The sequence below is a fragment of the Eupeodes corollae genome, chromosome 1, assembly GCF_945859685.1.
Source record: "Eupeodes corollae chromosome 1, idEupCoro1.1, whole genome shotgun sequence".
In the NCBI taxonomy this organism is placed as follows: Eukaryota; Metazoa; Arthropoda; class Insecta; order Diptera; family Syrphidae; genus Eupeodes; species Eupeodes corollae.
Genome location: NC_079147.1, coordinates 122339276 through 122483454, shown reverse-complemented (window position 1 = coordinate 122483454; position 144179 = coordinate 122339276). Strand labels below are relative to the sequence as shown.

Sequence of the window (144179 nt, the reverse complement as noted above, 5' to 3'; positions counted from 1 at the left end):
TATACTTATGAAAGGCACTGTACAGAGTATATGTATGTGCGAGTATAATGCGATATTGCGGGTAAAATAAGCAGATTTACATGACACGTGCGTGAAGGAGAAAATTAGTAGAAATGTAAGGTATCATTATAGAAGTTTAGCCACCTTTATTTTAAAACTATTTTATCTTTTCGGAAGGACCTTAAACAATTTTGGATTAGTGAGGTACGGACGGATGGCCATTGTCTCAAATTTCTTGTTGCGGAAACCTACTTACCTTTAATTGTCTGAGAAAATGATGTAAAGAAAAATGATGACACGCAAACAAAAACAAATGATGTACAAGGTTTATCCATTATTCGTTGGAGCTCTGCCTTTAGTTGGTATCTGAAAAAAAAAACTTTGCAATATTATTTAAATTTTAACATGTTGTTGTTTGTGTGCGTGAGCAAAATTTTTACTACATTTTCCGAAAATAAGACAAAATTGGCTGTGGAAAAATTTTGCTCTACGATTTTTCAAAGCTAGATCAAATTGGCAGTATACTTCATAACTAAGCATGCAAATCCTTGAAGCTTATTTGTTATAAATAAGTTATATTTCTTTGTAAAAGAGGTGAGTCCAAACATTAAGTGAAGATATTTCAAAATATATCGATGCTTTTGATTGATGATTTTTTTAATAAAACGTATTCCTGCAAGCAATTTTGACCAGCTGAAATTAGTCCAAATCAATCCCTTGTCTGAAATTTCAAGTAAATACCCTCTGTTTTTCTTACATTGAAAATCGATCCCAACCGATCAGTAAACACTTTGACTAATAGAAAACTAAACAAAAATCGTTTGTTCCCACCATTTACAAAAGAGATTTATTATGCTAACTTAATGCAACTGGTTATTTAATTTTCGGTTTCAAAAGTTGAGCTCAAAAAACAGCAAACACAACAGCCAAACAGCAGGCAAGCAAAGCGGTGCTGCATAGAAGAACGAAAGCTGATGACGAGCTCTATGAGCAGAAGACCATGGTGAATTCACGCTGCTCCATAAAGGTTTGAAACAACTTAACACAACCTTTCGATGTTTTTGCGATTTTTTTAGCATAATACTTGAAAGAATAGTGCAGAGCTTCCTCGTCAATTACAAGTTCTAGCATATGCTGGTGACATTGACATAATCGGCAGAACTCAGCGTGATGTTAATGAGGCAGAAGCGGCAAAAATGGATTTAACGGTTAATGAGGGCAAAATATTAGTGAAGCAGGAGATGGAACGACGAGCTGTACGGGCTGAACAGTGACGTTGACTTAGCCAAAAGGGTAAAATCCAACGACTACGTCACATACAGCGCATGAAAACCAATGCTCTGGCCCGGAAAGCCTTCGAATCCACACCCACAACTTAATTACAAATGTTCATACCCATAATATTAATACCTTATTCAAAAGTTGATTATTGTTATTTTTATTTGTATGTGAAATTCAAAAGTTTATTTTGGTTTTAATATTCCGAGGAAAACTGAAAAAAAAAACAAATTATTGATTCACTTATAGAAGAAGCTGCTGCTACAATTATTTATGAAGGTAAGTCAATTATTCTTATACACAATTTCGGCAATTGGCCACTTTTTATTCGGTTTTTATCTTTTTCTATTTATTTTAATTAGATGAGCCATGTTGATTATTTAAATATCAGCTGATTTATTGCTGTCAAAACAGTGTTGCTCATGATTGTGCATTTGTATACTTTAGGGTTTCAGCGAAGTAAATTTGCAATACTAAAGGATGTGCATATTCATATATTTTGTTAGTGTAGAGCATCTGCATGCACACAAAATATGCACATGCACTGATGCAAGACCATTTACACCGGATCGTGAATTCCCCTATTATCTTACGCACCTTTCCCCAAAATGTCAGTGGAAGTCAGTCTGGTGCTAGTTGTTGGTACGTGCGGACGTGTACAAGCTACAAGCCCTTTTCGTAATTTATAGTGCAAATCGAGAAATTGAGGTAAGCTGTCTTTTTTTCAATTTTCCAATTTTTTTTACTAAACATCGATAAAAATAATTTCTGTTGTTTTATTCATTGGTAACATAAAATAGATTCAAATATAATTGGGTAGTTAGCGATTTATTTTGACTTAAAAATAAAGTGAGGGGGTAGTGCACTATCATCATCATCATCGTCATCATCGTCATCATCGTCATCATCGTCATCATCGTCATCATTGTCATCATCGTCATCTTCGTCATCTTCGTCATCTTCGTCATCTTCGTCATCTTCGTCATCTTCGTCATCTTCGTCATCTTCGTCATCTTCGTCATCTTCGTCATCTTCGTCATCTTCGTCATCATCGTCATCATCGTCATCATCGTCATCATCGTCATCATTGTCATCATCGTCATCATCGTCATCATCGTCATCATCGTCATCATCGTCATCATCGTCATCATCGTCATTATCGTCATCATCGTCATCATCGTCATCTTCGTTATCATCGTTATCATCGTCATCATCGTCATCATCGTCATCATCGTTATCATTGTCATCATCGTCATCATCGTCATCATTGTCATTATCGTCATTATCGTCATCATTGAAAAAACAAGAAAAATTAACTTAGACAAACTTAAAACTAAACTGGAAAAAGATACTAAATAACACAACAAAAAGAAGAAACTTTTAAAAAAAAATATGAAACAGGCTAAGTTATTTATGTTAAAAATAACAAACGTATATGCTCTTAATTGACTAGTGGATATCGTTAGGAAAATGTGAAAGAAAGCAAGAACTCCACAATATAAAAGTAGTAGTAGTAGCTACTAAGCAACATATGAAATTAATTGTTTTTTTTTCAGGTGTACTTTTTACATTTGCCAAGCTGAAATTCAAATCATAGACTTCTCAAATTCACAAATCGTTTCTTTACATACTGGACTGACGAAGATGCAGAACGGACATTTTAAGTTAATCCATGTTATTAACCTTGAACAGTATGATCAATTCCTTTCCGACATATCACCAATCCTTAACCTAGAAACAAACCATTTCTCCCTTACTATCACACGAAATTAAACAAATCCGCAATTATTTACATAACCTTAAAACTAAAAGTAAATGTTCTTTAGATTTCATAGGCAAAGTTGGAAATTTATTGCTGGCAATGAAAATTAATAATTAACAAGTTATAATTAACGAGTTATACTATGTACGAATTAATAACATTACAAAAATCCAAAATGAAATCCAAAATTTACTTAAAGATAATAATAAAATCAATTTTGAAATCATTACAAATCTTAAATACAGAATTAAAGTTGTAAAAGTAGAATTAAAAAAAATATAATATATGACATTCATTGGGCTAAACGAGGAACTATTAACTCTTTCATATTGTGAAAAAACGAAATAAATTTAGCCACTTAAGTATTGAAATGAACAATAGCTGCTTACACAACCATAGAAGAAAAAGAAAAATTATAAGTAATAGTTTATCAATCTTTTATATAACAAATATTCCTTTAATAAACAAAGAAGCATACGAAAATCTATTAATCAAACCAATAAAAAAGAAAACTACTGTAACCGAAATTTCGTATGATGTAGTTTTAAGAAATAATGATCAATTTTAACAAAAAAATGTAAAACATTTAATAATCTGTCAATTTGTAACTTTAAAAATATTGTAAATATAGCCACCTGCAATAAAGTTAATAATCCCCACATCCATAGACGAAATATCATGAGATGTAATATTTCTGGTGTTCAAATGGTAGATATGTGCATTCAAGAGGACACAAGCAGTTTCAAGTTTTTCTCAAAACCCACCTCTGTCTATCAACTCCTGCTCTCACCTCCCCGTGGTGAACATCGGGTGCCTAGTATCTCAATTGGAGATTGGGTTTCAACCCCAGTGAAAATTTGTTGGGGGCAGCAAACTAGAGAGTGGCGAAAACTGTTTCCACTAAGGCAACTCTCCTTATCCAGACGGCAGAGGAGGAATTCCCGAGATGGAATCAACGGTGGCGTCTACAGTTCCAGTAAGGTTGAACTACTTAGTGAACACCTTATAGGGCTTCTACGATTTGTTCGGAGTCTAATGATCTGGCCCTTCAGATTGTGGCTGTGCCGTTGGGGTGACTTTCTAGCCACGTAAAAACATCATAGTTGCGAAATACCAACAAGCCTCGAATACGGACGGATTTACTGTGGACAACCTACGCAAACGAATTAAGGACAACGAACTTCGGACATGCATGTGGAATGTTAGGTCCCTTAACAGACCACGTGCGGCAGACATTACCGCCCTCCAAGAAATACGATGGGATGGGCCGGTCAAGAAGAGGATGAAAAACGGTGACATTTACTATAATGAATGACACCACGAAAACCAACAGCACTTATTTCGATGTTGCTTTGTCATTATAGCCAGACTTAGGCTATAGGTGCATAAACGAGCGCCTCATGAATATTCGCATCAGGGCTATATTCGGCAACATTAGCCTGATACGCGCGCACGCCACCCACCACAGAAGAGAAAGATGACAACACCAAAGATATGTTCTTCGCGCTGTTAGACAAAACATATGAGCATTGTCCTTGCTACGATATTAAAATTTTACTGCGTAGTTTTAATGCCAAGCTATGAAGGGAAGACATTTTTGGTGGAATAATCGGGAAGAACAGCCCGCACAACACTTTTGACAACGGATTCAGGCTCATAGATTTTGCTCCGGGCGAAACGTCAAGGTAGCCAGTACGAGTTTTCCACACCTCAATATCCACAAAGGGACTTGGACTTCTCCAGATCAATCTACCGTCAACCAGATTGACTATATTACGATCGACGTCCGACACGCTTCCAACATCATGGATGTACGAACTTTCTGAGGAGCTAACACAGACTCGGACCAGTACCTCGTTATAGTCAAGGTAGCACTTCGGTTTTCCAGACCCAGCAAATGCAGCCAAATAACAGACACGCAAAGCAGCGCTACATAAAAGGACGAGAGCTGCTCATGAGAAAGAAAGCATGCCCGAAGAATGGAACCTCAGTATTGTTTGCCAGATCCTGAAAAAAGGAGACCCTCTAAACTGCACCAACTATAGGGGAATCAGTCTACTTAACATCGCCTATAAAATCTTCTCTGCCATAATATGTGAAAGTCTAAAGCTCATCTTCAACAACCTGATAGGACCTTATCAGTGTAGTTTTAGACCAGGAAAGTCCGCAGTCGATCATGTATTCACATTACAGCAGATCCTGGAAAAAAAACCCAAGAACACCGAATCGACACCCACCATCTTCTCATCGATTTCAAGGCAGCATCTACAGGGGCGAGCTGTATAGAGCCATGTCTAGTTTTGGCATCCCTGCTAAGCTCATTCGTTTGTGCAGGATGACTATAGAGAATTCACGCTGCTCCATAAAGCTTGGAAACAACTTAACAGAACCTTTTGATGTCAAAAAAGGTAATATTGCTAAATCAGTTTATCGGAACTCTTGAATTCGACAATACGACACACAAATTAAACGGAACATTTTTAGTCAAATTTTTGAACATGACCATCAACCTGAATGGAATCCCACATATCTCCAAAGAAAGTTATATAATAAAACCCCTTCCTCCAAACAAACTTAAAGGAAAAAGAATACCGTTAATTACTCTCGCTAGAAATGATGAAGGATCATCATATTAACAACACTAAAAAAAATGTATCTCCTACAAGAAGAGAATAATCATAGTCAAATAACTACATATTCCTTAATTTCCGTTCTTGAATTCCTGTTTATAATATGGTTTATTTTGAAAATCTTGACATAAGTTCAAAACATGAAAATCGTTATAAAACCGCCAACACCAGAAGCCAATGGACCAGTAGCAATGGTGGATAAATTTGCTATGCTTGAAATGAACTCAATCCAAAATCTAAAGAAGCCTAAGTTTAATAACCTGCCATACTTCTGACGACCGATGACGATTGTTTCTAAAAAGGGAAGAGTTGACACAGAACATGGTCGAAGTGCTGTTGATTCGTCCGGTTCGCTGAAAAAATTCCATAGAAAAACAAATATTGTGGGAATGCAAGCATTAATTAATATTGCATTTAGTAAGAAGAAACAATTTAGTGTGAACTTATTCTTAAGTTCAGTTATTAAATTCAATTCAATTAATAAAGGACAGAGCAATCTGCTCTACCGGAAAAAAAGTATTATTTTTTTTAAAGTAAACTAGGACTTAGATTAACTTGTACAAGCATATTCCAGGACGGGTCTTACAAATCGAACAAAAAGTAATTTTTAAACATATGTATCACGGAAATCACGGCCGAATCTCTTACTAAAACCCAGAACTCTATTCGCTTTTTTAACTATAAAGTTAATATGTTCATTAAATGTTAGTTTAGGATCTAAAACAACACCCAAGTCAGAAAATACATATACTCTACTTAAAGGACAAGAATCAAATCCTAACTAACTAGCTAAAAACGATTGAAACTTTTTGCGTGTAAAATTCTTGGTTTTATATTTGTCAACATTTAAAACAAAACGATTATAATTGCACCATTCCCTGAATTAATATTAATTCTTCTTGCAAGAGCCAAGGAGCAGTGGCTATCAACCGACAAAAAGCTTTTTGTTGGTTTATCGTCAAGCACAAAAAGCTATTTCGATTTCACATATTGGCTTGCCAGTATGCCTGTTCAAAGATATGTGTCTAACGATAAGAAACTTCAAAAGTTGTTTTTTTCTCTCAATTCAATGTCCATAGAGACAAACAAGAACAGAAACTGTTCTTTTGGTTTCGATGATCTTTTGGTCCCGATGTTACCATATTTCAGTTGTTGTTATTCGGGCGATGTAAGTATTTTATGCTATTTATTATTGAATATGTAAATAAAAACAAAAGTTACTAATTTGTTCATATTATATTTTACCATGTCAAATAAAACAATATACACATGTTGAAAATATATTTAAGAAAGTTAGAAAAGATAAGTTAGTTGCAAGACATTTCAAAAATAATTTGTATGGATTCCTATGGTAATACTGATGCAAATGTACGTGCGACATATTTGAAATTTAAAATTGCCTCCCGGTATAGTTCAAACTTGTTTATTGAATTTAATCAAATGAAAATGACACAAATATTTTTATCAATTCAATAGAATTTTTGCGGGAATAAATTTGAAATTCTTTAGAGAAATACTTTGGTACGTTTAATAAAAACGTTTGAACTTAAAAAATATTGTCACGAAATCACGCACACGTCCACTCAGTAGCACATAGGATTGTATCAAGTATTATAGTTCAACTAATAGTGTCCGTATAGGACTAGTAAGTTAGTTGTAAGTTATGGTTAATTAGGCTAGTTTTATAAATTTTTGTCTAGCTTTGAGATAATTTTAAGAATAATTCAATAAAAATGAATAAAAAAAAAGTGCGTTGGACTGTGAGTAAGATCACGTCAAGTGGACCCCCCCCCCCCTCTTCCATTTGATTATTAAATTCAGGTATGAATATTTGTTCATGAAGTATTTACTACGAACAATTAATCCCCAGAACAGTTTTTCAAAATTTTTATTTTAACAACATTTTTTTTGTTAATGAACATTTTTATGACTTTTAATTTAAAAATTAATAAATGAAAAGCTGTTAAAGATATTTTAATGAAACTTCCAGAATTTATAGTTTAATAGTTGTACTTTGATTAGATATATACAAATTTAAATTATTTATTTTTTTTTAATATTGTTAATTAACTTTCTAGTTAACAAATGAAAATTTCAATGACTTCTCCCTCAAAAAACAATTTTTTTTTTCTCGATATTATGCATTAATTATTTAAGTAATAGAATCCGCAAAAAAATTTGACTGCTCGCGATTAGATTGAACAAAAAACAATTTTTTTATGACGGACAGTGAGTGATGTTGGTACAGGCGCGCTGCCGTGCGTCATTCACTTACCTTTTATTCGACTCAGTAATTGTAAGTAAGAAGCAATTATTTATTTTTTTAATAAAAATCATGTGTTTCATTATATAAAATTAATTAATAATTTTTTTTTATTATTATTAAATAAACGAAGAAATTAAACAAGATATAATTGAATTATAAATATATAAAGATAACATATTATAAAGAAATAATTTAATTATAAATCTATCGGTATTCCGTTATTTTTTTTTTAAAGACTCTATTTGCAACAATTTTAATGTCTTTGGAAAAAATTTTGCACTCGAGTGATGTATTATCTAAAGCTTTATAATAATGATACTCTCGTGTATTTTTAATTGTAACAGATTGCTCATGCCGGGATTTATATTGTTGTTCATGAGAGTCATGGTCTTGTTGAGAGCAGAAACCAAAATTGACTTTTTTTAAATGATTTTTCAGCCCATTCAAACAATGAAATACCATTAGTTATGTGCTTATCATTATCCCTCTGAAGACTTGCACGATAAGCTTGTCTTATCACACTTTCTGCCAACCCATCACATGCTCCTTTCCCGTGAGATGTAGCATAGAAGTTCTATTCTGCGTCAACACTAAAATCATTTTTGTGGTTAATGAAATTTGCAAAGTTATACTTATTTTTGTACTGAGAAGCAGCTCCGTCCGAAAAATAGCAAATTTTTGTAATCTAACAATGGACTAACGCTGGATAACTATGTAGTAAAGTTTACATTTATTCATAGAAAATTAACAATTTTATTTAAGACCACAAATAAATAAAATTAGTACCGTAAGTAAGGAACAATAACAAAAATAAAATAATATAATACTGCTAAAATGTTGATATCTTCGTTTATTTAGTAATAAAAAGAAAACATTTTATTAATTAATTTTGTATAATGTGTTTTAGTAAAATTATCAATTAAATAACATTATTTTTATTAAAAAAATAAATAATTGCTTCTTACTTACAATTACTGAGTCGAATAAAAGGTAAGTGAATGACGCACGGCAGCGCGCCTGTACCAACATCGCTCACTGTCCGTCATAAATAAATAGTTTTTTGTTCAATCTAATCTAATAAAAATTTTCAAAAACTGTTCTGGGGATTAATTGTTCATAGTAAATACTTCATGAACCAATATTCATACCTGAATTTAATAATCAAGTGGAAAAGGGGGGTCCACTCGACGTGATCTTACTCCTGTCATACCAATGGTTTTTACTTCAATCCCGTCCTGTGTCATCTTAAGTTTTTTTACGGGTACTACCTCTTGCGCGGAATTGATTAATCTGTCAAGAGTAATTCTTGTCAGCAAAAGTGTTTCCTAATTAGCTGTATGAATTCGGCTAAAAATTGTAGGTCTCTCCCTCCCTGGTAAGAGTACTCGCACACAAGATTTGTTAAGAGTTTTAAGTCACTACGTCCTTAATCTCGACGTTCCGTTACGATACCTAATTTATTTATTTAAGGACATACATAAGAAACGTTTCAAAATGAATATGGCTTTTGCTTTCTTGTTCACTTGAAAGAGCGCTCGATTTAGTTCAGAAGTATTTACGGAAGTAGTTCGTTCATTTTCTTCACTACTTAACTTTGTATTTTAGCTCGCTCGTGAAGGAAGCCCTATCGGCAAATTTTCCTAAAGCGGCCATACAAATATTACACCTTCCTATGCAAAACAGAACGTCTTAAGATCATAAAATAGAAGGACAAACAATGAATAATCAAACTTATTAAATCAATATATGCACAGTACTCACTTACAAAAAAAACTTACTCCCGGAAATTACGCCAGAATTTTTTTTTTTTGGAAAAAACGCCAGAAAATTCTTCATACAAAATTCTGGCTTTTTTTCCTAGGAAAAAATTACAAATTTTTTTGGCGAAAAGCCAGAAATAAAATTTCTTTTTTCCTTTTCATGTTTTGGAAAAAACTCCAGAAAACTGTATTTTGTACAAATTGTTGTAATAAATAAACAGTTTTACTACACATTCCTTGTCTCTATGATCTATTGTAAGAATTATTGTTTAGTTGCTTTCGCGGATGTAATATTATGTATTATATGTCAGGTCCTCCCACCAAACGTTGTGTTGTTGCCGTGCAGACATATGAAAATATGCTCGGAGTGCAACTTAAAGTTGCAAGTTCAAGCCGGGAAATCGTAGCAGACACTTTGCAATTTTACATTTATTAAAAATATTTTGTTCTTTTCTATTTTGTTAAATAAATTCTTACAAATAAAAAAAATATTGAAAACTTAAGTAATTTTTTGCGTGGCAGCCAAGCCGCGCCGCGTCTGCAACGCCATGGCCACGAGCGCCGGGCCGTGCCCGCTACCACGCCGCATTTTCTGGCGTTTTTTTTTCAAAAAATTCTGGCGTAATTTCCGGGAGCCCAAAAAATAAATAAAAACAATTGAAAATTAAAACACCTACTTCGCAGAATTGCCTGGGGCACACTTTTATGTACATAAAGTTATTAAATCAATTGATATCTTCATTTCATTGATTTGACAAAGTAAAGTTAAATAAAGGTGTTCATGTTGATGAATATTTATGTAAAATATTCTCATTCACAATTGTATTTTTAGTCTTAAAGATATAACATTTCAAGTACTTTACCATTTTCAAACCACTTTTTTTCTGACAGAGTTTAATATTTTAAAATGGCTTTCGGCAAACCTATTTGTGGTTTTATATCCTTTCGCTATTAATGTTTGCATGGTACTATTATATTTCTATTATGCTTTTAATTAATTGCTTTGAAAAAATTATAGAATACCTCCTCTATGCAAGAGCTGAGTTTTAAATTTTGATTTCTGTCTACCTTGATTTTGCATCAACTACGACTTAGAAATACGTGTTAAATTGATCCATAGCAAAAACTATTACTAAGTCTCGATCTAGTTGTCTATAATTCTGTTCTAACAGTGTTAATGATCAAAATGTATGTTCATGCATTTTAATCACCCTCATCAAACTGTGACAGTCAACTATTCCAAAAAGTCCCGCATGCGCATCACATCCTTCACACTTAACTGTGGATCATATAACATTCACTGAACTCATTTAAAGCCGCTCTAATCCCAAAAGGTAATCGGTTCATGCCATACGTGCCTCTGGGTGTTGATAATGTTTGTACTAGCTTGATGTCTTAAAAAACATTGGCTATGGATAAACCACAAGAACAGTTGAAGTTGCTGTAAATTACACTCTGTCGTAGTTTTCTTACATAATTATTCATAAACTTCATTTTCATGTTCTTATACTAAATAATGCTGTTCTAATTATGCATTTCTTTTTCCTAACAGTAATGCTCTTATAGTATTTCAATCAAGTGGTCATATTCGTTAATATTTTTGGGACCTGAGATTGACCAATTACCAATAAATCAAAACTATAATTTTGTGCATATCTCTTTATCTTCGAAGTTATACATAGTTTTAATTAGTTTTTTTTATGTTTTCATGTCGATGTTCCGCTTGATCTTTTCTTTGCGGCCGGCAAGAATACGGAATTACTTTACTGCGCCTGCGCAGCGGCGGCGCGGCGGCGCACAGTGGGGCACCTTGTATGGGGAACCGGAAAAAATTCCATAAAATCTGAACCACTGAATTGATTTTCATGAAATTTTCAGAGAAGATTGATTAAAGCAAGTAGAATCAACTCTAAAAATAACCGCCCACTGCCACGCCCACAAGAAGAGGAAATGGCTTTTGACCAAAACATGTTTTTTCTAAAATCCAACATTGAAAAAAATATAAAGATTATTTTTATTTATTTTAAAAACATACTTTTTTTTGGAAAAAGTATTTTGTGTTTTTTTTCATTGAATTGAAATCTTGTTTATATATCTTTTAATTAATATTTGGGGCCCTCAAAAGGGCCATTTTTGAAGAAATCTTTCTCAAAGAATTTAGAGTTTTTTTTCATAATTATATTAATAAGTGTTTAGCTTCCTCACTCATCAAATAATTTTTGGACTTCGGCTCAGGCCTTAAAAATGAAATATAGGGATCTGACGATATAAGGAACATATGCAGGACATCTTCGTTTGTAGCCGTCCTTGAAATTTTCCTGCTATTGTTGGATCGAAAATATCTGTAATCCTTATTTCGGCTCTCTTGGGCCTCCTCTGACAAGGTACCAATGGGAAGTTCACAAGATTCTATAATTTCCTATCCGTGTAAAAGAATCTTATGAACACTTGCTGGTAAGTAATACCAAGGATATAACTTAACAGCAATATTCGCAGTTTCAATAGAGTATTCTTGAAACTTTCCTGCATCGATAATTGATTACAACAAATAACCTCCAAAATAGTCGCCAAACGCCTTATTAAATTTTCATCAATTTTGGTAATTTCAGATGTGAGAGATGGGTTATCAAAAAAAAGTCTTGAAGTATTACCGGAGTTTGTTGTTCCACACCCTTGTTTAACAACATCAACAAGCAGTCCTATTTTTTGCCGAAATTCGTTCTGTATACGAGTTTTTGTATTTTTTTTAATTCTGCAGTTTGTGGGGTTATTCTCCAAGCTTTAAACGGAAGATTATAGGAAAGGTGCAGGATATACTCCATGAAGAGTATTCTTGCATGCAAGGTCGACATTCCAAACTTTAGTGAATCATTATTTGTCGGCTTCAACTGCAAACTTGAAATGTTGTTCATTTCCGATGGCCTTGCACCACAAATTGTACAAAAAAAAAGTTTAAAATTCCTTCACATTTACCATAAAATTGGAACATTTTTTTTGTCTGGGGTAGGTAGTGAAAAGAAGTTTCGAATCAGAATTCGAATTCTGATTCAACGTTCCAAAAAATATTTAAAAACCGTTGTATCATCAAACGCACTCTTTTTATCTACCAGCGAAACTCTCATTATTTTAAGCTGACTTTTTATATTCAAATGGCTATAAAATCCGAATTCGGACGTCTTCGGGTGTGATTTTTTTTGGAAAAAATAGCTGAGACCCAAGACTTTCAAACCCAATTAATTTGCTTACAGCGCCAAACAGCGCTAACAGTCAAAACATTATTTGAATTTAAAAAACCTTTAAAAAAACAGTTTTTCGTAAAAAAAAAATTCTATCCAATTTCAAATTTCAAAAAAAACCTCTGATTTTATTTGCCTGTTCTATTTCAAACATATTTACAAAAAAAAACATTTTAAAAGGTACAAGACTTTCAGAAAATAAGCAATTCAAAACAACTCTTATTTTTGCCAAATTTCCTTGTTTTTCAACTTTAATCGGAAATATCCGCTACAATTTTTTTTTTTTTTTTTTTTTTTATCTATTTTCGGATTCTCCATCCTTTTTGCTTTGCGAAAATGTTTTTGAATTTTTTAAAATCCTAATTTGATAAACATAGGTTTTTTCCGCTGTTTCCCCACTGTGCGGCGGCGCACAGTGGGGCACCTTGTATGGGGAATCGGAAAAAACTCCATAAAATCTGAACCACTGAATTGATTTTCATGAAATTTTCTGAGAAGATTGATTAAAGCAAGTAGAATCAACTCTAAAAATAACCGCCCACTGCCACGCCCACAAGAAGAGGAAATGGCTTTTGACCAAAACATGTTTTTTCTAAAATCCAACATTGAAAAAAATATAAAGATTATTTTAATTTATTTTAAAAACATACTTTTTTTTGGAAAAAGTATTTTGTGTTTTTTTTCATTGAATTGAAATCTTGTTTATATATCTTTTATTTAATATTTGGGGCCCTCAAAAGGGCCATTTTTGAAGAAATCTTTCTCAAAGAATTTAGAGTTTTTTTTCATAATTATATTAATAAGTGTTTAGCTTCCTCACTCATCAAATAATTTTTGGACTTCGGCTCAGGCCTTAAAAATGAAATATAGGGATCTGACGATATAAGGAACATATGCAGGACATCTTCGTTTGTAGCCGTCCTTGAAATTTTCCTGCTATTGTTGGATCGAAAATATCTGTAATCCTTATTTCGGCTCTCTTGGGCCTCCTCTGACAAGGTACCAATGGGAAGTTCACAAGATTCTATAATTTCCTTTCCGTGTAAAAGAATCTTATGAACACTTGCTGGCAAGTAATACCAAGGATATAACTTAACAGCAATATTCGCAGTTTCAATAGAGTATTCTTGAAACTTTCCTGCATCGATATAGTGATTACAACAAATAACCTCCAAAATAGTCGCCAAACGCCTTATTAAATTTTCATCAATTTTGGTAATTTCAGATGTGAGAGATGGGTTATCAAAAAAACGTCTTGAAGTATTACCGGAGTTTTTTGTTCCACACCCTTGTTTAACAACATCAACAAGCAGTCCCATTTTTTGCCGAAATTCGTTCTGTATACGAGTTTTTGTATTTTTTTTTAATTCTGCAGTTTGTGGGGTTATTCTCCAAGCTTTAAACGGAAGATTATAGGAAAGGTGCAGGATATACTCCATGAAGCGTATTCTTGCATGCAAGGTCGACATTCCAAACTTTAGTGAATCATTATTTGTCGGCTTCAACTGCAAACTTGAAATGTTGTTCATTTCCGATGGCCTTGCACCACAAATTGTACAATTGCTACTTGCAGAAGTATTTGTAACAATTTGCACAGTTTTTCCGTCTATCATTGTAAAATATAATACGTGTGTTATTTTAGTTCGAAAACCATTATGCTCTATTTCTGTGGCTCGAAGATTTTTAATTTCATTCTCAACACGATCTCTTTCCTTCCTGACTTCTTCAAAGGCTCGTTTGAAAATGAAAATCTAATCGCGCGGCAGTAACGGGTTGAAGATGGTCGCGGATTTTTCCATAAAATGTCTTCCTTTTCTTCTTCGACGAGCTTAAGAGGCACAAGGGATGTCAAAAATATGTGTTCATCAGAAACACCTTCCTCGGAAACTCCATAATTTTGCATATATCTGCTTTGCCCACTTGCTCCATCACATCCCCATTTGGTCTGGAGAACAAGATGTCGGTGTCGATTGACGGTTAATTTTTCATCCAAAGTTTTTAAAATTCTACTGCAGGTGTGATCTAAAAGATCTTGCAGTGGGACACAAGCAGATGTTTCATTTGCTGTGGAGTTATTTGGGTAGCATTTTTTTTTCGCTTCTGTAACCTTCTTGTACGAAGGGTAGATATCGTGCCCAATTTCTTTACATGCTTTCCGGATTACTTCATACTGTTCTTTAGTTAGTTTTGCCTGGACAGTTAAGGCTAGAGCAGCATCTGGGTCAAAAGATGACGTTGACGGTGATGATGATGCTGCTGCATCAATTAATGCTTGAGGCACAATGTCTTGAAGTTTTCTTATCTTGCTTCTTTTGCTCCGATGGCAGCATTCTTCGAAGTCTTTCATTGGTCTTCCACTAAAATTAACAAGGGGTTCCTCAATAGAAATATCAGTAGAGGTCTTAACATCAAACTTACCTTCTATCCAATCCCTGTTTTTTTTAAAGAAAACACTTTTATTGAAAGTAGATTCACGATACCGCGTATTAAATTTCGACAAAAAATTTTGTTTATATTTTTTTAAAATTAAGTCCGTTTCTATTTTTGTTAAATTTGTATGCCTTGTTTTTAAAAACTGTTCAAAAGATTCTTCTTTTTTCAATATCAAGTCAACTAAGACAGATCGAGAGATTGAAAACAAAACAGCCATCTTGGCAAAGCAACTTTATTCGATTGTAACAAATAATTTTAATGTACAAAGTTTAAAGTTATTCTTTGTTTTCAAATAAACGGTTAATTTTTTTCTACAACAGTTAAGTAAACAGACAAAACCTTGACTTTGAAACTAGTAATGATGTAAATTCAAGGTCAATCTTTGTACTTATGTATGTATGTACATATGTATGTTCATATATAATGTATGTATACAACACTGCCTACTTATCTGGGACTCGAACCCACTTTGCTCTCCACCTGTCAAAAAAAAAGTTTAAAATTCCTTCACATTTACCATAAAATTGGAACATTTTTTTTGTCTGGGGTAGGTAGTGAAAAGAAGTTTCGAATCAGAATTCGAATTCTGATTCAACGTTCCAAAAAATATTTAAAAACCGTTGTATCATCAAACGCACTCTTTTTATCTACCAGCGAAACTCTCATTATTTTAAGCTGACTTTTTATATTCAAATGGCTATAAAATCCGAATTCGGACGTCTTCGGGTGTGATTTTTTTTGGAAAAAATAGCTGAGACCCAAGACTTTCAAACCCAATTAATTTGCTTACAGCGCCAAACAGCGCTAACAGTCAAAACATTATTTGAATTTAAAAAACCTTTAAAAAAACAGTTTTTCGTAAAAAAAAAATTCTATCCAATTTCACATTTCAAAAAAAACCTCTGATTTTATTTGCCTGTTCTATTTCAAACATATTTACAAAAAAAAAACATTTTAAAAGGTACAAAACTTTCAGAAAATAAGCAATTCAAAACTACTCTTATTTTTGCCAAATTTCCTTGTTTTTCAACTTTAATCGGAAATATCCGCTACAATTTTTTTTTTTTTTTTTTTAAATCTATTTTCGGATTCTCCATCCTTTTTGCTTTGCGAAAATGTTTTTGAATTTTTTAAAATCCTAATTTGATAAACATAGGTTTTTTCCGCTGTTTCCCCACTGTGCGGCGGCGCGCGTGGCCATGGTGGCTACATTTAGTTCTACGAGATACCATGCCCCGCTCGGCACTCACACATGCGGTCGGCTTCTTACGGAAGAGTTGTGCTCAAAGAATTACCTAATAAAAATGATTTCTCCCAAATTTAGCTCGCTTATAAATTGCTTTGGATTTTTAGTAATTTTGTTCATATGAGCGAGGCAAACATAGATAAGTTTGGAAAGTTCAAATATTTCTCTTCTAGTTTCTGGAAGTTTCCATTAGTTATAAGCAGGGCCCGGACTTCGATGCAAATACTCTTATATAGTGTTGTTTTTGACAACCTTAGAATCAGATAGTTTTTCATATTAAGAAATTTGCTTTGAAATGGCATTCAATCGTTGGCGCATATTTTTGCATTTTTAATATAAATGCATATTTTGCCTCATTGAGCATATTTAAACAATAAAAGCACATTTTGCCTGATTATTTTTCGGGTTTACGATGAGATTAAAATAAATCTGAAAGATAATTTTTTGTGGGTTTTCATTGATGAAATCATTGATATACAGGGTCGATTTGCTGCAAATGTAGTTAAAGGTATCTTACATCAAGATGAGGATATAAGCAACAAAAAATATTAAGCCAATGTTATTGAGCTACAGAAAACCATCAACGCTACAATCTCTCGAGCTTTTGACAAATCTGTTAACCATTTTGAAAAACATATCGGCAACAATAAAACCCTTCTGTTTTTAACAGATGCAGCTCCTTATATGGTATAAGCATCTAACAACCTGAAAATATATTATTCAAAAATAATTTATGACACCTGTCTGGTTCGTGGGCCTGGTTAATAGCTCGAATTATGGGTTCCTCAGTGAGACTATAGTCAAAATAGAGGGTCGGAACTTACTAAAAAACCAAATAAATTTAATGGAAGAAGTATTTTCGAAAAAACATGCAGTAGAATCGAAAATGGGTCAATCAATTTTCAAAAAAATGGAAAACGTCCTTTAAAAAAAAAACGAAGGATATACACAAATGAACAAAAGTTTCACATCCTTAAATATGGATGAAGAACAGTGTTTCGATCGTCAATTTTAAGCTAATAAGATTTTTTCTTTAAAAATGCCTCACTTACGTTTGTTGACATGGAAAGGTCGTTATCTATGCTAAAAAGTTTCTTGAGACCAAATCGCTGAGGTTTCATTTTGAAAATTTTAGAAAAAACTTAATGATCCACGCTTAAAAAACATACTTAAAAATAATGTACCTACATACAAGTATATTATTTAAAATAAAATTTGTTTTTATTTTAGAAATAATATTTAGTTTGAATAAGAGACTATTTTTTTTTATTATATCAAGGATTTTTCATTTTCTTTTTGAAAAGTTCAGCAGAATATTTTGGATTTGTATGACATCTTTTTATTTTTTATGACGTATTAAGTAATGTTAAAATCATATTTTAGGCGTATATTTCTTGTTTTTTTAGAGCTAAGAATCCGCGTTAGTTATACATAAGTCTTTATTTCACTTCATATGAAGTTTTGACGAAAACCTTGAACTTAGTACTCTCATGGTTTTGAAAAATTTGTTGATACGCTGACTTAACATGCAAACTTTAAATGTAAATGTATAGTAAGAGCTATGTTTTGTGTGATTTTAATAAATATTGTTAGTTAAAAACAAAAACAGTTTTTTCCCTGAGTAAGCTACAAGAAGTTTAAACATTTAAAAAAAGTAAATACACTCCTAATATTTTTTAATGTGCTCCGAACTATTTTCATTTTTTGGTTACGTGCTTAGATTTAAAAAAAAAAGTAAATATTTAAAAAATATAAAATAATGCGTTGTGATTAACAAGAAATATTACGAGTTTTCATTTTTTTAAATGTTTCCAATGTGCGATTTTTTCGTGCCTTGTCCGCCACTGTATTTCATTAACTCACATTTAGGACTAACTGAAAATTCGTTCTTATTAAAAGTATTAATACAATTTAAAGGCATTTACGAGCCCTAATGTGTTGTAGTTTTCTTCTTCTTCTCTTTTTCTTGTTTTCTTTTAGTTTTCTGTCAGTTTTGTTTTTAACATAAATTTTCTTTTTGATTGCTTTATTTGTTTAAAAGCAATATGCTTCCCAAACTAAGACTTATTGTATTTTATACAAACATTTGGTTAAATTTTTAAATAAATCTAATATTTAAAGTGTCATATCAAAAATATTAATAAATTCTTTCAAAGTGTCATATCAAAAATATTAATAAATTCTTTCAACTTCTTTAAAGTCTTTTCAGAAAACAGATTAAGCTTAAAATTTGTATTACATACTTCTTAAAGTTCTTAAAATGAGAACAGTATACAAAAAATATTGTTTACAAATTTGTAAGGGTAACAATTAAAAAAAGATCTCATTTTATTCTTTTTTAAATTTAAATTGTCATACTTTCGTGCAACAAAAACCATTTTTCTGCCACACAAATTTTATTACTATTGTTTATCACATTGATACGCTTGATAGATTTTAATAAGTAGATCTTCACTTCCGTTTAGCGGCTTAATTTCATAACATTGGCTATGCAAGGACACATGTTATACAAACAAATTTTAAATATAATATAAATTGTATTGACTTATATAAATAAAAAAATAAAGTCTACTACGACTGGTATAGGATCTTACCTCAAATCTTAGTCAAATAATTGGTGTCCTTACATGCTACATAAAAAGTAGTGTACAATTATATTTAAGAGTTTTTGATTATTTTACACTGTAAACACTAATAATATATTAAACTGTTTTCTTTTTTCATACAGACACATCAATTGGCATATTGTCGATGAATTAATATTTTGGCAAGTGTTTTTACTAGATTTTTTTTTAATATAATAATAAATAATAAATATTTTTGTAAAATCCCCTCGGATTTGTAACGCTCTACTAATATTCCTAATCTTATGAATAAGAGTACATAGAGCAAAACATTGTTTTTGTAAGTAACATTCTTTTTGGAGTTTGCGCCGTTTGTTGAAGGAATCGATTTTATCTGTGCATTTTCAATCCATAAAAGAATTATACTAGCAAAGATGTGTTCCAATGTTTTCCGCCTAAAAATACTGTGAATTCTAAATAATCTTAACTAAAAAGTGCGCCACAAACTCGACCCAATTAACGTCAAATATAATTTTTTCTCTTAGTCTACCTAATGAGTATAATATGTCATTATTATTGTATTCATAATTGTTCAATTCAATTCTATTATTACTTTCTATGATAATAAGAGTTCGGCAAGCATTCATTTATTTTTATAGATAAAATTAATAAGAATATTAATAAGAATAATAATAAGAATAATAATAATAATAATAATAATAATAATAATAATAATAATAATAATAATAATAATAATAATAATAATAATAATAATAATAATAATAATAATAATAATAATAATAATAATAATAATAATAATAATAATAATAATAATAATAATAATAATAATAATAATAATAATAATAATAATAATAATAATAATAATAATAATAATAATAATAATAATAATAATAATAATAATAATAATAATAATAATAATAATATTAATAATAATAATAATAATAATAATAATAATAATAATAATAATAATAATAATAATAATAATAATAATAATAATAATAATAATAATAATAATAATAATAATAATAATAATAATAAAAATAATAATAATAATAATAATAATAATAATAATAATAATAATAATAATAATAATAATAATAATAATAATAATAATAATAATAATAATAATAATAATAATAATAATAATAATAATAATAATAATAATAATAATAATAATAATAATAATAATAATAATAATAATAATAATAATAATATAATAATAATAATAATAATAATAATAATAATAATAATAATAATAATAATAATAATAATAATAATAATAATAATAATAATAATAATAATAATAATAATAATAATAATAATAATAATAATAATAATAATAATAATAATAATAATAATAATAATAATAATAATAATAATAATAATAATAATAATAATAATAATAATAATAATAATAATAATAATAATAATAATAATAATAATAATAATAATAATAATAATAATAATAATAATAATAATAATAATAATAATAATAATAATAATAATAATAATAATAATAATAATAATAATAATAATAATAATAATAATAATAATAATAATAATAATAATAATAATAATAATAATAATAATAATAATAATAATAATAATAATAATAATAATAATAATAATAATAATAATAATAATAATAATAATAATAATAATAATAATAATAATAATAATAATAATAGCGTCCACCCTTTTCCTGAAAGAATACCCAGATTTAGAAGACAGGCTCACAGAACAAAACTTGGCAGACCGCAGAAAAACCATCATTGAGAGAAACTACATCACTGCAGTTGAAATGACGACTATTAGAAATGAACTCAATAACCCCATGCCTCAAAACCAACCAACGGTTCTACAGCAACAGGAGATAAGTTGGTTAGGAGCATGGACCAACTTGTCTGTAATATATGGTCGGAAGAAAGCATGCCCGATGAATAGAACCCCAGTATTGTTTGCCCGATCCTGAAAAAAGGAGACCCTATGTCTAGTTTTAGCATCCCTGCTAAACTCGTCCGTTTATGCAAACAGATAAGTTGTTCATAACGCGTTCGTGATTTTAAATCATATTGATTGGTGTTCAGGAACAAAGAATTCGACTGTTAACAGTCAAACATTTCATCTTCAAAAGTCCCTTAGCAAGTAAATGAAAACAGCTACAATTTATCTTCTGTGAAGATAAATAGCGACCATATAATTCACAGTAGCTTTATGTAGCTCATATTATATGGAATCTCGATTTATTCGAGAAAATATGCGTCAAGACAAGGTGTAATGGTCATCTTCTGATGAGCCCAACCATTACATCGGGGCGAAACGCAAATAAGAACACCTATGCTGTTTTATTTTTATTTTTATTCTCATTTCATGATTTTAAAAATAAAAATTTTATTTTCATGATTGTAAATCATATTTATTAAAAATTTATCTAATACTCCCATAAACTTTGAGATTTATGTGGAAGGTGGCTATCAATTTGGTATAGAGAAGGGTCATAATATTAAATTATCGCAGTCTTCCGTTATTTCTTCATTAGAAATAAAACTTTGTTCTAAACGGATTACACTTTTTTGAGAAAAAAAGATTTCCAAGAGTAATCGGTTGCGCTGATAATGCACACATTGCAAGTCAAACCCCAACGCCGGAAATAAACCAACTTTTTAGACAGAAAATGCTTTCTAAACTTGAACTTTATAATTGTTAGTAAATGTGTGCTTTTATATGTATATCCTGACAGATTTGCAACCTCAAAATGCAAATGAAGTATGTAAATGTCTCTCATAACCGTCCTTGGAGGTTGGTCTACAACTATCTTATTTCTCCGTAAATTCCAAAATCTTTCCGTATAAACGCTGGTGGTAAAAAAAATCCTTGCTTCCTATAAGTTTTCTTCCGTTATTTTGATTAACTTTTCGTTTTGTTGGTTGTTTGTCCAGTCGGAATGCTATCTCAAAACATAAAACAACAAACAATTATTAAAAGTATAACATTCCCCTTTGTATATATATTTGAATAGTATTATCATGAAGAGAAACGCTCGACGTGACATCTTTTAACGACTTCCTAAACAATTCGTTCCACATGTTTTGAATGTGGGATATATTGGGTAGGGGGCCAAAATGAGTGAGAATTCTAATATAAAATAATAAGTTTCCAGATTATTAAAAAAACAGAAGATAGAGAAGAATATATACAAATTCAGTGAAAGTTCGAGGGAGTCAATGAAAATTGTGAAGGGATCACAATAGCTATCATTTCAGTATACATTTAATTCAGGTCATTGACTTTAATCCACACTACGCTTCACAATAGCCAACCTATATTTTAATGCACTTGCATTCATTTCCTATTTTTAATAATGCACTCGCATTTCATTCATGGTCATGAGTATCAACCTCATGCACTAAATTATTAAGTAATAATTTCAATGCCACTAACTATGACGGGACGCGACGACACGCACGGGTCAAGTGTATCTACCTACTAGCTAAGGTTCATCGCAATGCATACTGTGTAGTGCATATGGCTGGATGTATTTGGATACATTTGTGCATTGTATTAGAAGGGCTACGCATATTGGTATCGACTATTAATTTGATGACATAGCAAGTATGCTGCCTGGTTCCGTTGTTCGTCAATTTCCCACAGAATTTGAAATATAAAATATATCCATGTTTAAGTTATAATATGTATTTGATATAGGCTTAAGATGTTAGTGTGTAAGTAGATTATTTTGTATAAATAGCTTAAGTTTGATTGAATAAATTCACTTTCAGTTTAGATGTAGAAAGGAACATTTTGGCTCTTCAGCCTTGTTTTTACTTCAAACTGGGAACAGATAGGTTTTCTAGCCAAAATCCATATTCGACCTGGGGAAGCCATCCAATATCCCCCATAGCTTAGTAGGTGAGGTAAACCAACAATACATAGGCCCACTTTACAAAATACATTTTTGTTATAATTTATTATTTATATTTTGTATAATTTGTTTTTTTGATTATTTGATTGGTTGATTGGCAATGCAATCATTTGAAAAAAAACACACAGGATAAAAAATAGAAGAAAAATTAGAATATAAACTTTTTTTGGTTGCCAATTAGAAAAATTAAGGTTTTCTCTATTTTTTTTCGAATCATTTTCAAATGAGACAATTAAACCATGCTAATAATAGTGCGAACATTTTTAACTTAACATAGGAAGTTATTGTAATGGGTCCGATTTGTCAAATTGAAATTTTTGACATTTTTCGATGATTCAAGCAGTGGCGATTGCTCGCAGTTCCCTAAAATTTCAGCTTAAATAGACAAACAAATTATTTCTATAAAGACTTGAATACCTACATAAAACAAAAAAACATAACATCCTAATGTGATTAAATCATTATAAAACCAGCAAAACCTATAAAAATAGAGCCATTTACTGCAACGCGTAGCCGTACCTGCTATATTAATCGCATACAAAGTTACTTTTTAATGCTTTTAATTTCAGTCTAGAGCGTCTTGGCGATAAAATTTGTCACCATCAAATAACAATCAAAACTATTATTCCCGATGTGCATATATGCTATCTCATTCTATCTTTAAGAACAGACCGACGAAATAATCACAAAAGTTGGCACTACTAATAAGCGCCAACGCAACGAGAAGAAAATGTGTGTTTCTCTTTCTGCTTGGTCGTTTGTAGCGAGACAGTCTCAGTGCGAAAATCATGAACACAATTTGCTGCCAGATTGCCAGAGGCCAAATTGAGCGATATATCCTTTTTTTGGATTTTAGTTATGAAGTGACACGTAAGCAGTAGTTGTAGAAGTTGTACGTAATACCTACTATATAATGTGTATAGGTACGTTGAAAAAGTGATTCTAATAGAAAAAACATATACTCTTTCCGTCCGTTTTTTAACTTGCACTAAGTATTTATTCTTTTATATAATCGAAGGCAAGTAAAATGTGTGTGACACAACCTTATTCTAAAGAATATTTTAAAATCACATATACAAAGTTAACAAGATAATAGTTTTTGATAGACACTTTAAAATAGATTGTTGATTAAATATATCATAATAACGACGAACTGTACGCCCTGTACAGCGACACTGACCTAGTTAACAGAATTAAAGTCGAACGGCTTAGATGGCTAGTTCATGTAGAGCGAATGGACATCAACGCTCCAGCCCGGAAGGTCTTCGAATCCAATCCCAATTGATGTGGCAGTAGAGGAAGACCGCGACTCAGGTGGCGCACGCAGGTGGGTGAAGACCTCAACCAACTTGGCGTGCGAAACTGGATACAGCCAGCTAGGGACCGAGCTGGCTAGAGAAGCATGTTGGTTGAGGCCCAGGTCCGCCCGGCCTGTAGAGTCACCTTAAGTAAGTAAGTAATTTAAATATAGACTTCCAGAGAGCAAATCTTAAGCTTCTCTAAAGAATTCGATTTTGGCCCTAATCCACTTTTATGTTGTTTTTGCTTTTTTATATAATAAACAAACAATCAAGGGGATATTGTTACCCTTACTTTGCAGAGGAACAGTGTGAGCACTAGTTAGAGGAGAGAGAGTTTGAAAGGAGATTTCGGTGCACATTGGTTTTGAATTCCTGAATATTGCATTGACTATTAAAACGGAGTGTGGTAAGGCATTCCACATTCGCGTAGTACGGCTAAAGAACGAATCTCTTTGTTGACAGTACGGTCGAAGTAGGACTCGAGGGTATACTGATCAGCATTCCAAGACGCGCGACTATTACGGTAAAATTGTTTAAGGGGAAAAATGCAGCTGGATATTTCACTAGACAATAAACCTTACGACGATGTTCAATCGAAGTAAATGAACTTATGATGATATTATCATTTATCAATTTAACCCTGCAGTCGTCACGCGGATTACTATTGTAATCCACTCATACAAAATGGAGTATTTCTAGGAAACTAGTCGTGGGGATTTTTCGTCTCTTTTAGTACTTACAGTTAAATAGATAGAACAGTTAGTTAGCTTAACTTAATATTACATGTAATTACATTTTAAAGCTAAAATAAATTTGAATAAATTAAAGCATTTTGGTTTTATTCTAATCTTAAAATGGATAAAATATGTAATCGACGCGACGACTGGTGTTACATTTTGGTGCGCGACGACTGCAGGGTTACGTTAAATATTATTCAAGAGGCTTAAGTAAGTTGCAAGAGCACCAGCCCAGAGATGGGAGTTATACTCAAGCTTTGGATATATATAAGTTTTGTTGATAACAGCCAGATCAGAAGGGGTGAACCATTTTTTGCATCGCCTAAGGAAACCAAAACACCTTCATATTTTGTCGGTGCAGTTTCACATCCGAAGAAGAGGGATGTGAGTCTGAAAACAATATGAAAACCTAAGAATACTATCGTCAGCGAAACAATGTATTGAATTAGAAGTTGCAGACAGGAGATCATTAATACAAATCAGAAAGAGTGTTGGAGATAGAACAGAGCCCTGAGTCACACTAGTATTGAGCAGTCTATTGGTCTAGGAGCCTTAGCAGGTTGTTTTTTTTTTGTTGAATATTGGAGACATTTTGCTCGAAGAGATTTCGCTACATTGGCCTTCCAGGTTTCTGGGTGATTTTGTTTTCGTCTAGTTAAGGTTTTCTCCTTATTTTCAGCCATATAGTCTGAAAAATCAGAGATCCGAATCACCACTTAAATCCTTTTCCTCACTGCTGCTGTCATAATCAACAAGCCGAATTGCATTGTTTTGAATCTGCAAAAGGTATGACCAGCAAAGAAATATTTTAAATTAAGGATGCAAGAAAATAAAAGTAACGTTGAAACCTACATTTATTTTTACTGGTACTGGTGCATACTGTACAAATAATTTTGTTTTAAGGTTCACGAAGTACGGCTATAGAATACAGTATTTGCAAATAAAAATCATTAAGTACGTAAACGATTTTTTCTTGCCGCAAAAACGTAAAATTTTAAAGTTGATGATATTTCAAAATTTGACGAGTGCTTATGACCGTTAAATACACATAATGAGTTTTTCCAGGGATAGCTTACCAAAAAATTGAGTCATTGGCGAAAAAAAAACTATTAACAGTTCACTCCTTATGTGTTTTCTTCAACTATTAATTAAAGTCAAATAATATATAAATCCCGCGCCGTGTCAACAAATTATTTCAAGTGCAGTGTCCAAAGCCAAACAACAAAAAAATCAAAACCTAAAACTAGTGTTACAACAAAAATTCATAAGCAATTAGCGAAATGGCAAAAGTTATAATGATAAAACAATAACACAGTGCAATGGGTAATCCCTTCTCTCCCTTCCCTCCATCCCTCACAGTCATATTATCTCAATCGATGTAGACATTGCGTACGGTTCTTTTTATTGCTATGCAGTGTATATATGGATTGAGTTGATGTGTCTTCGGATAGATTAGTACATGTGATATCTAGTTAACCAGGGGCGGATCGATATGCAGATTTTCACTAAGGCATAACACTAGTGAAAGTCTGTTATTGAAAAGTCCAAATTGGATTCTAGTTATTACATTTACTATAGGTAATTGTCCGAATTTGTTGTTTTACAAGTTTTTATACATTAAAATGTTGAGTGAATTCAGGGTGGACTTTAATAACATTCGTGGTTTAAGAAAGAATTCCTATGCCACATATGTCCACATTGCGTCAAACAGGCCAGCTGTTTTGGCATTGAGTGAAACTCAAATAGGTGAAGATTCCGATCATTCGGAATTCAATCTAAATGGGTATAACTTAGTGCCATTATTTTTTCCTCATCATGGACTAGCCGTATATATAAGAAATGATGTTGCATACCAACTCCAGCCACAATATGGTTTGTGCACTAACACAAACTTTAACTTCATGTGGTTAAAATTCACGGTAAATAAACACATCATTCACACTTGTTTTTTATATCGAAGTCCAAATCTGGACAGAAATTCAACTTTTAACGAATTTGATGCTCTGTCTGACTCCATTCAAAGAATTGTTGCCCATTATCCTCACACTGAAATTGTCATTGCGGGTGATTTCAATGTACACAATTCTTCTTGGCTTCGTTATTCTGGTCAGTCAACACCGGAAGGAAGGTATGTTGAGATCTTTGCTGAGTTAAATCAATTAACCCAGCTTGTCGATGAGCCAACTCGAATCCCTGACGTTGCAGGTTAATCCGGCAACACCCTAGACTTGTTTCTTACCTCTGACCCTAATAAATACACAATTAGTGTATTACCGCCTCTAGGCACATCAGACCATTGTATCATATCTGCAAAATTCTCATGTCGAAAAAACCCTATTGTTCTGAAGAGGTGTTCTTCAACGCTGGCAAAACCACTGCGTAAGCTTTTCCATCTGTCCTATTCTACAGGTCTCTTCCCGAGTGGATGGAAAACTGCATTTGTCCAGCCTGTCCCTAAAAAAGGCGAATCCTCCTCTCCCTCAAACTATCGTCCAATTGCACTTACGTCCCTTCTTTCCAAGGTCATGGAAACGCTGATTAATTTTCAGCTTAAGAAATATCTTGAAGAACGGAAGCTTCTTAATGACCGACAGTATGGCTTTCGTAGCAATAGGTCCACTAGTGATCTCATGGTTCATCTCACCGAACAGTGGAACAAATCTTTACATCGTTTTGGAGAAAGTAAGATTATTGCACTTGATATTTCAAAAGCATTTGATAGAGTTTGGCACCAAGCTCTCTTATCGAAAATGCGTGCTTTTGGTATTGATGAATCTCTTCTTCGTTGGATTAGATATTACCTTTCTAACCGTTCAATACAAGTTGTATTGGATGGTTTCATGTCTGAAATTCATAAAATAAATGCTGGTGTACCCCAGGGCTCCGTTTTGTCTCCGACTCTCTTCCTTATATTCATAAACGATCTCTTGTCTGTCACTTCTAATCCATTAAACTGTTTCGCCGACGACAGTACCTTCAGTTTTTCATATTCGTTTCTAAATTCACATCCTTGTCCTTCGAATGTGGAATTTCAACGGCAGCGTATGATATGCTCATTAAATTCTGTTTAACCGTTTCTGAGTTATAGAATTTTGAAAAAAAAATTCAATATTTTTTTTAAAAATCCAAACAATAAAAAATTGCACTTTTGTTAATCAGATATTGTTAAGGCAGTATAAAAGCTTATTAAAAAAATGTATTGAAATCCGTTCATAAGTTGCTGAGAAAATTAAAAAACAAAAAAACGGTTATATGAGCGGTACCTTTCCTGAGCAATACAAACATTTGTTTTTCTTATTAAAAGAAGCCAAATTAAAAAATAAAATTTTAGAGAAAATTTAAAATAAAATCTATCGGTTTGTTTTTGAGAAAATTCGAATTTTCGTTTTTTGACCAAAAAAATTGTATGGGGGCCACTGTTAATTTTTAACTTCCAAGTTTGAACTCAATCGACCCAATGGTTTAGGCTGTAGGAGCGTGGACAGACAGACAAAACCGACCGGACGGAATCGCGGGACGAAATTTTGCACGAATGCAAAACTTGCCAAATTGTTCCTATATTTCGCAAGTAAAAATGCATTGGGATTGTAGCTGTGGGATATGGTTTTCTCTACCTGGGTAGAAAAACCCGAGACAAAAATTTATGGTGTGTGCTTACTGCTTGGTCGTTTATCCTAAACCTAATTTTCAGTTAATCAATGTTCTGTTTGAATGAACTTATCTTGAAACTTGAATTGTAGTTTTCTTTTCAGTGGCGAAATTAATTTAAAAAAAAAAAACTTTTAACTATCATAAATTAAATTATCAACATTTTCGTCGTGAGTGATACATTTCTTAATATTTACAAGCATTTTAAAAGCAAAAAAAGTGGCCAATGAATCTGTTTAATTTATTTTGGGTTTGGGTGTTGGATCATAAGTTCTTGATTTAATATATTATGTTTGTTTGACTGGGCTTTAATGATCAATATTCTTGATGAAATTAATAAAAAACTAATTCATCTTCTGTTACCCGACGTTTTGCTGGCTATTTTCCAGTTAAAAATAATTTAACAAAAACACAATAATTTAATTTGTTTGATATTTCGTTATTTAAAAGTTCTTATTAGCGTGGCGATTTCATGTGGCAGTATTTTATAGGCAAATTTGAACTTTCCTTTTAATTTATTATCAAAAGCTTTTTTCTTAAAATAAATAAGCTTTATTGTTATAGATAAAACCTACGTAACGTGTTTTGAAACTTAATTCAATTGTTACAAAAAAATGGGTGTCAATGTGTTTCATATAAGTTTTTTAACATTTAGTCCAGCAAAATCAGGGTTCTTATGTTGACAAAAAAAAAATTATATAGGTACCTACCTACCGAGCATAGATTTCATAATTTCAATTTCGATGATTCTTTTTACTTTTGATAATCTACACTACATCAATTTAATTATTGAATTTCAATTTTGATTTTTTAAAAAAGATCTTTATTTTAAAGACGACTTATTCGTCTGAGTTACATTTAAAAACTGATTTAATACAATATGATCGCTTAACTTATATAGGGTTCTTATGTTATTCTTTCGATGGCGTGTCTGCTATCTGGGTGGTCTATGGGTGATTGAATATAATATTATCTTTTGTTTGTGTGTTTAAATCTTCATCTGCATCCTTTTCTGGGATTTGTTGCAATGTAAAGTTTTTATCGTCTGCAACTTTTTCTTGAATTTGTTGTGATTTGAGGCTTTTGTCATATATAACTCCTCCCCTCCTTGAATCGTCCATCTGGTGGAATTCGACCGCTATTGTATTATTTGATCTGTTGTTCGTATTTTTTAAATACATATATAATAAATACTATTACTATTGTGGTTACAATTATTAAAATCGTAATACTAAATATTAATTGTTGAGGAGATAGTTCTATTAATCTATTTTAAAATTTTAATATTTTCAATTGGTTTATAATCTATAATTTCAATATCATTATCATTTTCATAATTTAAATTTAGTGTAGGGACTAATAAGTCTCCTTTGTATTCTCTCCTATTAAAAGACTTATTGTCTAAATATATTTTACATTCTTTGAATTTTACAATTTTTATTTTATTTATTTATTTTTATTACAATTTTGGGTTAAATTTATGTGTTTTACATTTTTTAGGATTAAATATTCTCCTAATTCTTTTACAATTGTTTCATTTAAAAACTTTATTTTACATGAATTCGGGTCATTTTTTATAATAATATCATTAATACATTCGTCATTTAAATTGTTTGCTTCTACACTTGGATAGTATAGATTATTGCTTAGTCTATAAATTTCATTAGTTAACAAGTTGATTGTTTTGTTTTTTATTGGAAAATCTTGTAAGTAATATTTATTATAAGATTCTTTTGAAAATTGGGGTATGGAAATTATTATCAATATATTTTCGTCGTATATAGCCAAATCCATTTTTAAATGTTCCAAAGTTTCAAACGTTAAATTGTATTCCTGAATTTCTTCTAACGTGAGAATGTCGTGAGTTAAAACACCCGTGCGTTAAGCACTTCGTCTTCAATGTGTTCGCAATTATGTCTTACTTCTTTTATTTTATCTTTAAATTCTAGTTCTATTCTTAAGTCGTTTATATCATTTTTTCGGTTTTTTAGTGCATTTATTATGGTCGTACCTTTATTAACTATTTCTTTCAATTTCTTAAACTGTCCGTCAAATCGTTCATTAATTTTTACTTGATCATTTTTGTTATTTATTCATTGTTTATTATTTATTTCGTATTCTTTTAATTTGTTTTCGATTTCTTCGCGGTCATCGTTGTCCGTTGTTCCGAAGAGGAACTTCATTCCTGAATCTATAAAGTTAATTACTCCTCTTTTCACGATCTTGTGAGGAATTAATCTGTTTATTTTATTTTCTAATTTTGTAAGATCACTAAGTTGTTTGTAAGTCTTTTTAGGGATTGATTTGTATTGGGATTTTAGTTCGTTTATTATTTCTTCGTATTTAGTTAAATTTATTATGCGTAAAATGTTGCAGTAATCTTCAATTAAATGTATTGAAGTTGATTCGATTAAAACAAATTCTTTGTGTATTTCATACACTTGTAAGTCTTGGGTTTTAACCATTATTGACTGCCATATAGTCAGTATCACTATTAGGGTTTGGGTTGTCATTTTTGTTATTAATAGAGTTTAAAGGGATATTAATTGGTTTAGTAATTTTTTTCTTTTTCCTGAATTGGTCTTTGTGTAGTATTTGTTTATTAATTCGAGGCTGTATGGTCAATTTGTTTAAGTTTGTTCCTATCACTTTCACTTTAATGTGTTTTGTTTTTAATTTGTCAATTCCAATGGGGTTACAATTTGTAAATTCTGGATTTATTTCCTTGATTAATTTTAAGAGTATTTCTAGTTTTAACTTTTTCTATCCTTTCATAAACTTTTGTCGGGTTCACTTTACCGAAGTGTATATCATTTGGGTTTTCTAAAGTAGTTAGGTGAATCGTCCGATTGTAAACTTCAACCGATCGCGCTAAATTGTCAACTAAATTATTTTTTTCTCTTTCAAAAAGTCTGAGGTTCTCGTTTAGAGTACTGTGGAATCGTTCGATATCTGAGTTTCCGGTATGGCGATAAAGAGTAGTGGTGTGAGTAATTACTTCGTTGGCTGTGAGATATTTGGTTATTGTTGGAGAACCGAATGTTGTATCATTGTCTATAGTTAAGAATTTTGGTTTAGTCATATAGCTAACAATTTTGATCATTGCGTTAAGAACATCCAATTGGTTTTTTGATTCTGTTTTTTCTACTGCTGCAAATTTTGAAAATTTGTCTATACAAGTTAAAATGGTTTAATTCCCTCAGATTTGGCATATAATATTTTCTTATTGCTTCTAGATAGGTTTTTTCTATACCTATGTATGTGGTTATGTGATTTATGTATTTTAATTATTTCGTCTTCCGTTCTTGGGGGATATAAATGTATTAAACTTGTCATTGTTCTTAATAGTTTTTGTCCGTTATGATGGTTTTTCCAATAATTCTGGAATTTTAAGAAGAGTTCGTCTTCTGTCTCGTATCTTTTTAAAGCTATATCATCATTATCAAAGAATATAGAATTTGTAATGTTTGTGCCACATTCTGAAATTATGAATTCAAAGTCTTTGTCTGTAAATTCTTTTCGCGTGATAATAATAAGTCCTTTTCCTTTGTATGGGAAAGTAATTTTTTCTCAATTAATGTCTGTCTTTTTTATCATGATTTGTCTCTTGAACAAGTTTAAGGGTTTATCAGTTATTGGAATTAAATCTGTGCTATCAGATTCTACTGAATGTTGGGTGGATATTAAGTCTTCTTTTAATGCATTTATTTCACTTATTTTAATTCTTGATAAGGCATCTGCCACTTTGTTTTCTTTTCCTTGGATATATTCAATATTGAAATCGAATTCTTCCAATTTTATTTTCCATCGTTGGATTTTCGAATTTGGTTCTTTTAAATTATGGAGCCATACGAGAGGTCTATGGTCTGTTAGTATTTTAAATTTGCTACCGTAAAGGTAATGACGAAATTGTTTGGCTGCCCAGACAATACTCTTTCTCAATTGTAGAGTAGTTGCATTCATGTTTACCAATAGCAAAATTGCTAGCGTCTGTTGTTAATAGAAATTCTTTATTAAAATCTGGATGTTTATTTATCAAGGTATCTGTCATTATTTCTTTTAGTTTGTCAAATGCTTCGAGATATTTTTCGTTATTAATATCACTTTTAGTATCTTTTTTCAAATAAAGAGTCATTGGTTTGATAATTAATGCATAGTCTTGAATGAATTTACGGTAATACCCTGTCAGCCCGAGAAATGAGTGTATCTCTTTTACGATTTTGGGTATGAGAAAATCTTTGATAGTATGTAATTTTGATGGGTTTGGTTTTATGCCTTCTGGCGTGATGATATGTCCTAAAAATTCTGATTCCTTTTTTATAAAATCGCATTTGTTTAATGAAACTTTTAAATTAACTTTACGAAGTCTTTCGAATATAATTTTTAAGTGGAGAATGTGTTCTTGAAGTGAAGTACTGAAGATTATGATATCATCGAGATCTACATAACAAATTTTACCTATGAAGTCTCCCAAGACTTCATTCATCATGCGTTGGAACGTAGCGGGTGCATTTATTAACCCGAAGGGCATACGTATCCATTCATAATGACCTGATAATGTAGAAAAGGCTGTTTTTTTCTCGATCTTCCGGATTAATTTCTATTTGATAGAATACTTTCGTTAAATCTAATGTAGAGAAATAATTAGCTCTACCCATTTTGTCCAATATATCTTCAAGCAGAGGAATAGGGAATTTATCTTCTTTTGTAACTTGATTTAATTTACGATAATCAATTACAATTCGCCATTCCTTGTTTCCCATTTTGTCCTCTTTTTTGGGAACGACCCAAATAGGGGCATTATAAGGTGAAGTAGCATGTTTTATTATTCTTTGGTCTAAAAGTTCTTGAATTTGTCTATTAACCTCCTTTAAATGTACTTCAGGATATCTATATATCCTTGTAAATATTGGAGAAGTGTTCACACTTACGTGTGAAGTGAAAGATAGATCATCTCCATTATGAAAGAAAACATCTGAATAGTCTTTAAGGGTTCTAAATAAATTATCTTTTTTTTCCGTTTTCATGTGGTTCGTATTTTTTTCCTCAAATTCATCAAATATTAAGTCATATGATTTTAAGTCGTTTAGGTGATGAATTTCCAATTTTCATCGGTTTCATCAAAAAATATAGGAATTTTTGTGTTGTTTAATTCGAGAGTTTTTGTTTTATAATCAATTTTAGAATTATTCGTCATTAAAATATTATTTCCTATTAATCCGTTATAATGTTCGCTAAAGCTCATAATTTGAAATGTGCAATCTTCTTTAACTGGTAGTGCGAATTGTCTTTAGGAAATGTTGCCTCTTCTGTCACGATGACACGGTTTCCTACTGTATTTATTTGTAAAGGGGTAATTCTTTTGATAATATATTTTGGGGGTACTATTTGTTGCTCCAGTATCTATGAGCATTCTTATACATTTCCCATTTTTTTCTAAATTGGGATAGTGAAGTCCTAATCTGTTTCCGAGGCCTGTACCCGAAAATTTGTGTCAGGTTCTTGGTTGCTATTTATTTTTTCTAATCCAGCAGGGTCATTCCTTTCGTTGCTATAGTATTCGGTACTATTATTTCTTCTTGAATAATTCATCTGTCTAGGCGCTATTCGCCGAAGTTGACTACTTCCTGGATCTACATCCATAGGTTGTGGTCTTTGATTATTATTATTATTATTGTTATTATAGTTTCTACTATTATTAAAATTATTTTCAGGTCTGAAATTATTGTTATTTTGATTATTATTATTGAAGTGGTTGAATGGAGGTATAAAAGTTTGTTGTTGTCTGAAATTGTTATTACCAAAGTTGTTCCTAAATTGTCCGTGATTTTGGTAATTTGGTCTAGTTGTTTGTTGATGTTGGGGGTAATATATTTTTGGTTCAAAATTTGTATGTTGGGTGTGTTGATTATTTTGAGATTTATGAGGTTTTTCTTCAAAAGGACTTGAGTTGACAATTCCTGCATGTGTGAGTTCATAGAGAGCTTGTTGTAAACTTGTTGGTTTAAGGGCGTAGAGGATTATCCTCATGTTTGTTGGTAATTTTTCTTTAAAAATATTTAAGGCAGTAAGGTTATTATTTTCTACCTCGTGTGATTTGTTTTCTTGTACGCTTTTCTGATTTAAGTCGCACAAGGTTTTTTTAATATTATTATAAAATATTAATACGTCACCTTTAAAGTTGGTTTGACGTAGATCTTCATATATTTAAAAGGAGTTTTTGAAACCTCCGAAATTATTAAAAAGCATTTGCTTAATATCTTGCCATGTTAATGTTAGAATGTTAATACACATTCTTTGAGATTGTGTGTTATATTATAATAATGTGGGGATTATATCGTCTACGTTCGTTAAGAATGTGTAGAGATCTTCGTTTTGCTCTCTGTGTAATTCTTTTCCTTGTGGGGCCTCTGCTCCTTTCAGAACATTTATATTTTCTGGTAGCATTGATTTTTTATTTTATTTTACTACTAACTGATTTAAAATTTGTTGTTTTTCACTGAATTAGTTTTGGAAGTCTTTATTTTCACTAAAGACTTCTTCACTGTTTAACTGAGTTGCAGTTGCAATAGTTTTCAGATCGATTTTTGTATCGTATTCACCTTTTTTAACTATCGCGTTACCGTTATTTTAAGTCGTTATTTCGAAATATATTTTTTCTCTTTTTCACAGAGTTTATTCGAAGATAATTTCACTTTGTAAAAACGGGATAATGATTCTTAAAGGATACACAAAATGTATTTGTATCCTACCGACTGCGTCAATTTAATTATTGAATTTCAATTTTGATTTTTTAAAAAAGACCTTTATTTTAAAGACGACTTATTCGTCTGAGTTATATTTAAAAACTGGTTTAATAGAATATGGGTGATTGAATATAATATCATCTTTTGTTTGTGTGTTTAAATCTTCGCCTGCATCCTCATCTGGGATTTGTTGCAATGTAAAGTTTTTATCGTCTGCAACTTTATCTTGGATTTGATGTGATTTGAGGCTTTTGTCATATATAACTCATACATAGGTACATAGCTACAGTGCGATTTTCATACAAATAATCTATCCTAAATGATAAGTATGGGCGGGTGAAGTATGTTTTAGTAGCTAACGGCTGTATTTTTCTTTGGAGTTATGCAATCTTTTACATTATAAACTACTGCTCTAAAATAAGAAAATATCATTTGATCTTTGCTGGGTTTCATAGATTATTCGGCATAGATAGTCCAGTCAACGAAATAATTTTGCTTGCAAGAAATAATGCTCTCTTGGTTATTTTTGTATATGCTAAGCATTACCTCCAGGTAATGTTGTCAGTGAACTTTCGTTGGGGAAGGTCCCCCTGTGTTGTGCGTCCGTTGAGCATGCGCGTCTTGTGCCTAATCGTGATATTAATTGTTTCCCCTAAATCCTAATGTTAACATAAAAAATTAAATAAAACAAATAATCAATAACAAAACGAAACAAAAAAAATAGCAAACAAAATATTTAAAGTGATGAACAAAAAAACAACAAAAATAAAAAAAAACAATAAATCACGCCACACCAAATCAATTACAATAAAACAAAAACAACAAACAACCAACAAAAAAATAATACATATCATCCTGTTAAGCCAACTCAACATAGCGATAGCACAGTGAGTACCACCCTTCAATTTCCCCTTCTCTCGTACAGTCGCATGGCTTAGCTTGTGTATCAAATTGCATTGTGTTTAATAACTAATGCAATTGATACACAGACTACGTCATCGTTGATAACAGATTGTTTGCAAACAAAATTTAACTGTTTTGAATTAACAGGGCCGAATTGGACTCTTGTCACTACTAAGGCATAACACTAGTAGTGGCGTGTATCGAATAGCATTCTGTGGTTCAACTTAGTAATATTTTTCTTATAGTCTTCGTTTGTTTTGGTTTTTGTGTTTCTTTTATTTGCAATGGCTGGAAATTTCAGGGTAGATTATTGTAATATTCGTGGGCTTAGATCGAATTTTCTTTCTGTGTACTCTCATACTCGTACCCGTGGCATGATGGTTAGTGCGTTGGACTGTCATGCTAGAGGTCTTGGGTTCGATCCCTGCCTATGCCATCTAAAGTCTTTTCACGGGTACTGCCTCTTGCGAGGAATTGACAAATTCTCCAAGAGTAACTATTGTCATGAAAAAGTGCTTTCTCAAAATTAGCCGTTCGGAGTCGGCATATAAACTGTAGGTCCCCTCCATTCCTGACAACATTAATCGCAAACAGGAATGGTTGAGAGTTGTAAGTCACTAGGCCTTGGTTCTCAACGGACTGTCGCGCCACCCAATTTATTTTATTTATTATGTACTCTCATACTGCTTTAAACAGGCCAGCTGTATTGGCACTAAGTCAAACCCAAGTGGGTGAGGATTCCGATCCCAATGAATTCTTTATTCAAGGGTATAACTTGGTGCCATTATTCTTTTCCCACCATGGTCTCGCAATATACATTAGGAATGATGTTGCTTATCAGTTTTTGCCACAATATGGTCTCTGCACCAATTCTTTTTTCAATTTTATGTGGTTTAAATTTTCCTTGAACAAGCAAATCATTCACTATTGCTCCCTTTATCGAAGCCCAAATCTAGACAGAGTATCAACTTCTCGTGAGTTTGATGCTTTGTCTGATTCCATCCAAAGAATTGTTTCGTCCTATCCTCGCACTGAAGTCGTTGTTACGGGCAATTTCAATGTACACAATTCTTCATGGCTTCAACATTCGGGCCAGTCAACACCAGAAGAAGTGTGTGCTGAGATTTTCGCTGAATTAAACCACCTAACTCAGCTGGTCAACGAGCCCACTCGAATATCGGACGTGGTAGGTCGAGCAGAAAACACTCTTGACTTGTTTCTTACCTCTGACCCTGGTAAGTACACTATTAGCGTTCTATCTCCTCTAGGCACATCTGACCATTGTGTCATATCAGCAAATTTCTCGTGTAAAAACTCTCCAGTTAAAGAAAGATCTCCTAAGAGAACCGTTTGGCAAAACGAGAAAGCCAATTGGGACGGTCTCAATAATTACTTCAGGATCTTTAACTGGTCACTATGCTTCCTCGATAGTGACGTTGACGCCAGCGCTAATATGATCACAAGTTTGATTCTCCTGGGAATGAGAACTTTTATCCCGAATAGGGTTAAAAGCATCAGACCTTAGGAAAACGCATGGTTCGATGCGAGCTGTAAAGAGGTTATTAGGGTTAAGAAGGTAAATTTTCGTTGTTTTAAAGCCAATCCAACTGAGGAAAACCGGAATAAGTTCAAGCAAGCCAGAAAGGCCTGCAACGCCCATATTCGACGGACCAAATTTTTACATGACCAAAAATTACGGTCAAATTTTTTGGTCATTTGTAAAAAATATGAGTAATTCTTCCTCTTCCTCGGTTCCTACGCTCGTTGTGAATGACACTCCATTTGTTAGCTCTTTAGAGAAAGCAAATCTCTTTGCTAGGCAGTTCGCCGCCAATTCAACTCTGCCAGTGAGTGTTATGACTCCGCCTGTACTTGAGCGATTTAATGATTCTATGGGGCAAATCTTTTTTCGCACTTGTACTGTAGCGAGAGTCCTAAAAGATCTTAACATACATAAATCTGCTGGTCCGGATGGTATCCCCGCTATTGTTCTGAAGAGGTGTTCTTCATCGCTGGCAAAACCACTGCGTAAGCTTTTTCATCTGTCCTACTCCTCAGGTCTCGTTCCGAGCGGATGGAAAACCGCATTTGTCCAGCCTATTCCCAAAAAAGGCGAATCTTCCTCACCGTCTAATTGTCGACCGATTGCACTTACGTCCCTTCTTTCCAAGGTCATGGAAACGCTTATAAATTATCAACTTAAGAAATATCTTGAAAAACGGAAGCTTCTTAATGACCGATAGTATGACTTTCGTAGCAATACGTCCACTGGTGATCTCATGGTTCATCTCACCGAACAGTGGAACAAATCTTTGCATAGTTTTGGAGAAAGTAAGATTATTGCACTAGATATTTCAAAAGCATTTGATAGGGTTTGGCATCAGGCTCTCTTATCGAAAATGCATGCTTTCGGTTTGCATGAATCCCTCCTTCATTGGATTAGTAATTACCTTTCGAATCGTTCAATACAAGTTGTGTTGGATGGATTCAAGTCTGAAAACCACAAAATAAATGCTGGTGTGCCTCATTGCTCTGTTCTATCTCCAACACTCTTTCTCATTTTTACTAATGATCTCCTGTGTGCAACATCTAATCCAATACATTGTTTCGCTAACGATAGTACTCTAAGCTTTTCATATTCGTTTTCAGATTCACACCCTTCTTCTTCGGATGTGGAACTGCAACGACAAAATATGATAACCTCATTAAATTCCGACCTAAACAGCATTGTACAATGGGGAATAAGAAACCGCGTGGAATTTAATGCTTTGAACACCCAATGCGGTCTTGTATCGTTAAAGCAAAATATACCCCCCCTGCCATTATCCATAAATGGCACTTGCATCGAGGAAACTGAACATCTCGATATTCTTGGTATGTGTATCACCAACCAGAAGTTTTTCTCCCCCTCTGATCTGGCTGTTATTTACAAGACTTATATACGTCCAAAGCTTGAGTATAACTCCCATATCTGGGCTGGTGCTCCTGCAACTTACTTAAGTCTCTTGGATAGTATTGAACGTAGAGCATTTAGATTGATTGGTGATATTTCCATCATAAGATCATTTAAGTCACTTGAACATCGTCGAAATGTTTCTTGTCTCACGCTTTTTTACCGTTATTTTAATGGTTTATGCTCTAGAGAAATAGCCAGCTGCATTCCTCCCCTTAAACAGTTCAACCGTAATACTCGCGCTTCTAGGAATGCTCATCAATATACCCTCGAGCCCATATTCTGTCGTACTGTCAAGAGAAAACATTTGTTTTTTTTTACCTATGTAGGAGCTAGGGGGTAATCTCTGAGTTACTGAATGGATTCTTGAAATTATCTCACTATTTAAAAGCCACAATGTCCACGCTTAGATATAAATATGCTTAAGAACGTCCTTTTCCTCACACAAAGAACAATAGAACATCAAAAAAGAATGACTTGGCCACTTGCCCATTTGCAAGGACATTTCTCATGTTTTTATTTTTATATTTCTAAATCTTAGGAAGAAAAATGGATTTTGCTACAGCTGAAGCCAACAACGAAACCAAATCTTTAGTAGAAGATATTTTAGAAAAACCATTTTCAATAAGAACAATCTTTAGTAGAAGATCTATTAGAAAAACCATTTTCAATAAGAACATTTGCGGAAAAATAATTAATAATTAAAAATGGTGAGTTTTGGTGAGAACAGGATTGATAAAGAAATTAGCTCTCGGGTTAGAAATTTAAACAGCCAACATAATCTCAAGTTAAGAAAAATCGTGATGTCCTGAAGCGTTTAATTGACTTTACGTGTTTTCTTGCAAATCAAGAGTTACCATTTAGAGGTCATGACGAGAGCAGCTCTTCTTTGCATCGAGGAAACTATGTTGAAACTCTCAACCTGTTGAAACGTTACGACCCTATCATAACTTAAAACTTTGAAACTGCTTCAGTTTTTAAAGGAACATCAATGATTCAGAATGATTTAATCAAAGCGGTTGGATAGGTAATCAGCTCAAATATAACGAAACAATTACAACAAGCAACATTTGTCGCCATAATGCTCCATGAGACATCTGACATCCAAATGAAGTCACAATAATCTGTCGTTTTCCGGTATTTCCTAAATGGTAAAATTAATGAAGTTTTTGTCGGTTTTATTGATGTCAGTGCTGGACGAACTGCAGATGATTTGTTTGAATGGGTAAAAATCCTTTTTGAAAAGTAGGATATCAAAAATAAGCTAGTAGCCCAAACATACGATGAAGCATCCGTAATGAGTGGGTATTTAAATGGACTTCAAGTTAAGGTCAAAGAAATAAGTCCAAGAGCTTTATTTCACTGCTACGCTCACGTACTTAATTTGGTACTTTCACAAGGTTTAAACAACATAAGGGAATGTAGAATATTCTTTAGCACTCTAAATTATATTGCAACTTTTGCATCCCATTCCTCAAAAAGAATTTTTAAAAAGGAAAATTACTTATTTAGCCACAACCAGATGGTGTTTTAGCTCTCGATTTGTCAATGTCGTGCATACTTATAGACAGGATATCTTGGAATATTTTCAAAATATATATGAAGATGAAAAAAACACTTTGGAACCGAATGACAAAATGACAGCTTACGGATATATAAAATTCTTGACAAAATTCGAAACCGTTTTCTTATTGAATGATTTTTCCAAAATTTACTCCCATTCCGATATTTTGTTTAACGTGTTGCAAAATTCAAATCTGGACATAGTTTTTTGTGCTGGTCAAATTCAATAATTCCATGATGTGATGAAAGTAATGCGAGCAGACGGGTTCGATCAATTTTGGCAGTATACCATCGAAATTGTTCCATTAAACGCTGAAAAAAGAGCGGTTCTAAACAAAGATTTGTGTTCAAACGAAATTAAATTCAACAAATTATTTTTCGAAATAATTGACAACCTAAGCATGCAGGTTTCAGAGAGATTTTCATCTATTGAAAAATTGAAGTTTTTCAATCTGTTGAACGGCAAAAAAATATTAGAATATCGAAAAAATCAATATTTTCCTGATGATTTGATAAAAAACTGTTTGAATTCTACCAAGAAATATTTGAATTCAGTCAACTGAAAAATGAATTGACCGTATTATATGCCAACTCTACAGCGAAAAACTTGGACTCCATATGACGTTCTTCTCTGGTTGGAGTCCAAAAAATATTTCTAGAAGCTTTGAACAAGTTTATTCACTTTCAAAACTTATCTGAACTATTCCAGCTACGACCGCTTCAGTCGAACGTACTCATATTAAACTTTGATTTGTTAAAATGAAGTTTGTTGATATTCAAAATTACAGAAAAAAATATGTTAGTCCTCATTATTATCTCAAATTTCGTCTTTTTCGTAAGTCCTGTGTCAGGTATATTGTTATTGTTTTTCTTTTCATAATCATTAGTACTTTTAAGATGAATATTTTTAGATTTTGTTTATATTGTTTGTTGATTACTTAGAAATATTTAGTAAAATTATGTTAAAGTATTAAAAGATAAGTGAATAACGTTACGTTAAATGTCAAAAGTGTGTTTTGAAAACTGATATAGCATTCTCTCCCAGTATTACATATTAATATTTATTTTTAATTTTTAATGAGAGATTTTAAGTGATCATTCTTAAATCCTTAGAGATTTTTACTAATTTGTATTAAATTTTATTATAATACTTTCAAACCTGTGTATAACATGTATCAGTACTATGTTACCTCGTCAGTCAAATACTGACATTTTTAAATGTCTTACAATGTGACTTGTCCGATTTTGAACAATATATTAATAAGATTAGCTACCATATACACCCGAATTTGTAGAAGTTTGATTTAATAACTATCTTAAGCAAAATATTTTCAAAAGTTACCCAACTTTGGTATAATCACCCATATAGTAAGTAAAACTGGATTTGGAATAATTTGTCCAACTTTAAATGCATTTATATTAACGCGAGGGTTTTGAACTTATGATGTTAAGACCCAATTCAATGGTTTTATTATATACATTGGGTGTAGTTTATTAATATCGTTTCTCACCCTTCTATACTTACTATAAGACAAATCGAGATCCATAGATGGGACTGAAGCTTAAAAAGGTGATACACAGTTCTGTCATTGGTTATCTTCACTTGATAGAGAATCAGAGAACTAAATTTTAGTTTAAATTTAAATCTCTATCTTGCAATAAATTCAATACAATCGGTTTTTTTAAGCTGCTTTGAATTCTCCAAAATTATGATGATTCTGTCTTGCTTCCCAACATAATTTTTTGTTATAATCACCACATTTGTTTAATTTTTATCTTACTTACTTACTTAAGCTGGCGCTACAGTCCTGTGTGAACTAGGGTTTCACCCAACAAACTTCTCCATCCAGTTTCGCGCTCCAAGTTGGGTGAGGTCACCTTCCACTTGTGCGCGTCACCTGATGCGTGGTCTTCCTTCCATGCTTCTGCACCGTATAGCAGGACGGGGATGATAAGGGTCTTATATAGCAACACTTTCGTCCCTCGAGAGAGGACTTTAATACTCAATTGCTTTCTTAGTCCAAAGAAACAGCGGTTAGCAAGAGTTATTCTGCGTTTTTTTTTTTTTTTTTTTTTTATAATAAGCGCACACTCAAGGGGATATATTACCCTTATTATGTAGACACAGTGTGAGCACTAGGAAAGGGAGAGAGGGGTTGAAAGGAGATGTCGGTGTACATTGGTTTTGAATTCCTGAATATTGCAATAGCTGGGAAAGACAGAGTGTGGTAAGGCATTCCACATTCGCATAGTACGGCTAAAGAACGAATCTCTATACTTGACAGTACGACCGAAGATGGGCTCGAGGGTATATTGATGAGCATTCCTAGAAGCGCGAGTATTACGGTTGAACTGTTTAAGGGGAGGAATGCAGCTGGCTATTTCTCTAGAGCATAAACCATTAAAATAACGGTAAAACAGGGTGAGACAAGAAACATTTCGACGATGTTCAAGTGACGTAAATGATGTTATGATGGTAATATCACCAATCAATCTAAATGCTCTACGTTCAATACTATCCAAGAGGCAAGTAAGTTGCAGGAGCACCAGCCCAGATATGGGAGTTATACTCAAGCTTTGGACGTATATAAGTCTTGTAAATAACAGCCAGATCAGAGGGGGAGAAAAACTTCTTGCATCGCCTTAGAAAACCCAAACATCTTGCGGCATTTTTGGCGACATCGCGTATGTGATCGTTCCACAAAAGGTGGTTGGTGATACACATACCAAGAATATCCAGATGTTCAGTTTCCTCGATGCAAGTGCCATTTATGGATAATGGCAGCGGGGGTATATTTCGCTTTAACGATACAAGACAGCATTGCGTTTTCGAAGCATTAAATTCCACGCGGTTTCTTATTCCCCATTGTACAATGCTGTTTAGGTCGGAATTTAATGAGCTTATCATATTTTGTCGTTGCAGTTCCACATCCGAAGAAGAGGGGTGTGAATCTGAAAACGAATATGAAAAGCTAAGAGTACTATCGTCAGCGAAACAATGTATTGGATTAGATGTTGCAGACAGGAGATCATTAATAAAAATGAGAAAGAGTGTTGGAGATAGAACAGAGCCCTGGGGCACACCAGCATTTATTTTGTGGTTTTCAGACTTGAATCCATCCAATACAACTTGTATTGAACGATTCGAAAGGTAATTACTAATCCAATGAAGGAGGGATTCATGCAAACCGAAAGCACGCATTTTCGATAAGAGAGCCTGATGCCAAACCCTATCAAATGCTTTTGAAATATCAAGTGCAATAATCTTACTTTCTCCAAAGCTATGTAAAGATTTGTTCCACTGTTCGGTGAGATGAACCATGAGATCACCAGTGGACCTATTGCTACGAAAGCCATACTGTCGGTCATTGAGAAGCTTCCGTTCTTCAAGATATTTCTTGAGCTGATAATTAATCAGCGTTTCCATGACCTTGGAAAGAAGGGACGTAAGTGCAATCGGTCGATAATTAGACGGTGAGGAAGATTCGCCTTTTTTGGGAATAGGCTGGACAAATGCGGTTTTCCATCCGCTCGGAACGAGACCTGAGGAGTAGGACAGATGAAAAAGCTTACGCAGTGGTTTTGCCAGCGATGAAGAACACCTCTTCAGAACAATAGCGGGGATACCATCCGGACCAGCAGATTTGTGTATGTTAAGATCTTTTAGGACCCTCGCTACGGTACGAGTGCCCCCGATTTGCCCCATAGAATCATTAACTCGCTCAAGTACAGGCGGAGTCATAACACTCACTGGCAGAGTTGAATTAGCGGCGAACTGCCTAGCAAAGAGATTTGCTTTCTCTAAGGAGCTAACAAATGGAGTGTCATTCACAACGAGCGTAGGGACCGAGGAAGAGGAAGAATTCCTCATATTTTTTACAAATGACCAAAAATTTTTACTGCCTTTGGGACATTGCAGTATTTTTTGCCGTAATTTTTGGTCATGTAAAAATTTGGTCCGTCGAATATGGGCGTTGCAGGCCTTCCTGGCTTGCTTGAACTTATTCCGGTTTTCCTCAGTTGGATTGGCTTTAAAACAACGGAAACTTACCTTCTTGATCTCAGCGCTGGTGTTGTTTTCTGCGTTTACAGCGGAGCCTAGTTAGTCGAAGTCCTTGACTACCTCAAAGTTATGTCTGTCGATGGTGACGTTTTGACTAAGACGTCGCTGTTGTATATCCTTTCTTGACGACAGCATGTACTTTGTTTTGCCCTCATTAACCGTTAAACCCATTTTTGCCGCCTCTGCCTCAATACTCACAAAAGCCCCATTGACATTGTTCTTTGCTAAATTCAAAAAGGTAAGTTTAATTTAAAATAAATTCTAAATGAAAAAACCAAATATGAATATAAATAATAATTCTTTTATAAGTGACCTTTTGTCACCTTCAACTTCCTAACAATTTTTATAACATATAGATGTGCAAATAATTCAATGACATAAAACATTTAACGAAAGACGAAATCGGGTAGCGTTCTTAGCTATTCATGGCGGCAGCATCCATCATTATCCCCCCCCCCCCCCCCCCCCCCAGTGCACAAAGTAAAGGAGCTCGGCTTCTATTATTTGATTTACATGAAAATAATACAAATTTTAAATAATTGTAATAAACAAATGTTTCATGACATGGGATATAGCCCAGGTTGTGGCCCCTTATTATTCGATTACATAATATCGATACTCGAAATATTTTTGTCATCTCGTATTAATAATAGTAAGTTGTATGTCATTCATTTTTATTTGTTGTGCTAATTTTCGATTGTTGTTTTTTCCGGGTTAGATTTTAAATATGTTGTTTTTTGGTGTTTTAAGTGTTAATTTTTATTATTTATAGAGTTAAAACCAATTGGATTTATAAATTACATTAAACAATTTTTTACTCTACAAGCATACATATGTATGTATAAGATAACGTTCTTTTCTTTAAATTACTTGCAGATGACTTGACCTTGATTTTGGTGGCTTAAAAGCTGAAGCTTGCACGCACCCATTGCTGTGAATTATTCTGGTAAGTCGTTGTTTTTATATAGTGGTTAGTGCTTTGATTTTTTTTTTCTCTTTTCTGGCCAACTTATGTTATATACATAATGTTAAATGTTTTCGTTTGAAATTCTAAAGGTCCGTTATTGGTTTCGTTGTTTTTTTTTCGTTGTTTTGATTTAATTTATAATTTTATTATTTTATTGATGTGTGTAGTCTAATTTATTACTACGGGTGTTATTAATATTATGTTAAGTTTAATATGAATGCATGGGAGGTAGTAATTTAAGTTTTATAATATTTTGTGTGTTCTTATTATGTTGTTGTTGTTGTTGTTTTGTTGTTGTGATGTATTATTGATTTAAACTGAAAATGCTGCTGGGTGAGTTGGTAAAATTTTTTTATTCTATATTTTATTAATCACTTGGTTTTTCGTTCAGGTTTGTTATATAGATTTGAAGTGCCGGACTACAAAATTTCAACTTTTTTTTTAGATTTTAGATATTTTATTCACAAAAAAATTCAACTAAATATGCAAATTTGGTTGATAATATATATAAATCAAATAAGATAAAATAAAAAATAAAAGGCTGTGGCAAGCCGTCTGCCAGATTGAGTTAAGACTGAAATTTCAGTGTATGAATTAATATTTATAATTAAAGATATTCTTTTTCAATTTAATTAGTTATTTATAGAGATGAGTTTCAATTCTTATAGTAAAAAAGTTATTTAACAATTTTATTGCTGGTTCAATAATACACAAGACTATACATTATTCAAGTACAGCTTTATGCCATCTATGTATATGACACATTAATATAATTGATAATATGGGCTTTGAGTTTGGCTAAAACGAAAAAAGATCTTTATAAAAGAATGTGACTTTTAGTTTAGTCAAAACAAAATATAGTGTCTATTACAATATTCTTACAAAAATTGTAGATTTTAAACAATGCAAAATTGGCTTTTAGTTTAGCTAAAACAAAAATTGAAAAATGACATACTTTAAAAAGCAAAGAAAGATTTATCGATATTCTGAAGTTATTAGGTTTCTGTAAGCTGATGCATTTTCGAGATAATAGTAGAGGTTATACCAGTTTTGTCCATTGAGCACAATTTTGGTTTCTTCCATGGACAAAGTCGTTTTTCCAAAATAGAGCATTCTAATTTCCTTATATACCGGACAGATTGAAAGAAAGTGAAAACAATCTTCTTTTGATTTGAGGTTACATAGGGAGCACTGGGTTGCAGTGTGCCGGACTATATCTAGTAGAAATACTTTTGAACAACTGCTGATATGATCTGGTATATTTCCTTTTGTATAATTTTATTTTATAGTTTCAATTTATATATTTGATTTTAATTTTATTGATTTTGCTTTTTGTATAGTTTATTGGTTTGGATGTGATGAATGTTTTATTTGAGCGTTTGTGAGTTCTTTTAATTTATTGAAATTATTTTGCTGAAAAATATTTATTTCAAAATTTTATATTTTGTTTTAAACCTTTTAATTAATTTAGATTTTCGCTTTCGTTTTTATTTTATGTTTTGTGTTGATAAGCTCAATTTTTTATTTTGTAAATGAGTTTAGGTTTTAGCATATAAGTTAATTTAGGTTTATATGATTGATTTTAGTATAAATGTATTGAGTTTTAGAATAAATGTGTTGAGTATTAATATAAATGTGTTGAGTTTTAGTCGACTGTATGAGATTTATGAGTGTGATTTAAAATATTCCGTGAGTGAGTATATGAAAATTCGTTTTATTGAATAGATTTTCATTCTGTTTTTTTATATTTGAGTGGGTTTGTTATTTATAATGGATTTTAATTCAGTTTTAATTATATTTGAGTGGGTTGTAATTTAGAATGGATTTTAATTCATAATTATGTTTGAGTGAGTTTTATTTTGTTCATATTTGATGTATTAGTTGTTCATATTTAAGTGGGTTGATTTTAAATTCTTCATATTATGTTTAGAGTTTCATTGATTTTTTGTTTTGACGACTCCATTTTAGTTTTGATGAATTGTTTTCATATTTTTTTTTGGTTTTAGAATTCATTTTCTTACTTTCAATTTTCATTTTGTGTATGACTTTCAATACGATTCCTTTTGTTTTTAAGTTGTTTCATTTTCTTCATGCGCTTTGTTTGATGGGAGTGGACATATCTTTGTGATAGGCACTTTGACTACACGGATAAGATTATCTTGTCCTGGGTTGGTTTCGACTATTCTCGCCATGGGCCATTTTGAAGATGGAAATCTTTCATCTCGTACCAAAACTAAATCTCCAATTTTGGATTGGTCCTTGATTTTTAGCCACTTAAGTCTATTTTGAAGCCTTGTGAGGTATTCTCTGCTCCATTCCTTCCAGAAGGTCCGTAGCGAAGCTTGTAGACGTTTCTATCTATTCAAGTATACAATCCTTTCAACTGCTAGGTCTGCTTTGGGGACTATATGAGCTGATGTGCCAATTAAAAAATGAGCTGGTGTTAAAGCATTGAAATCTTCCAAGCTGTCTGTAACCGGACATAAAGGACTCGAATTAAGGCAAGCTTCTATTTGTGCTAGAAGCGTACTGAGCTCCTCGAACGTCAGAGCTTGGTTTCGGACAACGCGACGCAAATGGTATTTAACAGATTTCACTCCTGCTTCTCGTAAGCATCCAAAGTGAGGAGAAGCAGGAGGAATGAAATTCCAATTATTACCCAATGTACTCAATGAGTCAGCAATATCAGTATAGTTGAGTTTAGCAGCATTTAGCATTTTTTGGAGTTAAACATTAGCACCTTTAAAGTTGGTCGCACAGTCACTATATATGTTTGCACATATGCCTCTGCGAGATGTAAATCTTCGGAACGGAGCAATAAAGGCTTGTGTCGCAAGATCTGTGACAGCTTCAAGATGAATTGCCTTTGTTGAAAGGCAAATAAAAATGGCGAAATAGCCTTTGAATTTTTTAGCACCTTGTCCTTTCTAGGCCTTTACTTCTATCGGTCCGGCGTAATCGACACCAGTGTGTGTAAATGGTCTTGAAACATTAAATCTTGGTGCTGGAAGGCTTCGTATCAGTTGTTGCAATGGCTAAGGTGCATCCTTAAAACAGGTCAAACATTTATTAATGTACTTTTTGACCGTTCTCTTCTTGTTGAAGATCCGAAAATGATTTCGAAAGTTTGCAATCACTTGGTGAATACCACCATGTAGAGTTTTTATCTTCAATTATTAATCTTGAGAAATTATGATTTGGCTTCAATACAATTGGATGCTTTTGACCATAGGTAAGGGTGTCATTTTGAAGTCTACCTCCGATTCATAATATTCCACATTCATCAATTACCACCATGTAGAGTTTTCATCTTCAATTACTAATCTTGAGAAATTATGATTTGGCTTCAACACAATTGGATGCTTTTGATCATAGGTAAGGGTGTCATTTTGAAGTCTACCTCCGATTCATAATATTCCACATTCATCAATTAAGAGATTCAGAGATTTGTTGAGTTTGGTTCTTTTGGTTTTCTGTAGTTCATTTATGACATCATGAAACATAAATCTTTGAATACTTTTGATTGCTGTTTGCATGGAAATATCGAGTTCTATGGGTGTCAGAACCGATTTTCTTCGATAAGTTTCGTCTTTTCTGGTGTAATAGATAAATCTGTGAACATTGGCTATAATTCTTAAGGCTTTTGTGAGTTTGGATTGTTTAGAAAGCACATCTAAAATTCCATTGGTATTTTGTATTGCTAAATGAGTTTTGATTTCTCGTTTTTATTCATTTGTTTCTCATTGGCTGGGTTGTTCTGGTATGGAGAATTTCCATATCTCCTGAAGAAAGGGTGGTCCTTTCCTCCAAAGATTATTATTCTTCAGCTTGGATGGAAGAATACCACGGGATGCAAGATCCGCTGGCTCGGTTGGAATGTGTTTCCACATGCTAAAATTTTTCAGCTTTTGAATTTCGGTAACTCGATTGGCAATTCACGTCTTCCATTTTGAAGGTAATCCAGAAATCCAACAAAGGGTGATTGTTTAATCAGTCCAAGCAAAGACTGATATATTCTTGAACGGAAGGACTGGTTTAGTATAGTTGAGTAATTTTGCCAACATCACTGCTCCGCAAAGTTCCAATCTTGGCAAAGAGTCTGTACTGACTGGATCGACTTTAGTTTTGGCTATGATGAAGTGGATGTGAATGCAATTCTTGTTATCTAAAACTCGAAGATATACCACGGCTCCATATGCCTTGGTAGATGCGTCACAGAAGCCATGGAGTTCGACCTGTTGGGTGCCATCCTCTATGTTTACCCATCTCGGAATGTAGATATCTTCTAAGACGTCTAATTTTTCTTGAAAGGAGACCCATTCATGAAGTAATTCCACTGGAATATTTTCGTCTCACGAAAGACCTTTCAACCACAATTGCTGCATAGTGAATTTCGCTTTAACGATACAGTGTGCTATCCATCCCAGCAGATCAAAGAGACGAGCAATTGTTGAAAGTATCGTTCTTTTTGAAACGACTTTATTGATAAGGATTTTTTTAAATGAAAATGAATCGGTAAAGGGGAACCACCTGATTCCAAGGGTTGTGGTGTGATCCAAAGCTCCGAATATCAATGACACATTTGTTTCCTGATCTGCCTTTGGTATTGAAGCAAGAAACTCTTCATTATTGCTAATGCATTTGCGGAGATGAAATCCAGCAGATGAAAAAAGCTTCGAGATTTGGTGATACTTTTCTTCTTCTTCTACTGAATCTGCACCCGATACCAAGTCATCGATGTACATATCTTCCGGAATCATTTGAGCGGCTAATGGATATGTTACTTCGATTTGCCAAATATGGGGCTGGGGCAGTACCGAGCATTAAAATGAAATAATATCTGTCGGTACATCTTCTCTATATCGGATATTTATGTAATTTTGTCCGTTCTTTACCTTAAAACAATCGCTAAAATATCTGTTTGAGTTTTAGGTCCAGTCATCAAATGGTCGTTCAAAGAACTACCGTCCGCCGTTTGAAATGCAGCATTAAAAACAACACGCAACTTCGTTATTGTACTAGACTCTTTCATCACGGCATCATAGAGGAAATATATTATCTATAGTCCCGACTTAATGGGTTTGCTCTCTTTCGGCCTACAAACTAAATTGATAGAATTTTGCCCGTTAGCATAAGCATGTGTTAGTTCTCCCGTGCATTTCTTATGGGAAAAACCAAATTCTATGTAGTTGTTATGGGCTTTTGGTGAAGTTTGCACAATTAGGGGAAACCAATATGAGGTGAACTCAGACGTTCAAAAAAGAAATCCGTTGAATTCAAAAATTGAAAAATAAATGCAATATTTTTAGAAAAATGAATTTTACAACCTCTTTTTAGTGAAAACTGTGCTAAAAATAATATTTGAATGCTTTTGGCACACAAATTCTATGTATTTTATGAAAAATTTCGCTAAAAACAGAAAAAATCGTGCTGAAAGTATGAGCGCACCCTAGAACTGTAATGCGAATGTGGCCCAATTTGAGTTATGTCAAGTTTTGACAAATCAACAGCGAGGTGAGTATTTTGACAATTCTACGAAAATGTAAACAAACGAAATTCAGTATCAATTATCAATAATGCAAATGGTAAAACAAAATATTAATTTATTGAAATAAAAATATATAATGAATTTAATTTAATCCTCAGATAAAGAAGAAACCAAGAATTATGTTGCAACAAGAAAAGTGAAAGTGGAAGCCCCGAGTAGGAAGCCAGCAACGCCGACATATTTATTGTGGAGTGAATAGCTACAAATTGAAGGTAAATGTGTTCATATTAATTTTTAACTCAAATTATATGAATATTGTTTTACACTTCTCAACAAGACTGGCAATCAACTCGCTCTATTCTGATGGCTTATATCCTCATTTTTAACCCTGTAGGAAGGAGAAGGGCCGATTACAGCGAAGGGATCGATGTCGCAGAAGTCTGAAAAATTGGCTTTGCAACCTATCTGACATGCTTCATTTGACGAGATGGATATACAAGTCGAGAGTTGTTATAAAGTTGAGGAATCTCTTTACTTGGTGGTCATTCATAGCCAAGCCAAATACAAATACAAGTTGAATTAATTGCAGCGTGTGATAGCAGTAGCACATTCACGTAATGTGCCACCATCTTTGCAATGCAAAGCACTTCTTTCAGCCAGCTACGGATAGACGAAAGATCGCAATGCATGCAAGTCCTTCCTCATCATGTGAACAATAGTTAATTAATCTACAGTCAGTTTTTCAAGACAGTACCTACCACCGAGGATTGGCCAATTGATCTGTTTCACTATGTTCCTTTTTTGCAGAAATTCACATTTGAATATCTTCCTTTTACATTTTTTGGTGAACTCGGTGATGTAGTTGGTAAGGATGTGTTTATAAATAATAAAATAAGAACTATCTTGATTATATAATTTAAATTGTAGGTGTCTGGAATTCAATTGAAATACCTTCCTTTATTCATGATTTATTGCTTTCAATGCCGTCAATATCTTCAATTCTGCCTCTTGTTACCAACCAAGAAGGAGAAAAGTTCGGAAAATCTGCTGGCGATGGTATTTGGCTGGACGAAGAAAAAACGTCGCCTTTTTCTCTTCATCAGTTCTTTTTGAAAATGCCACATTCTGAAGTCGAGAATCTTCTCAAGTTGTTCACGTTGTTTATATCATGTTTATATATTTTTTTAAATACAATTAAATTAATTCAAATATATTTTTTAAATTCCATTCGGCACTCAACGTTATAATTGGTAACATACATACATTTAAGGCTTTTTTAGGCTCACTAAATTCATGAAGTAGTTTTTTTTTTTTTAAATGTGATGATTTCCAAATGACTGAATGAACATGATAAACCAAAACATCAGAAGAATAAGAAGTTTGAAATGTGAATAATTTTAAAAATATTAAATTTAATTAAACGGATGATTTTTTCCAATTAGAAAAACGAGCAAACAAAAAACAGTGCAAAATTTATATTGTTTAAATGGGCGGGTAAAAATTCCAACGAACATTTTAGTTATGTAGGTCCCATTTTGTTCAAATCCGAAACCTATTGTTTTGTTTTGCAAAATTGATTGTCATTATTGACAGGTCACAAAAATTCCATAAGTTTCTTTTTAGCCCAATCCCCCATAGATGAAGATGAAGATTAAGCGAGTTAACCACGATATAAATGTTTTGATTCCTACTTACACATCGTCATTTTTTTTGAGTGGCTCGCATTTTATTTCTTGGCAGCTGATGAATATTCTGAGTTGCCAGTTGCTGCTGTTATTTCGTTTCAACACCAAAACTCAGCTGCTGGGAGTAAGGCGTTAGCGGTCGACTATTGAATGGCAAAACTTCCACTTGCATTATTGACTTGGTGGTGTTGTTGCTGATGGTTTTGTTGCATTGAATGCGTTTGAATATTGGTAGAGATGGTAGCTATGGCCCTTGAGAAGTATTTTGCTAAGAGAAATATAATATACAAAAAAACTTTCTGCGAATCAGCGCTTTATGCGCTTGGACTTCCAGATTTCTTAGGGAAATTGCTTCCTGTATGAGAGTATGTTATTCGCACTATCTAAAATCAAAAGATTGACTATAAAATAAATCGATTATTGTTGCACCTCCTTCACTACAATTTGACTTACTTTTTATTCAATGAAGTAAACTTGTATATACCCTCTTCATTATAAAGAATTTTGGTCTAAAAAATATCAAATAATATTAAAAATCAAAACAATTAACAAAAACTTACTCGTAAAATCCGAAACCTATTGTTTTGTTTTGCAAAATTGATTGTCATTATTGACAGGTCACAAAAATTCCATAAGTTTCTTTTTAGCCCAATCCCCCATTTTGCTTTTTTTCTCCACTCACATGTATTCACCGACAGCGAATTCGAGAGAGTTTACCTCTAATATGAGATAGTTCACCTCGAATAAAATTTGAGGGTGTTTCAGGTAGGACGGGTACCGGTCGGGACTCTAGATAATATATTTCCTCTATGCACGGCATGATGAAATGGAGAGTTAAATCTGATATCTATGTTAATATCTACTTCTTCCATTTGATCAAGTGTGAGGTATTCTTTTAAGCAATCGTTATATTCTTTGTTTAGTGTTGGGGTGTTTAATAATTCTTTTTCTTGTTTGTAAAACATCAATAAGGCTTCTTCATTCGGTAAAAGTTCTGTAAGGGTTGTGTATATATAACCTCTTGTCGACGTAACAAAATCTGAATAATTAGAACTCAGATTCAAATTTACAAAATGTTTACAGGAGCTAGCTTTGTTTTGTCCTAAAAAGGAAGTTGGAATCTTTTTAAGACCCAATAATTGAACTGCCGATTCGGTTATAAAAGTAGCTTGAGATCCGGGATCGATCAAGGCTCTTAATTGAACAAAGTCTCCTTGGGTTGATTTAACTTTTATAATCGCTGTTGCTAATAAAGTTTGGATTCTTTTAGATTCGTTTAGATGAAAACAGTTTGAAGATGTTGAAGGCGGTATATATTCCGTTGTTACATGATGTGTTTGTGAGCGATTTGGATTCTAGGAGTTTATATTTGTTTGAGCGAATGTGTTTCTATTATTATTCTGTTGAATGGGTGTATATGAGTTTGTTTGTAGTTGAGCGCGAGGATTATTTGAAAATGTGTTATTATTTATTTGTGTTGTGTTGAAATAGGTTATGATTACCTTGAGAGCTTTATTGTTGATTGTTTGCATTTGGAAAATTGTTTGACTGCGAGTATGGTTGCTGAATTGTGTTGTTAAAATTGTTGCTGAAATGTAGGAGTGAGTTGTGTTTTTATGGCAAAAATGACACGACTTATTACTTGGGCACAAATTTGTTAGGTGACTGAAGGCTAGACAATTAACATTTTTAAAAATTTCAAACATGTTCGTTAGGAATGTACACCTTTATGACACAACTTACACGTAAAATTCTCTGTCGCCTCAGTATTGAGATGAAAAACATTTTTTGCTTGATTTTTCTGTGTTGATGGTGTATTTGTTTGGTACTGTTCGTCCATCATCTCTAAGGTTCGGAACCTCGCTTCCAAAAAGTCAGAGAACTCTTTAAATGTAGGAATCTCTTTTTTTAGTTCCGAGAGTTGTTTCCCATTTCGACTGCACCGTAGCTGGTAGCTTTTTCAAAAGCAAAAATATTATAATTGCATCTCAATGATGGACAGGCAACTGCAGGTTCCTTAAGGCGTGTAAAATTTTTTTTGAATTATCTAATAATTGTCTTACGCCCTTAGCATTCTCTTCTTTAACAACACTTAATTCATAAAACAACTTAAGTTCGTTGTTAACGAGAATTCTTTTGAAATCGTACCAAGCTTTATCATAGCTTTCATCATCCACACTTATGTATTCTGGTGAAATACCAGCACATTCTTTACAACTTGACTTCAAATAATGTAATTTTTCGATTTTTGTAAGTGAAGTGTTGTTATGCACCAGTGAACTAAACTGGTCATGCAAAGAACGCCCATTTTGATACTCTACCGTGAATGTCGGTGGGTGAATTTTTGGCAAACGTACATCGTGCGGCTTGTCATTGGTCGACTTTTGCACCAAAGTCGGAGTAGTCGAATCTTTTACTTTAGCTGCTGCTTCTATTGCTGCAAACTTTTCTAGCTCATCTAGCAACACAGATTTATAAATTGTATAAATCTCACCCGCTTCATTTAAAAGCTCTTCGATCGGTGTTACGTCGTCATCGCTGCAAACAGCGATTTGGTGCTGTTAAACAATGGTTTGCCAATTGTTACCAAGCGTTTCAAGCCGCGTAGAGGCATAATTTTTTGTCCTACGAGTTGCAGAAACTGTCTTCTTAAAATTCTCGTAATCTTTTGACATCTGAGCATATGTATATATTTTTTAAAATTTTGACAGCATTCATTTTGATTTATTTAAATTTTCTTTATAGTATATATGTATATGTATGTCTGCATATAAATTACAAAAGTAAGTAAATTTTACTCACTGCGATTACTTTCAGGAATGGGTAGCTGGACAACTGAGCTCTTAGAATGATGACTACGATGGCGATGACGACGTGCGTCGGCGGCGGCGTTGGCGATGACGATGATGATGAAGATGAAGGTGATGAGGATGATGGTTATGATGGTGATGATTATGATGATGATGATGTTAATGATTATAATAATGATGATTGTGATTAAAATGATTTTATGCAAATTAAATTTTAAATTTAAATGTTTTATTGTCGTTAAATAAATTTGGAAAAATATGCCACAAAATGTCGGCACACTGTCTTTTTAATTAAGTTAAACTATGCAATTCAACAATATAGGCGGTTCGTTTTATAAAAGGCTCGCGAAGGACCAAAATGTTCTTTGCTAAATTCAAAAAGGTAAGTTTAATTTGAAATAAATTCTAAATGGAAAAATCAAATATGAATATAAATGAAACACACTCTTTCAACGTTATAATCGAAGTAATAATTCTTTTATTAGTGACCTTTTGTCACCTTCAACTACTTAACAATTTTTATAACACACATGTGCAAATAATTCAATTACATACAATATTTTTCGAAAGACGACATCGGGTAGCGTTCTAAGCTATTCGTGGCGGCAGCGTCAAACAGACATCACGCTGAGTTCTTCCGATTATGTCAATGTCATCAGCATATGCTAGTAATTTCACAGACTTTTGAAAGAAAGTGCCTCTAGTGTTGACGTGTGAGCTCTGCACTATTCTTTCAAGCACGATGTTAAAAAAATCACATGACAGCGCATCACCTAGTCTAAAACCTTTTTTGACACCGAAACTTTCTATTAAGTTGTTTCCAACCTTTATGGAGCAGCGTTAATTCTTCATAGTCATCCTGCACAAACGGAGAAGTTTGGCAGGGATGCCAAAACTAGCTCGGCCCTGTAGATGCTGTCATATGCGGCCTTGAAATCGATGAAAAGATGGTGGGTGTCGTGTTCTTGGGTTTTTTCCAGGATCTGCCGTAATGTGAATATTTGATCAACTGTGGACTTTCCTAGTCTAAAACTACACATATTACGGCAGAGAAGGTTTCATAGGCGATGTTAGGTAAACTGATTCCTCTATAGTTGGTGCAGTTTAGAGATTCTAATTTTTCCAGGATCGGGCAAACAATACTGAGGTTCCATTCATCGGGCATGCTTTCTTCCAACCATATCTTACAGATAAGTTGGTGCATGCTACTAACCAACTTATCTTCAGCTGCTTTACAGAGCTCAGCATTCAAGCCATCTGCTCCACCGGCTTTATTAGACTTCAGATAAGATATGGCAATCTTTACTTCGTCTAAGTCGGGAGAACGGGATTGTTGGCTTTCGTCGTCTATGTTGAATGGATCATCCTGTCTGACAGCGGAATTCAGTTCGTCGTTGCCGTTATACAGTCTGCAGAAATAGTCCTTACATATCCTCAGCATTGACTGCGGTTCCACTATGATGTTTGCACTTTCGTCTTTGCAGCTTTCGGTTCTAGGTTTATGTACCTGTGAATTTCGTTTCACCTGTTCATAAAACTTTCGAACTTCATTCCTGCTTTTAACCTATCAACATCTTCGGCCCGAAGCTTCTCATGCTCTCTCTTTTTCCTTCTGAGAAATCGGCGTTCCTCTCGCCTCTTCTGCTCATAGAGCTCATGAGCAGCTCTCGTCCTTTTATGCAGCGCCGCTTTGCGTGTCTGTTGTTTGGCTGCATTTGCCTGCCGATATTAATCATCGTAGGACACGATGTTCAAATGGTAGACATGTGCATTCAAGAGGACACAAGCGTCAACAGGTTTTTCTCAAAACCAACCTCTGTCTATCAACTCCTACTCTCACCTCCCCGTGGTGAACATCGGGTGCCTAGTACCTCAACTGGAGATTGGGTTCCAACCCCAGTGGAAAGTTGTTGGGTGCAGCAAACGAGAGAGGTGGGGAGAGTTGTTTCCACTAAGGCACCTCTCCTTATCCAGACGGCAGCGGAGGAATTCCCGAGATGGAATCAACGGTGGCGTCTACAGTTCCAGTAAGGTTGAACTACTTATTGAACACATTATAGGGCTTCTTCGACTTATTCGAAGCCCAGGCCTATAAGGAGCGGTTTTATCCGGCTCCCCATCCTTGGAGTTATACTTAGGATCTGGCCCTGCAGGTTGGGGGTTGTGCCGTCGCGGTAACTTTCTGGCCACGTAAAAGCTTTCATAGTTGCGAAGCGCAAACGAATAAAGGACAACGAACTTCGGATATGCACGTGGAATGTTAGGTCCCTCAACATACCACGTGCGGCCGTAGAATAAGCGGAGGCCCTAGAATGATATAAAGCAGATATCACTGCCATCCAGGAAATACGATGGGATGGGCCGGGCAAAAAGAGGATGAAAAACTGCGATATTTTCTATGGTGACTGCTACCACGAAAACCAACAGCGCTTATTTGGATGCGGCTTCGTCATTGGAGCCAGACTTAGGCAAAAAGTCTTGAGCTATAGGTGCATCAAAGAGCGCCTCATGACCATACGCATCAAGGCTAAATTCGGCAACATTAGCTTGATATGCGCGCACGCCCCCACAGAAGAGAAAGACGACAACACCAAAGATATGTTCTTCGAGCTCCTAGACAAAACATATGAGCAGTGCCCCAGTTACGATATTAAAATAGTCCTGGGCGATTTTAATGCCAAGCTAGGAAAGGAAGCCATCTTTGGTGGAATAATCGGGAAGAACAGCCTGCACGACAACACTTCCGACAATGGATTCAGGCTCATAGATTTTGCTGCAGGGCGAAACGTCATGGTAGCCAGTACGAGTTTTACACACCTCAACATCCACAAAGGAACTTGGAGTTCTCCAGATCAATCTACCGTCAACCACATTGACCATATTGCGATCGTCGCCAGACACACTTTCAGCATTATGGATGTACGAACTTTCCGAGGAGTTAACATTGACTCGGACCACAACCTCGTTGCAGCCAAGGTAGCACTTCGGATTTCCAGACCCAAGACAAAACAGGGAGGTGCTGGGAGAAGGTACAACGTCGAACGGCTACAATCGCCAGAGATCGCCAAATCCTTTTCCGACCGAGTTACAAGTAACCTCTCTCGAAATTATCTGCCGCCAACACAATGTATCGAAAACCAGTGGCAACATTGCCAAGATGCAATCAGAGAAGCCGCCTCTGATGTGCTGGGTTTCAAACATTATCAACAAGGAACTCCTGGTTTGATAAGGAATGTCGGCAGGCAAATGCAGCCAAACAACAGACACGCAAAGCGGCGCTGCATAAAAGGACGAGAGCTGCTCGTGAGCTCTATGAGCAGAAGAGGCGAGAGGAACGCCGACTTCTCAGAAGGAAAAAGAGAGAGCATGAGAAGCGTGGGGTCAAAGATGTTGAGATTTATAAAAGCAGGAATGAGGTTCGAAAGTTTTATGAACAGGTGAAACGAAATTCACAGGTACATAAACCTAGAACCGAGGGCTGCAAAAACGAAAGTGCAAACATCATAGTGGAACCGCAGTCAATGCTGAGGATATGGAAGGACTACTTCTGCAGACTGTATAACGTTGACGAAGAACTGAATTCCGCTGTCAGGCAGGATGACCCATTCAATATAGACGACGAAAGCCAACAATCCTGTCCTCCCGACTTAAACGAAGTAAAGATTGCCATATCTAAGTTGAAGTCTAATAAAGCTGCTGGAGCGGATGGCTTGAATGCTGAGCTCTTTCAAGCATATCTGTAAGATATGGTCGGAAGAAAGCATGCCCGATGAATGGAACCTCAGTATTGTTTGCCCGATCCTGAAAAAAGGAGACCCTCTAAACTGCATCAACTATAGAGGATAAAGCCTACTTAACATCGCCTATAAAATCTTCTCTGCCGTAATATGTGAACGTCTAAAGCCCATCGTCAACAACCTGATAGGTCCTTATCAGTGTGGTTTTAGACCAGGAAAGTCCACAGTTGATCATATATTCACATTACGGCAGATCCTGGAAAAACTCAACAACACCAAATCAACACCCACCATCTTTTATATGAGCTATATAGAGCCATGTCTAGTTTTGGCATCCTTGCCAAACTCGTCCGTTTGTGCAGGGTGACCATGGAGAATTCACGCTGCTCCATAAAGGTTGGAAACAACTTAACAGAACCTTTCGATGTCAAAAAGGTTTTAGACAAGGTGATGCGCTGTCATGCGATTTTTTAACAGCGTGCTTGAAAGAATAGTGCAGAGCTCACACGTCAACACTACAGGCACTATCTTTCAAAAGTCTGTCCAATTACTAGCATATGCTGATGACATTGACATAATCGGAAGAACTCAGCGTGATGTCAATGGGATTTTTGTAAGTATTGAGGCAGAGGCGGCAAAAATGGGTTTAACGGTCAATGAAGGCAAAACAAAGTACATGCTGTCGTCTAGAAAGGACATACAACACCCACGTCTTGGTCAAAACGTCACAATCGACAGATGTAACTTTGAGGTAGTCAAGGGCTTCGTGTACCTAGGCTCCGCTGTAAACGCAGAAAACAACACCAGCGCTGAAATCAAACGCAGAATAACTCTTGCTAACCGCTGTTTCTTTGGACTTAGAAAGCAATTGGGTGGTAAAGTCCTCTCTCGAGGGACCAAAGTGTTGCTATATAAGACCCTTATCATCCCCGCCCTGCTATACGGTGCAGAAGTATGGACCATGAGAAAGCGGATGATAGCACCTTGGGTCGCTTCGAGAGAAAAGTTCTTCGTGTGATCTACGGTCCCGTATGCATCGAAGGGGAGTGGAGGAGAAGATGGAACGACGAGCTGTACGGGCTGTACAGCGACGTAGACTTAGCCAGAAGAGTAAATGTCCAACGACTAAGATGGCTGGGTCACGTAAAGTGCATGGAAACCAATGCTCCGGCCCGGAAAGTCTTCGAATCCGCACCCACAGGACAGCGCAGTAGAGGAAGACCGCGGATCAGGTGGCGCGCACAAGTGGAAGGTGACCTCACTTAACTTGGAGCGCGAAACTGGAGACATCTAGCTGGGGACCGAGCTAGATGGAGAAGTTTGTTGGGTGAGGCCCTAGTTCACACAGGACTGTACCGCCAGCTTAAGTAAGTAAGGTAGGACACTGCTCATATGTTTTGTCTAGGAGCTCGAAGAACATATCTTTGGTGTTGTCGTCTTTCTCTTCTGTGGGGGCGTACGCGCATATCAGGCTAATGTTGCCGAATTTAGCCTTTATGTGTATGGTCAGGAGCGCTCATTGATGCACCTATAACTCAAGACTTCTCGCAACTATGAAAGCTTTTACGTGGCCAGGAAGTCACCCCGACAGCAAAACCCGCAATCTGGAGGGCCAGATCCTTAGTATAACTCCAAGGATGGGGAGCTGGATAAAACCGCTATGAGGTGTCTACTAAGTAGTTCAACCTTAATAGAACTGTAGACGAGAAGGTTGATTCCATCTCGGGAATTCCTCCGCTGCCATCTGAATAAGGATAGGTGACTTAGTGGAAACACCTCCCCCCCTCTCTCTCGCGTGCTGCCCCAACAACTTTCCACTGGGGTTGGAACCCAATGCACCCGATGTTCACCACGGGAAAGTGAGAGTAGGAGTTGATAGACAGAGGTGGGTTTTGAGAAAAACCTGTGGACGCTTGTGTCCTTTTGAATGCACATGTCTACCATTTGAACATCTTTTATCTTAAAAATTATGTATATATTTATTTAATTCATACAATTTAAAAAATATTGTCTACACACTTGAAACCATTGATAAAGGCGGGAAAAACATTCGTTATACTTAGAAGCTGCGATGCCTTATAAGAAATTTAAACACAAGGTTTAACAATCCCAACAACCAGTCAAGCGAGTTTTCTTGAATTTAAGTTATTTTGATTCTATGAATTCAATTAAAACAAAACAATTCAATCTAATTTTAAAATTACTAATTAACGCGTGAAAAGACCAAAAGCCGAAATATAATACACGAACTGTCAAATGTGCAGACTTGATTTTTAAACTATATTTGTAGATTGCAAAGCTAATTATATAATGAAGATTAAATTATGATTGTCATACTTTTATCACTACTATGTTTTTATATGTATTAAATTAAATATGTATTAGTTGCACACTGTAGAAAGAGCTAAATATGTAGTTGTATATGCTAAATTAAATATATGTATGTTTTATTCCAGTCTGCAAGAAATTTATGAAATGTCGATAACAATTGAAACACTTATGTAATTATTTATATATCACAGCTGACTTTTATATAACTTTCAATAGCAAGGTGTTAATTTTTCCTACACTTGTAACATTTTCATTCTTCCTTGCAATTTAAAATAATGAAGTCATTTTATAACGTGAAACAAAAGTACGCATTTTTTTATAACTTAAAATAAAATAATATTATTTCGTAGGCTTTATCTATGCCGCCTCAAACCTCAAACTCAAACTAGCCGTTCGGATTCCACCTAAAATTGTAGGTCCCTTCCATTCCTGACAACAGTACTCGCAGACAGGAATGGTTGAGAGTTGTAAGTCACTAGGCCCTGGTTCACTACGGACTGTTGCGCCACACAATTTAAATTAATATCTATGCCGCGAAAAATTCTATATTATTTTTGTTATTAAAAACGCTTAGACATTCTTCAAATTTTAGGTTAATTCCTCTTACATAACCGGGTCCGCTTCAAGCCATTTTACATATACATAGGAAGCTATTTTTGATATGTTGTCAAGCTGTTAATTAAGGCAAATAACTCAGAAATATGCAGATCAAATTTTGTTGACATAAAATTTAATTTTAAAAATACTAAAAAAAAATATAAAGATGTTTGGACATGTTTTTTTTAAATCTTATTTGAATTCCAAATCATACTTAATTAATCATTCTTTCAATAAATTATAAATAATGGTTTATCTATTTTGTGTATAGGGCTTGAATTCAGCATCTGTCAAAATAAGAAATGGATCGCTTAACTCTCACACAACACACACAAATTGTTAACACCGTCGTTCTTTGACTTTCAAAGTGAGAAGTAATAAATAGTTAATTAAATAAAGTGCATTTGTAGTGTTTGAGAAGCAAGAAGGCAGTTTGCAGCTATTTAAAATAATCAATTGGTAGCCAAGTGGAGGTGGCGTCCGGAAACAAATCCAAGGGTCGTATGTTCGAGTCCCAGGCTGAGTCGACGAAAAATATGATTGCTTTTTGTCATAATCGAGAAATTGTAGATTTTATCAGTTGGGAGCAAAAAGAAATGGAGAAGGAAAAAAGAGCAGGGGTATCGAAAGATACCTCTGCCAATATATCAGGCGATGTTGTGATGGTGCCAGCAGCGGTACCAAAAACAACCGCAACAACATCAGGTCAGGCTTCTGACCAGTCAACTTCCAGAATACAAAAAAGGAAATTAAAAAAACAAAGCCCAAACAAGGTTAAAAGAACCAACTCGGCTAAGCGGCAGGCGAATAAAAAAAAAATGGAAGGGAGTGGTAAAGGGGACTTTACCACTGAAAGTGACTTCTCAGACTATGCTGAGTCGGAGAAAACGGAATACATTTCCGAAGGTGGAGAGGGCCACTACAGGTCTCCGAATAATAGGTATTCAATCCTATCGGAGCCAGAGCCAGTGCCGTCAACAAAGAAGGTGTTGGAGGGAGAGGGGGACCTCCAAGAAGAAACAGAACTGGTGGAGGCCCTGCAAGCCAAACAGGCTGCCATCAGCCAGTTTGAGCAAAACCTCAAAAAGCTTAAGGAGGAAATGGAGCCCCTCCTTAGACAGTTCAAGTTGAAGCAACAGGCGCGCCGTCAAGAAGAGGCGGCTCAACGGCAACAGCAACAAAAGCAAGAAGAAAACAAAAAAAAGCAACAACAACCACAGCAAAAACAACCACAGCAACAACAACCACAAAACAAGCCCGCTTCCAAAATCTCAGGAGCGGAGCATTTTAAAAAGACACCGCCAGCAACAGCAGGCCCAAGTGTTGAGGGCCCAACAACCTCAACAAAAGCCAAACAACGGCTACAAGAAGAGTCAAAACAGCCGCAGCAACAACCAATCCTGCAGCAGCAGCAACAGCAACAGCAGCAGAAACAGCAGCAGCAGAAACAGCAGCAGCAGCAACACCAGAAACAACCACAGGCTGGAAAAGAAAAAATACCACCTATTAGGACCCATAAGGTTGACATACAGGACATTAAACAGGTATGTAAGTCGGCCACTAAGGGCAAATTCCTCATTAAAATTCTAAACGAAAAAGAAAAGAATTATTCGGTCCAGTGCTTCTCACTGGCCGAATACAAGTTAGTTAAAGAGTTGCTAAAAGAGGCCACAGCTGAGTTCTTCAGCTACACGCCTAAGAGCGAAAAATTCAAGACGGTCCTTCTGAAGGGCATAAGTTCCTGCACGGAACCGGAGGAGCTCTTAGCTGAGCTCCGCCAAAAAGCCAGTGACGATCTCGATTTTATCGGGGTCAAGTCTTTCACTACGGTGAAGTCAAGACGAGGGGGTTATAGGCTGCCAATGTTCCTCGTAACATTATCGCCCCAAAGCAGTTTGAATAGTGTCGAGAGAATCGTATCTCTCGACAATCAAGCTGTACGCTGGGAGACATTAAAAAGGCACGACGACATTCTACAATGTACGAAGTGCCAGAGGTTTGGCCATGCCAATGCCAACTGCAATATGCAGTTGCGTTGTGTCAGGTGCGGAGAAACCCACAAAGAAGGAGAGTGCAAGCTGGGGAATGAGCGGGTTGAGGATTTGACCCTGCTCAAGTGTGTCCTTTGTGGAAACCAAGGGCACCCGGCTAACTATAGGGGTTGCCCTAAGGTCCAACAAATGAAACAGAAACAGGCCAGTCAAAAAGCCGAAAAAAGTCGACAGGCTCCAACACAAAAATTCGTAGATCCTAAATTTTCCTACGCCCAAATGGTGTCAGGGAATGGGAACACGAGACAGGCTCCACCAACGGTTGCCCCAAAGGCCCCTGTGCCTAAGGCACCAGAGGTGCAGCCTGACATTGTAGCCTTGTTGTTGAGCATTCAAGGTCAACTAACAGGACTGCAAAGTCAGATAAAGGAGCAAGGCAAAAGGGTAGATCATCTCTACTCTTTGTTGCCTGGCCTGGCGCAATTTAGATCATAATGGGCGCGCTGCCGGAGACGCACCTAAAAGTCCTAGCTGTGAATGTAAATTCACTGATTAGAATTGAACGAAGAGCCAATATGTTCCAATTGTTGACAGACTACAGTCCCGATGTGTTTATGGCTAGCGAAACTAAGCTAAACCACAAACACAAATTGACTCATAAAAATTACAATATCGTAAGAAGAGACCGGCCCGACTCCACTCAAGGGGCGGTGTCGCTCTCTTTATACGAAAAGGCATTAATTATAAAGTCATATACAACAATGAATTGCGAAAGCTCAAGACGCTAGAAGTTTGCGTTGTATGCATCTCTCTCTCTCAAGGGAAGCGGATGTATATGATTGCGGCTTATGCGGCTGGAGCTCCGCAGGTCACTTACTTTGCATCAGAACTCGAGATTGTTTTTAGAGAACTTAAACTGAGCTTGGAAGAAAACTATTTCATCTTGGCCGGTGATTTGAACGCAAAACATGAAGATTGGGGAAATCAACATAGTAATCCCAGAGGTAATCATCTTTTTAATTTGTTGAATCTTTACAGCGTTGAATATGGCGTCGACCTGCTGGCTACTGAAAGGCCATCGTATCCAAGAAGCGGCTCCTTTCTGGATCTTTTGCTGTACGACACCAGACTGACAGTAACAGACAAAGTGGGTAATCACCCGCGAAACTGCTTACAGACAGTCGAGTACGACAGTGATCACTGCGGACTGGCTGCTGTAATGCAGATTCCGAACGAACGCGTGGAGTTGGAGGAATACGTTGCAACGCACTCTTACAATTACAGTAAGATGCGTTGGTCTCGTTTCACCAACGCCTTAGCGAGAGAACTTCGTTCGAGTGACATTGCCCCACCAAACAACAGAAACCTGACAAATACAGAAATTGACCAACATTTACAACAGATGGACGAAACAATAAAACGAACGATGGAACGGACAATCCCAAAGTACAGAGAACGGGACCAAATGGACGCTTACAGAAACGCGACAATTGACGCACTACGTAGGCACAAAAGTGGCTTACTGACAAGACTCAAAAACTTGCACAGACGACTTACAGACCCACGCGACTTGGAGGTTAGGACACTGAAGTCGTCAATAAAAAATGTCAATCTGTTGATTAAGGAGAACTACAGGCTATCAATTAACAAGTACTGGGACCGCAAGATCCGGTCAGTTAATTCGAGCGACCCTAGTATGTTCCCTAAAATCAACAACATATTCAGAAAAAAGAACGACAATGACCTTCCGAGTCTGAAACTCCAACGAACCGAAGAGAACAGAGACGTACTCAGGACAGCTCAAATAGATCCAGAAGAAGCCATCTTTGACGATGACTTTTATATAATTGAAGATCAGAAGGAAAAAGTGGAGGCGGTGGGAGCTGCTTTCCAGCAAGTGTACAAGGTGAATGTAAGCATTCGCCCCAACCACGACCTGGAAAACAGAGCCCTACTTAATCACTTTTACCTTCGAAATGATATGACACAATGGCGATCTGAGAACCGCGGTTTCATGCGGTTCAATGACGATTCCTTGGCAAATGCCATAATCGCCGAGCAAACGGGACCAAGTCCCTTGTTAGTGACGAAGGTTGAGCTTCAGCTCATCTTTAAGACAATAAAAAACAAAAAGTCAGCAGGTGTCGATGGTATATCCAACGTTGTACTAAGACATTTACCGATGGAAGCAATTGACATATACACCACGCTCTTCAATAATGCACTGAATAATGCATATTATCCAGTGCATTGGAAGACCGCTGTGGTTCATCCTCTCCCGAAAAAGGGAAAGGACAACTCCAACCCGTCAAATCTTCGGTCGATAAGTCTTCTTCCGAGCATCAGCAAAGTTTTCGAAAAGATCATTAATAGGGCTCTGACTAAGTGGGCTGCGGACAACAAAATAATTCCGGATAAACAGTTCGGGTTCAAGGCGGGTCATGACACAATTCATGCTGCGTCTAAACTCGTTTCTGATATCCAATGGAATAAATCAAAACAACAATGCACAGGTGCTGTCCTGGTTGATTTGGAAAAGGCCTTTGACACCGTATGGTTAGAGGGTCTTTACCTAAAACTGAGCAGGCTTGGCATTAGCAAGCCATTGTTGTATATACTTTATGATATGCTGAACGGTAGAAAGTTTGTTGTCAAAAGTGGCAATGTAACTTTTACCACAACATTCTCAATTAAAAATGGTCTTCAACAGGGAGCGGTGAATTCGCCGATTCTCTTCAGCATTTACACCAGCGATCTGATAGGTAGTCTTACAAAGGCAATTGCGTACGCCGACGATCTAATTGCGTACAGAACGGCCCGAAAGGTTGAGGTTATTAGAATTCTCTTGCAGCGTGATTTCGACAAGATTCAGCGATATTGCGACGACTGGAAACTGAAAATAAATGTCCAGAAGTCAGAGACAATTCTGTTCCGAACTCCGTTGGCTAGGGCCACGAGGGATACGTGCAAGAATTGGCGCAAGATGGTCATCGTTGATCTTCACGGGCAGCCATTAGCGAGCAAAAGTGTAGTGAAGTACCTCGGTATCTGGTTAGATCAGTATTTATATTTCGACAGACATATAAATGCTGCTCTGACCAGGGCCAGAGGAGCCTTCGCTCTGACGAAACGGCTGTTTTTTAGCAGTCGGCTTGACCCCAGAGTGAAGGTAATTTGCTACATGGCCCTCATACGGCCAATGATCGTTTATGGTTGTCCTGTGTGGTTCAACGTTGCACCTTCCCAGATGCAAAGGTTTCGGGTGTTCGAGCGGCAGTGTTTACGACGCTGTACCGGCTTATATCGAACAGCCGAATCTTCTTATGTGCATTATTATTCAAACGAGGTCCTATACAACGGGGCTCGAATCAACAGAATTGACAATTTCGTGATAAAACTCGTTCGAGGTCACATTGCAAGAGCTATGTCTTCGACCAACAATTTAATTTTCGGGGCGTTCTATCCGAAAGACGAGTATTTTGAGAGTGCACGCTTGAGCGGCTTCATTCCCCCAGAGGCATTCCTCTTTTTATATAGATGCGGTCTGATACAGGATAGATTGGCAGTTCCGTTAATCTACCACGTCAGACGAAGAACCGTGGATAGGCGACTCCTGTACAATCGGGACGTCATGGCACAAGGCGGAGCAGAGCTCCTTCGGTTCAGTAGGGCTGTGTCCGAACGGGACCGAACTGATAGGGTGAAGCAGGAGAACCAGTTTTGGTGGCTTCAATCGGCACTTGATATTGGGTAGTCGGGATGGGGCTTTAAGTCTTGGCCGGCTTACATACTTGTTTTATAGTTTTAGGGTTTAGTTTTAAGTAGAATAGGCATGGTGGCACGAAAAAAAAAAAATAAAATAAAAAAAAAAAACAAAAAACAAGAAATTAAAAAAAAAATTAAAAATACATTAAAAAAAAATAAAAATACAAAAAAAAAGACAACGAAATATGAAAAACAAAAATGTTAGATAGTTAGATTTGCTGCTGTGGTTGTTCTAGTTTTAAGTAGTTTATAGGTAGAATAGGTAGTTTAAGTTAGTTTTTAAGTTTTATTTAAGGACCTTATTTTAAGTAGTTTGTAAGTAAAAATAAATAAAAAAGGTTATTGATATTAGTTTTTTTTTCAAAATTTTCTAATAAAAACAAAACAAATAAAATTTAAATGGAAGTAAAATAGATCTTAAGGCCGAAAGGCATTAGTAATTAGTGTTATAGTTTAGCTTAGAGTGTCCGTATGGGACCATTAAGTTAGTTATAAGTTATGGATAATTTAGGCTAGTTTTATGAATTTTTGTCTAGCTTTAAGATAGGTGATTGAATTAAATAAAAATGAATTTGAAAAAAAAAAAAAAAAAAAAAATTGTTAACACCTAGTAAGCATCATCGTTTCGCTCCATGAAACAACTAAAACAGATAGCGCATTCGCGTTTCTATTTTTCTTTCGATCTGCGCATCTACGTCACGGACACTCAACGAATTTGACGTTTATTTTTCAGTATGTGAACTCAAAACAAAACAATGGCACTTTATAATAAAATGATTATTTTTCTTTAAGATAAATGGTTTTAAATGGTTAATATTTGTGTTTATTCGTAAGTTAAAGAAAATTTGTATGTTTGAGTTAAGGAAATTAATAAAAAATCGAAGTGAATGAAGAATATGGTGTTTTTTTTTTTCATTTTTAATCGGATGCATTTTTCTTCACAGTATTACCTAAAAGATTGTTTAAATAGTGACAAATGGTTAAATAAAAGATATGATGGTCTTTTTTAGTCAGTGGTTTTTCAACCTTTTATTTAGCTAATAATTTGTTTGTATTTTCTTTTTCTGGACAGTTTGCTTTCAATGATTTGTCGGTTTAGTTTTCGCATACGGAAGTACATGCGACAACGAAAGAAAAGCTTCATAATCTTCTCATCGCATTCGATCTTTGCTTTCTCGGCAACTTCAAGTAAATGCAAGATGTAGTTTGGACAGATGTAAATGCCTTGACCTTCCCCATTTACGGCATTAAAAACATTTTCTAATGCAAATGAGCCATTATTGTGGGATTTGCTTTAGACAAGCCTCCTTCGTCCAAATGATTTACCCAAAAGCTTTCGTCTGGTTCAATTTGTTTCAGGTTTGGTATGGTGTTTTTAAAACGATGGCAAACGTAGCCAGCCAAGTTTTCCAAACCATCGTAAGTAAATGGGAGATTTTCTTCTGGTTTAGAAGCAATAGGCATGCTATTGTCGACTTTGACAACGACAAAAATCCTTCCTGAAAAAGCGAATATTATTAAGATGAATCAACTATTAGATTGTGAGGTCAAACCTGTCAAAGAAGTTTCTTCCAAACATAAGTCTGGTGTATTATCCACACCAACATTTTCGTTGTCAGAAAGTGCACCTTCTTTGTGCCCAAGGATGTATGAACTCATCCTGAAGACCACCTTTAGCTCTTATGACACCTAAGAAATTTTCAAGGACGTCTTAGTTCAATCGGTATGCCATTATGAATTTAATGCCAAAACGTTCCAATACATCCTTGTGTAATAATTGCAAGGCATTATTAGATTGCACGATGCCTTCAATATAACACATTCAATAGTGTTTATTTGAAATAGTTTTTTAGCTTACCTTTTTGAAATGGTAGCAAACATTTTTTGCCAACTACTCGCACATTTAAAATCAAATCCGACATGTTATCTAAAATTTTATTTTGGGTTTCCAAATGTAGTTTGTATGCGTGGACCCTTTCACGTGAAACACTGTAGGGAGACCTGACATTCATGACGTCGAACCAATCATTTGCCTGCAAAAAAATTTAAACTGAAATACTGTCCGATACATTACTGTTTAGAGACTTGCATATTTGAACAGTTGATAGCATTCTTCCCAACTTTCGTCTTCGATGTATCCCAGGCTAACAGCTCGCGACAACGCTTTGGCGACAGTGTGTGAGAACAACTTTGTAGCATGTTTGACTTTTTGTCTTTCTGCTTGTACAACATTCAATGTTTTGGCTGTAATCTTATGAGTTATACTCAGCTCTCCCGAAGTTAAGGTAAGAAGTTTTAAAATTATATCTTTTTTAACAACCTTTCCTTTAATTTGAAATCCTTGGTCAATAAAGTGATTCCTTACCAATTTTATTAAATGTGGTACTCGACGAATACGAAAATTCTTTGTTCTTTAAAAACAAACCTGTTAAGGGATTGATTTAATCAATTAATTAAAGCATTTTTTATTTTATATGAAATTACACAACAAGGATTTTCCATACTAACACTAAGCTCTGTATAGAGTCCTCTGTTCGCTCCACCTAAATCACTTGCGATTGCCACTACTGTGAAACCACAGGTCCCAACTTTTTCGATGATATCGAATAAAATGCCCTTCGTCATCTTACAATCATAATCATAAAATATGGGCTGCTTTCATTTTTCAACTAAACCTATATGTGTTAGCACTTAACGATGAAAAATAATCGAATATTTACCTCTCAGCATCCCTACTTGCACGTAAGACGCTGGCTTGTGTAGACTACAAATTCTTGCAGTCAGAACATTAATTTTATCCTTGCGTTTAGTGAACAAGACCCACTGCTTCGAGAGAGCTTGAATCTTTCGTTATCTTATTTCTTTCGTTGTTGTTGCAGTTGCAAAACAGAACAAACACCCATGTTTATTAATAAATGTTTTTTTTTTTTGTATAAATTATGAATAATTTTTTAAATTCACTTCATAACAGAAAATAGATTGAAATTGCGCCAAATATACTAGCTCTCTTCAATTGATTGAGTGTTCGTGACGTCACGATAGTTTGACAACCAAAACCTCACATGCGCAATGCGCTATCTTTATTAGTGTTGATTGTAAATTCCTTCTTCAAAAATGAATATGGAACGACTGCCAATTAGGAGCGTTATAATCAAATAAAAATTTAACTCTCGAGCACTTAAAACCAACATTCGTCAAGATATAGCTGAGACATCATACGTGTCAAAATATGGTCAGTAATACCACAAAAGAATCGATGCTTGCAACAATTCGCTTGCTGGTCATTAAAATTATGTAGTGCTTCACACATAATGTCAACGTTCACACTTTATAATAAAAAAGAAATATCATGAAAAAAATGTATTTACATATACATATATAAAATATATTGGCTTATAAATAAATAAATAAATTGAGTGACGCAACCAATAGTCTGTTGAGAACTAGGGAATAGTGACTTTCAACCATTCCTGTGTGCGAATAATATTGTCCCTGCCGAATCCGAACGGTTTATTTAAGAAAATACTTTTCATGACAAAAATTATTCTTGGGAAACTTGTCAATTCCTCGCAAAAAATTTAAATCTATAAAAAAATTTAAGCAAAATTGGTAAAAGTTGATATTCAATTCTTGTCAACGTAAGGTAATGGTCTTGGAAAACTCCCAATCTGTATTTGTTTATATCGGGTTTTTCAATACGAGGCCTTAAAATGCTTTGGATATCAATGAATTTCTGTATTCCTGTGGAAGTACGTTTGATGGCATTATATATGGAACTCAATTTTTTTATCATGGCCACCACGGGCACGCTAGCAGAAGTCCAGACATTGAACCCAGTTTTCAAGCATAAGCGGACGGTTTTCAAGCATAAAAAGCCGAAACCACTGCAATTTCACGTTCGATATTCGTACGAAGTTCATCAATCGTCGCTGGCTTGTTGGCATAGACCATAGGCTTGACGTATCCCCACATGAAATAGTCTTACGGCGTCAAATCGCGCGACCGAGACGGCCAAGTGACTGGGCTATTTTGTATGATACCACGTTCTCCAAACTTGGTTTCCAATTAACTGATTGTGACATTCGCTGTGTGGCTGTGGCGCAGTACTATTGAAACCACATGTCCAGGTCGACATCACGGAAGAGGTACGGCCCAATGACGCCACCGGCCCATAGAACACACAAACCGTAATTTTTCGGGATGCAATGATGACTCGTGGAGTACGTATAGATTGCTGCCTGACCAATACCACATATTTTGTTTATTGACGAAGCCAATCAAACCGAAAATGAGCCTCATCGCTGAAGATGATTTTTCAAGTTGTTGCTCAGCCCAGTTCACGAACATACGGGTGTTCAAGTGGCTTCAGTTCTTGTGTCAATTTAATCTTGTAAGGATGTAAGCCAAAATCTTTTCACAAAATTCACCACAATTTCGGCTCATTGTTGGCTCGTATATCTTTCCGTTATGCAATGGTAAACCTTACTGAAGAGAAATGTCAAAAGAGCGGCAAGAAATATGGCGCCGTAAAATATTGTTGGTAATTATTATTAATTTTTTTAAGAATAAACAGAGATATATACTTCAAATTAATTATCTCACACAAAATATTGGTATGAATATTTTGGTTAAGTGCAAGACAAATCGACAGACGGAATAAGAAGTTATCAGTGTATATCTTCTGGCCTCTTTTTTTTTTGATTTTTTAGGTTTCTATTTAGATTTATCAAAATGCTTTGGATATTAAAAAAGAATTTTGATAGCGCAACGGTACCATGCTTTGCAGTCCGTCATTTACATCCAAAGGGAATTAAGGCGTGAGCTAAGCGGTACTCTCCCGAGTAGATGGACAATTATGAGTAAACATGTTTGCCGAATATGGAAGCATCGCAGACAGTACCATTGACCGTATCCAATGTTTGTTTTCAGAATACAATCGCCGCTGTAGCATCGGCAATACAGGCGAATGCAAGCATTTCAAATCGGCCCACAAGTCACTTGACCCGACTGCAACAGATTTTGTTTATATGAGGTATGTCAAGCAGGAAGTGTACAAACCGAAACCTAGAAATTTGACTGAATTGAAGGAGTCCATAATGACAATAATTAAGGCGATCCCAACTTCAACCCTTCAGGCCACATTGAACAATTTTTTAATCAGATGACGCATATCTGTGGGGTGCTGGTCATTTGCGGGTTATCTTCTTTAAAAACAATAAACTATATAAAATAAAACATATTTTTCTTTTCAATAAAACAAACTTAAAAATAAAACTTTTTTAAATATCTTATCGTAGCACAATTGGTGCGCCACCCCGTACTTATTAATTACATTTACAAACTGTTCCGTAAATTAATCTATTAACTGGTTTATAAATGTTTTTATTTTAATAATACTAAGTATAAGGAAAATACGACAAAGTAAATGAAATTTTTGACGCAAGTTATAATACAAGTTGTATAAAATCTTGTTACAATAATCAAATAATGTTATGTGATAACATGACTATTCATTATTATTTCATAAAACCATGAAATGGTATTAAATATTTTTTAATTTGCATGAAAATATCCTCTGATTGAGTTAAAAAAAACTGCAATATTGGTCGGTATTAGTAACACTCAACGTGGCTAGTATTGCTGATATTACTAGATAATAACATATCATCTAAAAGAGATGATAAACTTTCTGACGATTGGTACCAATTTTTACGATTTTCTACAATTCTGTCAAAATCAAATCCGCTTAGCTGTCTAACAAATTCCTTCGGAGTCGTTACGCGAAATTTGTTTTCTTTTTTCAAAATCGGCTCAATTTTAACACTCGTAAGTTTATAGCAACTGGTTATCAATTGCGTGTCTCTTGCAGATATAATTTCGTTTATTATGTTATTGTTTATATTTTTAAAGTTAACATCTTTTTCTTCCGGAACAGATTTTATGTTAGAAGCAGCATGCAAGGACACTTGTTTCTGTAATTTTACATGACACAAATCGTCAGTTATTGCCTTTTCATAATTGTATTTGTTAAGTTTCGAATATAATCCTTTTACAACTCGAACAGCTTCTTTTACTACTTCTAAATCGCAACTGTCACTGAGGCACTTAAGTATAACGTCCAAACAGCCAATTATTGATAGTTCATTCATTACTTTTGTAAACCTCAACAAAATTTCAGCTTCAGTTAAAGTTACAATTTTTTTTGCTTCTCTTGAAAATGTGACTGTGGGAAAAGTACCATCTATCATGCCTTGATTTGTGAGTAAAACGTGGATAACCATTTCCCAGAAATTTAGAGCCGAAACTTTTACTTCCCAGTATAAGTCATTTTCTCCGATGTAGGCAAGTGTTTTGTAAAGTTGTTCAAAATTTGAAGCTTCAATTCGATGATGTCCGTACATTTGCGTAAGGCAAGATATTGCTTCTTTTCTTACAATACCTTCACTTTCATCGTTCGTCATTTCCAAGAGATATTTCTAGAAAAAAAAATGTATTTAATTAAAATATATGAACTACATTGATAAAAGAGGCTTAAATTTTATTTGGAGAATCCTATTGAATACTAAGTAGTACCCTTGGCGACTTATGAGTAGTGCTTTGACTGTCATTTCAGATGTCTTGAGTTGAACTCCTGTGACATAAAGAGTTCTTCACGGGTACTGCCTCTTGCGAGGAATTGACAAATTCTCCTTGAGTAATTCTGGTAATGAAAAGTGCTTTCCAAATTATAGCAATTCTGATTCAGCTTAAAACTCTAGGTCTCTTCCATTCCTGACAAACATTACTAGAACACAGGAATGGTTGAGAGTTTCGAGTCACTAGGCCCTAGTTCTCAAAGGACTTTTGCAAGAGCTACTTCTTTTACTTTAATTTTATATCGTAAAAAGCATTTAAACTTAAACTTCAGTAACATAAAGTTTCAAGTTTCACCGTGTATTACTGAAGACACATTCTTATTCTTGTGTTCGGTTCTTTTTTGTCTAAACGACAAATTTAAGGTAGTTAATTTCAAAAATTCGGTAGTACCCGTGGCATGATGGTTAGTGCGTTGGACTCAGTCGTTCTTTGACTTCCAGAGAGATAGCAAGTGTTTACAAGTGATTTATAGTTAATTTAAAATTAAAAAGTGCATTTGTAGGCTTTTCCTTTTAAGAAGGCAGTAAGCCACATTTTCAACAACTAATCGGTAGCCTAGTGGAGGTGGCGTCCGAACCCTTGATATTAGTTTTTTCTCATAATTTTCTAATAAATACAAAATAAATAAAATTAAAATGAAGTAAAATAGATCTTAGGGCCGAAAGGCATTAGTTTTAAGTGTTATAGTTTAACTTAGAGTGTCCGTATGGGACCATTAAGTTAGTTGTAAGTTATGGATAATTAGGCTAGTTTTATGAATTTTTGTCTAGCTTTAAGATAGGTTTAAGAATGAATTAATAAAAATGAATTTAAAAAAAAAAAAAAAAAAAAAGTGGCGTCCGAACACAACTCCAAGGGTCGTGGGTTCGAATCCCGTGCGGAGTGCACTAGAAATCTGGAAGCTTTTTTTCACAATCGTGAAATCGTAGATTTTATAGATTGGGAAAAAAAGCAAATGGAGAAGGAGAGGAATGCAGGGGTATCGAAAGATACCTCTGCCAATACATCAGGTGATGTTACTGTGGTGCAAGCAGCGGTACAAAAAATCACCGAAACAACATCAGACCAGTCAACGGACCAGTGGGCCATTGTTAAGAGAAAGAGGCAATCTCCCAATTTGGTAAAGCGAACCAATCCAGCTAAGCGGAACGCTAATAAAAAAAAATGGAAGAAAAGACGAAAGGTGTGACGTCAGAGCACGAAACATCGGAGAGTGACGACTCTGGGAGCCCAGATTACGTCTCAGAGGGTGGAGAAGGGCAGTTTAGGTCACCGAAATATAGGAACAAGATCCTATCGGAGCCAGAACCGCCAACAAATAAATCGTTGGAGGGGGAAGTGGACCAAATCCTCCAAGAAGAGAATCAACTGATGGAGGCACTGCAAACTAATCAGGCCGCCATCAGTAAATTTGAAGAAAGCCTGAAAAAACTAAAGGAGGAAATAGAGCCACTCCTCAGTCAACTTAAGCTTAAGCAGGAAGCGCGCCGGCAGCAAGTGGCAGCGCAACGCCAACTGCAACAAAAACAACAACCACAGCAGCAAAAACAACCACCACCCAAGCCCGCTCCCAAAAACACAGGAGCGGAGCAAAATAAAAAGAAGCCAGCAGCAGCGACAGGCCCAATTGCTGAGGGCCCATCGACGACGGCTAAGGCCAAACAGCAGCAACAACAACAGCTAAAACAACAGCAGCAGAAACAGCAGCAGCAGCAACCGAAACAGCAGCAGCAACACCAGAAACAACCACAGCCCAAGGAGAAGGTGCCACCAATTAGAACCTATCAGGTTGACCTGCAGGACTTGAAACAGGTATGTAAGTCGGCCACTAAGAGGAATTTTTTACTAAATATTTTGAACGAAAAAGAAAAGCGGTATTCGGTGCAGTGCTTCTCACTGGCCGAATACAAGCTAGTGAAAGAGTTATTAAAAGAGGCCACAGCTGAGTTCTTCAGCTTCACGCCCAAATGTGAGAAATTTAAGACGGTCCTTCTGAAGGGCATAAGTTCCTGCACGGAACCGGAGGAGCTCTTAGCTGAGCTCCGCCAAAAAGCTAGTGACGATCTCGATTTTATCGGGTTCAAGCCTTTCACTACGGTGAAGTCCAGACGAGGGGTTTATAGGCTGCCAATGTTCCTCGTAACATTATCGCCCCAAACCAGTTTTGAGTGTGTGAAGAAAATCAAATCCCTCGACTTTCAAGCTGTACACTGGGACACATTAAAAAGGCACGACGACATTTTACAATGTATACAGTGAGTATCGAAACTATAATGGGATATATTTTTTAAAAAAACTTATTTATACGGAATTATATAGATCAGAGCGTGCAGGGTTTTTGTATTGCACACTGTATCTGTGTAAGAGTTAAGTGCTTGCTTACAGGAGATGAAAAGGAGTATAAAGTACAAAAAATTAAATAGGGATGATTCTATGTGGAGTCGAATTGTTCTTGCACAGGCAGTTTTTTTTTTAATTTAATTTAATGACTGTTGCAAAGGCTACTTTTAATTGTTTCAATTGTTTTTAATAGAAGTGACGTATTTTGTGACAAGACAAGACAGGAATGTGACTGACTCAGTTGATTTTAGACAATCTTGAATTACATGGAATTTTAGTAAGTAACAGTCGAAGCCAGTTGTTGTGTATTTACCAACCCTGAACTCAGCAATCTATAATAACACCTACGCACCCTGGAGAGTTATTTGCGATGAAAATGGTAGACTTCCTTCTGTCAAAAATACCTTGTCGTTTCTTTCTCTTTTGCGATAACCTCCAAACCTTCAGGTCATAATTTTATTATACTTAAGAAAGGTACTTGAATTAATAAATGAATTTTTATATAGATAGGATCGTCTTCTTATTTAAGTAGGCAAGAACTTAACACCAGTCATGATAATGGTTCGAATATTAAAGGGTGTTCAAAATCGAATTCGAACCCTGGAATTAATAGCATTTTTCGCTCCATGTTGCTGCAATTCCTTATAGATAGTACATCTAGAGGCAAAAAACATTGCAGAATCTTTAGGAAATAAAATGTTTGAATTTTACAGCTGCTTGCTAATTTGGTTTGATATTTTAGAAAATACAAATAAAACTTATAAGATATTTTGTTTGGCTCTTTTGGTCTTTTTGTTTTTGGAATACAAATAAAAAACTTATTTCATTTTTTCCCAACGTTTCGTAAGTGTTCCTTACTTCTTTAGGGGTGTCCTTATTAAATACTTAACATTAAATCACATTAATTCTATTAATTTTACTCCCATTCCTACATGTTTCCAACGACGGCACTGACACAAAATTAAAAATAAATTAATAAAAAGAATATGAAATAAATAATAGGCATAAACAAGAAAAACTATCAAATTAAACAGAATTGACACTTATATCACAGAATGTTCGCAGGTACTTTTGTGTTCATTGTCCTCTTAATTTTTTTCCGGGATACGTAAGCTTTCCAGAGTGAGACGTTTGTTTAATTTCCTCTCCCTGTCCAGTTCTTTTACCCCTTGGAAGTCCATCGAGTGTCCACTCTGTGCTATGTGCTGCGAAAGCCCTGTTGACTCTTTATTCTTTCTTACGTCTGCTTCGTGTTCCGCTAGTTTTACACCTAAGCTTCTCTTCGTTTGTCCTATGTATACCAAATCACAGCACAGAGTAGTCAGTCGTTATTTGACTTCCAACCAGTGAAGAAGTGCTTATTTTTATTTTATTTTCAAGAAAAACAAGTTCAAAAAGTGTGTTAGTCAATCTAAAGTTGGCAAATTGCCACAACTTTTTTAAACACATCGGTAGCTCAGTGGAGGTGGCGTCTGCAGACGAATCCAGAGGTCGTGGGTTCGAATCCCGGGCGGAGTCGACGAAAAATATTATTGCTTTTTTTCATAATCGAGAAATTGTTGATTTCATCGATTGGGAAGAGAAGCAAATGGTTAAGGAGAAGAAAGCTGGGGTATCGAAAGATACCTCGGCCAACACATCAGGCGATATTACGGTGGTGCCAGTAACAGCACCACAAACAACAGCAACAACATCTGGTCAAACATCAGACCACTGGATAGAAGCAGCAGCAACTATCAAAAAAAGAAAATTAAAAAAGCATAGCCCAAACAAAGTGGAGAGGGCCAACTCTGCTAAGCGTCGGGACATGCGGAAAGAAATGGAGGGTGGTAAAGGAGGAGTTACCACCGAGAGCGAGTTTTCAGACTACGCAGAGTCTGAAAAAACTGAATACGTATCTGAAGGTGGAGAGGGGCTCTTCAGGCCTCCGAATATGGATTTAATCCTATCGGAGCCAGAGCCAGTCCCGCCGACAACGAAGGCTTTGGAGGTAGTGGTGGACCTCCAAAATGAAATAGAACTGGTGCAGGCCCTGCAAACCAAACAGGCAGCCATCAGCCAGTTCGAGCAAAGGCTCAATAAGCTCAAGGAAGAAATAGAGCCCCTCCTCAGTGCACTTAAGCACAAACAAGAGGCGCGCCGACAAGAAGAGGCAGCGCAAAAGCTACATGAGCAAAAACAACTGCAGCAAAAACAACAGCAACAACAACTACAGCAGCAAAAACAACCACAACATAAGCCCGCTCCCAAAAACACAGGAGCGGAGCAAAATAAAAAGAAGCCAGCAGCAGTCACAGGCCCAAATGTTGAGGGCCCATCAACCTCAAGTAAAGCAATGCAGCAGCAACAACAGCAGCAGAAACAGCAGCAGCAGAAACAACAGCAGCAGAAGCAGCAACAACAGCAGCAACACCAGAAACACAGCCCAAGAAGGAGAAGGTGCCACCAATTAGGACCTACCGGGTTGACCTGCAAGACTTGAAACAGGTATGTAAGTCGGCCACTAAGGGCAAATTTTTAATCAATATTCTGAATGAAAAAGAAAAGCGGTATTCGGTACAGTGCTTCTCACTGGCCGAATACAAATTACTTAAAGAAGTGCTGAAACAGGCCACCGCTGAGTTCTTCAGCTTTACGCCTAAGAGCGAAAAATTCCAGACGGTCCTTCTGAAGGGCATAAGTTCCTGCACGGAACCAGAGGAGCTCTTAGCTGAGCTCCGTCAAAAAGCCACGGACGATCTCGATTTTATCGGGGTCAAGCCGTTCACTACGGTGAAGTCCAGGTGAGAGGGTTATAGGCTGCCAATGTTCCTGGTAACATTATCGCCCCAAAGCAGTTTCGATAGTGTGAAGAAAATCACATCTCTCGACTATCAAACTGCACGCTGGGATACATTAAAAAGGCACGACGGCATTTTACAATGTACTAACTGCCAGAGGTTTGGCCATGCCAATGCCAACTGCAATATGCAGTTGCGTTGTGTCAGGTGCGGAGAAACCCACAAAGTAGGAGAATGTAAGCTGGGGAATGAGCGGGTTGAGGATTTGACCCTGCTCAAGTGTGTCCTTTGTGGAAACCAAGGGCACCCGGCTAACTATAGGGGTTGCCCTAAGGTCCAACAAATGAAGCAAAAACAGGCCAGTCAAAAAGCCGAAAAAAGTCGAACAGTTCGACAGGCTCCAACACAAAAATTCGTGGATCCCAAATTCTCTTACGCCCAAATGGTGTCAGGGAGTGGAAACACGAGACAGGCTCCACCAACGGTTGCCCCAAAGGCCCCTGTGCCTAAGGCACCAGAGGTGCAGCCTGACATTGTAGCCTTGTTGTTGAGCATTCAAGGTCAACTAACAGGACTGCAAAGTCAGATAAAGGAGCAAGGCAAAAGGGTAGATCATCTCTACTCTTTGTTGCCTGGCCTGGCGCAATTAAGACCATAATGGGCGCGCTGCCGGAGACGCCCCTAAAAGTCCTAGCTGTGAATGTAAATTCACTGATTAGGATTGAACGAAGAGCCAATATGTTCCAATTGTTGAAAGACTACAGTCCCGATGTGTTTATGGCTAGCGAAACTAAGCTAAACCACAACCACAAATTGACTCATAAAAATTACAATATCGTAAGAAGAGACCGGCCCGACTCCACTCAAGGGGGCGGTGTCGCTCTCTTTATACGAAAAGGCATTAATTAAAAAGTCATATACAACAATGAATTGCGAAAGCTCAAGACGCTAGAAGTTTGCGTCGTATGCATCTCTCTCTCTCAAGGGAAGCGGATGTATATGATTGCGGCTTATGCGGCTGGAGCTCCGCAGGTTACTTACTTTGCTTCAGAACTCGAGATTCTTTTTAGGGAACTTAAACTGAGCTTGGAAGAAAACTATTTTATCTTGGCCGGTGATTTGAACGCAAAACATGAAGATTGGGGAAATCAACATAGTAATCCCAGAGGTAATCATCTTTTTAATTTGATGAATCTTTACAGCGTTGAATATGGCGTCGACCTGCTGGCTACTGAAAGGCCATCGTATCCAAGAAGCGGCTCCTTTCTGGACCTTTTGCTGTACGACACCAGACTGACAGTTACAGACAAAGTGGGTAATCACCCGCGAAACTGCTTACAGACAGTCGAGTACGACAGTGATCACTGCGGACTGGCTGCTGTAATGCAGATTCAGAACGAACGCGTGGAGTTGGAGGAATACGTTCCAACGCATTCTTACAATTACAGTAAGATGCGTTGGCCTCGTTTCACCAATTACCTAGCGAGAGAACTTCGTTCGAGTGACATAGCCCCACCAAACAACAGAAACCTGACAAATACAGAAATCGACCAACACTTACAACAGATGGACGAAACAATAAAACGAACGATGGAACGGACAATCCCAAAGTACAAAGAACGGGACCAAATGGACGCTTACAGAAACGCGACAATTGACGCACTACGTAGGCACAAGAGTGGCTTACTGACAAGACTCAAAAACTTGCACAGACGACTTACAGACCCACGAGACTTGGAGGTTAGGACACTGAAATCGTCAATAAAAAATGTCAATCTGTTGATTAAGGAGAACTACAGGCTATCAATTAACAAGTACTGGGACCGCAAGATCCGGTCAGTTAATTCGAGTGACCCTAGTATGTTCCCTAAAATCAACAAGATATTCAGGAAAAAAAACGATAATGACCTTCCGTGTCTTAAACTCCAAAGAACTGAAGAGAACAGAGACGTACTCAGAACAGCGCAAATAGATCCAGAGGAAGCCATCTTTGACGATGACTTTTACATAATTGAAGATCCGAAGGAAAAAGTGGAGGCGGTGGGAGCTGCTTTCCAGCAAGTGTACAAGGTGAATGTTAGCATTCGCCCCAACCACGACCTGGAAAACAGAGCCCTACTTAATCACTTTTACCTCCGTAATGATATCACACATTGGCGATCTGAGAACCGCGGTTTCATGCGGTTCAATGACGATTCCTTGGCAAATGTCGATGGTATATCCAACGTTGTACTAAGACATTTACCGATGGAAGCAATTGACATATACACCACGCTCTTCAATAATGCACTGAATAATGCATATTATCCAGTGCATTGGAAGACTGCTGTGGTTCATCCTCTCCCGAAAAAGGGAAAGGACAACTCCAACCCGTCAAATCTTCGGTCGATAAGTCTTCTTCCGAGCATCAGCAAAGTTTTCGAAAAAATCATTAATAGGGCTCTGACTAAGTGGGCTGCGGACAACAAAATAATTCCGGATAAACAGTTCGGGTTCAAGGCGGGTCATGACACAATTCATGCTGCGTCTAAACTCGTTTCTGATATCCAATGGAATAAATCAAAACAACAATGCACAGGTGCTGTTCTGGTTGATTTGGAAAAGGCCTTTGACACCGTATGGTTAGAGGGTCTTTACCTAAAACTAAGCAGGCTTGGCATAAGCAAGCCATTGTTGTATATACTTTATGATATGCTTAACGGTAGAAAGTTTGTTGTCAAAAGTGGCAATGTAACTTCTACCACAACATTCTCAATTAAAAATGGTCTTCAACAGGGAGCGGTGAATTCGCCGATTCTCTTCAGCATTTACACCAGCGATCTGATAGGTAGTCTTACAAAGGCAATTGCGTACGCCGATGATCTAATTGCGTACAGAACGGCCCGAAAGGTTGAGGTTATTAGAATTCTCTTGCAGCGTGATTTCGACAAGATTCAGCGATATTGCGACGACTGGAAACTGAAAATAAATGTCCAGAAGTCAGAGACAATTCTGTTCCGGACTCCGTTGGCTAGGGCCACGAGGGATACGTGTAAGAATTGGCGCAAGATGGTCATCGTTGATCTTCACGGGCAGCCATTGGCGAGCAAAAGTGTAGTGAAGTACCTCGGTATCTGGTTAGATCAGTATTTATATTTCGACAGACATATAAATGCTGCTCTGACCAGGGCCAGAGGAGCCTTCGCTCTGACGAAACGGCTGTTTTTTAGCAGTCGGCTTGACCCCAGAGTGAAGGTAATTTGCTACATGGCCCTCATACGGCCAATGATCGTTTATGGTTGTCCTGTGTGGTTCAACGTTGCCCCTTCCCAGATGGAGAAGTTTCGGGTGTTCGAGCGGCAGTGTTTACGACGCTGTACCGGCTTATATCGAACAGCCGAATCTTCTTATGTGCATTATTTTTCCAACGAGGTCCTATACAACGGGGCTCGAATCAACAGAATTGACAATTTCGTGATAAAACTCGTTCGAGGTCACATTGCAAGAGCTATGTCTTCGACCAACAATTTAATTTTCGGGGCGTTCTATCCGAACGACGAGTATTTTGAGAGTGCACGCTTGAGCGGCTTCATTCCCCCAGAGGCATTCCTCTTTTTAGATAGATGCGGTCTGATACAGGATAGATTGGCAGTTCCGTTAATCTACCACGTCAGACGAAGAACCGTGGATAGGCGACTCCTGTACAATCGGGACGTCATGGCACAAGGCGGAGCAGAGCTCCTTCGGTTCAGTAGGGCTGTGTCCGAACGGGACCGAACTGATAGGGTGAAGCAGGAGAACCAGTTTTGGTGGCTTCAATCGGCACTTGATAATGGGTAGTCGGGATGGGGTTTAAGCCTTGGCCGGCTTACATACTTGTTTTATAGTTTTAGGGTTTAGTTTTAAGTAGAATAGGCATGGTGGCACAAAAAAAAAATTAAAAAATAAAAAGAAAAAAAACAAAAAAAAAAACAAAAGAAAATTAAAAACAAAAAAAATCAAAGAAAAAAAAAAAAACATGGAATAAAAAAAAAAAAAAAAAAAAAAACATACAAAAAAGACAGTAAAATATAAACACAAAAAACGTTAGATTTGATGCTGTGGTTGTTCTAGTTTTAAGTAGTTTATAGGTAGAATAGGTAGTTTAAGTTAGTTTTAAGTTTTATTTAAGGACCTAACTTTAAGTAGTTTGTAAGTAAAAATAAATAAAAAAAGGGATATTGATATTAGTTTTTTGTTCAAATTTTCTAATAAATACAAAAATAAATGAAATAAAATTTAAATGAAGTAAAATAGATGTTAGGGCCGAAAGGCATTAGTTTTAAGTGTTATAGTTTAACTTAGAGTGTCCGTATGGGACCATTAAGTTAGTTGTAAGTTATGGATAATTAGGCTAGTTTTATGAATTTTTTTCTAGCTTTAAGATAGGTTTAAGATTGAATAAATAAAAATGAATTAGAAAAAAAAAAAAAAAAACAGCACAGAGTGGACACTCGTTGGACTTAATCGATGAATTTAATCGAACATCAACAAAATTGAGAAAAGTGTTGCAATTGTATGAAAAATAAAAATAAAAGGACTTTTAATTCAGCTTCAAAAGAATACGGTCGAGTTTCATTTATATTGGAAATAAGCAAACATTACATTGGCGACCGGAGGAAGGAGACCAAACGGTTAGCTAAATAAGGGATACCAAACAATTAACAAAATTATTTAATAAGAAGACGAATATACCAAGCAATTGACAAAGTGATTTAATAAGAAGTCGAATTTTATTGGAGGAATGGAAATCGGTGCCGGAGGTACATATGTTTAAAAAAAAAGAATATGTATAAATATTTAAATAATAATGCTTATACACATATGTTTATCTATGTATGTATGTATGTTTAAGAATGTTTATACACATGCATATGCACATTCATATTCATGTATATGCAAGTTATATTTGAAAAAAAATATATACATATGAATGAATAATTGATAGCTTTAATGCATGGATTTTTAATACCGAATTTGTAGTTTAAATGCCGATTGTGTAGCATAAATGCGGAAAGTCACAAGGTTTAAATACCGATTGTGTGGCTTAAATGCGAAAGTCACAAGGTTTAAATACCGATTGTGTGGCTTAAATACCGAGTTTTTCTAGAAATAAAGGAGTAGTTTTTGTATATTAAACAGAGCTGCCATTTGTATATTGTTTTCCTTTATTTGTTATGTTATATAGAAAATACTAAAATTGGCCTGATGGTGACACCTTTCTATTTTGGATTGTATGAAGATAATATTGGACATGAGTGGAGAAATTGGGTCCAATCAATCGATTTCTGCATGAAAGCAAGCGGAATTGAAGATGAAGAGAAGAAATGTTTCTTAATGCTACATTTTGCTGGTAGACAGGTACAGGAAGTATTTTTAAAAGTACCGGAATCAGCAAGCAAACGGTCAAAAGGTCCAATGGTATCAAGATACTTTAGAAAGATTAAATGACTTCTTCTTACCTCAACAAAATGAAGGACACATTTTTCGTTCAATGAAACAAAAAGATAACGAAAATGTAAGTCTTTTTGCTATGCGATTGAAAACACAAGCAGAGCATTGTAATTTTGGAAATGAAGTGGAGGGGAATGTTAAAGATCAAATAATAGAAAAATGTCGTTCCGATACGCTCAGACGAGAAATGTTAAAACTTTGTGATGCTAAATTAAATATCGTTTTACGCACTGCTAATATTTTTGAATCTATAAACAAAAAAGAAAAAGTATCCAAAACCAATCCAGACACAACTGAAGTAAACAAAATAAATGCTTAAAAACAAGAAAAATATGAAAACCGTAAAATCGATCAAAAATTTTAATGCTTCAGGTGTGGATACACAGGTCACCGAGCAAATGATGAAAAATGTCCACCCATTGGAATATCATGCAACAAATGCGGCGGACGGAATCATTTTGCAAGTAAATGCAGAGCAAGACGTTTTATTGATCAAAAGTTAGACAATGAGACCAAAAATTACAATTTTAAAAGAAAAAAACTAGAATTTGAAAATCGAGATGACCCAAGAGCATTGAAACAAAACGAAAGTTATCACTCAGTTAAATACATAAATAATGATGCTGCACAAACTGATAATAGTGATTACGTATTTTTTATTAATTCTAACGAAGCTGAAAATACAATTAAGTGCAAAATTGGGGTAATAAAAACAACTGCTATCGTCGATTCTGGTTTAATCTGATTGATTATAAAGAATGGAAGAACCTGCCTTTGGAAGAAGCAGTTCATAAGAAAATCGAGGAATTGCAAAAACAAGGCGTCATTGAGAGGGTCAATGGTCCATCCAAATGGAATTCACCCATGGTTGTTATTCCAAAAGACGATGGGGAAAGATATTCGAATTTGTATTGATATAGGCAGAGCCAATGAAGCAGTTCATAGAGAAAATTATCCACTGCCAACAATGCAAAACTTCTTGCCATATATTGGAAATGGTAAAGGAAAGTGCTTTTCAAAATTGGATGTTAAACAGGCATTCCAGCAGGTTAAAATTTCTGAAAAATCGCGGGAAATAACTACCTTTATCACTAGAAAAGGATTTTTTAGGTACACAAGATTATTGTTTGGCATTACATGCGCTCCAGAAATTTTTCAAAAGATTATGGAACAAATATTAAAAATAAGAATATAATATTAAGCAAACAGAAATGTGTATACAACGTTAAAGAAATAGAATTTCTTGGACACAAATTATCCGCAAGTGGTATAGCACCAAAAGATGACAAAGTGTTGTCAGTTAAGCAATTTAGAGTGCTAAAATCAGCTGAAGAGGTTAGAAGTTTTTTTGGTTTAGTCACATACGAGTATATAGGAAAATTTATACCAGACTTTGCTACAATTACAGACCCATTGAGATTTCTTACAAGGAAAAACCAATTCTTCAAATGGACTGAACTACAACAAAAAGCGTTTGTCGAACTAAAAAATCATATGACAAACAACATGATGTTAGGGTTCTATGATGTTGATGATAAGACTCAATTGTTATCGGATGTGGAAAAGCCATACTGCCAAACAGAAAAAGCGGCACTTGAACTTGTGTGGGCTGTAGAACGACTACTTCTTCGGAAGAGAATTCGAACTTATTAATGATCATAAGCCACTACAAGTAATTTTTGGTGATAAGTCAAGACCACGTGCAAGAATAGAAAGATGGGTTCTACGTCTGCAATCTTATAGGTATAAAGTAATATACATACAAGGCAAAACAATACTGCAGATCCACTTTCAAGGTTACTGGATGACAAACATTCCGTCTCTACAACAACTCCAAAAGCATTAAAATTATGTGAAATAGTGCAACAATCCAAGAAGGATCCTATCATTACGGCAATGAAAGCAGCCATTTACGAAAACATATGGGTTGAATCACTGAAACCACTTAAGCCATTTGAATGTGAGTTTTGTTTTACTGGTGATATTCTGTTACGTGGCACTCGCATTGTGATGCCAGTAGCTCTTCGTGAAAGAACAATTCAGCTTTCACATGAGGGACATCCTGATATGACTGTAATGAAATCTCGTTAAAAGTATGGTGGCCAAAGATGGATCAACAAACAGAAGATTTTGTAAAAAAAATGTTATGGCTGTACTTTAGTACTGCTCCTAATGCACCTGAACCAATAAAAAGGAAACATTTAACTATTGATTACATTGGTCCCTTGCCAACAGGATATAATTTACTCGTAGTTGTAGATTACTACAGTCGGTTTGTTGAAATAGAAATAATGAAGAAAATCGATACCTCGGAAACTATTAAACGATTGCAAGTTATTTTTGCTCGCTTCGGACTGCCTCTTTCCTTAAGAGCAGACAACGCTAAGCAATTAACCGGCGAAGAGTTTGAAAACTATTGCGATAAAAATAACATCAAGTTAATTAGTACTATTTCTTACTGGCCACAGCAAAATGGAGAAGTTGAACGGCAAAATCGCTCAATACTTAAACGTTTGATTATCAGTCAAAACATTGGAGGGAATTGGATTGCCGATTTGCAAAAATATCTTCTAATGTACAGATCTACACCTCATTCTACAACACTTAAAACTTCAGCTGAGCTGTTGTTTGGTCACAATATTCGAGATAAAATTCCAACAATAAACCAAACATTAGAAAAAGATGAAGAAACTAGCGATACTGATAGCAGACGCAACACCAAAGAAATAAATATTCAGAAAGGTGACGAAGTATTGGCTAAAAGAGAAAATAAAACAAACTTATTATCTTCACCGTTCGACCCCACAATTTATAAAGTACTCAATCGAAAAGGAAGTGAGGTTACAATCGAAGACCCAGAAACAAAAAAGGAGTATCGTCTAAATGTGGCTCATCTAAAAAAAATAAATGATGACGAAAAAGTTTCTAAGAGGTTAACACGTTTAACGACAAGGCAACAAAATACATAGTAACATGAAACGAAAATAATTGCATAATAATTTAATGTCACTTATGAAAAATAAAAATAAAAATAAAAGGAGTTTTAATTTAGCTTCAAAAGAATACGGTCGTGTTTTATTTATATTGGGAATAAGCAAACATTGCATGTATCAAAATACTAATAAGATGTTGTCGTAGTTGTCCGATTTGTATTCAATACAACAGTAGCGATGCGAACCAAATAATAGGAGATCTACCTAAGCAAAGAACTACAATTTCTCCACCATTTTAACATGTTGGGGTCGACTTTGCTGGACCAATATTGATGCGAACATCAAGAGGTCGAGGAAAGAAAGTGTACAATCGCTGCATTGCAGTTACTAAAGCCATTCATTAAGAGCCAGTGAGTGACCATCCAACAGAAGCATTCAGGGCAGCACTAAGAAAATTTTTTGCAAGACGTGGCAAAAGTGCTCACATATATTCAGACAATGGGTCTAATTTCATTGGAGCGAATCAATGTTTGGATCAGAAATTCAAGAACGCCAAGAACAAGGCTTCACTCGCTTCAAAGTTAGCTGAAGACTAGGTGGAATGGCATTTCATCCCGACACAAGTCCTCACTTTGGAGGTCGGTGGGAAGAAGCCGTCAATTCAATGAAACACCATTTGAAACGAATAATTGGAGAATCTAAATTAACATTTGAAGAGATGACAACATTGCTATGTCAGATAGAAGCAATATTAAACTTACGTCCCTTGTGTGCAATTCGTAATGACATAGACACTAGACAGCATTGATGTGTTATCACCTCGACATTTTTTGGTGGGACGTCCTTTATTGGTTTCTCCTGAATCAGGAGAACTTGAACAAATTGGGTCCTTAGAACGCTGGAAACTGGTGCAAAAATTAAAGCGAGACTTTTGGCAAAAATGGAAGGAAGAATACTTGGTGTCTCTTCAAAAACGTACCAAGTGGAAATCTGGAGGAAGGTGCTAACGTTATTATAAAAAACGAAAATACCCAACCGTCGAGGTGGCCCATGGAACGCGTTGTTGAAATATACAAAAACAACAAGCTGGTTAAGCTTCCAGCACAAGGGATTCTAACATTAAGGCCACAATGCACAATTAGATACAACGGAGGTTTCCTTGCTTCACCGCAACAAGTCAAGTCTGAAACCATCAGCCATTTCGAAGAACAGATGATATGGACGAAGGCACTGGACGAAGTTGCAGAGGAAAGAATACCTATACAGGCAACTATAAATAAACAACAAGAATGAACTACTCAATATTCAACGGGACTTGGAAAGGTTCAAGAAGGAAAACATTAACCACATAAGCGGTCACAGCGGATTAATATTAAGTTGCATTTTTGTAATTATTTTAGTAATTTATATAATACGAAGCATAATATTCAGACAAATTTTTTAGCACTTTCCGTTGGCCCGCAGAATGTTCAAACATGAACATATGTAATATATAGATAACCCAATGTGTATGTGAAAAAGATAAATAGAAAGATAAGAAACATAGACATTAATAATAGATAGATAAGACAAGAAAATTGTATAAATATAGTAGTAACGTAGTGAAATAAAATTAGTATTCATTTCGACTTACAACCGAGTTTTACTCAACACCAGGAAATATGCCTTAGATACCTTAATTAAGTGAAAATTATCCGCAGAGAGCTGAGAACATGGATTCCACTGTAGTTTTCCGGTAGGTTAGGTTCTCTCTTTTTAAAGATCACAGAAATGTATGACGATCGGAAGCTATTTGGAACTGTCTCATCTATAAACATCTTGTTTATTAAAAGTATAATTTGTTCTAGAAATTGTGAGCTGGCATTTTTGTAGAACTCGACCGGTATTCTATCGAAACCCGGAGCCTTATTATCCTTCACTTTTTTCAAAGCCACTATTAGCTATAGCATTGAAAATCGGGAATCTGATTTTCAAATACAAGTTTTAGTGGCAAACTTATCTTCATTTGACAAGGGTCTGCAGGTTGTACATTCGACGTTATACCAACAAGATTTATAGTTATTTAATCTATTGTGAGAACTCCTGACAGCTGATATTCTTATGGTGTAAAAAATTAAATCCGTTAAGTTATCCACTGTCTTTGAAACCAGGCTTGAAGGATTGATTAGATGTTGAAGTAGATTTCTTCTATAGATATCTGATTTTGTATCAATCCAAAGAAGCTTTTTGCATCCGTTTTCAATTTGTTGTCGAAAATCGCATTCCTAAATTTGCAAGAGGCACACATAGGAAGATGCGATGTATAGGTAGCAGTAATCACCTCGAAATCATAGACAATTTCAAGCCAGTCACCTTGGGCTAAGCAGTAGTCAATTACAGAACAACCCTGAGTAGAAATGAATGTAAAATTGCAAGTGGGATCACTTTTGGATATCCCGTTAAGAATATAAAACCCAATATCCTCAACCAGCTCAGTCAAAAAGTTGCCATTTGAGTTTATCAACAGATTCTCTTTACAATGCAAATTGTTCTAAATTGAAGAACGAAGAATTTTGGAAAACTCCTATTCGACTGTTTAAGTCACCAATTATTAGATTGTTTTCATTAGCTTGGTTCACCAGAAAATTTTGCAGTTTCAAATTCAACTTTTGAATTACTAAATATAAGGTTAATTGGTAATATTAAATTATGTTTTCCGTTGAAGACACAGTCAATGAATATTTTGTTTTCACTATTATTGAATTTTATGTTTTTGTTACCAATATTAAATTTAATTCCGCATAGAATATGATCGCTAGCACGATCTAATCTAAAATTTCTAACGGCGGGTATCCATTTGAGATTATAGCCTTCGAATTTGTTTCTATATTGAAGCTTCTTACCTTCCTCCACAAAAGTTTCGAATAATATAAATATATCATATTTTGAAACTTATTTAAAAAAATCTTGCATTAAAAATTTAAGTTTTAATCCTGTTTCATTATAGCAAAAAGTTAAAAAAGTCAAAGAAATAAGGAAAATTTGGTAACTTAAAATTGTTATAAGAATGACAGAAGGCAACTTTATCCTATGTTGAATGTTCGAATCTAGAAGACCTCGGACCCGAACCACTTTGTTTGCTTATATGTTGTCTTCTTGAGGGCTCTTTCCTCGTAATGAAGTAGTTGTCGTTTCTGATGTTAATGTCAAAAAAGCAAGTTGAATCGTCACCAAAAGTTGTTTTGACAAATGCAAGTTCTACGATTGTTGTTACTTTTAACCCACGTAACGAGACATAAGAAAATGTAAAATAGGAAATTCTCAGCTTCGATCCTCTAATGAGAATCTGCGCGTTCGGGTTTTTTTCGATGAGTTTCAATTTGATTTCGAAAAGTGCTATTCTTTTCTTCCTGTATACAAGGGATTGTTCTCTATGCACCATAACTCCAGTACCTTTTAGCTTTGGTGCAGCCTTCACAATTTGTTGTGCAATGCATTTGTCAGTGAAGTTTAACACCATAGTGGTTTTGTTGTTGTGCCGGTATGGCGCTTATGTCAGCGTTAGTCGCAATGTCCTTTAGGTGTTCTTGAAGGCAACCATCAACAATTAACTTTATCTGGCTCATTTGAGATGACGATGATGAATTCATGTTTGCGCTTTAATATATATTGAATTTTTTAATGGTGTTGATATTTTGTTTATAGGGGGTTGAGTTGGTGATATTTCCCTCAATTTTATTTTATCATATATCGCTTTCATAAACAGGGAAAGAAGCTGCCACTGCCACAATATTCGATGTTTTTTTGAAAAATTTTACCTTCAGAGTTAAAGTAATTCCGTCCTCTTTAGATTCTTTTTCACTTTAGGACTTCTTTTATTTAAAATAAATGCATATTTTTTCAATTTTAATTTTAATTTTAATTTTAAAAATTAAATAAAAGGGAGCACTTGAAAATATTATCTTTACTTTACTTTACTCTCTCTCTCTCCCTCTCTCTATCTCTCTCTCTCTAACTTAGCCGAGCGCCTGTGCATTCAGTGGTTTGTTTGGCGCTTTGGACGCCAATGTACATAGACCTACTATATTTAAGTTAACAAAGAAAAGAAAAAATACTTACAATCAAATTTAAATTGATGAGTGTGTTTTCCCAGAGTAAATTAACAGCAACCATCTGTGTTAAACACTTCAGACCTGATGCGCGTACATAAGATTCTTCGTCATTATGTACAATATCAAAGACTAAAGGACAAATATTATTTTCAAGAATAAACAATTGAAACGCCGGAAATTCTGAAAGAGAAGGAAATATTATTTTAATTGTGTTTTTATGGCTTAAAACCCACGTAAAATATACTCTTTGAAACAAGAATGTTATTTTTTCATACACTAGTATGATGCTGGTGTATTTCATAAATCTGATACTGAGGTTAACGTTTCAAATATCTTGATTTCATCTTTGTATATAAAATGTTTTTTTTTATAATGGAGCTGTTTTTTAACGTTTGTCGTAGCTTGGAAGAATACGTCACTTATGTTACTTTGTCGAACATACTTTACTCAAGAGCCGATAAAGCTTTTCTTTTTATTTCTTGTCGAATTAAATTATTACTAAATTATAATCTTATTTTATCAATAATCAAACAGAAATTAAACACAGTGAACAATTTATTTAAAATACAACTTTGCAAGAGTTTTTGCGCTACGACCGACGAAGTAAAAGACACGAATTGAATAAAGAAAGAAGCTTGTTATGAAAAGATACCACCACGGCTACACATCTGGGTTGGGTTTAGAGGAAGAATTTATGATTTATTTTGATAAACTAAATTGATTCCTTAAATCAAAATAGTTCATTACATAGGTGAATGTTGCCTTGCACAGTGCAACAAGAAAGACGTAAGAAATTTTTTTTTCGATTGCAAAAATAAATGAAATAATCCTTATGAAAAGATAAAACAAATTTTGGGAAACCATGGGACAGGAGATCCTTGGTTTAAAGACTAAATATTTGAGAATTCCAAGCGAATTTTTCAATTACAATTCTTCCCTCGTCCATTCCATTTATTCACACATACAATTAAGTCCAACAATCGATTTCGAGATTGGCGGTCAAGGGATTCCTGGAAGTTTGGAGCTTATCAAGAAAGCAACAGTTGTTGAGTCTCTACGAAGCTTTACTCTCACACAAACCAGCGTAGTTTCGACAAGATGTTGAATGTTTTTCCAAACATACCAAAACATAATGGACTCTTTCAGATTCTTCCCAGTAAGAAAGATCTAGAATTTGTATCTAACACGGGTTAAAAAAGCCCATTTTTAACATTTAAAAAATTAAGTTAATTAAAATTAGCAACTTTATGTAACGTAACGTTAAGTATTAAACAAAGAAACGAATATCTGTAACCTGATTTAATAACTTATAGTCAACTCAGAATCAAAAACTGCCATCTTACTTCTTTACCAGAAGAATTGACCATAACCCAAGACTCTTCGACTTCTTGATCAACATGTTCTGAATCGTGGGCGAAACATAGTTACAACGTTGCTTGATGGGTTCATTTTATACCTCCATTGGACGAGAAAATGTCCCAGCTACTTCTACATCCGCCCCGATTGATAAAGCTACTGACCTTCCACCAGTCACCACCCAAAATATTGCGAGAGCAACCAGAATCAAGAAACCCCAAACCTGAACTCTTAACGTTACACATTTCCCGCGCACCTCCTACAGCCTCTCCGATAAACGTCAACTGCCCCGCACTCGAAAAAACGTTTCATGCGCAAAATGCCTTTGTTACAGTTGTAATACCTAACTATCTTTCGGAATGGGTTATTCGTTACCGATCTGACCACTGCAACCTAGCAAGTTCTCTGATCGGCTTTGATTTTTCACTCGAAACTTGCTATACTTCCTTAACTTTTTATATAAAACTTCCAAGCTACGGCAAACGTTAAAAAAAACAGCTCCATTATAAAAAAAAAATAAATTTTATATACAAAGATGAAATAAAAATATTTGAAAAGTTAACTTGCAAATTTTAACCTGTCCATATCAAATCGCAGAACATTTTGCCAAAATTTGGTCAGATTATTCAAATGACTCTGAATTCCATCCCAATTTTTTAATCAACAAAACTAATACTGCTATTGAGACAAACTACTCACGACAAATTCCAGATTCCATAACTGAAAGCATTGACCTTCCCATCAATATGATCAATAAACTACCAGATGCTTAAAAATACTTTACTTTCAACACACCAATTCCAATTCCTAAACCGAAAAAAGACCTCACCTCCACACAAGGATACCGTCCAATATCCCTTCTGCCTTGCACGCAAAATTCTAGAAAAAATAATTGGAAAAAGACTTTCTTGGTTCCTAGAAAAGAAAAATGTTCTTGATGTTAAGCAAGTGACTTTTAAGCACAATAAATATACCATGGACGCATTGATGCATATCGACAAATATGTTACAAGCAAAAACCATATATCGATTCATTCTTTCAATAGATTTTGAAAAAGTTTTCTACCGGATAGGTATCCACATCATTTTAAATAAGCTGGCAAAATGGAAAATCGGTCCTTACATCTTTAAAACTATAAAATCATTTCTAAGCAACCGGCAATTTCGAATAAGAGTAAATGGAGTTTTTTTTTCAAACAACTGAAAAACGGAATTCCTTAAGGATCTCCGATATCGGTTATATTGTTTAATGTAGCTTTCAAAGACATCTCTGATATCTTGAAAAACATTAATTCTGTAAAATACTCGCTATATGCTGATGATATTGTACTTTTCACTAAATGTAAGGACCTAGAAATAGTAAAAACATTATTCTTAAATGTTCTCGAAAAAATACACACTTGGTTTAATACTTCAGGTGCTTAGATCTCTTTAGTAAAATGTACAATATTACATATTTAAAAAAAAAACAGGTGTACAAAAATATAGCTCTTAATTTTAACAACACTAACATAAATAATAATAACATGCTGCCGGCAGAATCAGTCTTAAGACGTTCAAAACAACACCCATCAAGAATATCCTCACAGAAAGCGGCCTACGAGTTATCACCCATTGGTTTGAATATTTGACGTCACTCTTAATAGCTAAGGTTACCACAGGAATTAATAATTACTGAACTCGGTTCAGCTAGTTCCCGTGGCATGATGGTTAGTGCGTTGGACTCTTTTTAGATAGATGCGGTCTGATACAGGATAGATTGGCATTTCCGTTAATCTACCACGTCAGACGAAGAACCGTGGATAGGCGACTCCTGTACAATCGGGACGTCATGGCACAAGGCGGAGCAGAGCTCCTTCGGTTCAGTAGGGCTGTGTCCGAACGGGACCGAACTGATAGGGTGAAGCAGGAGAACCAGTTTTGGTGGCTTCAATCGGCACTTGATAGTGGGTAGTCGGGATGGGGTTTTTAAGCCTTGGCCGGCTTACATACTTGTTTTATAGTTTTAGGGTTTAGTTTTAAGTAGAATAGGCATGGTGGCACGAAAAAAAAAAAAAAAATAAATAAAAAAAAAAAAACAAAAAACAAGAAATTAAAAAAAAAAATTAAAAAAAACATTAAAAAAAAAAAAAATAAAAATACAAAAAAAAAAAAAAAAAAAAAAAAAAAAGACAACGAAATATGAAAAACAAAAATGTTAGATAGTTAGATTTGCTGCTGTGGTTGTTCTAGTTTTAAGTAGTTTATAGGTAGAATAGGTAGTTTAAGTTAGTTTTTAAGTTTTATTTAAGGACCTTATTTTAAGTAGTTTGTAAGTAAAAATAAATAAAAAAGGTTATTGATATTAGTTTTTTTCAAAATTTTCTAATAAAAACAAAACAAATAAAATTTAAATGGAAGTAAAATAGATCTTAAGGCCGAAAGGCATTAGTAATTAGTGTTATAGTTTAGCTTAGAGTGTCCGTATGGGACCATTAAGTTAGTTGTAAGTTATGGATAATTTAGGCTAGTTTTATGAATTTTTGTCTAGCTTTAAGATAGGTTTAAGATTGAATTAAATAAAAATGAATTTGAAAAAAAAAAAAAAAAAAAAAAGTGCGTTGGACTGTCATGCAAGGGGTCTTGGGTTCAATCCCTGCCTGTGCCACCTTAATTTAAAAAAATTAATTTTCGCGGGTACTGCCTCTTGCGAGGAATTGACAAATCCTTCAAGAGTAATTCTTGTCATGAAAAAGTGCTTTCTCAAACTAGCCGTTCGGATTCGGCATACAAATTGTAGGTCCCCTCCATTCCTGACAACATTACTCGCACAGGAATGGTTGAGAGTTGTAAGTCACTAGGCCCTGGTTCACAACGGACTGTTGCGCCACCCCATTTGATTTGAACTCGGTTCATTTCCGAAAAGCAGAACAAATCCATCTGTTTACAGACAAATATTCAAGAAAATCCAAGAAAACTACTCTCAATGGAACTTTATCTACACAAATGGATCAAAAAGAAAAAAAGAAACATCATTTGCCGTCGTTAATGATAAGGGAGACATTCAAGGCAAAGGATTGTTACCAGAATTTGCATCGATATACATTATACATAGCCTCACCACAATCAACGCCATTCAAAACATCGACAATAAAAATCCAACCATACAAATTATACGGGCCAAGCTAATAGCCAACAGAAGAACTCTCAAACTAGTTTGGGTTATTTGCCACGCAAAAATCCCCGGTAATGAAGTTGCAGACAAAGCAGCACGAGTTGCGTCAAGCGAACCTCTACTTTCTTTCTTGGTCAACAACAAAGAAGACATCAAAAGAAAGATTCAAAATATTCATCGAAATAAAGTTCAAGCTGAATGGAGTGAATATACTGATCATTATTCAAACATTAATCCAAGAGGGCACGCATCATATATCCAAGAACTGTATTAAACCGAATGGTGAAATGCTTGCTTCGACTCAGGCTTGGACACACTCTTGCTACAAACAGCTATCTCATTAGTAAAGAAACCCAACCGAACTGCAAATTTCGCCATAACAACTCACCTTTTACAATTCAACATTTTATTTATGATTGCCCAAAAATTAAACAAACTTTAACAACCTTTTTCAATAACACTAAATTATGTGTCATACTATCACTTTCCACAGAGTTAAACATTAAACATACATATAACCTACTAACTTGTCTTCAACTAGATACATTTATTTAATTTTTTTTTCTACACTAGCTGAAAGCCTGGTGGCTATGGCTTTATAAAATTAAGTTGATATGTAATTTATTATATGTTAATTAATAATAAATTAAAAATAAACTTCCCATATGAAGTTATTGTCAATGGTGGAATTAAAAATGTTGACATTTAACGACGTTTCAATCTCCCTAGAGTCTAAATAAAAGATTTTTAGAGAGATGTCTGTGCGTGCGTGCTTACGTACGTTCGTAGTCAAGAACACAGATAATAATGAAGAAATATGCAGAAAGAACTCTCAAACAAATTTAGTGGGTTGTTTTTACCATAGCAATTTTATAAAAGGTGAACATTTTGGTTAAACCAAACTCCCAAACCAATAACACTAGAGACTTAAATTAAATTGTATATTATATATTGTAACGTGATACCAAACAAGTATATTTTTGGAGAAGAAATATTAAATAGACTGTTTTTTTTTATAAATACAAAAAATGAAAAAATTTGTGCTACCTCGAATATTTTACGAGCAAAAACTGATTTTATCTCCAAAATAATTTCGTGCGACGAAGAATAACGTTTTTGACAATTGGTAAAATTTTGAGAAAAATCGAATTGACAGTTTTTTTTTACAAAAAATACAAACTTAAAACAGACATTGCTAAAAGTTGGTAAAAATTTATTTTCGACTAAAAAATCTTTCAAAAATTTGAGGTTATGGCTCGAAGCTAATTTTGTCTTATTAAAAAATTCTATTTTCAAAATTCGGTAAAATTTTGAGAAAAATTTAATTTAATTATTTTTTAAATATAAAAACCATTACTAAAGTTGGTAACAATTGATTCTCGACTCAAATATTCTTCCAAAAATTTAAGATTATGGCTTTAAAATAGTTTTATCCTTTAAGAAATAATGTTTTCAACTAATTTTGTCTTATTAAGAAATTCTGTACAATTTTGAGAAAAATCTAACTGATTTTTTTAAACCTAAAAATAAATCCATTGCTAAAAGTTGGTAAAAACTGATTTTCGACTCAAATATCTTTTCAAAAATTTGAGATTATGGCTTTAAACTAATTTTATCCTATAAGAACTATTGTTTTCAACATTCATTAAAATTTTAAGAAAAATCGAAATGACAGTTTTTTTTTCAAAAAATAAAAAAGCTGAACAAAATCATACAACAGAAGATATTTTTTGTATTTGAGTATATAAGAAATAAAAACTTTGAAGAAATGCTACTAAAATTGGTAAACATTGGTTTTCGACTCAAAATCTCGTTTGCAGAAATAGATTTCGAAATCAAACTATTTCATCATATGCAAAATATTGTTGCTAATTTTTAAACTTTTTAGAATAATACAACTGACAACTTTTTTAACAAAACAAGTAAGCCTACAAACCTTTTCAGTAAGACAAATCTACAGACGGAATGGGAAATTATCAGTGTGGGTAGCATCCCAACCTCTTTTTATCAAATTATAATTTTACTTAAAATTTATCAACCACAAATTAAATACAAACAAGTCATTTAAAAAAAATATTGCAAAAGCACTTGAGCGACGACAAAGGAAGTAAAAGACCAGAATGACAAACAAAGAAAAGAGAATTACGAAAATGAAACTGCAGCTCGTTATTTGACGCTAGCCACGAGAGCAACAATTGTTACTTTACTCTCACACACACAAGCAAAGTAGCGACACATTTTTGGATTTTTTTCTAAAACTTGCCGAAACATAAAGGACGAGTTCAGACTCCTTCTTAACAAAATTTGCGATCGAGAAAAATTAAAAAACAAATTCAAATTTATCTCTACTGCTCGCGCGGAATTCAAAGTGCGAATTCAATCAAGCCAATGAAACCCATCGTACATTTAAAAATTTAAGTTAGGAAATATAGAATCGAAAACTTCCATCTTTCGTTTTTACCAGAAGAATCGACCATATCCAAACGCTCTTCGACTTCTTTAGGGATGGAAGGGACTTACAGATTTAAGCCGAGTCCGAACGGCAAATTTGAGAAAGCGCTTTTTATGACAAGAATTACTCTTGGAGAATTTTTCAATTCCTCGCAAGAGCCTGTACCCGTGAAAAAAACATTAGGTGGCACAGGCATTGATCGAACCAAAGAGACCTCTCGCATGACAGTCCATCGCACTAACCATCATGCGACGGGTACTGACCTAACACTACACCTTCCTAATCTACGTCCTAGTTCTTTAAAAATGTTCCAGCATTCACCACCCACAATAGTGCGAGAGGAACCTGTATCAAGTAACCTCAAACCTGAACTCCTATATATGTATATAACAAATGCCTGCCTGTCATCAGTGGAGTCAAACTATCCACATTCACCTTAAGGGTATCGTACCTAAGATAGCCAGTTCTCTCAACGTCTTTGATTTTTTACTCGAAACTAGCATATTATAGAATCAAACAACATTTTTCGTATTCTCAATAATGTCGTCATAAGATCAAGATAAACGCCAAAAATTTCATCTTTTCGTTGCTTACGTTGATAATATAATTAGTCGAAAGGAACTCATTTTTGATTTCCTTGAACAGTTATTGCCAATCCCTTAAATCTTCTCTCATCCTAAACCACCCTACCTCACAAAGCGGATTTGCAAAGGTGGGATTCTGAAACAGCATAACCAAGATGAAGTTCCTCAACTCTTTCCAGGAACAAATTCACGGATGTTCCATTAGACTCACCAGTACGGTGCATTTCTTTTGGGCGACCATTCGTTCCACAGAAACGTCATCCCTTGTGCATTGAATGATCTTCCGGACAGTCCTAACGCATACCGCGCACTACCTGCAGTCTGAACAACGTGTACCTTTTCTTTTTCCTCCACCCTATCGCCATTCACACAATCACTCGTGAGATTTTCTAACAAACTTAAAACAAGCTTATTACGAAATGAGCTAATCTCAACTTCTTTGTCTTCAGCTTCAAAAGTGTCGTAGTTTATCTACCTTTACACCATTCAATTTTGTTGAAAATCTTAAATTACTCCAAAGATTTAGGATTTTTCGGAAGTACCTTTAGAAGACCCCTTAGCGACTAAAATTTCAATTCTATGGCTTAACATCTTCATCGTAGATAAATTGGTACAACGATCTAACGTATATCGAGTTCCTCTTATTATAAAAAGTCTCGATAATTACAATGCCTTTCGCATCTCCTCCGCAGTTTTAAATCTTTGACCTTCATTTCCAATTCGTCATGAGCTAAACAAATTACATTTATATTGAAATTTAAGAGAAAATAAACTAACTTTAAAATAAATAAATAAAAAAGGTAAGCGGTAACCTTTTCATGAAAAAAAGCAAAATTTTATTCTCTTCGTACTTCCTTGTTTTGTCTTGGATTGGGATATCCTTAGCTGTACCTTGGCTACAACGAGGTAGTAGTCCGAGTCAATGTTGGCCTCTCGGACATCCTGTATACTAGAGAAGTGTCGTGCGTCGATCGCAATGTGATCAATCTGGTTGACAGTTGATTGATGAAGAGATTTCTTTGTGCCTTATGAATATCAAGATGTGTGAACTGCGTACTAGCTACCAGAACGTCTCGTCCCGCAGCAAAATCGATTACACTGAAACCTTTGTAGGAGGTGGTGTTGTGAAGGCTGTATCTCCCAATTGTGCCACCAAAGATGTCTTCTCTTTCTAGCTTGACGTTAAAATATCCTAAGACAATTTTAATGTCATAGCCACTGCTCATATGTCTTGTCCAAGAGCTTGAAGAATATGTCTTTGGTGTGTTCATCTTTCTCCTCTTTTGGGGCATGCGCGCATATAAGGCTTGTATCGGCGAATTTAACCTTGATGCGGATTCTCGTTATGCGCTCGCACTGTTGAAACTCAAAACTTTTTGCCTGAGTCTAGTTCCAACAACAAATCCACACCCAAATAGACGTTCTCGGTAGCAGTCGCCGTACTATACAGCACAGTCTTTTATTTTGCGTTTGCCGGGTCCATCCAATCGCACCTCTTGGATAGCGGTAACATCTGCCCTGCAGCAATTTAGGGCTTCCGCTAATTGGTCGTCTGCACGTGGTCTGTTAAGGGACCTAATATTCCACGTACAAATCCGACGTTTGTTGTCCTTTACGGGGGCAGGAAGTCGCCAGCAACACCATAAGAAAATGTATCATTAGTAAGATGAGTGCATCAGTGCACACTCACAACACCATTAGCATTATAGACAACAGCAACACAAGCTAAAGAGAATCATCATGAGTAATGGTTTTTAAAATGTATTATTTTATTTTCAACTGTGGGCGATACTGATGAAGATTTTTTACAAGGTGATGAGATTGGCTTAGATTAAGCATTGCAGATTATGGGGGTAACGTTAATGGACAAATAAAAAATGCTGGGAATAGCAGGTGAAGATAGACTCCTGATCGGCGGTCTTCCTCTACTGCGCTGTCCTCTAAGTGTCGATTCGAAAATTTTCCGGATTGGAGCATTAGTTTCGATGCGCTCTACGTGACTCAGGCATCTTAGTCGTTGGACTTTTACCATTCTGGCTAAGTCTACGTCGCTGTATAGCTCGTAGATCCATGTACACCTCCACTTCCCTTCTATGCATACCGGATCACGCAAAGAACTTTGCTCTCGAAACGACTCATGTTGATTTCATCCGCTTGTGTCATAGTCCATGCTTCTGCACCGTACAGCAGGACGGGGATATGCATTCGCCTGCCGACATTTCTCATCAAACCAGGGATTCCTTGTTTGTGCCTTGGCACGTCAGAGGCGGCTTCGCTGATTGCATCCTCGGCAGTTCTTTTGTGTATGTTAAGGTGTGGAAAACGCGGACTGGCTACAATGACAATTCGCCCCCAAAAATTGTTGAGCCTCAATCCGTTATCGGTAGTGTTGTTGTTGAGGCTGATTTTCCGGATTATTCCACCAAATATGTCTTCCCTTCCTCATGCTGTTTAAGCTTTTCATATTTTGTAGTTGCAGTTTCACACCCGAAGAAGAGGAATGTGAGTCTGAGAATTAATATGAAAAGCTAAGAGTCAGCGAAAACAATGCTTTGTATTAACAATTTCAAACAGCATTTATTTGTGGTTTTCAGATTTGAACAAATCCAATACTACTTGTATTTAACGATCCGAAAGGTAATTAATTACTTACCCAATGAAGGAGGGATTTATCAAAACCGAAATCACGTCTTTTCGATAAGAGAATGAAACCCTATCAAATGCCTTTGAATTATCAAGGGGAATAATCTTACTTTTTCCAAAACAATGTAAACATTTGATGCACTGTTCAGTGAGATGAACCATTAGATCACCAGTGAACTTATTGCTGCGAAAGCCGTTCTGTCGGTCATTAAGAAGATTTCAATCTTCGAGATATTTCTTGTAGAGATAATTTATCATAAGTGCAATCGGTCCGTAATGAGAGGGTGAGGAAGATTCGGCTTTTTTTGGGGATTAGCTAGACCAATGCTGTTTTCCATCCGTTCAGAACGAGAACTGCGAAGTAGGACAAATGAAAAGGCCGCAGTAGACTTGCCAGCGTCGAAAAACACCTCTTCAGAACAATAGAAGGGACACCATCAGGACCAGTGGATTAATGTATTTTGTGATTTTTAAGAACTATCGCCACAGAACGAGGGCGAAAAAAAAATGGCTCATTCAATTACAAATGCGCTTCATGACATGCGGAGTCATAACACTTACACTCAGCTGTCAATTGGTGTCGAGATTAGTTTCCTGGAGAGCTAACAAATGGAGTATTAGTGACAACGAGTGTGGTAACAGAGGAAAAATTCCTCATGTTTTTTACGAATGACCAAACATTTGTGCTGCCTTTGGGACATTGCAGTATTTTTTGCCGTAATTCATGTAAGTCATGTAAAAATTTGGTTCATCCAATTTGGGCGTTGCAGGCCTTTCTGTCTTGCTTGAACTTATTCTGGTTTTTCTTAGTTGGATCCCTGTTGGGGATAAAAGTTCTCATTCCCAAAGGAATCAAACCTGTGATCATATCAGTGCTTGCAGTGACGTCACTATCGACGAAGCATAGTGACCAGTTGAAGATAATAAAATAATTGTTGAGACCGTCCCAGTTGGCTTTCTCGTATTGCAAAACGGTTTTCTTAGGAGCTCTTTCTTTAACTGGAGTGTTTTGGCGCAAGTAGGTGGTGGTCACAGGTAAGAAACAAGTCAAGAGTTTTTTTCTGCTCGACCTACGTCCGATATTTTAGCTCGATGACTAGCTGGTTTAGGTGGTTCAACTGGTTGTCTGGCCCGAATGCTGGAGCCATGAAGAATTGTGGAAATCACCCGTAACAACGATTTCAGTGCGAAAATAGGACGAAACAATTTTTTGGGTGGAATCAGACAAAGTATCAAATTCGGGCGATAAGTTAATACGCTGTCTAGATTAGGGCTTCGACAAAGAAAGCAATGGTCAGTGTGCTTATTTACGGAAAATTAAAACTAGGTACACACAATTTAAAAAAAAAGCTTTGGTGCAGAGACCATGTTGTGGCAAGAACTGATAAGCAACATCAATTCTGATGTATGTATATAGTGAGGCCATGGTGGGTAAAAAACAGTGGCACCAAGCTATACCCATACAAAATGCAGTGGGATTGGAATCTTTAATTAGTTGGGTATCACTTAGTGCCAAAACACCTGGCATGATTAAAACAGTATGGGAGTAAGCCGAAAGAAAATTCGCTCTAAGCCCACGAATATTACAATAATCTACCCTGATATTTACAGATATTGCAAATAAAAAAATATCAAAAACTTAAACAGAATTCTCTTAGATACACGTCATTACTATTGTTATGCCTCAGTAGTGACACATCAAATCCACCCCTGTTAATGCAAAACAGTAAAAAAATGTTGTTAACAATCTATTGTCGTGCAACTGTAGGAGAAAGAAGAAAGTGAAGAATGGTACCGACTGGCTTTTCACATTTTTTTTGTTGATTGTATTTTTGTTTTGATTGCATTGCTTCAGTGTGGTTAGTATTTTTTTTAAATTTTGTTCACTGTTGATTATACAATATTTTAAGCTTTTTTTGTTTTTGTTATATATGTATATACAATGCAATGATTCTAATAATAAACTGGCAACCGACGATCGACGCACAATTTTCGTATTTCAACGAATACTGACAACTCAAAAAATGAAAAATCAAGTGATACGGCAAAATAGAAATCAGTTATTTTGTTTTCACAAACAAAGCATTCATTAGACATCATGATAAACAAAAGCAAAATTCAATAACCAAACATTTAATAGGAGGGCAATACTAAGACTGGAAGTAGTCATACCTCACTTAGCCAAATAAGTGGCCAATAACTCCAATTCAAACATTTGTCTTTTTAAAACTAAGGAACAAGGAAACTGTCTAACACGACACGAAACGATGTTAAGTACGACTATAATAGTGTAATATGTATACTCTCTTTATCTCTTTTAATATCGTGTTATAGTAGAATCAAATAAGGGGCAACATATAGTGCTTCGTTAAGCATCTAATAATTAAGAGGAGAACTCGCTTCGTTAAGCGTCAAGAAACATCTAGTGATTAAGAGGAGAATTAACTTCGAGAACATTCAGCGCATACAAGAAGAAGGGGCAACATCTAGTGATTAAGAGGAGAACTAGCTTTGTTAAGCATCGAGAACAACCTAGTTTGAGGTATATAAATAGGCGCTCATAAGCGAAGCGGGATTATTATTGGTTGTGAACTGCGATAAAGTAAAGACTGTGTTTAAAAAGTAATAATTGAGTAAAGACTGTGTTTGAAAAGTATTAATTGAAAGTGTACACTAAATAAGTTGGAACAATTTAAATAAAGTAAAATTGTGTTTTATTTGCAAGTGTGAATAAGTTTTAATTGTCGGACCAAGCCGAATATTACATTGGTGTCAGAAGTGGGATTAAAACTTATTGAGAATAAGAACAGTGAGCAGTGATTAAACTATTTTTTGTAAAGAAGTGAAGTTAAAAAAAAAATGAGTAAAGTTTTGAAAGAATTAACTTTCCCTCTTAAGTGGGACAGGAGTAAAAACCGAACTCGTTAAACAGTTACAGGAATATCTAGAGCAGCAAAATGAAGACCCAGACACGTTTGCTTTCGAATTAGAATTAAAAGCGGAAGAGGTAAATGCAAATGTTGCCTTATCTAACATGGTGTCAGTTCATTTAGCCAAATTTGAAGAAAATAAAAATGATGTCCTGAAACAACTAGAAGCCCAGGAAGCGACCAAAAGCTAGAACAGCAGAATATTTTAGAGCGATTCGACGAACAGAAAAACCTTTTAGAAAGCAGGTTTGCGGACTTCGAAGAGAAAATCAAAATTGTCGACGAGCGCGTCGAAAAACAAAATGCGTTTCGAGAAAATTAACGAACAAATTGAAACCATCACAAATGAATTAGAAAAAGTGCGGAAGATGAAAGCTCGAGAACATTCTGGTGAGTGTTTAAGGAAGAGAGAAGTGAATCCTCCAAGCTTTGATGGGCAGGTTGCGTGGTCAATCTACAAGAAACAGTTTGAAGCAGCAGCTTTAACAAACGGCTGGGACGATCACAAAAAATACATTGCTCTTACGCTTGCTTTAAGAGGATCTGCTGCTGAACTGCTACAAACCATCCCAGCAGAGAAGAGTGGTGACTTCACAGTTCTTGTAAACGCAATGGAACAGCATTTTGGGGATAGCCACATGACAGAAGTCTTCCGAGTTCAGCTTAGCAATAGAACACAGAAAAGAGGTGAAACTCTGCAGCAGCTTCAGGCAGATATTGAGCGATTGGTTCACCTGGCATATCCAACAGCTGGTAACGAGATAATAAATCAGCTTGCTGTTGAAGCCTTTGTGAGAGCTGTGGACGATATACATCTCCAAAGGGCTATCCGCACTGCCGGAAAGCTAACACTACCAGAAGCATTGGCTTTCGCTCTGACGATGGAAGCTGCAGATTAAGCTTCCCAAAACGTGCATCTATCTTACGCGATAGAAGTCTAAAAATGTTCTTGTCAGAAGGGTACTGTGCAAAGGAGTCAGCGAGACGGCCCAGCACGATGCTGGAACTTCAATAAGACTGGGCATTTATAGCGACAGTGCAGATTACCGCGAACACCAACAACATCTAGGTTTCTCAAACGAAACGTGACAACAAGATGTGTGTCTACCATTGACACCGGTGCCACGGCGTCAATCATACGGCAAGACCTCGTTAAGAAGGCATGGCTTCACAACACCAACAGCTATCGTCTAAGGACTGCAACTGGAGAGGCCTCAAAAGTTAATGGTGAGGTACGTCTTAAGATCCGGATGGCAGAGTTGGAATTCTCTCACCTGTTCCTGGTAGCAGATATATGCGACGAGTACATTGCCGGCGTCGATTTCATGAAAGATCACGAGGTGATATTGGACATCGGGAACCAAGTCCTGAAATATCGAAACATCGAGATTCCGATGATCTATGGCACTAACTCGTATGAGACCTCGTCATCTGTGATAAACGTCATCAAAGAAGATCTCACTTTGCCTGGTTCTTCAGAAGTATTCGTGTGGACGATATTGAAGGGTAAGCCTGGCAGCCATCGATACCTCATGGTTGAACCAGCATCTGTAAAGTCTTCCCAAAACGTCACCATTGGGAAGACTCTTGTGAGGCCTTTAAAGAACATGGTTCCGGTACGAATACTGAACATCAATCCGTATGAAGTTAAGCTTAGAAAAGGTGAGATTGTCGGACAATGCGAATCTGTATCAGCGATAACAAGGATCAACGAAGAAGAGTCAAGGCAATCCTGGAAGTCCGAAGAGCTGAAATCCATAAAGACGAACATTCTCAAGTCATCTAATCTTGGCCACCAACAACGAAGAACTGCAGAAGGTCTCCTCGAAGAATTTGCAGACATCTTTTCGTCATCGAAAGGGAAATATGGCAGAACGCAACTGGTGCAACATCTAATCAATACCGGGGATGCGAGGCCGATTCGTCAACCTGCAAGACGTCTTCCACTAGCCAAACAAGGTGAGGTTGAAGAGCTGATACCACCATGAAGGAAGAAAGTCTGATCGAAAACTCTAAAAACTCACATGGAAATCTCGCCTGGTCTATTTGGATGACGTCATAGTATACGGGAAAACATTTGACGAACACTGTACAAATCTGAGAGCCGTGTTTCATAGACTTGGAGAAGCCCACCTAAAGCTTAACCCAGAAAAGTGGTCACTCTTCAAAACCGAAGTGAAATATCTGGGACATATCATCTCATCCCAAGGAGTAAAAACGGATCCTGACAAGGTTGACACCGTGAGGAATTGGCCAACACCACAAGACAAACACCAACTCCGTAGCTTTCTGGGTCTAGCCACCTACTATAGGCGCTTTGTGAAGGACTTTGCTGGAATCGCCAAGAGTCTACCAGCTAACGGAAAAGGGAAATCAGTTTAAATAGTCAGGTGAGTGCGAGCGCAGCTTTCAAGAGCTCAAGCAATGCTTGTGTAATGCACTAGTGCTGACCTACCCAACTCCAGGAAAACCGTTCATAATTGATGCTGATGCCAGCAATGTCGGGTTAGGTGCTGTACTTTCGCAGGTGCACAATGGCGAAGAAAAGGTGATTGCCTATTACAGCAAGGTACTCTCAAAGTCGGAAACAAACTATTGTGTGACCAGAAGAGAACTTCTTGCACTGATTTTGGCAACAAAGCACTTTCATAAGTATCTCTATGGACAGAAGTTTCTTCTCCGAACTGACCATGGAGCACTTAACTGGCTTTTGAATTTCAAGAATCCAGAGGGTCAAGTGGCAAGGTGGATTGAGAGGCTACAGACGTACGATTATGAAATTCAACATCGGAAGGGGAAGCTTCACTCAAATGCAGATGCACTGTCTCAGAGACCATGCAAGCAAGACTGTAAGCATTGCAGACGACATGAAAAAAAAGAGGTGGTTACTGTCCAACGAACCAGAGCCGATCCCATTTATGGCTGGAGCAACGACGAGTTGAGGAAGGCTCATTAAGAAGACTCCGATATCGAGCCCATCCTCGCATGGAAGGAACACCAGGAAAAACCAGAATGGACTGATATCTCCGATAGAAGTCCGACTCTGAAGGCCTATTGGGCACAGTGGGACTCGTTTCATGTCCAAGAGGGTGTCCTTCGAAGTAAATGGGAATCAGCAGATAGAAAGTCTTATGTAATGCAGCTAGTTTTAACGAGATCGAAGGTGATGGACGTTCTGCGAGAGATGCATGGTGGAGTTTCGGGAGGCCATCTAAGAGTGAACAAGACGCTAGAAAAGGTTCGACAACGATTTTACTGGCTGCATGCAAGGGAAGATGTCGAAAATGGGATACCTGTGCTGCCACCAAAGGCCCGAACAAAAAGAACCACAGCCAAATGCAGCAGTATAATGTCGGAGCACCCTTCGAAAGGATTGCAGTGGACGTGGCGGGTCCATTTCAGGAAACAAATAATGGAAATCGTTATATTCTGGTCAACAAGTGGCCTGAAGCATGCGCCATTCCAAACCAAGAAGCCAAAACAGTCGCAGGTCAAATTGTCTTCAACTGGGTGAGCAGATTCGGCGTTCCATTAGAACTGCATTCTGACCAGGGAAGGAATTTTGAATCAAACATATTTCAGGAAGTTTGTGGACTTCTTGACATCAAGAAGACAAGAACAACACCACTTCACCAACAATCTGATGGCATGGTCGAACGATTCAACCGATCCCTGAAGGAACATTCAATGGGACTGGGAAGGTCCATATACAGTCATAAAAAATTAACGATGTCGTGTACCGGATACAAAAGGGAGTCAGAGGAAAACCTAAAGTTCTACATCGCGACCGACTACATCGCTACATTGGTGATGAGAGCGATGGATTTGTTCGGAACGAACAATCCGAAAGAGGGGGCAATGTAATATGTATACACTCTTTATCTCTTTTAATATCGTGTTATAGTAGAATCAAAAAATGGGCAACATATAGTGCTTCGTTAAGTATCTAATAATTAAGAGGAGAACTCGCTTCGTTAAGCATCGAGAAACATCTAGTGATTAAGATTAGAACTAAGTTCGAGAACATTCAACATACAAGAACCTCGAAGGGGCAACATCTAGTGATTAAGAGGAGAACTAGCTTTGTTAAGCATCGAGAACAACCTAGTAGTTTCTCGAACCGATTTCAGGTATATAAATAGGCGCTCATTAGCGAAGCGGGATTATTATTGGTTGTGAACTGCGATAAAGTAAAGACTGAGTTTAAAAAGTAATAATTGAGTAAAGACTGTGATTGAAAAGTATTAATTGAAAGTGTTCAATAAATAAGTTGAACGAATTTAAATAAAGTAAAATTGTGTTTTATTTGCAAGTGTGAATAAGTTTTAATTGTCGGACCAAGCCGAATATTACAATAGTTTAAACGAACGAACGTGAATGTTTAATTTCTATATTTTCCAATTTATACAATCAATAATAAGTGCAATAAATAGGATTGGTTAATGAAATGATTAATGTTATAAATTCGTTTGTAGTGGTAAATAGTGTCAACAAAATTCAGCGTTGAACTCCGCAGGCAAAAGACTCAAACAAGTCATTTATAATTTCTGATGATTGGTTATAACGTAGACTGGAACATTTATAAAAAAAAATATAATAAATAAAAAAGAAATTTAAATAAAACAACGTATTATTTGATTATATTAAAAACCAAATAAGTGAGTAAATGATCAAAAATCAATGTGGAAGAGACATCATTGCTAAGGAAAGCTAACATTGAAAAAAACTTTATTGAACTTGATGGGATAAAAACCAAATGTGAAAGAGAAATTTCAAATAAATTTAATGAATGTTTTGCGAAAAATGTAAATGAAATAAATAACAACATCTTAGTTGATCCATGGTACAATAGTGTACAAATGTATGAACATAATTTTAAGTTTAAAACATTGGATTATATTGAAGATGAAGAATAAATGTATGAACACAATTTTAAGTTTAAAACATTTGATTCGATTTTAATTTTATGAACGATTAATATTTTACCACGGCATGAAAAAATTTAAGAAAAAGTAGCGCAAATACAACTAGAGAAATACGTTTATGAAAATACCATCGAGGTTTAGACAAACAAATTCGTGTGAATCTGCTCTAAACTTTGTGACAGCGGACTGGAAAGAGAAAATGCATGAAAAAAAATAGCAGCTGTTTTCCTTGACCAAAAGTGAGCTCTCGAAACGATTGATAGAAAGATACTATTGAAGAAATTATTAACGTATGGGATAAGAGGAGTAGAACATTAGTGGTTTTAAAGGTATTTATTTGGACGTAAGCTAATTGTAGAATTCGATAATTTGGAATGCTATTGTAAGACCACACTTTGAGCATAATCCAATAATAATATTGATGAGTTCTGTAGGTATGCTGAAAAGGTTACAAAGCAAGGCAGGTTCAATTGTGTACTGTAACAAATGTGCACCTATGTACAACCTTATAACCGTAGAACAAATTATAGTTTTATTGAAGAATATTTTATAAGTTTAAAAACTCAAAACATGTTATTTCATAAAAGAGTAAACATTTTACATAAACTTGTAATTAATGTGAAAATTAAACAAATAGTACATATTTCAAAAGATATGCAATATTATTTTAAATAATAAATTATTAAGTGTAAGAAAATTTGTAGAAATAAGATAAATTATTATTTAAAAAAGCTAAACTTAATTTGTTAAAAAACACTTTTGAATTACACGATTAATTGATAAGTTTGATTTGTTTACTTTGTCGGTAAAAAATTAATTCGTTTGTATACAATGATTCTTAATTTGAAGCTACAATAAATAACCTTGATTAAAGATTGTCAGTCGGGATCACGGCAATGCAATACTTATTTTACTTTCTATCCAAACCAATCAATTGAACCTGGCCTTAAACATTAGAATATAGACAAAAGTTAAGCACTCAGGGACCAGTTAAAGCTATCATTGAAATAAGTAAGCAACATTTTTTGAATGGATATTTTAATGATCGCAATAAACGAATGAAAACCAATGATAGCTATGATTGGCCCCTTACAGTTTAAAAGGTAAATATTTTTCATTTAGAACTTGAAATATATAAGAACATATAGGTACATACTCAAGCGAGATATTGAAATTATTGACGTCACAAGCTCAAGCGTACTATCTCGAACTTCCCACTCCCTGTTATGGAAATTTTTTATAACGATGGGTCCCAGATTTTGAAGTCCAGATCCTTTTATGTTGTCCACTAACAATGCCATATTTGGGGAGAGAAAATGCTCAATTGAAAGTTGAGCTAGTTTAATTGATTGAACCACTGCCTTGAAAAATTAATGAAAAATTAATCATCTTCTACAATAACATAAAGAAAACATTACCAATGTCGATAAGTCTGAATTTTTCAATATTTCTAAAACAATATCCATTAAACACATGCTTTCAATTGATTCCGTCCAAGTTATATTAAATCCTTCGACCAAAGTGTACAGGCATGCCAAAGTTGCATATAAAACTTGGGGTAACCGTTTGGCATGATCCTGTGGCAAGGAGTCGATTGAACTTGAGATATTTTCTCTTGCAAATTCCTTAAGAACATATACTAGCGCTTGAAAAATAACTACTGCTTGATCTTTATCTAAAATAGTTTTCATAGATAAAATTCCATGAATTGATTTATATGCTAAATGAGCAGCAAAATCTGGACAGTCTAACAAAATGTCACGAAATGAATAACATATTCTCACTGTGAATTCACTCGAAATCGAAAAAAGTTTCTTTATGTACTGATCAAATAGACTTTCTTCTTCAGGTTGAGTTTTTACGATACACAGCACTGGCATTAGGTGAAACATTATAAGTTGATTCTCAAACTGAATACTTTCGTTTTCTATAAATATTTCGAATGGAGCCCGGGATCCTAATTTTTTCCAAAGAAAAAGGTTTAGTTTCGCTAGTTTTAAAAAGTTTACACAGCTTCTCCGAGATACACAAAACTTCATTGTATTGAAAAAATTTACACCAAATTCATTAAAATTAAAAGGGTCTATTTTTTCTGTACTCAATTTTTGATAAACCAACATTGCGAAGTTATGCATCGTTTGCACTTTCAATATTTTTCCAAGAAAAAACTCATTGTGCGTTACTTTAGCCATTTTCCAAATATTAATAACGATATTATGGTGAATATCACACAAATGTGAAATTGGAGTCTTTTCGTTGATTTCTAAGGTTTTTTCAAATAAGAACGAAATTAAATCCAAAGTGGAACATAGATCTTTTTGAACTTCGTAGTCGTCGACATAAACAATATTTGAACAATTTTGGTAAACACTTTGATCAAGTGGCTTTAGTATTTCATCAAGCATTTCTAAACATAATTTTGTTTTCGATGAATTTTTGTACAAAATATCAAACATTAACAGCGACGCTTCCCTCACAACGTACATCGTATGATTAAGACAACAGTATTTGATGATATAACGCCATGATTTGTTTGCATTTATCAAATTTAAACCGATGTTGTGCTTAGATAATGCTGTAAGCAAGCGAATGTGTCCAAGTTTATTTGAAGCTGTAAAAGTTTCCAGATTATCCTTGGTTATTATTTCAATTCTACAATTGATAAGAACAAATAGATAAGCATTTTATTTCGATCTATTGGTGTGCTACACGTTGCTGTTTCACTTACTTGTCCAAAATACCTTTTTCGCATAGTCTAAACACAAAAGATTCCTTCTCAGCACATATAGCGCAAAGTTTGAACATGAGTGAAATAACTGTATGGTGAACTTCACCAAAATTGTTGATAAGTATGTTCACGCATCGATCGATCCAATTAGGAATTATTGTTTCCAAAAATATTGTATTCTCTTGAAAAATAAAACTATTGTTATTAAAAATATATGCATGGTACATATTACTTATACCACATTTGGCCAAATAAGTGGTTAATAGCTCAAATTCAGCACAACTTCCTTTGGAAACTCCAGGGACAAGGAAACTGTCCAACAAAGTGTTCAGTTTTTGGGACAGATTATCTTTCAAATCCATTGTTAACCTCACTAATTAGTATTTTTTGTGACAGAATCCTTAAATAAGAAGTCAAAACCAAAAATACTCCATTACCAAGATCGGAATCTCAGACTGACATTTCGGTTTGCCTACAAGCTAAGTACACACTAAATGTGAGAAAGTGTGCGTGAAATGATGCAAAAACCAAACACATTCTCACATTTAGTGTTCCGGCCCATCAAAATGCTTCATTATAGTCTGCAGGCACATCTAAATGCTTTATTTAGAATGTTTTATGGCCTCGTTAAAAAACTAAACAATCCTAACCAACAGAATCTGAAGTGCTGACGTGGTCTTAAATTGGAAGATTTGTGTAGCTCTTTAATTTCAATCCAAATAAATGTTGTTAATGTATATAAAATAAGATTGACCAAACACATATTTAATGATTTATTAGTGCTGGTTTTTATTTACTTAAATTATTTGCGAACGCAATATGAGCTGGAACTGGTTAAGTATAGATGGAAATGGACAAAAGTATAACACAATACTTTGTAAAACGACAAAAAAGACAATTTTTTCAGGTGTAGTTGGCTTAGAACATTTTTTTGGCGACGTTAGAAGTTCAGGTGGAAACAATAGGCGGATGCCTCAAAATTTCTTTGTACAGACAATGCTACTTGTGAAGTTCCATTGCCAACTTAAGCTAGTTTAGATTCCTCAATTAAATTAGTATTTTCATCATTTAAGCAGTTCGATAATTGCACGACCAAATTTTAGTTTTGTTTGTTGCAGGAATATTTCTGAAAATTTCTTTTTGAGGGACTATGTTAGAGTTAGAATTTTGTTTGTAGTTAGATTTTGGAATACAAATCTGAGGGAACCATGTTTTAAAAATAAATTGCTTTGTGTAAAGCATTTTTAAGGAAAAAAATAGGCAATATGGTTAAACACAATACCAACTAAATGAGTGCAATAAATACCTTAAATTTTATTATATTAATTACCTTAAATATTATTGGCTTTCTCAAAAATATTTTTCTAAGCTAACCTCTGCTTTATGTCTGAAAACTATTGTTTATGTATACTTTCTTCTATGTTCTGCATTTAAAAAAAAAGTAATCTACAATAGTATTTATTATATTAAGAAAAACAAAAACATATATGTACGTAAAACTCAATAATTTGTTTTCATTATTAGCAGCATTTTTATTAAACATACCTTTCAAACAATAATAAGTAAACTTGAACTTTGGTAACTTAACATTTTTAAAGAATGAAATGGAATTGAAATATAGTTGCAAGTTTAAATCATCAAAAACAAACTATAAATATACTTGAATTAATTAAATTGATACAGGTTTTAAATACTTGCAAACAAAATTTGAATTCAATAAATTGCGCTCGCACCCTTAACTTGATGGTTCTTCGAACGCATTTTTGATACGATAATCCGAAGTTAGTTATGAAATTTGAACAATTTCGTAGTGATTGCTGTAAATGAGTGAATAATTTATATTTAACTGGTGTTGAACATGCTTTTTTCAAGAAAAAAATTACATTGGTTCGCTATCAACAAAATGACTGCAAAACTAAAACTTAAAACTGAGTTTTTCATCGAAAAAAGTAAAAAGAAAAATATGAAAACAAACTTATTAACCACCCCATTTTGTTTTTGCTTTGCAAAGTGCCGCTTTTTTTTTGTTTGTTTTCACATCTATTCATGGACTAATTGTCAAAATTAAAAATACAATAATGTAAACAAACGGGTTTGGGAGAGTGAAACGTACGAAAGATTCCGATCTTGGTAAATGGAGTATTTTTGGTCATAACTACAAAAGTACACCAGCCAGAGAAAAGGAACTACTAAAGAGAGAGCCAAATTCGAAAGTGGCTTTTATCAAAAATACTAAATTACCAAGTTCGGAATCTCAGACTGACATTTCGGTTTGCCTACAAGCTAAGTACATACTAAATGTGAGAAAGTGTGCGTGAAATCATGCAAAAATCAAACACATTCTCACGTTTAGTGTCCCGGCCCATCAAAATGCTTCATTTTAGTCCTCGGGCACACCTAAATGTTTCATTTTGGCCTTCGTTCCAAAACGAAACAATCCGAACCAACAGAATCTGAAATGCTGACATGGTCTTATATTGGAAGATTTGTATAGCTTTTTAATTTCAATCCAAATAAATGTTGTAAATGTATATTAAATAAAATAAGATTACACAAGAATACATATTTAATGATTTATTAGTGCTTTTGTTTATTTAAATAATTTGCGAGCGCAATATGAGCTGCAACTGGTTAAGTATAATTGGAAATGGACAAAAGTGTAAGACAATTTTTTTAGCTGAAGTTTGCTTAGAGCAGCTTATAGCATTTTTCTGAAGAAGATAAAAGTCCGGGCGGAAACAGCAGGTGGGTGTTTCCGTATTTTTTTGTTTAGGCAATACTACGAGAAGCAAACTTGTGAAGTTCCTCAATTAGATTAGTATATTCATGCTTCAAGCAGATCGGTAATTGCAAGACCAAATTTTAGACATATTCCTAAATATTTCTTTTTCAGGAACTATTTTAGAGCTAGAATTTTGTTTGTAGTTAGATTTTGGAATACAAACTTGAGGGAACCAATTTTAAAAATAAGATACTTTATGTAAAGCATCTTTAAGGAATAGAGAATATGGTTACACACAATACCAACTAAATGAGTGCAAAAAATAAGTTTAAGTAACTTTTTTTATTCCAATATGTGGAACACTCAATAATTGGCTGCAAATAATGCTATTTTTTTTTCTAAAAAGTGGATGAAGATTTGCCGAAGCAGAAATTTCTTGAATGAACATACCATACATTTTATTGGCTTTCTTAAAAATATTTTTCTAAGCTAAAATCTGCTTTATACATATCTGAAAACTATTGTTTACGTTTAATTTCGTCTATGTTCTGTATTTATAAAAAGTAATCTACGGTAGTATTTATTATATTAAGAAAATCAAAAACGTTTATGTACGTAAAACTCATTAATTTGTTTTCATTATTAGCAGCATTTTTACTCAACATACCCTTCAAACAATAGTAAGTAAACTTGAACTTTGGTAACTAAACATTTTTAAGGAATTAATGAAAATTATATTTTGCGTTAAACTGTGGGAATTCACTAAAAGAAAGTTCTGTAAGTCAACAATGAACACTCATGTCGATTCAATGATCTATTGAATGAGTTGTGCATGAATTCAGAATGATTTTTTTGACGTTTTCATTTTGTGTTTAATGTCAAAATTTGCTTTTTATTTGCTCTGCATTTATTCAACAAATTCGCTATAATCGTGATTATTTTTTTAAATATTGGTGTTCATTTGAAGCATAATTTTGTTTGATAGCAAATTGTATTAAAAACTCTTTTTTCAAATTTAATATTTAGTAATCAAAATGGAATTGAAAAATAGTTTCAAGCTTAAACCATCAAAAATAAACTAAAAATATACTTGGATTAATTAAATTGATACAAATTTTAAATTCATGCAAAACAAATATTGAATTCAATAAATTGCGCTCGCACTCGCAACCTTAACTTGATGGTTCTTCGAACGCATCTTTGATACAATAATCCGACGTTAATTATGAAATTTAAAGAATTTCATAGTGATTGCTGTAAATGAGTGAATAAATTATATTAAACTGATGTTGAACATGCATTTTTTCAAGATAAAAATGTATACTGGTTCGCTATCAACTAAATAACTGAAAAACTAAAGCTAAAAAATGACTTTTTTTGGAGAGTGAAAATAAAAATATCTATCTATCTAAAACATACGAAAGATTCCGATCTTGGTAAATGGAGTATTTTTGGCTTTTATTATCAAAGACACACCATATTAGGAAGGGAGTCTTTCGTACGTTTTACCCTCCAACACCCATTTGTTTACATATTACGTCCATTTTGAAATGTTAAATCCAACAACAATTCGATGCGGTGTATTTACTTGTTTTGACAGATGTTTTTATTGTTATGCTGTGGTGAGAATTTTAGATTTGATTTAAGCTGTCAAATGATCAAAATGAATTCCGTTGTTTGCATTTTCAACCATTTTTGATAGGAAAATACGAACATTGGAACTCACTTGGACGTGTTCTTATAAGTTTTTTTGATTTCTTCTAAAAAGTGTGAATGCAACTACCTTACTTACTTCATTTAAAAAATATAACGCAACCAAGCGTTGGAACGACGAAACGAACTCAAAGAATAAACCTTGTGGCATGAGGTGTTTGTCGGTGACTGTTTTGCCAGCGGCTTCCTTACGCGGATTGGCTAAAATCATGTTCGACTTGTATTGCTGTGACCAGCTGAAGTGGAAGATGAAGCAGCAAATGTATCGCATGAATGTATCTGGATTGAGAATGACTATGGTGTTGTTCCTGAAACGATAAAATATCTTTTACCCAAATGACCTTGCGACAGTTCTGTGAATCAAAAAACCCCTTACGAATCACTCGGTATTGGCCAATACCGCTGTTATGCATCCAAAATAATGAAAGTATCCAACGAGTAGTGTGACAAATTGATTTTACTCTTGGGCGAGAAGATTTGTATGAAATTAAATTTAATTTCTTTTATAAAAAATTAAAAAATGCAAACATTAGAATTTTTGTTGACGTTTTCAAACTCACTTCGAACAAACAAACAGTTATGTTATGTGTGATGTTGAGGTGATGTCACACATTTATTATTTATTTTTAATTGAAAAACTAAACTTATATTGAAATTGTTAAAACTTATTTAAGTCATGTGTCTCGCGGTTCTTGTAAAAAAAACATAACTGTTTTTATTTTATTATTTTTTGTTTTGTTTATTTATTTTTATTTTCTAGAAACTTATTCTAACATTGATATATATTATTATTTTCTGAAAGTAAGGCCGCTGTCCATAGCAAGCCTGCACCTTACAGTCAGATTGTTGAATTAAGACTGACTTATTGAATAATACTTAGCTTAAACTAGACTTCGGATGAAAAGGAAAAAATATGCCACGTTTGCAAAATTAATATGATCCGTTATTTAATTGTTTACTTGCACAAAGGGTGAAAGGGAAAAGGGGTGTATCCGTTTTGGATTGGTTTGCTGTGTTGGCAAAAATGGCGTGGGAAACTGTAAAACATGTGCCGTTATGCAAGTTAGAGAAATACTGTGCCGTTAGGCAAGGGGAATGTGGGAGGTGTTAGGAATTGTGGATTAGGTGACGTCTCAGACGTAACTCCTCCCCCTTTAAGATTCTTCTCCGAAGAATTTTTAATATTAACATTTATTTTGTTCGGCTTATTTTTTGAATTAAAAATTAGATTTATACATATTAAAATAATAACTATGACAAATATTATTGTTCCAAAATTTATATATTCGTGTACTATTGTTCTTGATTTAACTTGTTCAATTAGTTTTCGATTTTTAATTTCGTTTACGTGTAAAGTTTCAGTTGAATAGTTTCTTACAATGTTTTTTTTTTATAATAAAATTGTCGTAATACAGAAAGTTTTCGTATTTTACATCATTAATTTCAATTTTGCAATTTTCGAATCTTATTAGATTGTTACCTATTATGTTTATACTAAAATTATGACAATTATGAATTATTTGGGTATATTCTAAATTTTTCGTTACGACAATGTTGTTTGTAATTTGTTTGATTTCTTTATTTCTGTTTTCCGTAAAATTACATTCAGTTGTTTCTTTAAAAATGTTTCGAATACATGAATCTTTTATTTCTTTTAGTTCTTTGAACTTTATAGTTCCATTTGAATTTTCGTAATTTGTATTTCCATCTGTAATTATTTCTTTGTACAATGATACTAATTCCAGGTTATTGTAATTAGGTACAGGCTCAATTAGAATTTTATAGAAGTTTTCAACGGAATAAATTGGAATCAAAAGTATAAATATTATTAGGTTTTCATTAATAACAACACTACTTTTAATATTAGCTAGTTTATCAATTGTTACATTATACCTTTCTATTTCTGTTGGTGATAAAATGTCATGACCTAAAACTCCTAGTCTACTCATAAGTAGGTTTTCTTTAACTTTCTTCACTTGATCCTTCAATAACTGTATGTCATATTGGATCTGAAATACGTGTTGCATGTTTGTAATTTTCGTAAACTCCTTGTTAATTGTATTGTCTAATCTGGCTAGTTGGTTCTTAATTTCAAGTTGCTGTCCTTTAATGTGTCTAGTTATGTTATTAATGGCTTCATTAAAGTTATGATTAATTTTTATTTGGTCGTTCAATCCGTGGATTACGTTCTTGGTGTTCTGTTCGTTTGTCTCTAAAGCGTTTCTTATTTCAAGTTCGTCGTCGTAGTCCATTATTCCTGCTAGAAATTTTAGTCCTTTCCCTAAAACATTAACAAGTCCTCTTCTTTTCCTAACATGATTATCAAATAATTTTTCTACTTCCTGTTGTAATTGAATCAAGCTGTATGTCAGTGTTGGATAATTGTTTTTGTCGTTAAGTTTATTAATATTGTGTCTAATATTTCGATGTTTTCTTTCCATGAATTAAGGTATATACTATGTAGAATGTTTGTATATTCTTTGATTACTTGAATTGGTTCATTTCTTATTGTAACGTAGCCTTGTCCCATGTTTAGGTTCTGTATGTCAACTTGTTGTGCGTTAGAAATTGTTATAATTGTTGTTAAAAAAAGTAGTAAACATTATCTGTTAGAAAAAATTATGTATTTTCGTATTTATATTTTCGCTTAATTTGGGTTTTATAATATCTACCCCCTTTTTCATCTATAACGTGGTCGTTATCTAAGACCTCGGGGTTTGATTTTATGTGAGTTAATTTAAGTTTATTGTTAGTTCTAGTTTTAAGATAGTTATGATTGGTTTTTGTAAGATTAATGTCAGTTTTATCTTTATTGTGTCTGTTTATATATCGTTCTTTGTTATTGTTAATCGTTTCTACTATTTTGGGGTAGTCTTGATTTGTTATAGTCCCGTTAATAAAGTCTACAGGTCTTTTCTTTGTTGAAGAATGAATGGTTTTGTTGTAAATTTTGACGGCTTTTAAAACTTTGTTTCTTAAGGTGTCTTTATTTTTATCATCAGCTGCGAATGTTCTTATGTGCTCGTTAAGAGTTTGGTGGAATCTTTCGATATCCGAATTGCCCGTTTTGTGGTAAGGTGTGGTAATGTGAAGGTTGACATTGTTTTCTTTGAGAAATTCTTTGATCGCAATTGAAGAAAATCCTGTCTCATTGTCTGTAATTATTTTGTTTGGTATACCATTGTTTGCGAATCTGTGTTCTAATGTGTTCAGTAAAGATGTCCAAGTCCTGTGTTTAATTTCATGCACTGTAACGTATTTTGTAAATTTATCAATCATAGTTACATACATTAGATTGATATTTGCATACCATATGTCAATGTGTAACACTTGATTTGGTTTTGTAGGTGTTTCTGTTATTTTCAAGGGAATTTTGTAGGGTAATCGTTCATATTTTGCTTTGTTGCAAATTTCGCAGTTATTTATGTATTCCTGAATTTTTTCTTTGAGGTTAGGAGTGTAATAGACGTCCCTGATTTCCTCGTAAGTTTCATTGATTCCTCTGTGGTTAAGGGAGTTATGCGATTTTGAGATTACCAATAATTCTTTTTCTTTGTCCGTAAGATCTCCTAGGAATTTAGTGCATTTAATAAACTTTAATAGTTTATTTTTGCTAAAATATTTGATATAGACATCCTGAAATTTAGCATAAAGACTATCATAATTCGAAAAAACTCCTACTATTCCTTTGTGCGGAATGAATTTTTTCATAATCTCTAGAATAAGGTTTTCATTAAAGGATTTTATTTCTATTACAATTCTTTTTTTGTTAAAAATATTATATATTTTATGGTTGCTTACATTATTGAAACTAATAAGTATTATCTGAGTCTTGTACAAATTGACCGGTGTTTCGATTATTGGAATATAGTCGCTGCTATCTTCTCTAGCGCTATGAATAGTAGCTACCATTGATTGTGCATCTTCGATAATATCATCAACAGGATTTATTACATTTTCATTGTAATAAACTTCCATTCTAGATAGTCCGTCTGCAACCTGGTTAACTTTTCCTTCTACGTACTCAATGTCGAAATTATATTCCTCTAATTTTATCTTCCACCTTTGTAACTTTTTAAAGAACTCAACCAAACAAGTGGTCGATGATCAGTCTGTACAGTAAATTTTCTTCCATAGAGGTAGGGTCTAAAATATTTTGTGGCCCATACTATTGCCAGTAACTCTTTCTCTATGGTCGAATATTTTATCTCATGATCGTTGAGTGTTCGACTTGCGTAACACAACGGATGACTGTCTTGTGACAAAGCAGCGCCTAACGCATAGTTTGAGGCGTCGGTTGTCAGGACGAACTTTTTATCAAAATCGGGGTGTCGAAGGATAGGGTCTGAAATAATTAATTTTTTTAGTGTTTCAAAACTTTCAATGTAATCTGGGTCTTTAATATTGATCTTGGCATTTTTTTTCAAGAAAGATGTCATGGGCTTTGCAACTTTCCCGTAATCCTTAATAAATTTCCGGTAATATCTGGTAATACCTAAAAAGGATTTGATTTGTTTTGTTGTTGAAGGTATTTTGTAATTTATTATTGCAGAAATTTTATTAGGGTTGGGTTTAATGCCCTCCGTAGTGACGACATGACCCAAAAATTCTGCCTCTTTTTTCATGAATTCAGTTTTATTCAACTGTATTTTGAGGTTTACTTCTTTTAAGCGTTTAAATATTTTCCTCAGTGATACCATGTGTTCCTCCAAAGATGTCGAGAAAACAATGATATCATCAAGGTATACTAAACAAATTGTTCCAATGTACTCTGATAGGACTGAGTTCATTAGTCTTTGGAAGGTCGCGGGTGCGTTCTTCAATCCGAATGGCATACGAACAAATTCATAGTGGCCATTATCGGTTGAGAATGCTGTTTTTTTTATGTCCTCGTCCGCAATTTCGATTTGGTGAAACCCTTTGGCCAAATCGAGTGTAGTAAAGTACATTGACTTTCCCAATTTATCGAATATGTCCTCTATATTCGCGATTGAGAATTTATCGTCAATCGAAACTTCGTTCAATTTTCGATAGTCAATGACTATTCTCCATTTCTTTTTCCCGGAGGCGTCTTCTTTTTTCGGAACGACCCAAATGGGGGCAGAATATGGAGATTTGCTTGGACGGATAATGCCCTGTTCAAGCATCTCATTTATCTGTTTAGATACCTCTGATCTATGAACTTCAGGGTATCTTTAGTTTTTAGTGTATATGGGGATGTCATTAATCGTGTTTATGTTATGCTTTATCGCATTAGTGAACGACAAGTCGGTTCCTTCCTGATAAAATAAATTTGAAAATTCGGATACAATGTTTTTCACAGCCTTACTTTCCTCTTTATTGAGGTGGTTGATCCGGATTTGGTCAAGGATGTGATCTTTGCATACCTCCGTGTGGTAGATCTCTAATGTTGGTACTTGTTTGTGATAGTCATTAATAGAATTTTCTTCTTCTTTGCAAAAATAAATTGGGATTTCTTTATCATTTATCATTAATCGATTACATTTAAAGTCAAGAATAGCTTTGGCAGGTATTAGAATGTTATTTCCAATTAATCCATCTAATGTTTGATGAAATTGAAACTCTAGAAACTCTGCTGTCTTATTCTCTCCTAATTCTTGAAATAATGGGATTCTAACTTTTTATAAATTGATACAGGTGATCCGGTTGTAAGTATTTGAATGGGGTAGTTGAGTTGAATATGCCATTTGGGGTGGCAAAGTCCGGGATTAATAATACTTGTTTCTGAACCGGGGTCTATTAGGAATCTAAGTTTTGTGTTATTTTTTGCTTCTACTACTATATAGGGTAATTTTCTGGGAGGCTGGTTGATTGAAAATCCGAATTCGTTTGGATGTTATTTATTTGTCTCGCATAACTTGCAGATAGAGTGTCCATAGGTTCCGAATTATTCCTAAAGTTTCCTGAACTATTTTGTTGAGCTTGATTATTACTGTTTTGTCTAGCGTTTGAGTTATTTTGTCGAGAATAGTTATTTGAATACTGTCCTGAATTGTTATGGTTTCTGGAATTATTGCTGTTGTACTGACCAGAATTTGAGCTATTTTGTCGAGAATAATTATTTGAATACTGTCCTGAATTGTTATGGTTTCTGGAATTGTTAGGGTTGTATTGACCAGATCGTTTGAACTGACCAATTTGATTGGTGTTGTGGTGCCTATTAATATTATTAGAGCTAGGATTATTATGCTGTCTATTTTCGTAGTTTTGTCTGTCTTGTTGTCTATTCCTGTCTGAAATATAGGAGTTTGTTGTTTTTAGGTTACCCTCATCTTGACCAATACATTTACTAATTATATCTCTTATTTCTGACAAGTCCCGCAATGCTGTAATTGCGTATGCTAGCGCCCCTGAGACTAGTTCTTTAACTTTAATTAATAGTATTCCATTAAAAATGTCTGTTACTTACTATTATTGCTAAAAGTAGCGTGTTCCTCAATATCTTCTACAATATTTCTAATTTTATAATCTAATTCATAAATACTTCTTACTCTTAATGCTCCAATGTTCTTGGTTATGGTGATCTCGTCTTTTGATGCTCGGAAGTGTTGTTTGAATTTGGTGAGGCACTGGCTCCAATCCGTTGGTGGGTCTACTTGTAACAGATTTCTTGCTGCTCCTGTTATTTTTGTATCAAGGATGACCTCAAACACCTGTCTCTTATCTTCTTCCCGCTTATAGTTAGCGAGGATTTTTGTGACTGACGCTGAGAACGAGGGCAACGTTCCTGGTTCTCCTTTAAATGGCGTTAGGAATCTAATTTCTTTCTCGATCTTAGCCCTAACACTTATTGTGTTCTGGTTTACCATCAGCTGTGTGAGTACAGCGAGGCATTGTTCTACATTATTTTGACTCATTCTTGCTGCTCTCCGTTCGTCGAACGTGTTATTTCTTTTTGGATTAATTTCGAATTGATTTTAGAATTACTTTGTCTTAACCGCACAATTTTGTTATCTGATTGTTCTTAATCGAACGTCACTTTGGATTAACACTCTTCAAATATTTTCTTAAATTATTTATTCTTAATCGCACAATTTGTTATTTAATTGTTCTTAATCGAACGTCACTTCAAATATTTTCTTAAATTATTTATTCTCAATCGCACAATTTGTTATTTAATTGTTCTTAATCGAACGTCACTTTGGATTAGCACTCTTCAAATATTTTCTTAAATTATTTATTCTTAATCGCACAATTTGTTAACTCATTGTTCTTAATCGAACTGCCGACTGCGCCATTTAAGTCATGTGTCTCGCGGTTCTTGTAAAAAAAACATAACTGTTTTTATTTAACACACATTAACACACGTCTGTTCCATTAGTCATTACAAAATATGAACCGAAATATAATAATAAGCAATAAGTACGATCCTCTCGATCATTAAATATGATATTAAATATAATGTTACATTTCAATACAATTACGTAGGAACATGTTGTTTTCCTAATAAGTGATTCATGCATAAGGTCTTTGTCTAACCATATTTAATGACAATTTACGGCAAAAATATTTTTTTGTATGTAACAAAGAGAAGCATTTTAGAAGTCTGGTACAATTTCGAGAAAAATCTAATTGTAAGGTGTACATCATGTAAATAATGTAAATGCACCTTAAGAACTATTTAATAGAGCGACCGCCATCTGCTGGTCACAATGTAAATAGACTTTAAGAACTATTAAGTAGAGCGACCGCCTTCTGCTGGTCAGAAGTAGAAACTTGTATGGCAAGAAGACAAATAAAATATGACGAACACTCACTTCCGATTACGATTAGTAGAGAAATAAACAAGTTGTGTTTTCCACAAAATTCAAGTTTATATAATTGACAGTTTTTTTTTTAATAAAACACTAATAAAAATTGAATTTGACTCAAATATCTTTTAGTAATCGTTATATTTATTGTGCTTAAGATTTTGTTAAAGTTTAAGTAAATTGATTGATGGGTGCAGATGGAATGTTATTACTTAGGGTTGCACCCCAGCGTCCTCTTGTAATGTCTATTCATTGCATTAATATATTTTAATACAATTTACATCGCTTTTATAAAAATTACTTCTAGTAAAATTTCAGTGTCGTGTAAATTGTGCTTTTTTAAAATTCTTCCTCCAATCTTAAGTCGTACATACTAATCCAAACTGTGCCACATGCATTTGAACTCTACAACTCATCAACATGTAAACATTAAAAAAGAACAAAATGCTAGATTTAAAACTTAATTGAAAACTTAAATAATGTGAAAATAGAAAATATTTGTGAAACAAAACATAATACACGCTCTTTGTTAGTTTGATATCAAGTATCTTTCATTTTTTTGAAAAGTGTTGTTCGTAGTTACCACGCAATTATTGATTGCGTCACAAATTCGTGATACCTATTCAAAACACTTTTTATTTTCATAATGTTCAAGCTTTTACATTAATAAAGTACTAGCCGACCCGTGATCGCGTTGCTTCGTAAATTGTAACTACGAACACCTTTTGAATATTAGTATTAGCATATGAAAAAATTTCTCAACGGGGTTGAGCATATTTTCTACAATAATATTAATTTTCGTTTATATGTATATACGTACACTTGACAAAAAAAAAAAATAGTTTGTTCATGTTTGTGAATATTATAAATATTTTTTTTTATTTTAAAGCCTCCGGACAATACTGCAGTTATATTACTGTGAGGAAGAAGTATGTATTGGTTGCTTTCTGAGCCTACTCTAGAAAGAGCAACATATAGCTGACCATGAGAATACAAACATCAAAAAACACTTCCTTATCGAAATTAACACTATAGAAAACAAAACTTAAGTAAAATATTACGTAGTAAAGGCCAAGTCGCACGTGAAAACAAACAAAACTATTTTAATTTTTCAATGATTTATAATTTTGACCAAGTTGATGTTTATGTTCGATTTGAGAACAATTAAGTGGTGATTCTCATCGGCTTTGTTTATCTTTTTGATGATTAAATGAAAACAGTTTTCATCTGATTTTATTATTATATTATTATATTTTAATTTTTTAGTTAAAAACAGAACGAAATTTGTGTCTATTTTCTTCTCTTCTTTCTTTTATTCATACCTAGAAACGTTTTTTTTGCAACCGAAAAATATAGTTTGCGGTAAAAAAAAAAAACAAATTTGTGTTTTTAATGTTCTCATACATCTATAGGCATGCGTGTGTAAATATCCATAGACACAATTTTTTATTCATCTGCTCCTGTTCAGTGCAGTGCAACTGACTTAACTTACCCACATTTGTGTGCTCTTTTTATCGACGTCAATGTAGATACCTTCTTCGAGCTATTTGTAAAGAAAATTTTAACTTAATTTCAGTTTTATTGTTATTTTATCCTGGATAAAATAAATTCAAAAAGTTTATGATTCCATAATTTGTTTTTATTTATTTCTCAGGCCGTATGTTTAACTTAGAAGTGATTTAAGGCTGAAAATTTGCGACACAATATTGACTTTATGAAGCAATGCTAATCAATAATATTTAAGTTTGACAAATAATTAAAAAATAAATTGGGTGGCGCAACAGTCCGTTGAGAACCAAGGCCTAGTGACTTACAACTCTCAACCATTCCTGTGTGCGAGTAATGTTGTCAGGAATGGAGGGGACCTTCAGTTTATATGCCGAATCCGAACGGCTAATTTGAGAAAGCACTTTTTCATGACTAGAGGTACTCTTACAGAATTTGTCAATTCCTCGCAAGAGGCAGTACCCGTGAAAAGACTTTAGATGGCACAGGCAAGGATCGAATATAAGACCTCTGGCATGACAGTCCAACGCACAAACCATCATGCCACGGGTACGACCTTGTCGATCCTTTCATCGGTCGTAGCAATAATCGATGTAAGTATATTGTGCCATTCGAAAACGTTCGCCTATTTTAAAGATAGAGAAACGTCATTGGACAGGGCCAGCTGATGCCACTTCCTAAAACGATACTGATTCAATTGCAGTTGTCTCAACAGAATTGATTTATGAAGACTGGTATTATTTCTCCCTATCACTTTTATTAGATAGTCTGCATGCGCTTTTAAGTTGTTAATGTAGATGGGTGGATTCCACCATTGCATAGGTTAGTGCTGAATTCGTTAACCGAAATATTCGTTTTGAAGACAAATCTTTGAACAGCTTTAAATTCTTCGAAGGGCGTAACACCAAAGGCTTGCATCCCATAGCACATGCAAGTGTTCACTGTAGCACTAAACACTTGATATTTTGTTGAATGGTCAATGTTTTGGTTAGAAAAGAACCTTTCCACAAGACATTTAGAGCCAGCTTAGCTTCAGTACTTTTATTCTTTGCATGCTTGCCAAAGTTTAAGTTCGATGTTAATAAAACTCCAATGTACTTGAATTTACGTACTATGTCAATCTGTTGATTATTGAGCCGCCACGTTTCCTCAGGTAGCCTCACCCTTCTATGTCGACTCTCAAAAATCATAACTTTGGTTTTTTGGACATTGATGTGGAGATCCCAAGTTTTACAGTATTCATCCAGACGATTAATTTGGAGTTGAAGAGTAAAGGGGTTGTGAGCTATTATTACCAGGTTATAAGCGTAGAGAACAACTTTGATGAGAGTTCCAGGGAACATAACGCCTCCAGGAAGCATTTCAGAGATATCATCAATAAAAAGCGCGAATAAAAGGGGTCTTAGAATACATCCCTGAGGGACACCTGCTGACGTATCAAAACACTCTAACAAATTGGAACCATCCCAAACTGCTGCACAAGATGACGACAAGAAATTGATATAAGGCATCAGAAACTTCCGAGACACTCTAAGCCTCTCCAGCTTATAAATCTGAGCCTGTCTGTTGACAGTATCAAATGCGGCTGCATCGCATCACTTTTTTTAAATATCGGGAATATGAGGGCTTTTGAAAAAACCGTAGGCACGTAAGCATAGTTGTACAGAAGTTTTAAAAAATTAACGAAATACGTTTTGAGCTGGTTCTTGCTGTTTTTGAGAAATTCAACTGCGATACCATCAATACCTGCAGCTTTTTGGTTTTTCATTCCCAAAAGAGTTGCTCCAATTCTCCTTAAGATATCGGCGCTTCCAATTCAGACACATAAAAGTCTTCCATTGCGTAGCTGAAGGTATGAAGATGCTCGTCAGCCGACAACAGAGTTTTAAAATGTGCTGCTAAAGTCTGAGCTTATACAGCAATCTTCATACCTCGGTGCAATCCACTCAGTTCACGTATGGTAGACCAGAATTCCTTAGAGTTTTTACTATGTTATACCTGTAGGGATACATTTTTAAAGTATTCAACTTTCTTGGCAGAGCATGATTGTTTGAATTCCTTGTTGGCACTAAGATACAAATTTTTGAAGAGATTGACGTTTGTCAATCTGAATAGCTTTCAATATTTAAACGATAGTTTACGAAGCCTTGCACACTCCTTATCGAACCATTTACATTTAGATGTGAAAGTTATGTAATTATTGTTTGCATCTGGTGCCGAGGCATAAATTATTCTCACAACATTTTATTCAATTTGCTCTACCAAGCTTGTTGACTGTAGCGGAAGGAAGTTACATTGGTAATCTAGATTTATTTTGTAACGAGATGCTTTACTTTGAATCCATTAAAGTTTTCGTATAGTATCCAAGTTCCTCTGTTGGATTTCTTCCATGAAGCTAGCTTTAATCATAATTGGTAAGTGGGCAGAAAATCCAGCCATAAGCACCTCGAAATCTTCGACTACATTAAACCACTCTCCAGATATGGCACAAAAGTCAATTACTGATTGTCCTGACCGCTAATGAACGTAAAATTACCGCCTTTGTCTCCATTCGCCACTCCATTCAGCACAAAAAACCGAGATATTCAAAAAAATCGGTCAGTATTTTACCATTTCCGTTAAGAGTTTTTTTTTTTGAATTTCTGTTGGAACCGAAATTCAGCAGAGTTTGTGACATATGACCAGGACGATTCTATTAAATACCAATCCGAGCTTAAAGATCGCAAATAATCAAAGTATTTTCCAAAGAAGAATTGGTCATAAAACTATACAAATTGTCAAAATCATTCTGCCAATTACTGCAGTTTAGGTAAACCGGTTTAATATAATAATTCAATTACATGATCTATGAATAAGAAGTTTATTATCAGTGGTTTTAAATGGTGAGCAATATTGGATTTTATGGCACAGAGAATATCTCCACTCGCCCTCCCATGTAAACTACTTCGTATGGCTGAAATAAAAGTTATTTTATAATTTTTGAAATATTTAAAAAAGTCATTTTCATCTTTCGGTTCTAAAAAAGTTTCTAATAATATAATAATATAATATATAATAATATAATTTATATATAATATAATGTATATAATATATATAATTAAAAATATATTTGAAAAAATCAGGTTGCAAAAGTTTGCTTTTAAGTCCATGTTTTATAATATGCTAAGATCGTTAAATTAAGTAAATTTATAATTTTTGGGCAGACGACAGTTTTATCCTAAAAAGGTTCGGAAAATGATGCCCAGGTGGCGGTAGCTACGACTGAGAGCCAGATGATGTTTGTTGATTTTCAACTGCGACTATCTTCGCTCTTTTGCTGCAGTCAAAATATTCCGAAGAACTGTCACCAAACATGTTGTTGACAAAAATGTCAACTCCGCGACTGTTTTTATAACCAGGCCTCGTGAATGTTTGAACGCAAATGTGTAATTGTTCATTTGCAATTTATCACCTTTAATATTGATTTTGGCATCTGGTTTTATTTCCAAAAGTTTTTCGTCTCTTTTGTCGGTACATCATTGATTGTTTTCGATAAATGCTAATGCCCTTACACTTGAGTTGGCTCACGGTGGACAAGATTTTGTCTGCATCTTCTGGCGAGTGAAGTTCCAAGAAAACCGTACTTTGTAATTGTGTGTTGTGTGTACCCGAGTTTTTTTCAAAACAATTTCTTCTGCTTCTTTTAACTTGAGAAGCCCTTGGCATGTTTGTTTAGCTAGATCAACAGCATTGGTTTCTCTGTCTAGAGGATGGTGAACCACCAGACAATTTTCGTTAGTTTTTCGTGAAATCATTGCTTATTTTAAAACACCCTTCGACCGTAAACCGTACTTCTTTGTAATTGTGTGTTGTGTATACCCGAGTTTTTTTCAAAACAATTTCTTCTGCTTCTTTTAACTAGAGAAGCCCTTGGCATGTTTGTTTAGCTAGATCAACAGCATTGGTTTCTCTGTCTAGAGGATGGTGAACCACCAGACAATTTTCGTTAGTTTTTCGTGAAATCATTGCTTATTTTAAAACACCCTTCGACCACTGACAGTTGAAATGTCATTATGAATACATATTTCATGCATTTTGATAAATGGCCATAGAGGATTTATATTATCTAGGGTCCCGACCGGTACTCGTCCTACCTTAAACAAACTCAAATTTCATTTAAGCTGAACTCCCTAAAATTCACTATCGGTGAATACATGTAAGTGGTGGAAAAAAAGCAAAATGGGAGATTTGGCTACAGAAACAACGTTTTTTTATGACCTGTCAAAAATGACAAATCCACATTTGTACAATTCAGACGTGCTTATTGTTCTCTTCAAAGTTTGTACATAAATACCATTGTTTTTTTTTCTCTTTTAAATACCTATAATTGCTCAAAAATTTTGCAAAGTCTGATGAAATTGTCAATAAAGATTTTGTTATTTGTGGTGGATTTTGTGCACAAACATTTAATGACAATTGTACTCTTGTGTCTGGAAATACACTCAAAATTGTGAAATCAAACATAAATCTTTCTTGGAAGTGTAATTCATGTGCAAGTAATTCTGCCCTTGCTCTTCTCTCAAAAATAAACGATTTAAATAAACTAGTTCTTAATTTGGCAAGTGATTTTGATTTAATGCAAGTTAATGTTGCAAATGCACCACTAAAACAACCTAAGAAAACAAAGGTAAAAGCAATTCAAAAAGTGATGTCGACCAAAACGAAGTGATCACCGCTGGAGAAGGTATCTGGGTTGTGTTGCATTTGTACACAAACGGTGTGCCGCTCTGTTCGGTCATACACCACCATATGCAACAGTTCCTGCGGTCGATAGCCACCACCTGCATCCCAAATTTAACAGAGAACCATCTTCCAACAGTGTTTACCTATTTTGAAGGCCAAATGAGAAAGCAATTTATTGGTGCCTTGGAGCTTCGTGGTTAATAATTGACCACCAATGAATCAGTCAGAGTGATTCAATTCCAACGGAAATCAAGGAAGATTCCAAGCAACAAACTCGTGACAAAATGCACAGCGACCTGAAATCCGTTGATTTCTATTGATTTCGCAATTAGAAAGAAATATTGTTAGATTTTTCATATATATTTTGGTGTTCGAATGGATTTTTATTAACTCCGAGTCAGTCGAAAAAAAAAATTAATGAAAAAATGCTTAAACATTTTTAATAGGAAAAAAAAACATTGGAACTCACTTGGACGTTCGTATTTTCCTATCGAAAATGTGTAAAAATGCGAACATTGTTTATACCTTCCTGGAATCCTTGAAGTGTGAGTAAAAACTTTGCATTCACACTTTTTAGTAAAAAACAAAACAACTTAAAAAAAACACGTCCAAATGAGTTCTAATGTTCGTATTTTTCTATCGAAAATGTTTAAAAATACGAGCATTGGAATTTTTGTTGACGTTTTCAAACTCACCTCGAAGAAAAAAACATTTATGTTATGTGTGATGTTGAGGTGATGTCACACTTTTATTATTTATTTTTATTTGAAAAACTAAACTTATATTGAAATTGTTAAAACTTGGTCACTGTTTTGTAATTATCAAAATACTTTTATGAAATAGTCATCATTTTTAATTAATTAATAAGAAGAATTATTATAACATTCAAAAATATAATTGTTGAAACGTTTAATTTTAGCTGGATCAGAACTCTTTATATTACATTCAAAATTTAAAAAAAAAAAACAATGTTTTACATTTTTGCTAATATATTACAGGTTTTCTTTACATAGTACAACAAATGAATTGAAAAGTGTATTTTACGTAGTACACACTTTTAAATATAGTAAAGTTAAAAATTATCAATTTCTTGTCACTTCTTCTTCTTACAAAAGTTTCTTTTGCATTTAAATAAGCTGGATTTAAAAAAAATAATTTATCCTGGGTATACCTTAATCAATATTCGCTTATTCCTATCAAAATAAGACTACGTAAATACCCAAGGAAGGAAACAATAATTCAATTAAAATATATTTTTTTGATAATTTTCTCAAGAACAAGAAGACATAAAATCATCTAGTTTTCAGTTTTTGATCAAAAACAAATATAAACAATGAATTCTAAAAACAATAATAGATAATCTTAGTTTCATTAGTAATTAGAAAATATGAACCAAAATATAATAATAAGCGCTAAGCACGATCCTCTCGATCATAAAATATGATATTAAATATTATTTATGTGTATAGGCAAAATTAGGTTTTCCTTCGGCTTTAATGTAACAACCTTGTTTCATTGCCACGATCAAAGTGACCAAAAAAGCCGAACGAGAACCTAATTTTTCCTATACACATAAGTATATATTCATTGGTCAATACATTATCTTTTTATTAAATATTATGTTACATTTCAATACAATCCCGTAGGAACTTGTTGTTTTCTTAATAAGTGATTCATGTATAAGAAATCATAAGGTCTTTGTTTAACAATATTTAATGACAGTTAACAGCAAAAATGTTTTTTGATTTTAGTCTTAAGTTGGCATCTGAGATATTTGGATTAATAAATATTTATTTAAAAATGTAAGATCTCTATTCTAATTTGCGTAGTTTTGACTTGATTTAAAAAAAGCTAATAGACAAAAGTGTTGGCTTTGAAAAATGTATAAAACTTAGTTTTAAGTATTAACATTATTTTTTTTCCATTTAACTTACATATTTTTTTAAAATGTCCCTACCTCCTAAATGGGGGGAAACAGACCCGCTCCCATAGTCAAAAATGCTTGTTTTTAACTGTTCTATATAAATCCGTCATCAAATTTTGTCGCCTGAGTTATCGTACTCTTGCCAAAAAATGCAATAGGTAATGTCGTTGTAGCAGCTAGGTGCCACCCCTTAAGAATTTCTCATCACTATTCCTTATTTTCGTGGTGAATTGATGTTAGCAGTGGTGAATTGATGTTAGACCTAAGGGCGCGTGTAAGTAGACGTTTTAGCTTGTAGGCAAACCAGAATGACAGATTTGTTTCCGGTCTTTATATGGTTTGTCTATGTCAACAAATTCTAACTCGATCTCTGTTTATTACCAAAATGTTGGTGGTATTAGAACGAAAACAAAAGATATGTTTCTTGCTGCATCATTGCATGAATATGACGTCATTGTTCTCACTGAAACATGGCTTCATGTGCACATACAGTAAGCTGAACTTTTTGATGACTCTTACAACGTTTACCGTTCGGATCGATATCAAAATTCAACTCAGCGTGGAGGAGGAGTGCTTATTGCTGTTTTTTCAAAGTTCTCAAGTCAGCGTTTTAAACTTTGAATAAAAAATGACAACATTGAACAGCTGTAAGTTATTGTAAGTTTATGTAAAGGTTTATGGCTGAATCACAAACACGCTTCAGCTTTGGCTTCGTCTGCGTTACGATAGGCCTGCTTTGAGGTTGCTTTGAATGACATTTCTATTATTTCATCCCTCCAAAGAGCGAATATTTTGTTTATTGAAATTTTTTACAGCTGTTGAACTGTCAGCCAAAGCAAATGTTCAGATAATTGAACTAGAGCTTCCGTTTGGAGTCACATTACGTTACATTACGTTCTTTTCCTTACGATTGTCAAACGAAACGTGAGGTCGGAGCTCCATTGTGATAGCATGCATTGAATTCCTATGGTTGAACTCGTAAACGTCAGGCGAAGCCGAAGCTGAAGCGTGTATGTGTTTCAGCCATTAGGATTGCATGATGAAATCGTTTTTGTTGTTAGCATATACCTACTAAAAGTCCTACTTATAATAATAGATAATAAGATAATCTTAGTTTTAAAAATTACACTTCAAAACTTTTTTTACCTTTTTTGCCCAAATTTTGAGCTTAAAACAATTTTTTTCAAAAACTATGCAAACTAACACGCCTGTTTCATTAGTAATTAGAAAATATGAACCAAAATATAATAATAAGCGCTAAGCACGATCCTCTCGATCATAAAATATGATATTAAATATTATTTATGTGTATAGGCAAAATTAGGTTTTCCTTCGGCTTTAATGTAACAACCTTGTTTCATTGCCACGATCAAAGTGACCAAAAAAGCCGAAGGAAAACCTAATTTTTCCTATACACATAAGTATATATTCATTGGTCAATACATTATCTTTTTATAAAATAATATGTAACATTTCAATACAATCACGTAGGAACTTGTTGTTTTCTTAATAAGTGATTCATGTATAAGAAATCATAAGGTCTTTGTTTAACAATATTTAATGACAGTTAACAGCAAAAATGTTTTTTGATTTTAGTCTTAAGTTGGCATCTGAGATGTTTGGATTAATAAATATTTATTTAAAAATGTAAGATCTCTATTCTAATTTGCGTAGTTTTGACTTGATTTAAAAAAAGCTAATAGACAAAAGTGTTGGCTTTGAAAAATGTATAAAACTTAGTTTTAAGTATTAACATTATTTTTTTTCCATTTAACTTACATATTTTTTTAAAATGTCCCTACCTCCTAAATGGGGGGAAACAGACCCGCTCCCATAGTCAAAAATGCTTGTTTTTAACTGTTCTATATAAATCCGTCATCAAATTTTGTCGCCTGAGTTATCGTACTCTTGCCAAAAAATGCAATAGGTAATGTCGTTGTAGCAGCTAGGTGCCACCCCTTAAGAATTTCTCATCACTATTCCTTATTTTCGTGGTGAATTGATGTTAGCAGTGGTGAATTGATGTTAGACCTAAGGGCGCGTGTAAGTAGACGTTTTAGCTTGTAGGCAAACCAGAATGACAGATTTGTTTCCGGTCTTTATATGGTGTGTCTATGTCAACAAATTCTAACTCGATCTCTGTTTATTACCAAAATGTTGGTGGTATTAGAACGAAAACAAAAGATATGTTTCTTGCTGCATCATTGCATGAATATGACGTCATTGTTCTCACTGAAACATGGTTCATGTGCACATACAGTAAGCTGAACTTTTTGATGACTCTTACAACGTTTACCGTTCGGATCGATATCAAAATTCAACTCAGCGTGGAGGAGGAGTGCTTATTGCTGTTTTTTTAAAGTTCTCAAGTCAGCGTTTTAAACTTTGAATAAAAAATGACAACATTGAACAGCTGTAAGTAATTGTAAGTTTATGTAAAGGTTTATGGCTGAATCACAAACACGCTTCAGCTTTGGCTTCGTCTGCGTTACGATAGGCCTGCTTTGATGTTGCTTTGAATGACATTTCTATTATTTCATCCCTCCAAAGAGCGAATATTTTGTTTATTGAAATTTTTTTACAGCTGTTGAAGCTGTTGTCAGCCAAAGCAAATGTTCAGATAATTGAACTAGAGCTTCCGTTTGGAGTCACATTACGTTACATTACGTTCTTTTCCTTACGATTGTCAAACGAAACGTGAGGTCGGAGCTCCATTGTGATAGCATGCATTGAATTCCTATGGTTGAACTCGTAAACGTCAGGCGAAGCCGAAGCTGAAGCGTGTATGTGTTTCAGCCATTAGGATTGCATGATGAAATCGTTTTTGTTGTTAGCATATACCTACTAAAAGTCCTACTTATAATAATAGATAATAAGATAATCTTAGTTTTAAAAATTACACTTCAAAACTTTTTTTACCTTTTTTGCCCAAATTTTGAGCTTAAAACAATTTTTTTCAAAAACTATGCAAACTAACACGCCTGTTTCATTAGTAATTAGAAAATATGAACCAAAATATAATAATAAGCGCTAAGCACGATCCTCTCGATCATAAAATATGATATTAAATATTATTTATGTGTATAGGCAAAATTAGGTTTTCCTTCGGCTTTAATGTAACAACCTTGTTTCATTGCCACGATCAAAGTGACCAAAAAAGCCGAAGGAAAACCTAATTTTTCCTATACACATAAGTATATATTCATTGGTCAATACATTATCTTTTTATAAAATAATATGTTCCATTTCAATACAATCACGTAGGAACTTGTTGTTTTCTTAATAAGTGATTCATGTATAAGAAATCATAAGGTCTTTGTTTAACAATATTTAATGACAGTTAACAGCAAAAATGTTTTTTGATTTTAGTCTTAAGTTGGCATCTGAGATGTTTGGATTAATAAATATTTATTTAAAAATGTAAGATCTCTATTCTAATTTGCGTAGTTTTGACTTGATTTAAAAAAAGCTAATAGACAAAAGTGTTGGCTTTGAAAAATGTATAAAACTTAGTTTTAAGTATTAACATTATTTTTTTTCCATTTAACTTACATATTTTTTTAAAATGTCCCTACCTCCTAAATGGGGGGAAACAGACCCGCTCCCATAGTCAAAAATGCTTGTTTTTAACTGTTCTATATAAATCCGTCATCAAATTTTGTCGCCTGAGTTATCGTACTCTTGCCAAAAAATGCAATAGGTAATGTCGTTGTAGCAGCTAGGTGCCACCCCTTAAGAATTTCTCATCACTATTCCTTATTTTCGTGGTGAATTGATGTTAGCAGTGGTGAATTGATGTTAGACCTAAGGGCGCGTGTAAGTAGACGTTTTAGCTTGTAGGCAAACCAGAATGACAGATTTGTTTCCGGTCTTTATATGGTTTGTCTATGTCAACAAATTCTAACTCGATCTCTGTTTATTACCAAAATGTTGGTGGTATTAGAACGAAAACAAAAGATATGTTTCTTGCTGCATCATTGCATGAATATGACGTCATTGTTCTCACTGAAACATGGCTTCATGTGCACATACAGTAAGCTGAACTTTTTGATGACTCTTACAACGTTTACCGTTCGGATCGATATCAAAATTCAACTCAGCGTGGAGGAGGAGTGCTTATTGCTGTTTTTTCAAAGTTCTCAAGTCAGCGTTTTAAACTTTGAATAAAAAATGACAACATTGAACAGCTGTAAGTTATTGTAAGTTTATGTAAAGGTTTATGGCTGAATCACAAACACGCTTCAGCTTTGGCTTCGTTTGCGTTACGATAGGCCTGCTTTGAGGTTGCTTTGAATGACATTTCTATTATTTCATCCCTCCAAAGAGCGAATATTTTGTTTATTGACATTTTTTTACAGCTGTTGAACTGTCAGCCAAAGCAAATGTTCAGATAATTGAACTAGAGCTTCCGTTTGGAGTCACATTACGTTACATTAAGTTCTTTTCCTTACGATTGTCAAACGAAACGTGAGGTCGGAGCTCCATTGTGATAGCATGCATTGAATTCCTATGGTTGAACTCGTAAACGTCAGGCGAAGCCGAAGCTGAAGCGTGTATGTGTTTCAGCCATTAGGATTGCATGATGAAATCGTTTTTGTTGTTAGCATATACCTACTAAAAGTCCTACTTATAATAATATATAATAAGATAATCTTAGTTTTAAAAATTACACTTCAAAACTTTTTTTACCTTTTTTGCCCAAATTTTGAGCTTAAAACAATATTTTTCAAAAACTATGCAAACTAACACGCCTGTTTCATTAGTAATTAGAAAATATGAACCAAAATATAATAATAAGCGCTAAGCACGATCCTCTCGATCATAAAATATGATATTAAATATTATTTATGTGTATAGGCAAAATTAGGTTTTCCTTCGGCTTTAATGTAACAACCTTGTTTCATTGCCACGATCAAAGTGACCAAAAAAGCCGAAGGAAAACCTAATTTTTCCTATACACATAAGTATATATTCATTGGTCAATACATTATCTTTTTATAAAATAATATGTTACATTTCAATACAATCACGTAGGAACTTGTTGTTTTCTTAATAAGTGATTCATGTATAAGAAATCATAAGATCTTTGTTTAACAATATTTAATGACAGTTAACAGCAAAAATGTTTTTTGATTTTAGTCTTAAGTTGGCATCTGAGATGTTTGGATTAATAAATATTTATTTAAAAATGTAAGATCTCTATTCTAATTTGCGTAGTTTTGACTTGATTTAAAAAAAGCTAATAGACAAAAGTGTTGGCTTTGAAAAATGTATAAAACTGAGTTTTAAGTATTAACATTATTTTTTTTCCATTTAACTTACATATTTTTTTAAAATGTCCCTACCTCCTAAATGGGGGGAAACAGACCCGCTCCCATAGTAAAAAATGCTTGTTTTTAACTGTTCTATATAAATCCGTCATCAAACTTTGTCGCCTGAGTTATCGTACTCTTCCCAAAAAATGCAATAGGTAATGTCTTTGTAGCCACTAGGTGCCACCCCTTAAGAATTTCTCATCACTATTCCTTATTTTCGTGGTGAATTGACTTTAGAGGGTGGTGAATTGATGTTAGCAGTGGTGAATTGATGTTAGACCTAAGGGTTTTAGCTTGTAGGCAAACCAGAATGACAGATTTGTTTCCGGTCTTTATATGGTGTGTCTATGTCAACAAATTCTAACTCGATCTCTGTTTATTACCAAAATGTTGGTGGTATTAGAACGAAAACAAAAGATATGTTTCTTGCTGCATCATTGCATGAATATGACGTCATTGTTCTCACTGAAACATGGCTTCATGTGCACATACAGTAAGCTGAACTTTTTGATGACTCTTACAACGTTTACCGTTCGGATCGATATCAAAATTCAACTCAGCGTGGAGGAGGAGTGCTTATTGCTGTTTTTTCAAAGTTCTCAAGTCAGCGTTTTAAACTTTGAATAAAAAATGACAACATTGAACAGCTGTAAGTTATTGTAAGTTTATGTAAAGGTTTATGGCTGAATCACAAACACGCTTCAGCTTTGGCTTCGTCTGCGTTACGGCCTGCTTTGAGGTTGCTTTGAATGACATTTCTATTATTTCATCCCTCCAAAGAGCGAATATTTTGTTTATTGACATTTTTTTACAACTGTTGAACTGTCAGCCAAAGCAAATGTTCAGATAATTGAACTAGAGCTTCCGTTTGGAGTCACATTACGTTACATTACGTTCTTTTCCTTACGATTGTCAAACGAAACGTGAGGTCGGAGCTCCATTGTGATAGCATGCATTGAATTCCTATGGTTGAACTCGTAAACGTCAGGCGAAGCCGAAGCTGAAGCGTGTATGTGTTTCAGCCATTAGGATTGCATGATGAAATCGTTTTTGTTGTTAGCATATACCTACTAAAAGTCCTACTTATATTTATGAAATGCATGCAAATAATATTGAATATTTAATAGAAAATCTTTTTGATTTTCAAATACCTTGTATTCTTGGTGATTTTAATTTATGTGATATTCATTGGAATTATTCTGAAGAGGAAAAGTCTACGATTCCTTATAATGTTAGAAAAGAACATGAAATTTTATTTGTTGATTCTTTGTTGTCACAAAATCTTATTTAAATAAATACTGTTTGTAATTCTATGCAAAGATTTCTTGATTTAATTTTAACTTATAATAATTTATGTAGCTTATGAAGTCAGTGAAGTAATTTTTCCAATAATAGCAAATACTGTTTTTCATAAAGGTATTTGTATTATGTTTAGAGTTTATAAAAATCCTGTGTGCAATACAATTAATGTATTTAATAATGAATTTAATTTTGCAAGAGTGAATTACATTAAACTGTGTTTGAACTGTGTTTGAATAAATTACTTCAGGTAACAAATTGTTTATTGCATTGTGCCCTTTTTTTATTCCAAACCATATATGAACAAATAAAATTATCAAAAAGAAATTTGTTTTACTGATGCGTTTTCCTCATCACTATACAGGCACCTTCAGGTGGAACTTTCACTTAATCACACTTTCAGTTCAGAGATGAAATTTCTTCATGAATCACATTTTAAATAGGTGGAATTGTCAATTTTATCACACTGTTACGATCAAATGGTTTAATCCATATGAGGTAGATAATCTATTCTGATGCTTGCCTTAATTGCATTACTTTAGAGAACATTTCTGTTTTGAAACTATCCTTTAGTGGAATCGGAATATCTTTCAGTAGAGAAAGGATAGTTTTCAAACAAAGTTCGTCTCCATCCTACACATTTTGAGTGCTTGGTTCAAGCTCTTGTCCAAACTTTTCCAAAACATCATTGAATTTTTCACATAAATTGTGAAAAGATGTTTAAGTCTTTTTAGGAGGAGTTGGAGTTGAAACATCTTCGGTGGAAACGTCTTGATTAAAGTCAATCTCAGCTTCAAGATTTTCACCAGAGTTGCAGCGTGTTCTAAAAGAGAGAGAAATAGTTTATACTGTGGAATCTCGCTAACTTGAACACCTACGAAACGAGGCCTGTTTAAGTTACTGGATTGTTCAAGTTACTGGAAAAAATAAAAAAGTCTTCGTTTTTATACGTTTTCATTATATTATTTTAAATGTTAGTAATTGACACAAAACACAATTGTATTTAAACCAACTTTGGAAAAAAAATTGTTATTTTACATTGCTTAGTTTTCTGCAAAACATTTTTTAGCGCACTTTCTCTGAGGTTTTGGAGTACTGTAAATTCAGGTGATGTTCTGTTATTTTGACTGGCCCAATCGATCACTTTATCGATTGATTCGATGGCTTCGGTGTCAGTTACAATGTTTTGCACCATTATAACATCACCCGGGTCAGATTAATTTTCCGAATCGATATCTTCATCTTCAACACCATCAGGAACATCTTCATCGCGTAACCATTCGTTTACTTCTTCTTCGGTGTAATGCTGTTGGATTGAAAAATAAAAGTTTGTTCATTAGGTACCTACTGTTTTGTACTTAAAGTCAAGAAATGTTACCTGATTATTGTCTATTTGTTCGAGCAAATGTATCAAGGGTGCTTCTTCCCCATCTGCAATCAAGTTTTCCCTCCAGCGTTCTCTGAGAGTAGATAATGGGACATCATCTTCTTCGTTAAAGAAACTGTTATCGACATCATTAAAAATGGGGTTCCAGCATTTTTCAAGAATTTGAGAAGTTACTTGATCCCACGATTTTGACATCAATGTAATGGCTTGGCGCAAATTGAAGTTCTTTAGGGCAGAAATTATATCTTCATTTTTGTTGGCAATGACCAACGACAGCAAGTTTGACTTATAATGCAGCTTCGTAATTCTTATGCCATTTTGATCCATCGGCTGAACTAACGCAGTGACATTCGGTGGTAAGAACATTGTGCAAATGTCTCCGTTAAGATACCTTAACTCTTCTGCCGATGGATGGCATGGAGCATTATCTATAATCAGAAGTGCCTTAAGTGGGAGATTTTGTTCTTCGCAGTGTTTCTTTACTTGAACTACAAAGCTCTTGAAAAACCGTTCCTTGAAAATGTATTTTGTCATCCATGCATTCATAGAACTTTTGTATTCTATTGGCATTTCAAAATTTTTAAGACACCGTGGATTTTTTGACTTACCAATGATCATAGGAACGAGTTTGTGGGTACCTGTGGCGTTAGAACCGAAGAGTAAAGTCACTCTTTGCTTAGGAATTTTTCCTCCAAATGCACTTTTTTCATTAAACGATACATAGGTTTTTTGGGCAACAACTTCCAAAACAGTGCAGTTTCATCAACGTTGTAAATTTGTTGTGTTGTCAGTTGAAGAGCGGCGATTTTATCTTCAAGTTTTTTTTTGAATGGCTCAATAGGTCCTGGAACAGCAGCTAATTTTTCTCCACTAATAGTAAGCAATCGAATACCGAATCTTCTCTTCCATTTCTGAAACCACCCAGAACTAGCATTGAAAGAGCTACCTTCTTGACTCTTATACTTTATAAACAACTGTTTGGCTTTCTCTCTTAAAATGTTTCCGCTTATCGGAACATTTCTTTTACGCTGATTCAGGAACCATTTGTAAAGGATCCTTTCCATTCTTGGATGCTCAGCTTTTTTAATTGTGCACATTTTGCCTAGTCCAGAAAAAGTATTCGCGATCCTTGCTGTGATTTGTTTCTCATTGCGCTTTATATTGCATATCGTACCTTTTGAAACACTAAATTCCTTTGCACAAACCGTAACGCTTTTTCCTTTCTTTATTTGTTCAATAATTGCTGCCTTTTGTTTAATTCTAATTCTAATTTTTTGTCCTTTTTTAAACCCATTTGAATCTTTAAACAACTTAAACTTTAAACTTAATTTCCAAACACGCACTTCAAAATATTGCACAAAATTTACTGGAAAATTTTATTATCACGTTCCTGCTTGCACAAAACTTACTGCAAAATAAATAAAATCTTAAACACATACAAAATAGCAAATTCCGGGAATTCCCCTTGGATGAAAAAACAGTTTACAAACGTAGTAACCTGCAATGAGGAAATTCAAACTCCTGTTGATATAAAATTTATTTGTTCAAGATTAGAGTCCAAAATTTCTTAATTATTCAAGTTATAGAGTCAGCAATAAAAAAGTTTAAGGTAAAGAGCCTTACAAATTGCCTGTTCAAGCTACAGAGCACATAAAAGGGGAAAATATCATGTTCAAGTTATTGGACTGTTTAAGTTATCGTATGTTCAAGTTAGCGAGAGTCCACTGTAATTTAAAAAAAAAAAGTAAAAAATTACTTTCTTGGTGCCAAACAGTCCTTCAAAAGAGACATTTCTTCGTTGAATGCCCACTCACTAATTGTGTAAGCACCGCTGCCTGAGGGAGTGTTTTGTTTTTTGTTGCTCTTTTCCATACCGCTCCCCCGCAAAATTTTCCACTTAGCTTTGCAATGATCGCCTGTAAGTAAATAAATAATGTGTGCATATTATGCAAAAAAACATTATATTCTTTCTGGAACACAAATTGATCTTATTTATGAAAACTTTTTTTTACAATTCATGTACGATGGTGTTTTGAAATTCGTTCCATAAACTCGTAATAAATCTGTTTTTAAATCACCTTGGGATAACCATAGGCTTAGAAAGCTAAAATATGAAAAAAATAAATCTTTCAAAACATTTAAAACTACGAAATCTGAACGTAATAGACACCGATACTGTCAGTTACGTCGTGAATATGATTTTCTTAATAGATTTCTGTATAAACAATATATAATAAATATTCAATCCCAGATTACAAGAAATCCAAAGGCATTTTGGGCATTTATAAATTCAAAAAAAAAAAAAAAAAAAATTCTGGAGTATTTACTAATATGGAATATAATAACCAAATCTCTTCTAATTTAGCTTCTACATGTGACTTATTTGTTTCCT

General features: G+C 34.6%; 1 protein-coding gene and 3 long non-coding RNA genes across 8 annotated transcripts; 3 read left to right on the top strand and 1 right to left on the bottom strand.

Moving 5' to 3' along the window:
• The first annotated feature begins 45684 nt into the window (after positions 1-45684).
• On the top strand, positions 45685-56128 carry LOC129942231 (uncharacterized). The gene is made up of 3 exons (XR_008781000.1): positions 45685-45745; positions 45909-45978; positions 55990-56128. It is a non-coding gene; the product is annotated as an uncharacterized LOC129942231 (long non-coding RNA).
• Positions 51781-52721, top strand: LOC129942232 (uncharacterized). The gene is made up of 2 exons (XR_008781001.1): positions 51781-52352; positions 52415-52721. It is a non-coding gene; the product is annotated as an uncharacterized LOC129942232 (long non-coding RNA).
• Positions 56129-69402: 13274 nt separating the features above from the next.
• LOC129943374 (uncharacterized) lies at positions 69403-113825 on the bottom strand. 5 transcript variants are annotated; one of them, XM_056052764.1, is made up of 10 exons: positions 113666-113825; positions 113428-113608; positions 112118-113351; positions 111856-112060; positions 92663-92835; positions 71124-74879; positions 70888-71072; positions 70262-70828; positions 69957-70209; positions 69403-69902 (listed from the first exon to the last, which is right to left on the bottom strand). In XM_056052764.1, exons 1-6 carry the CDS (start codon positions 113787-113789, stop codon positions 74016-74018), a joined length of 2781 nt encoding a protein of 926 aa, XP_055908739.1. In that variant the 5' UTR covers positions 113790-113825; the 3' UTR covers positions 69403-69902; positions 69957-70209; positions 70262-70828; positions 70888-71072; positions 71124-74015. The 5 variants fall into 5 exon arrangements, with proteins under 5 accessions (XP_055908739.1, XP_055908737.1, XP_055908740.1 ...); XM_056052762.1 differs by having other exon boundaries at positions 70888-74879; XM_056052765.1 differs by having other exon boundaries at positions 69957-70168; positions 70888-74879.
• Positions 113826-125657: 11832 nt separating this feature from the next.
• LOC129940895 (uncharacterized) lies at positions 125658-127679 on the top strand. Its single transcript, XR_008780783.1, has 3 exons — positions 125658-126563; positions 126961-127159; positions 127289-127679. It is a non-coding gene; the product is annotated as an uncharacterized LOC129940895 (long non-coding RNA).
• Positions 127680-144179: the final 16500 nt, after the last annotated feature.

What these genes read in the sequence shown, in the direction of transcription:
- LOC129943374 (XM_056052762.1), bottom strand. Translation starts at nt 113,789, where the DNA reads ATGGATTTGAAAGATAATCTGTCCCAAAAACTGAACACTTTGTTGGAC. An exon ending in ATTCAGACTTATCGACATTG is followed by an intron (nt 112,061 to 112,117) that starts GTAATGTTTTCT and finishes TAATTTTTCAAG; the next exon opens with GCAGTGGTTCAATCAATTAA. An exon ending in TCATCAATTTAAATTTGATT is followed by an intron (nt 74,880 to 92,662) that starts GTAAGTATTTTT and finishes TTTTTTTTCTAG; the next exon opens with AAATATCTCTTGGAAATGAC.